The sequence below is a fragment of the Apus apus genome, chromosome 3, assembly GCF_020740795.1.
Source record: "Apus apus isolate bApuApu2 chromosome 3, bApuApu2.pri.cur, whole genome shotgun sequence".
Lineage (NCBI taxonomy): Eukaryota > Metazoa > Chordata > Aves > Apodiformes > Apodidae > Apus > Apus apus.
The window spans coordinates 4,282,995-4,417,773 of NC_067284.1; the positions used below are offsets into that span (position 1 = coordinate 4,282,995).

At 42.1% G+C, this 134,779-nt stretch overlaps 1 protein-coding gene across 1 annotated transcript; it reads left to right on the plus strand.

Annotated features, from left to right (window-relative positions):
* Positions 1-34,480: 34,480 nt before the first annotated feature.
* On the plus strand, positions 34,481-120,401 carry PREP (prolyl endopeptidase). Its single transcript, XM_051613111.1, has 15 exons — positions 34,481-34,683; positions 36,306-36,380; positions 44,177-44,310; positions 47,222-47,352; positions 50,124-50,333; positions 51,537-51,658; positions 65,741-65,846; positions 78,012-78,203; positions 87,578-87,775; positions 90,388-90,491; positions 105,555-105,691; positions 110,845-110,939; positions 113,799-113,930; positions 118,335-118,491; positions 119,588-120,401. The coding sequence occupies exons 1-15, from the start codon at positions 34,498-34,500 to the stop codon at positions 119,880-119,882; spliced, it is 2,274 nt and encodes a 757-aa protein (XP_051469071.1). The 5' UTR covers positions 34,481-34,497; the 3' UTR covers positions 119,883-120,401.
* The last annotated feature ends 14,378 nt before the right edge of the window (positions 120,402-134,779 follow it).

A 134,779-nucleotide genomic window follows, 5' to 3' on the forward strand; every position in this document is an offset into this window, starting at 1 on the left:
GTGTGTTTGGAGATACTCTTCTTTGGGAAAACACTGCATTACCTTTCTGGTTGTTTTTCCAGCAGCCCCCAGTAAATTAGGGCAGGAGAAGCACACAGCAAATACTAGGCAACATAAATTATTTGATCTGCCTCCAATTTGGAGGGTTTTGCAGTAGTGTCCTAGAAAGTACTAGGCCTTCCTATCCATGGGCACACATCTCCAAAGTGTGGCCATGGCTCCATGTAACACTCCTTTTCTTACCATGCTGTAGCTCCTCACTTTTTCTTAAACCAGTGCAGCTTCCGTGTGTCATCAAGTTCAAGCTGCAGCCATTTATGAAGGTGGTCAGAAATCACTCCACCCACATTTAAATACCTGCAACCATAATTCCTCTGGCCTATTTTACAGATGAATGAGATGAATTGAACCCCAGATGTGCCCATTTCTCTTCACTGCTTCTGAGAAAAGCCTGAGAACTAACTCAGACACCTACATGGCAGACATCTAATTTTGGACCAGAAGTCCCACCCAGTACAGCAGAGCAGCAGATTCCTACATGGCTCCATTCTGAACTAGCCAGACATAGACCAGGTCCACTCTGAAAAGTCATGTAGCTGTGCTATCATGGCAGGAATCCCAGGCTAATAAACTGTGTTGCTGGAGGACTATGTGGCAATAATAAAGTGGCTACCTGACTTCTGGAAGGGAGTGAGCTAGGTAGGGTACAGCCTGCTATAATTATAAACAGAGGGAAAAGGCAGCTGTCTGCACTTGCTTGTGTACTTTTCCTGCATTGTGTAGTCTTTATAAAAACTTGTGATTGGCACTGCATCTGTTTTGGATTTAGGATTTTGATTTAAGTCTCTGAATCAAGTGCCTTCTCCAACATGCTCATTAGGTAAATTCTACTGTATCACATCAGTGCAGAGCAAGTCAAGAAGCTTACACCTTGCCAACTAAAATGTTATCCAGCCTAAGACTTAACAACCCTTAAAAGTCTTGCCAGATCTGCTCTGAAGTGGGGAGAATTCACCTGAAGCACATAGTCATGCCAAAAGAACTCTAATGTAGATATAATTATATCTGCAAAAATATCCTTCAGCTAGTGTAGTTTATTTATGTCAATAAAAATGATGGTTGCTTACAGCTATATTTAATATGCATCCCTGTGTGTGCAGACACTCTTTTATATCTCCTACCTAGACCAGCTGCTGTGGCACAGGTAGACACAGAGCAGACTATCAGCAGTGAATATAAAGACTCTTCTGGAGGAGAATTATCTGGGCATGTTTTTTGCAGTGTGTGATATATCCTTTGTGCCTATGAAAAGACTGTACACTTTTCCCACTCTTTCTTAACAGGATACAGGTAGAGTCTTCCTAGGGTAAGGGTTTTTTCTTAACTTGTTGGGAGCTTTTTATACAAACTAATTTAGTTAAATTTTCCTAAATGAAGAGATGTAAGCTATTCATAGCTTTTCTAGTAAACTTAGAATGAAAACAAAGTATGGTTTGAGACTCAACATACAACCATGTAAGTATTTGAGTTTATTGGTTTGCCTGAGGCTAATTAGGGCTTAATTCAAAGCCCATTTGAAGACAGTGGGAGTCTTTCCACTGGCTTTAGTAGATTTTGGATCAGGCTTGGAGGGCTACAAAGAAAAAGAAAAAGGGGAAAAAAAGAGAGAATGTTGTCACAATTCAGCCTAATGAATGAAAGCATCTGTCACATATCATGATTTGAAACAAATTGCATGGAAAATTAGATTTATGCCCCTAAAGATCTGATGGAATCTGGATTCAAGCACTTTCTCTTGTATTTTAAAATATTTCATTTTCACTTTTTTAGCTCATTTTCAAAAAAATAATCTCAGCCCCTTCCTGTAAAAACAACAGCTCTGTCCTGTAAGAGCCAAAACCAGAAAACTGATATTGCTGGGTTTCCAGAAAAGAAACTCAATTCCAGCTTTTGTTACTGGGAGAATTACAAGCTTGTTTTTCTGTGTGAAAGAGAGAGGGGGAGAGCTGAGTCAACAACAAGCAGGGATGAGTTTCTGCTCTTGTGTCCAGCAGCAAAACACTGGCCCTTCTGGCCACCAGCATCTGAACCCCCTGCGTGGGGCTTGAGGTGCTGCAGGCAGGGATCCCTCTGGCCCTGGGACCCCATCCTGCTCCCCACTGCCCAGGACTCCCACACTAAGGACTACCTACAGCCCTGCCACTTGGGGGGCACAGGGGACAGGACCTCCTCCTTACACCTCACATACTCCAGTGCTCCAGCTCTGCTTGCACTTACACTGCTTAAATGGTTTGCTGAGCAAATAAAATAGATTTTTAAGCCAGCTTGGAAGTGATTTTTGAAGAGAATGAAGGGATTGCACATGCTTTGTACAGCCCTAGGAAATGGTTTCTAAAAAGCAAGAAAGTGAAAATGAAGGACTCCTTTTGATCTAGTTTTCTTGCCCAAACAAACAAAGCTCTATTGGGTCGTTTGGGACAGATCTTCAACTTGGGCCAAGCAGATTTGCTGACTGGTCTGTTCACTACCCAAAAAAATTACTCCACTTAGGCAATGGACAAGACTCATCCTGCCATTTCCATGTGCTCACTATCAAAGCAGCTGAGCTGAAAAGCCCTGTGTGTGAGATGCATGTGGGGGATCCAGGGTGTCCTTCTAACAAACCCTGTTACGACAGGTTTTTTTGGTACACGGCCACATTCCAGTGCTTCCCTTAAGAAAGGGAGACATGCAGCAGCACATCCTCTTGCACACTAACCCAGGAGCTGCAGCAAGCTCTTCGTCAGGGCCCTAAACAAGGGATGTGTGAAATTGTTTTGCCTAATTTCCAACCCACTTGAATGTCATGGGTTTTAAAGTTCATCGGCTTTGAACGGTTATTTGGTTTGCATTCCTCTGAGGTGAGGCTGTGAGGGTGGGGTGAAGCAGAGAGAGGTCCTGGATGAAAAATGGGGCAGAGGAGACAAACAAAAACAGAGAGACAATGAAAACAGGAGCGGAGAGGACAAAGGGAAACAGTTTAAAAAATGAAGCATGGCCTATAAGTATCCTCTGTAGGGCATCGTATTGAATGGGGCTGACAGGAGCTTTAAAGCCAAATTGCAATTGTATTTATGTTTATAAGACTCAGGGCCTTAGGGCCACTTAGAGGGTGAGAGAGAGAAAGAAAAGAGGGGAAGGAGTTAGACTTTGTAGAAATGTGGAAAAATGGGCTCTCCTCACCTCATCAGATTTTTTCAGTACGTGTAAACAAACTAGAGATGGAGTAAGGGAAAATTCAAACATTAAAAGCAGGGAGAGAAGTGAATAATTAGGATGGGAATTTGGTTCTGGGGATGGGATTTAATTAGGAAGTGATTATTTGCATGGAAAGACAAGGAAGGGGGAGGAATCATGGGAGAAACTCCAATGGCAAGGGAAAGAAACGGAAGGAAGGAAGAGAGGAGGTAAAAACAGTGAGGGTAATGGCTGGAAGAAGCTGTGGTGAATTGCCTGCCAGTCCTGAAAGGGTCTGTGTTTCTCCTGCAAATTCTGCTCTCACGTGAAAGTATTGCCAGCTTGGGAGCATCAGAAGGACTCTGCCATGGAAGCTTTTTTCCTTTAAATCCCCATCTTCCTCAGGAGGAACAAAAGCTTGTGCTTAACTAGGTGAACAAGTTCAATCTGTGCTTGCAGAAATGTGTTTTCAAATTCTAGAAAAGGAAAGCTCTGTCTGCCTCCTGAACATGACCTGGATCCTCCAGGGAGACCCTTCAGAAAGCAGCAAAATGGTTTACTCCTGTTCCTAGGGAATCCTGGAGCCCCCACTGGAGGAGAGAAGAGACAGGGAGATGGCAGAGCCATCCTTTTGTCTTCTTCCCATTCCACTTTCCCACTAGGGAAGCCCAGAGTGGCAGGAGCAAAGGGCCATAGCTGCAGACCATAGCACCCTCCGTCCCCTCCAGCAGCCCAGGAGCTGAGGGACAATCTCCACCTCTCCTGCCACCCTTCCCAGAGCTGCCCCAGGGCCAGTGTAGCTCTGCACCACCCTCCTTGCCAGCCTGTATTTAGAGAGTACATGGAGTTCCTGGCTATTAAAGAAGGGCCTGGAGGTGTAGTGTGTGCTGTGGGACACGTGCATGGAGCTAGATCACTCTTCAACAGCAGGAGTGTCCTGAGCAGCTGAACAGGGGGTGAGGTAATGAAACCCTGCAGAGGTTTTTGGCAGGCTCTGAGGAGAGCTCTTGCATCACTGACACCTTTTGGCTCTGCTGAAGAGGGTGGATCAGACCTTGCTGCTCCCTGGAGCCTCACCTGCAGCTTGCACTTCTCCTTGGCGTGTTGCTGCCCTGGGTGACATGGAGCTGTCAGCACCCTCCTTTGCTCTGCTGCAGTGACAGGCTACATTTTGTTGTGCTACAGTCACCACAAGTCTGGAGCTTTCTGGTAGGATGCTAATGAGAAATGACAGCAAAGTGGGTGCAGTAACAGAATGACTGTTAATGGGATAATATCCTACTTTCATTATCTCCACCTGCCTTCTATGTTCACTTACCTTCAGAGATAATCCCCAGCATTTAATTTAATGAGCTTTTGTGTCGGGTGGCTAGCAAAATGCTTTAGATTGTATTTTTAAAGCAGAAAAGCAGGTTTATCAGGCAGGATTTTTCAGCCTCTTCCAGCTGCAATTAAAATGTTTGCAGAAAAAAAAAAAAAAAAGAGAGAAAAAAAGAGAGAAAGAGAGAAGAAAGAGAGAAAGAGAGAGAGAAAGAGAGAGAGAAAGAGAGAAAGAGAGAAAGAGAGAAAGAAAGAGAGAAAGAAAGAGAGAAAGAGAGAGAGAGCGAGAGAAAGAAAGAAAGAAAGAAAGAAAGAAAGAAAGAAAGAAAGAAAGAAAGAAAGAAAGAAAGAAAGAAAGAAAGAAAGAAAGAAAGAAAGAAAGAAAGAAAGAAAGAAAGAAAGAAAGAAAGAAAGAAAGAAAGAAAGGAAGGAAGGAAGGAAGGAAGGAAGGAAGGAAGGAAGGAAGGAAGGAAGGAAGGAAGGAAGGAAGGAAGGAAGGAAGGAAGGAAGGAAGGAAGGAAGGAAGGAAGGAAGGAAAGAAAAAAGAAAAGAAAAGAAAAGAAAAGAAAAGAAAAGAAAAGAAAAGAAAAGAAAAGAAAAGAAAAGAAAAGAAAAGAAAAGAAAAGCTGAAAAGAAAAGCTATGTGGTGAGTTTCTGATGACATTTGTGGTCTGCATTGTTTTCTGGATTCCAAAAAAACCACCACTCTCACCTCACGTGATAAAACCTGATAGACAAGAAGGTCTACACACAAGATCTTCCACAAATTCTCCAGAGCAGAGGTTTGAAAGCAATTAATTGGTTTTTTATTCAGCCTTTAAAATGAAAATTTTTAAATTACCTTCACTTACTAGAAATTTTTTGGGATGGCAGAAAAAAATGCCACTGTGAACAAACTCTCCCTTTTTTTTTTTTGGTCCTGCTTGATTTGCATAACATGTCTGTTGGGCTCTTGGCACTTTCCATTTCTGACATTCTGTGCCTTCAACAACGAAAGAACATCCCTTTTTTTTTTATTACTAACTTCTAATTAGAAATCAGAAAGCCTGGCTAACCTGCGTTTGTGCTTGGGATTGCCCCAACCCAGGGGCAGGATCTTGCACTTGCCCTTATTAAACTTCATGAGGGTGGCACTGGCCCACCTCTCCAGCCTGTCAAGGTCCCTCTGGATGGCCTCTCTTCCCTCCAGCATGTCAACCACACCACACAGCTTGGTGTCTTTGGCAAACTGGCTGAGGGTGCACTCAGTGCCACTGTCCATGTTGCTGTTAAAGATGTTAAACAGCACCAGTCCCAGAAGTGACCCTTGAGGAACACCACTCCTCACCAGTCTCCACTTGCACATCAAGCCGTTGACCACAACTCTCTGAGTGCCACCATCCAGCCAATCCCTTCAGGTTGTGTCTGTTTTTTTCCCTCAACCGCTTCATATCTCCTTAACGATTCGGGGGTATGGGAGCAGGAATACTGCCAAACACTTTGACGTCCTAAAAGCAGACCTGAGAAATCACGAAGGTTGCCTGGTGATGCTTTCTGCAGACCATGGTACCTCCTGGAGTTATTTTTGGACCGAAGGTGTTGCCTCAGACAACCCGGGGAGACGAAAGCACTCGCTGCTTGGCTCCTCCGACGAGCAGACGTTGCTTCCTGCTGCCCTCTCTGCCCACTTCCTATTTCTCACAGCAGTTGCTGAAGATTGCTCCCAACCTACCAGGATGTGTCTGTGGCGTTGTTCCAGCCGAGTAAACAACACTGGACAGTTTGGGAATACCAGACCGGGAAGGGTTTGGAAGCACCATCAGAAGCCGTCTCCTTCATTGTGTTAGCAACCGAACCACCCAGTGCTTGTTTCCTCCAAATAGCAGCCCTGGAATTGTTTCCTCTTGTCTAGTTCATTTTTAGAACTGTTTTAATTTCGCCTATTGTTGACCCTGCTAGTTTAGTCTATCAAGCTTTACGTACACATGGAAAAAAAATAACAGCACCTAACTTCCTGCCTTCCAGGAGCCTCAGGAGTAACTCCTAGGGCAACGCACATGAGGAACCAGGAAAGATGTATTTCAAGCTGTGATACCACCACGGTGGAAATTCAGAAGGTTAAGCTGGGCAGGATTTAAGGTACAAAAGGGCGTTGTTCACTCATCTCACACACTCTGCAGAGCCATGAGTCTGGGCTCAGCAGCTGCAGTTTGAGATGCTGCCCGAGGACTGTGCCATATCACAGATGTATCGGGTTGCTCTGGTTTTATTTCACACATCCTTTTTCCCCCAAACAAAAAAAAATCCAGGCTCTTGGTGAAATTCTTGGGACATGCAGCCTATTTCAAGATATGATAATACTAAATATTTTGATCTAAGCTCTCTGATAATTTCCCTGAATGTAGTGATCTGCCTCCACCCCAAGCCGTTTCAAAAGAATTTAATCTGATTTCCCAAAAATCTTCATTATATAAAGTTACATATATATTACATATATATATGTAATAAAGCTTTAACAGTGTTCTGGCTTAAGGTTCCTTTCTAACCATAGAATCACAGAATGGTTTGGGTTGGAAGGGGCCTTCAAGACCATCCAGTTCCAACCCCTGCATGGGCAGGGACACCTCCCACCAGACCAGGTTGCTCCCAGCCCCATCCAACCTGCCCTTCTACACTGCCAGGGATGGGGCAGCCACAGCTTCCCTGGGCAACCTGGGCCAGGGTCTCACCATCTTCACACTCCAGAATTTCCTCCTCATGTCTCACCTCAGTCTAATAGCTGGCCCATGCTGGAAAGAAGAGCTCATTTTTTTCATGCAGCTAATGGAGTAGCTACTTCACATGGAAATATAACAACTTCTGTTTTGACTCCTATAGGCTTTTGGATTGGGTCCTGATTACTGGAGATCTGAGAGTCTCTCACTAGAGTTTGCAACCATCTGTATCCATGCCTGGACTCATCCATACCCAAATGCCCTTCTAGGTGACCCTCTGGAGACCGACAGCTCTTGATGGCATGTGTGGTCTACAACAGAACAAGAACTGAAGCACCTGCCACACACCAGTGCTGAGTCCACCACTTAAGCCAAACAGGATTAAGGCCAAGGTGCCAGAAGGAATTTCAGCCTTGCAATAGCCCACACCACCACCAGTGGAGATCCTGGCTGTGGAACGGGACTTCATGATGCTGGGTGAGCTACCTAGGAGATTGAATGGAGAGAAATGAGCATAAATTCCCAGCTGAGGGCTCTACTCTGCATGACAAGACTTCTGAATTAGACTATATTAAGCACTGAAAAATAATGGAGCCAGGAATATTCTTCTCTTGCTTGGGTTTGGCACTCTGTGAAACTGGGCTTCAGACTCTCCAATGCTTGTCTGGGCTCAAGGAAGCAGTGTTATGCCCTGTATTGCCTGGACAAAGAAGAAAGTACCCATGCTCACCTTGTTCATGATGCCATAGTCCCCTCATCCAGGAAGCAGGAAATCTGGCTTGTGTCCTGAGCCTTAGAGAATTCCCACATCCTAGGAGAACCCTGTAACGACCAGATTGTTTCTTCTGGGAGAGATACACCTCCACCCTTCCTGCTGGAGATGAGTCAGGGTGAGCTACGACAGGTCAAGCCAAAGGTCCTAAAAGACAGTAAATAAGAAAACCCCTGATGCTGTGCTCTCCTGAGGAGGACAGGCAGCAGTGAAGATCCCAAGAGTATTCCCATCTGCTAAAGAACCTGGGGTACAGGGTCCCACAGTGGAGAGCCCCAGCAGCAGCAGTTCACTGAGAACCTTCCCTCTCTGTTCAGAAAACTGACTCCAAAGCTGAAGCATTTTGTTGCAAACACTAGTGAGTTTTGGTTTGTTTTTTTTCCAAGTAAAATCTGTTTTCAGTTAACTTTACATAAAAATCCTGGAAGAAGCTGAAAATTCTAGGGATTTATTATACATAGATGAGCAAGCATATAATATATAGACAGAAAGAGTGGGAGATATATGTGATATGTTTATATACTCAGCCCTTTGATACAAAGGAATTTTGTCATCAAGAAGAGCTGTCATGACTTGTAACCTTAATGACTTTCCCTTTTATACAGTAGGGTGACAAGAAATACACACAAACCCCTGTCTTTGGTTTTCTACATGTATTTATCTTTTTATCTTTTCATGTCTTGTTGCTTTCCCAGAACCAGAAAGTGAACTGAAGTCTCCAGTTCTTCTCAACCACATTTTTGTGATTCCAGTTTCATTTCGATGTGTATCTCTTAAAAGCAACACAAAAAATGGCCAGGAAGGTATAAAAATAACAAAGGTCAAACTGAGGTGCTCTCTGTGAGGAAAGGCACAGGTGGAAATGAGGGACTCGTCTCTCTCTTCCACCTCCTGCCCCCACTGCTGGAAGTGTGTCTCAGTGGCAGTGGGAAGGATGCTGAGCACCCTGAGCTGGGAACACAGAAGAGATTCTATCCCTGCTTTGATTAGGAAGTGCAGCAAGTTTCCTTCGTGCTGCTACAGGCTGGCTAGCACTCTAGCTACAAGCTGGGCAGCATTTTCAAAACACTGTTCCAAAAATATTCACCGTAGAAGACCAAAGGACACTTCCTTCATGTGTACCACTGGTATTGCTGCCAAGCTCTGATTCAACAGTAATGCGTGCACATTTCTGAGAACTGGAGACTTATTTATTTCTATTTCAGGTGCTGCATTAATTTATCATAAAGTATGAATCATATGACACCAACATTCACTTGAAGCACGAGGCGAAATCTGAGAGTTCCCAAATGCATTAAGATATCTCCTTTATTTTCCATGTTTATCTCCTGAAATACTTCTAAATGCTACTGCATATTTATTCCAGTACTTATAGTTGAATGAAACATAGTACTCAAAATAGCAATGAATTCTAAGTCAACTCTCAACATAGATTTTCTGTTATCAAACAATATGTTAGCAACAATAGCAGAGCCTCCCAACAAGGAAATAAAAACCTGGAAGCTTTCAAGTATTTTGAAAGCAAATTCATGAGGCCTCATATTAAAATAGGGACATATGGTTTCTGTCCAGTCATGCTTTTACCTTCTTTGTAGCTACTACACAGCTCTTAAGAAAACCAGGCCTCCTGAGCTCTTCATAAAGGTAATTGCCAACAGGTAGGTATTTCAGCTGTCTGAAAACTTGCAAGTATTAACTGAACTACAATTCTTTGAGCACTCCTGAAACTGCAGAGCTTTACCTGCTGTCCTGAACAATGTGAGTGATGCATCACGTAGAGCAGAGGGACAGTGTTTGCTAACATTCCCGTTCTAGAAAGCAAGAGGAAACCTAATCCTAAAATCCTGACAACACTGGTTGCCAGACTGCTTAATTTTCCAGGAAGGGAGAGCTACTGGGTGTTTAATTGCATATGCCTGCATGCTGCTGCTTACAGAGTAATGGGTGAGGGAAAATCCATTTATCAGGACTCTGGTTGCCTATTAGGGTACCCTAAAAGTAAATACATGACAGCTTCTCTGCTCGCTGTGCCATCTGGTTTGGCAACAATACTGTTTACCCATCTGCATGTGGCTCAGCATGTCATACAGCCCATGCCCTGATATCATGGGGTCCTGTCACTTCAGTGCCTGTCACTGCACTCAGTAACACAATGAAATGAAGCAGGAAGGCTGAGGTGACAGTTCTCAATAGGAAGTGTTTATCTCTGTTCCGTCAGTGTTTAATTGACTTGCAAACCACTCAGGACTCTACAAACATGAAGTGAAGAGACCTTTAGCAGACTGTTACACTTCACACTAAGTGTCTTTAAGTACACTTGTTCATCGTATCAATGTTCAATAAACAACACATTTTAGATACATACACTGTGAATATTAGCAGTGGCATTTCTCTTGGAGTTCCCTTATCTATATAATTGAAGGGAATCTATGCTTAGGATGCTAAAATATTTATGCTGTTACACAGTGAAATCTCTACTTGCCCGTATTACTTTGCCTTGTGCTATTCCAATCTGTACTTTCGAGTCTTACAGCTGAACCATCTGAAGTTTGCAAGTAATTGTCGTAACTGCATGAAGTAGCACAGTTAGTGTCTCTCATGAGCTGTTTGTTTGCTTGTTCTCTCCCCAAGAGGAGAGGCATGCAGTGAATTGTTTGGGTTTGGTACAGAGTTCTGCACTTTTTCTGCCTTACGTTTGTTGGGGGTTTTTTTAATATACAGATTACTATGTGGAATCTAAGACTATCCCACAGACTGGGATACAGAGAACAGGCCTAAAAGGATGCCAAGCACATGTATTCCACATGTCTCCATCTACCACAAGCCATATATTTCCCAGCATACCACAGAAAAAAAACAAAACACCACATTTGTAAAGATTCTTGCAGGACTATGTGTTGCCACAAGAAGGGAGCAAGAGAAATCAAGATCACTAATAAGATAGAATCATAGAATCCTAGAATTCCGGGTTGGAAGGGCCCTTAAGGATCATCTGGCCCAACCTTTCTAGGTACTACTATAGCTTACGTGAGGTGGCTCAGCATCCTGTCAAGCTGAGACTTCACACTGTCCAATGTGGGGGAATCCACCACTTTTCTTGGGAGACTATTCCAATGTTGGGCTGCCCTCATGGTAAAAAAATTGCCTCTTGTGTTCAATCAGAATCTCTAGGAGCAACTTGTGCCCATGACCCCTTGTCTTTTCCATGTGACTCCTTGTAAACAGGGAGTCTCCATCTTCTTGGCAGCCACCCGTTAAGCACTGGAACATGCTAATGAGTTTCCCCTGAGCCTTCCCTTGTCAAGGCTGAACAAACCCAGTTTTCTCAGCCTCTCCTCATATGGCAGGTCCTCCAGCCCTCTGATCATCCTTGTGACCTTTCTCTGGACCCTCTCCAGCCTGTCCCATCCTCTTTGTAGAGCAGGGACCAGAACTGAACACAATACTCCAGGTATGGTCTGACAAGTGCCATGTGGAGAGGGGTGATGACTTCTTTGTCTCTGCTGGTGATGCCGTTGTTGATGCAGCCCAGCATCCTGGTGGTTTCTTTGCCCTGCAGTGCACTGTTCAATCGTGTTGAGCCTGTTACCCACCAAGACCCCCAGGTCCCTTTCCACAGGGTTGCTCTCCAGCCAGGTGGATCCCAGTCTGAGCTGCACTCCTGGGTTATGTGTTCCCAGGTGCAAGACCTTACACTTCTCCCTGTTGAACTTCATGAGGCTCCTGCTAGCCCACTCCTCCAGTCTGTCCAGGTCATCCTGGAGGGTGGCCCTCCCTTCTGGGGGGACATAGATATCCTGTCTGTGTTTGCTGTTTGGCTTGCTCACAGGGTTGCAGGAAATTATTTATTTGCCCCATGTAAAGAAGCCCCCACTCCCTCCCAAACACCCATGAGCATCACCAGTTTGGCAGGAGGGAAACTGTTCTTGATCACAACTCTGGTGATTACTTTATGGACCTTAGAAAGCAGGTTGGAGCTCCAGCACATGCTGCATTATATCCTTGGTCTTCCTGTAGATGATATTTATTGCTACAGAAGGAAGCAAGGAGAAAATATTTTAAACACAAAACAAATTGGGAACCAAGTTTCATAACAAAGAAGAAAGAAAAAATCTTTGGTCTCTGCTTATGTGAGTATGACACAACTCACTGTTAATATGACTAAACCTTATGTTGATATGACACAACTCACCTCATGAACCAAAAGAGATCACATTTACTTTCAGTGCTGCTCAGAAGGTCCAAATATGAAACAGCCAAAGTCTGATGACCCAAATGTTAATCTGTATGCTAGATTCATTGTATCTTGCCATATAATCCCACCCATAGATTTATCTTAGAAGGAATTTTGGATTCTTTCTGCCACAGTTCTATTTAGAAAGGCTATTTCAAAACCCACTGTTTCAATGGTTGAAAACTGTTTTCTAATGTCTATTCTAAATGTGGTTACTGTAGGGCAGCCTAGGTCCAAGAAATGGGCCTCAGTGTCCCAGGCCCTTGGAAGGGAAGATGGTGGAATTTATTCTTTTCCCCAAACCCCAGAAGAGTTAATTCATGAGTCTGACTATTTGTCTTCTGCAAAGACTGTCATCCTTATGACACTTTGGTTCACTACAGCAGAGGAAATTTTTGCTGACCTTCACCCCAGACCGTGAGGAGCTCTTGGTTGATACACGTAATGGCTTCTAGAAGCTGGAAAGCAAAAGATTTTCAATAGCTTCACATAACCTATGAGCTCCAATATCCTGTGCCTTTTGAAGTTTCCTCAGCACCAAGCTCTTGAGTACATCCCATTGCTGTACCCCAGCAAAACGACATAAATAAGCAAAGCCAGGTCATCATCTACTGAGGTTAGAGGGAAACTCTTCACTGGCCAGAGATGACAGAAAAGGGGCTGTGTTGTCAGCAAGGATGAGCAGGAATTCAACAGTATTTCTAGATGGCAGTCCAAAACAACCTATTAAATCCACTAAGCTACAAAATAAATCCACTGTGGCTACAAAGTAATGAAGTTACTTTCCACCATCCACTCACACAATTTCTCTCATGGCTTTATTTCAGATCAGTCACTCTTTACTCATAGTTTGACTTGACCAATAAATGGGCTATTCTGGTAGCAATAGTGTAACAGGAAGGTGGAAGAGATGTAAAGATTAGGACTTCCTCCCATGAGACATTAGTTAAATTCATTGACCTGAAATCCTACTTCTCTCAGTGAAGGCAACAATTATTTTGTCATAATTTTAAAGTGCTAGTCACAGGGTTGAATCACAGGGTCTGGGGGACAGAAAGACAAGCATATCCCTCTAAGCACACTTTTTCACTGGTATTATGGAATAATCCATAATTTTAACAAATTACCATTGGAAAAAGTAGGTTTTTCTGGATCTGAAATACTGCTTTCAGGTAGATGAGCTTGTAAATGGCATGTAACTCCAGATTTACAAGTGGGGTGTTTAACTAATGGTATTTGACTATGGTATAGTCAGATGTCTGTGCATCTGTTCAGGACAAGGAATATTTATTCTCTGACAATTTCAGTTCAGAGGTCCCCCAGTGGAACTTTATTTCACAAGTCAGGAAGGACACACCACGTTTGTGAGTCTGGAGATGAGATTTGCCTTGGGTATTAGGAGCTTCAAAGGTAAACTGAAGAGCAAGCAATGCAAATTAACTGCTGATCAATAGGGACCCTGCTGTTTGAGAAGACAACTTGTATAGCTACAGTATTTTTCACAAAGGTGCTGGGGCCTGAAGCAGGCTGCAGGTGCTCAGGGATGAAGAAGATGCTTGGATAAGTTTTAATATCTTCAGTAGAGTGGATATAAGGGTGCTCCTAAGTTGGACAGCAGATCCAGCATAGATTTGGGGGAGTTTATTGTGATTCATGTGTCTGTACGAGCTCACCACTAATTCTCCATGCATGAGCAGCACCATGACAAACTGCATGGAAGTTTTGAGAAATAATCTGTCAGTTCTAGAAACGTTTGCCAGCCATGTTGCTACAAAGACCTTCCTTTTAAATAGGCCCCACAGTCTACTTAAATTAATGATAACTGAATTTCCTTTGAAACCCTGGTCAAATGTTTCAGCAGGCACTGGGGACCAGTTAAGGACAAAGTCTGTAAAATTCCATGCCCTGCTCATCATAGTTCTGTTAATAATCTGTACCTTTTTTTGAGTTTGCTTGCTTGCTTTTTTTCAAATGTGAAATATTCTTTGGGTCAGCCATGATTTGGATGCCACAGATTTTTCCTCATATTTGTGCTATATTGAAGCAAAACGATTTAGCAAAGGAAGGGAGAGAAGAGACTGTTATTACACCTTAAGGACGTCAGGGTGGTGGTGTGAGAGTGCACATGGCACTCCTGCTGCTCCAGCCCAGTCATAGAATCACAAAATCCCAGATTCATAGAACATGTGGGGTTGAAAGGGACCTTTAAAGGTCATCTAGTCCAGCCCCACTGCAGTGCACAGGGACCTTTTTAACTAGATCAGGTTGCTCAGAGCCCCACCAAGCCTGACCTTGAATGTTTCCAGGGATGGGGCCTCCACCACCTCTGGGGCAACCTGTTCCAGTGCTTCACCACCCTCATGGTAAAGAACTTCTTCCTAATGTCTAATCTAAATCTGCCCTGCTCTTGTTTAAGGCAATTGCTCCTCATCCTCTTCCTCCCTGCCCTTGTCCCAAGCCCCTCCCCAGCTTTCCTGGAGCCCCTCCAGGCACTGGAAGGTGCTCTAAAGTCTCCCTGGAGCCTTCTCTTCTCCAGGCTGAACACCCCAACCCTCCCAGCCTGTCTCCAGAGCGGAGCTGCTCCAGCCCCCTGATCATTTTTGTGGCTTTTCTCTGGGCTTGTTCTAACAGCTCCATGTCCTTCCTGTGTTGAGGGCTCCAGAACTACACACAGTTCCTCCAGCTGGGGTCTTACAAGAGTGGAGTAGAGGGGGAGAATCACCTCCCTCGAGCTGCTGGCCACACTTCTTTTGATGCAGCCCAGGATGTGATTGGGCTGTGAGTGCACATTGTTTGCACTCCACTCAAGACAAGGAACTCAGGTTCTTACCCCAGTGTGTAAATCTCTCTGCAGAGAGATGTTAATTTTCCCAGAACTTATATACGCAAACAGAAAAGCCTGTATCCCCCTCACCTGCTGGTTACCAGCCTGGTGACCCACTTGAGCAGGTGACAAACACTCCCAGCAGCTAAAAAACCCATTGCTGGCACATTTGTAAGAAAACTCATGGGAAAAGGAGCCACTCATGGCCCAGCAGCCCTAGGCACTTTTCTCATTTCAGCAAGGAATTTGAGCCCGAATTTTATGTCCTAAAAGCATGTAGCAAAATGCTTTTCTACCCTAAATTCCAGTTCCAGGTTAGTGAAGTTTCTTAGTACAGCACATTTTTTTATTACCTGATGTACCACATCACAGCACGTTACAGCAGCAAGGTGAACTCTCATTCTATCTATCAGCTGTGCAGCTCCTTCTGAAATAATTTGTACTGCAAACATAAACAGCCACTTTTTTATTACTTTAAAACACCTCTTTCAACTTTCATTGTCGTCAAGGCAAACTGGCTTCAAACAAAAAAAATAATCCCTCTAAAGCAAACAAACGAATGAAGGGTCACGAATCCTCAAAAATAACAATGCCACAGGTCTATTTTGGTCATTCTCTTGGCAGAGTAATATGGAAGCTTCTCTCAAATGAACTGCTTCCAAGTTTCAAGGGAACAGGTCATAAATAGATTGTTCAGGAAATTCACAAAGTTTGGGTATGGTAACAAGAAAGCAGCTGATTAAAAGCAAATTTTGAATTTACCTGACTGAGTTACAGCAACAGAGAACTTGTCCCCCCCAAAAGGGCACCAGCACGTTTCTTTTACTTAACCCTTTATGTGGTGGTGTGGGTTGTTGTGGTTTTTTTTTGTTTTTTTTTTTTTTTTCTTAAATTAAATCTCCATCCTTTTCTTAGCAGGGACTTTATCTCTGGAGCCAGAGATAGCCTTTGAGCCAGGCAAGGAGAGGACACAGCACAATAAAGGACACAGAGGTCTTTGTGATGACAACAGGAAAAGCTCAAGGAAGAAAAAGAGAGTGGTGCTGAAGGATGCGTGCCAGAGAGGGATGGAGGAGGGAGGGGATGGTGGGGCCAGAGAGGGAAGAAGGTGAAGGAGTCCTGGAAGTGGCTGTTATTTCAAGAGATGGCACAGACAGGCAGCGAGCAGACTCGGGAGCGCGGGCACTGACCTTTCGCCAGCTTCATCTTTTGGTCTTCACCCTCCTCCCAGACACACTCCTCTCTTCCCCTTCCCATGGCTTCCTATCGTGAACCTCCTGGGTTATTCCAGCAGGCTGCCTTTCCTCAGCGCAGAGCCAGCAGAAATTTGCAACCTCAGGATAGGGGGAGGAAAGGACGTTTTGGTTTCTTCACCAAAGCACGGTGGTTCGTCTCCTATCATTGTGAAAGACATCAAAATGGGAGCCTGAAGCATTTCCAACTTTCCTCTTCTTATCGAGGGGGAAATAGACATTGGAATGATGCCATGGTCAGGAAATCATTTAAAAGGGACAGAAATTATTTGGGAAGACTTTCTCTTCCTTGTCAAAACATATTTTCTACTGAAGAAAAAACAGCCTACAGGCTTTAAACTCTTTTTTTGTAAAAATATGGAAAAACAAGCAATTCTCAGTTATGTTTCTATTCTAAATTTTATCTGAGTAAGAAAAACTTTCTTCCATCCATCCTTATATATATATATTATATATATATATATATATGATACAAAATTATTGGCATTATCAGTGTTTTTACACTACTGATAAAAAGAAAATTACATATTCAAACGTGCCATGTTACCAAAAGCAAAAACTTTACATTAGCCAGGATGCTTTCTCCCAAAGGATCCAAAAGCATTTTAGGAAAAAACCCTGAAGGATACAGTGATGTTTTGTGTCCAGTCAGTCATTCTTCTGGTGAAACTCAGCACCTTGTTGGCAGGAACACTCATTTAAGACAGGAAGTGAAATGTAATTGCAGGAATAATGCATGTGGCCAGAGCAAGGCTTTGACATGGCACTTGGTCATGTCACACATTTAATAGCTGTGTTCTTGTGACAAGTGCTATGCAATTCTCCACAGCCCAAGTGGACAACATCATTGCATCTGAATGATGAAATATATCTAGTGCTACAGTTCAACAGTGCAGCACTACCCTGAACAGCAGCTGGGACACTGACTCAGGGCTGACTGAGAGGGTTTATGCCCACATGCTGAATTGCAAACATTGTTCACTACACCATGTGTTACCTGGACATCTTCTCCTCAAAGCAGGGTACATGGTAATCTTACTAGTTTTGAGAACTGAAGAAGAGCTAGTATGTAGAGTGTAAAAGTCTGCTTAGTTTGCCCTTCTGATCTGTGTAGGCTGCAAAAACAAAACCAAAACTAAACCAAACCCAAAATGGAAAAACAGTGCAAATTCTGCGAGATTTCAACACTCATTTTATTGTAGTCTGGATATATCCTCAAAACAGCTTTCACTCTGTTTTCCAGAAAACTTTTACAGAGTTTGTTCTCTTTAGAAGTGGGACAAATAGCAAGTTGAATTTTGCTGCTAGGATTGTTCAGCCTGGGGTGTGACTGATCACCTCTAGTGAACACACACACAGGGGCTGCCGCAGGAATCCCATCAAGAAGGTGCAGGACAGCTTCTTCTGATCTCAGTAAACAGCCTGTTGTGTTTGTTGTTCGGAAGCTTTTGGTATCTTTTGGCTGTCCCCCTTCTCCCGGAACTGTTTTCTGAGGTATGTGAAGAAGTATGGCTTTTTAGTCACCTCCCCCAGCCCATTTTGTGAGAGTAAGACAAGTTAATTGTGCTTGACGATATGGATGACCCTTTCAAGTCATGTAAAATGATCCTGCTCTGCTTATCACAAGCAGATAACCATTAATATTACATGTACTGTCTATGGGAAGAGAAAGGGTCTTGTTTGTTTTGAGTGTTTTCAAAGGTAGGAAACAAAGGGTCCTGTGGGGACACCAGCCCACAGCAGACAGTGCAGCCATACAAATTGAAGTTAAAAGACAAGGACCTGCAATAAAAATGGGTGAAAGACAAATGCTTCTTAAGGCTCAGCCATTTCACTAAGGTGTTCAGCAGTACAGAAGGAGAATAATGTCATATTTAACTCCTGACTGGAGCTCTCTCTTGGTCGCTCACTTTTTTTACTGAATGCAACCCTCAGCTCTTTCTCATTTTTAATGGGGTTGGTGTGTGTTCATAAAATCTTCTAAAATAATGGGCAGCTCTCAAAATCTGGGCCAGAAATAGTTTTTCCAGATAAGACACAGGGGGTCAAGAGCTTGAAACCTTTGCATTATTGTAACACTAATAATTACAGCTTAGGAGCTCAGCTCACAGTCCTTAAATCTAACTATAAACAACACATCTCAGTACAAGGGTCCTTCTTTGCAACCATGGGCACCACATTCAGTAGAGGGGAAAGGCAGGATGAGGAAGAATCTAGTCAGCTGGGTAGGTCACAGGAGAATTTATGAGCTTAATTTTAGCTTGGTGAAATATTTAATACCTAGAGAACAGAATCTTCAGTTTGATCCAGCCTTATGAGTCCAGTGGACTTTGGAGCTAGCATTTAAACTGCTTGTTTAGAAACCCACACAACTCCTTAAAAAGCCTGAAAGTAAAAAGCACCTATATCTTTGTAACATGCACTCTGAGGAACCACATTTTAAGGGAGTGGAAGATGCCTCATTATCTTGAGCTGGCTTTGGGTCAAGCTCCTGAAGTTTTTGAAAACACATTGCCAGTATCTGGGGGCTTCAGCCAGCCTCATTTTTGGAAGCAGAATATAATAGTTTCTAGTGCTATTTTAAAACTGCATAACATGGACTGTATCAATTGTGGTAAAACAATATGATAAAAAATATCAAGTTTATACCTCACTTGACAGATTCTGTGTTATCTGTAAAACAAGAATGTCAAGTATAGAATTGCCAGGCAGGCCAAGAGCTGACTGAGGAAAGGGATCTCTCAACAGAGCTCAGTGGAAACACCGTGTCTCGGAGAATAATGAAGATCCCAGACCCTCGGAGCCTCCGTCGTTTGGAATAATTAGGGGTTCACTTACTAAAGGTCAGATCATCTCGTTGACCTCTAAACTTTCTGATCTTTAGGAAGCTCCTCAAAACAGGCAGAAATCAAACAACAGGCTACTATCTGCCTTTAAAGTGACTTCTCAGGAAATCAAAAAGATACGATTTCTCTGAAGTTAATTAACAACATTCTAAAGGTTTTGGGTTTGAACCTTTTGGTTTTGCCTTTCAAAAAGGCAACTGTTGCCTCAGTGGAGTGAAAATGTGACAGATTTCTTACATCTTACAGGGAATAAATGCATTTTGAAAATGGAGCTTAAGGGGAAATTATCATTGCTAGATGTAAACCAACACAATTTTTAGGGCAAATATTTTTACATGTTGACATTTGGATTTTAATGTGGAAAACCTATCAATTGGAAATTTCTTGGGAAAACTGAAATTCTGGGGGAAGCAATTCGAGCCAGGGGGATGATTTGTTTTGAAAAAAACTGCTGAAATATCACAGGATTTGACAGAAACAGGAGGCACATCTAAATATAAAATATGGAGTTAAAAAATATGCCAGCTAAGGAAAATTCATTAGGATGGTGAGATAGGAACAAATGGGTGACTCAAAAGATTCAGTACATTTGTCTTGCAGATACAGTCATTGAAGTGTTTTGAATCCTTTTTGACTCTAACAAAAGACCTATCATTCTTTTTTACCAAGACCAGAAAATCTCAACATCATATTGTCTGACACACTTTCCTAGCATGTCTGTGAACAAAGAGACATAAAAAATCATGAAGTTGAAAATGAACCTTTTCCTAATGCTACAAATGCATAAATAAAATCAAACACTTGTTAATGAATGTGTTCACTTGATTTACATAAGGTTGCAAAAAAGAAAATAACTGTCACAAAGGATTTACAGAGCAATAGAATATTGATACTGCAGGGTTACATTTTAGCAATAACTATTATGATGACAACATTGTTTTAGTTCACTTGTAGCATGAGACGCTAAAGATTTTAACTGGAAAGAAAATTATACCACTGTATTCTTATATTTTTTCCTGTGTTTTATGGAAGAAATGGATCTTCTGACTTTCACTGGACACTCCTGATACTGTCACGAAACTCCTTTTTAAAGTGTTACATGAAAATGTCCTTCTTTTCAAAAAATCCCTACCATCATAAGAATTGCTGTAACAATGTGCTTACCTTCTTCTGGTAATAAAACAGAATATTAAAATAGCAGCTTCAGAGAAACTAAGAATTTCTCTGCTACTCTGAGAAAGTAACTCTTAAAGAAGAACCAGAACATAATGAAATCCCCTCTTCAGTTTATGTAGAGGACACTAAGATTGCAAGGATGCTCATGCTCCTAGTCCCTCTCAAATCATGATACTTCTTAGGTACTTAAATACTATCAAGTATTTAAGCTTTACACTGCAGTGATAGGCTGTAGTGTGCAATTCTTGGACAGACAGTGCCCTCCCAAATCCACTTTGCAACAGTGCCAGCAGTACTTGATCCCTTTGGCCTTCTGAAGTAAAACTCCTCTGAAAAGCAGTTTTCATGCAAGGCTTCATTTTATCTACATGAAAATCCTCTGATTTTTTGCTGAATCCTTTAGCAAAGGCTTTGTTGACCCCCATGGAAAATAATTTGCAAGAAAAACACTGTGAGCATAAATTTTAGAGCTCTCATAAAACATTATGCATGGGACAAGTGAGGCCGTATTACATCAAAAAATGGACTCTGTCCATACAGTTATCAGTTAGGTTAGTGGTTAATTTGTAATCTTCAATCTACTAACCCTGAAAAATGAACCCTACGCACTTCGTATCACCTCGAGAAGTGTGTGGGTTTAGTCACTTTCCATGATCTCATCACTTTATCACTGATTTTGCTCACTTCACACTATGAAGCTGACAAAAACTCCTTCCGTCTATTTTTTTCTGCCACACACAAACTTTTCATGCTAAAAAGCTACTGTAATGGTTCTCCTGCCACAGCAGTTTCATTATAGCATTTACCCAGATAGAGCACTGAAGCTGGTTTATGTTTTCCTAAATCATGTGATCCAAAACCATGAGAAAGAAATAGATTAACATCTAGTAGATGTATTTTGTTTGGATTATTCACAGATCTAATATACCATCTTATGTAAGATCTGTCCCTTCCAACCCCTACCATTCTGTGATTCTGTGATACCACCATCATTTTAACAAATTTGATCAAGGAAGGTGCCACTACCTTTACAATTTGGTATTGGTTTGTTGGTTTGTTTGCTTTTTGTTAATATATTTTTTAAAAGCTAAGCCGTATTATGCCAGCCGAGCCTGATTTAAATGCTGAGACTTTTTACTGCATTCTCCTCTCCTCACAAACCTTGGGAAATACACGTAGTGCAGTTATGCATAAACCTTTATAACTCTTTTATTTATTACTGCACACTAGAAGTCCCATAAAAATACTCTGTGCTAGGCAAGGATGGATTTGACTATTTCCCTTTAGTGTCACCCATATCCAGAGGAAACAGCTACTCAAACAGAAACAAGACACACACTCCAAGATTCAGGGGGACATTGTGTTCCCTAAAAACCCTAAATAAAGATATTTTCCCTAAATTAAGACCCTATTCCCAACAAATCCTTCCTAAGAGACTACGGAAGTGACTGAACTTTTATTGACCCTCAAAGTTTTTGCCTTATCTCTTAGGCAATGGCTGGGCTGGTTCTTATTTATATCCCTATTTAAAACAAGCAGATTAATTCTTGGGTTTGCTTTCAAATTTAGTCACACATGGAATGTCTTAATTGTTTGTTAAAGGAACAGCAGGTTGTGGTCAGGGTCAAATACCCTTGTGCTCAACAGATTTTAACTTTGCATAGTACTAACTCTTGAGACTTTGATAAGCAAGCAAACGTCGGGGAAGATCTTCATGCTGGACGTGAGGGAAGTGCTGAGTGTGCAGGTAAGCAAGGGCAGGGGAAAGGGAGGAAGGAACCTGAGTCCTTGGGCATTCTTACCATGTTGGACAGTACAGCATGTAATGTCAGTGCATGCGTGTCAGAGAGCACAGGATTCTGCAAGATTAGTAGGAAAACAATTGCAAGATGTCTCTGCTACAGAGCTGAATCAAGTGTTGGCAGAAGGATTTAGGTATATGGTGTGGAAACCTGGTTCTATGACCATTCCTGCTAGTAACTCATCACCTGCTTTGTAGTGGAGACACAAGCTGGACCACCTGCTGATAGTCTGCCAGCAGTACCACTCCAGAATCTTCTGCTTTCCTATAAAGTTTGGGCTCCTCCCTGAGTCACTGAGGAAGGATCTTTAAGTGGTTTGCTCTAACACAGCACCAAGTATCATGAATTTTCTGCTCACATATGGTGAAGATGTCTTTCAGGTGTATGTGAGGAAAAGCAAGGGTCTGGAGGAGCAACTGAACCCTGAGGTATCACAGAAGAGATGCTCATAGGTATGAGGCCATGTTTGGTTGGACTAGCACAGTTGTGAAAGCCCTGGGCTGGCTGAGTGTTTTTTAAAGCACAGATCCAGGGAGCTGGGGGCATAAAGACTCTTTTCATCCTTTTCTTGCTGTCTTTCCAAACCTGATGGTGCCCATACGAGGGGGAGCAGAGTGGTGGCATGGTAACAGGTAAGACAGGGAGAAGGAGTTTCTTATGTGACATGTGAAGGTTGAGGCTCAGCTGTAGCACTCCCTGTGCTCATTAAGTCTCCCTCCCTGCTGGTAAGCAAATACTCCTGAAAAGTAGAAATTAGCAGGAGTAAATAAGGGGAGCTCAACCTCCCCCTGCTCCAGCGGGCTGGAGGAAGAGGATGGCTCAGCAGGCAACCTGCCTGTTCCAGCCCAGTGCTTGGCACAGCATCTTGCTTGCACATCAGGCATCCTCCAGGGAAGAAAAAGGGCTTATTTTAACTCAGTCAAACACAGTTTCAGCTCTGTGCTCTTCTGCAAGGAGAAAAGGGAGGGATCTCCTGTGTTTGGGACCAAGGGACTGGTTCTGTTTGTTTTCCCTTGGAGAAGACCAATTGCCAACTTCTCCACTCCCTGGAATGAGGGAAGCTGGCTTAATTTATTTTCAGCACCCTCCAGGAAATTAGGCTGTTAGGTTTATTATCCTGAAGCTAGAAGGCCAGTTCAGTTTCTTTAGTAGGTGTAGAGGCACAGTTACTAAATTTACTGCACTTTTTCCAAAGGGTTGAGCCTTGGAGCAAGTCTGTTATTCCCACTAATTACTTGATGCCCTGATGTCTCTTGGGCTGAAACTTGCCAGCTCAAAGCATGACCTGCCAAGCATGAGCACAGCCCTTAGGTAGGCAGCAGCCTTCTGCTAGTGCTGGTGAAAGAGAAATGCAAAGAGCTGTGCAGAAATGTGTCTATTTCCAGGTGCCTGAGGCTGTGTCTGTATGAGATGGGGCACAGGTTAAGGGCAGCAAGTGCAGAAGTGACTAAGGAGGCTGGTTTACAGCAACATGCCAGTCTCCTGCAAGACAAAAAGAAAACCCAGGTAGCATTACACAAGAGAAAGGTACATTTCTTTCTCTGATTTCTTTAGTGCTTACAAGATTGAGATAACGTGCTTATCATGAAGCAAACGGAGATATTTTGCAAGTTTTACTTGGTGTGGTAACAACTATTACCCTTTATACCTTTGCAAATACCCTGAAGTTTGCAAGCATGAGGGCATAAATGAAGTGAACAAAAAAACAGAGCCTAGCTCCAAATACCTCTTGGCTGCTCACATGCAGCCCTAATTAAATGATGAGGATGAATTTCTGTGAGGCTGTAATAAAATACAATTCTTTAAATAAATATCTGAACAAAACAGCCATGCGGCCAGAATAAATTACCATCAGGTTTTTAATTACTGAAGTAAGTGTTGGTGGGAGGGAATGAATAATATTAAAGGACTTAATTAGGGAATTCAGAGAGTGGTTATTTACAGTGCTAACATCAACAACGTAACATCTCACATAATTAGGGATCCAAAAAAGCCTACTACAACACTAACATCTAACATAATTAGAGATCAAAGAAAGTCTACCAGGCACGCAAGACCCTTCTTGCAGAAAAAGATGTGGTCTCATAGTCTTTAATTCTTGCTTTTCTCTCCTTTAAGTTTCTTTCCCAAGTACTTTTATTTCCTCTAGAATATTTAACTATGAATAATTAAACAATTTTTGCAAGGGATCAAATAACCTGCAGCAGTGGCCTGTTGTTTCTACAGAAGCTAGATGTTCAGAAATGGCTGCTGAGTATTGCACCACACCACTACATGTGAGAGGAACAAGGCAAGGGAAAGCAGGACATGACACTGTTATTTAGCAAAAAGAGTGATTTAATTTTATTTTTTTTCCCAAGATGCCTCGAGTGTTTTGACCTAGGTAATTTCAGCAAAGTTATAAAGTTACAGGGCAGATGCCTTGTTCTGCCCTGTCCTTGTCCTGTGCTTTTTGATGACTCTCAGGCACATGCAGGGTTTAGAACAGGACTCCTGCCAAGAGGTAAAAATTAATTAGATTCATTAGATTCAATGATTTACAGGAAAGTTCTTAAAGATTTTATTGGTAGAATTTTTTTCCACCCAAATGTGTCATACTTTTTTCTGCAGCTTCTCTGACTTGCTCCATGTGTCCTGGCCATGCTCAGAAACATGTTCCTGTCAGTGAAAAGGATGTCTCCTCTGTCTAGACTGAATGTAAAGGAAGAACATCAAAGAAAAATGTTCAGAAGATTAATTTTCACAAAGATTGTCTCAATTTCTCCTTCCCTTCATTTTCTGCCAAAATTCTAAAACCTATGAATAGAAAAGGAAAGAAAGAAAGAAAGAAAGAAAGAAAGAAAGAAAGAAAGAAAGAAAGAAAGAAAGAAAGAAAGAAAGAAAGAAAGAAAGAAAGAAAGAAAGAAAGAAAGAAAGAAAGAAAGAAAGAAAGAAAGAAAGAAAGAAAGAAAGAAAGAAAGAAAGAAAGAAAGAAAGAAAGAAAGAAAGAAAGAAAGAAAGAAAGAAAGAAAGAAAGAAAGAAAGAAAGAAAGAAAGAAAGAGAGAAAGAAAGAGAGAAAGAAAGAAAGAAAGAAAGAAAGAAAGAGAGAAAGAAAGAAAGAAAGAAAGAAAGAAAGAAAGAAAGAAAGAAAGAAAGAAAGAAAGAAAGAAAGAAAGAAAGCAAGCAAAGATTGCAAAAATTTCATAAAGGTAAAAAAATGTTAAACTTGTTCTAATATGTATTGGATCTTTGAAATTTCTGTTGCTTTGAAATTCCTACACACTCCTCCAAGAGGAAATAACAAAACACTTAAAAGTCATTCATTTTCAGTAATATTGTTGTAACTTGAGAAACTTAAAATTCATCTCCAAAAGTGACTATTTACTCAGTAAACCACTTGAGGCTTCTGTACCAGCTCCATGCTACATTAGAATCTGTGCCTTTAAAAGTTTTGGTGCTAGGCTTTAAAATCAGTTATTAAAAGCTTTTATTATCAATAAATCACATGCTGGAATAAGACAGTAACATCTTCTTGTTTTTCTCCAGTTTTCTGTGGGCTTCAAAGGGCTCTGCCCTTGGTCCCCTTCCCTCCTCCCTCTTGTGCACATCCTCTCCCGGGAAGCTCATCTGTAAACCCAAGCCCAACTGCTCAGGCTGATGACTCAAATCCACCCGTATGCTCCCTTCTGTCCAAGCCCAAAGCTCAGCTGCTTTTCTCTGAATGTCTCACCATCAGCTCAAGCTCAGTATGGCTCCCCAGACCTCTTAATCTGTCTTCTAAGCTCTCTGCTGCTGCATTTTCCAGTGACTGGGGCTAAGATCACTGGCTTGTCTGCTGCTTAAGGCTTGAACTTGTCAGCACCTTCAGACTGGGACTTTCTCCACCTTGTCTTCTCACATCAAGGCTCTGTGTAAATCTTGGTACATAAAAGTCCAAAGTTATGACCTTCCTCATACTTCCATATAGCTAAAATTACCAGTGCAGCTTTCATCCTTTCGCCACAAGATGCTTCTCCCTGGTTTTGACAGAGCAAGGATGCCCCTCTTTCCTCTGTGCCTACAGCTGCAAACAGGTTCCCTCTCTCCTTCCATCTTCCCACCAGCATCCCCATAGAATCACAGGATGGTGAAGGTTGGAAGGGACCTCAAAGATCATCAAGTTCCAACCCCCCCTGCCATAGGCAGGGCCACCTCCCACCAGCCCAGGCTGCACAAGCCTGATCCAACCTGCCCTTGGACACCTGCAGGGATGCGGCAGCCACAACCTCCCTGGACAACCTGTTGCAGTGCCTTCCTGCCCTCACGGGGAAGAATTTCTTCCTGATGTGTAACCTAAATCTTCCCCCTTTCAGTTTAAAACCATCACCCCTTGTCCTACCACTACCCATCATGAAGCACAACATAATTCTCCCCCATGCAGGTTGCAGCCCCTCTGCCATCGCTGACAACCCACAGCACCAGTTGTCATGACACATTGGTAAAGCTTTCCCAGCAGTAAAGTTCTCTTCCTACACTGTCCAGCCAGCCTGGGAGGAGCTCTCTATAAAAATATGCAGCACTCTGCCATTATGCACCTTCAAAATTACCCTGGGGAGCTTTTCTTTTTCACCCTGTCTGCAAAAAGCAGGTTGCTGGCACACTGCAAGTGTTGCATGCCCAATGAGCAGTAATGTGGTATTATCTTCCTCCACTTCCCTGAATGCAGCTACCTGTTGGTTTGTGTTTTTTACTTTGATCGTAAACATTAGATCATAAACACATCAAGCTTCTCTGCCACGTGGGCCTACGTGGGAAAGGGCACAGAGCAGCCTCGATTCACATCTGAATTGCACAGACACTGCAGCACTGGAAACAAAAAAGATTTCACACTCAGCTGCACAGAAGTTGGAAATAGGTTGTTCAGTGACAGGACTAGGTTTAACCCTTACTCCTTCAGAGGACAGACTAAAGTTATCTGAACTTGAACAGGCTGAATGTGAAAAAAAGGTTGGATTCTTTACACATCAAATTATTCAGTGCTACCAAAATTCAGTGCCTCTCTTAAAAGGCACTTCTGGAATTGATTTTTTTTAATTATTATTATTTCTGTCTCCGTTGTGGGATTGTAGTGGCAATATTTAAAATGAACTGGTTTATAGGGTGGTTAGATCACTACTGTGTGAGAGAACCTTGCACATTGTCCTGTGTAGTTTGCATTTCAGGTTTGGTGGTCACTGACTTGCACTGAGTTTTCTTCCTTCTTCTTCCCATGTATCAAGAGGTTCTTCTCAAAGGCATGTGAAAATCTCCCTTGGAATCACATTTCTGGTGCTCTGACTCTAACGTTTATATTTTCTGCAAGGATCTATAGTTTCTATAGTGTTATAACCCAAACCAAATGTGTTTGAAGGCAAACTAGAAAGCTCTGTTTCTCAGCTATTTGAACACAGACATTCAAAATGTATTAAACATGGGGAGATGACGACTGCAAAAGAAGATATTTCGAGATGTGGAGTCTTTTAAAAGGAGCTAAAACTGGTTTCCCTTCCAAGAAAAACAGATCAGTTTCCCTATGTTTAGTGTATTTCAAATTCTGTCAACAAGCCATAAGCTGTTAACAGGAAGCTGCCTTCTGTTTTGCTGGCTGCCAAGATTAGGGGTGACATTCCTACCCTCTTGAAATCAGTGACAAAACTTCCTTTGACTTCAACAGGGGGAAGATTTCATCCAAAGCAAGAAAATTATTACCCTTACATTTTCAGAACCGAAAAAGAAGAAAAAGCCTCCTTCCAGTTCACACTTATCTCCAGTTTCAGATACTGCCTTTTCAATCCTTTTCAGTATAAAGGTTATCTAAGTTGGTTTTGATGCCTGCAGACAGAAATTAGCTCATAAAGTATGTTTGCAGCATACAATAACAAGAACAAAACACAGTTTGGAAAGGCAAAAGCAAACACAGAAAAAAAAAGCACTTCTCTTTCAATTTTACTAGTGTGGATTTGCTATCTTTCCACACAAAAGAATGAATAAAAAATCACTAGACAGAAAGTGAGGCTTAAAAAGATAGTTGTTTTTGCAGAGTGATGTTTGGTGGGAAGAGATGGAGGGTTGATTCAAGGATCAGTGAAATTTAGGTTGGACATTAGGAAAAAGTTCTTTACTCTGAGGGTGGTGGATCACTGGAACAGGTTGCCTAGAGAGGTGGTGGGCAGCCCATCCCTTCAGACATTCAAGGTCAGGCTTGATTGGGCAACCTGGTCTAGTTGGAGATGTCCCTGCTTATTGTAAGAAGGTTGGACCAGATGACCTTTAGAGGTCCCTTCCAACCCAAGACATTCTACGATTCTATGAAATATGTGGGAAAAAAGTTGATACAAAAACTTCTATTGACTCTGTTGGGCTTTGTGTCACACCCTTCTCCCCTGTTAAAGCTCTTTTAACTTTCCTGCAACATCTCCCCTAAGAAGAACAGAAAAATACACAAGTTGTGAAGTCCCAGATAACTTGTATAAGATTAGGATCAATTTCCAGAAATGCTGAAGTAAGCATAACCTAGGTGTTGGGAATACACCATGACCTGGTCCTTAAGTGGACAGTACCTAACATTGCAAACTCTGGAGGTCTCCCTGATAACTTATTAAAAGACCCAAACACACCAAATTCAGTGAAAGCTGACTATTGACTATCTACCTAGAGACACAAGGGCCTAGATTTTCCAAGGTGATCTTTGATATTTGGCCAATCCTTCTTTTAATGGCCAACTGTTATCAGTTAAAAATTGCAGAGTAAAAATAAAGCATCAATTAAAAAAAAACCCTTGGCCATCAGCCTCTCCTAGGATTAAAATTTTGTTCACTCTCCATTTTACAAAGAAGGTCACTGCTGAAGGACAAGGTGCACCTAAAACGCCTTAACTTTCATCTGCCTGAAAAAAAACCCTTCAAAGAAAAGTTATTTATAATTGGGAGTAGTTACACTGTGATTGGCATGTTGATACCCATACATCAATTTAGATATGTTTATCAGGCCATAATCATGGTTTAGATTGCCTGATGAAATACTTTGAAATACTACTTTGTAATTGCTATTCCATACTAACTGCCCATGTGGACATCCCTAAAAGCCTGAATCGACTTCACAGCACCAGGAGTGTAAGCACAGCAATGCACAACCCCAGGAAAAGCTAGAGTATCATTGTGCACTGACATCAATGCACCCACCCTGTTCCGTGGTGCTCAGAGCAGTTTACCACGATTAAATATTGCTTTGCTTGATTGTACTTTCAAATACCCATCACACGCACATCTGTAACTGAAATAATAAAGCCATGTTTTATGTTATGTAAACTACTTCGTATTTCAGCTCCAAAAACAAGCAAACTTTCAATTATCCATAAAAATACACAATTTTCGTAATTAGTGTGTACAGTAGATGAACATAATTTAGGAACCAAAGAGTCCCTGAAAAGCAAGAGGACTTAGACTCTTGAGTCAGTGGTTTCAAAACAGAAATCCAGCAGGACAGACTCTATGGGAGTCACATTCCTCTGAGTTATTTGTACACCTCAGCACATGCTCCTGATACTGAAATACTGAGGTTCTGCTGACACCTGTTGATAATTGCCTGAACAGCAGAACTGCTGTCTTACAAACAGGTACATGAAATAAAAATATATATAAGGAAACAGGACGAAAGGTACAGACCTGCCTTCTATCTACAGCAGAAGAGTTTCCAGTCGCTGCTAAGTCATAAATGGTGGAGTGGGGCTGGGGAGAGGACGAGAAGGAAAGGTAAAACCAAAAGTTCCTACTAATTATTTTTTTGGTCAGATCTTCCCTGACAAGGATGATGAGGTCACTTCCTACAGAGTTAATCCACGACTTGCAGTGAGTCATTGTGGAGATGCTGACTCAGCTCAAAGAGATTTGCTAATGACTGGATGATCAGCAGAAGTATAATTAATATCAGCAGAGACCAGTATCTGTTTTTCCAATTATCAGAGTCATGCTAACACGGGGTGTGATGAGGTTACAAAGACTGGCTAGACATTTTCAAACCTTTTTTTTTTTTTTTAAATATGGGGGGAGGAATTGCTTACTCAGCAGTTTATCATCAAAACTCAGTGAATTCCACATCTGCTGGGACTGGTTTGGCCCAAGAAGAGGTGAAATTTTACTAGAACATCACTTGTTGCCACGACAGTAAACAATAGAGACCTTCAAATCTTCAGTACTGGTGCGTTTCTAACACTGATCACTTTCAATTTTATGTGGTTTATATTTTTAATGTGTTAAGCAAACATACTAAAAAGGGAGAAGATTGCTACACCTTTTATAAGAAGCATTTTTGTTGACAGATTGCAGACTGCACTGCCTTTCATTTGTACAGGGGAAGCACGGCCCCTGGCATTAAAAAAAGGTGTTTGGGGCTGTTTTTTAGGCACTACATAACTTGTCTGAACTGCTCTTCTGGTAAGAAAAGTTGAGAGTGTAGATGTGCTGCTTTTGCTGTTCACATGCGATCGTTCTCCCTTCCCCCGAATAAACCAAGGAGGAATTAACAGTAAGGGGAAAATTCGCTTTCTGTCCCTGGTGCTCACCTTTGAAAGAAAATTACTGCTTGTAAAATACAGGCCCAAAGATCTTATCTTAGATAACCATGTGCTTGGGTTTCTTTGTATATGCCCGACTCCTCCGTATCCAGGATGGATTGGAAGGTATTGCAATGGGTAATTGCTGTGATTACTGGACGCTTGCCAACCCGTTCAGGAATTACCCTGCCCTGGATGGAAAGGGTTGCTGAAGCCTGAAAAAATCCGGGCAGCTCCCCTGTGCCAGCTGCTGGCTGGTGTGCAGCCAGGCTGCCCTCTCCCGGCAGACCAGACCCCTTCGTGTGCCTCAAGTACAACTGCCCAAACCTTCCAGTCCACCTCAGCGTGGCTAGAAGTTGAGGAAATGCCCAGGAGATTCAGGTGTGTGTGGCTGCTCAGTCTGATCCGCTTGCAGGTCTGACCGAGCTGCTAAACATCCAGAAATTTGTACCTTCATCCCAGACAACACCTTCAAGCTGAAAAAGAATCATAGGATCATAGAATGTGTGGGGTTGGAAGGGACCTTTAAAGGTCATCTAGCTCAGGCCCCCTTCAGTGCACAGGGACCTCTTTAACCAGATCAGGCTGCTCAGAGCCTCCTCAAGCCTGACATGAAATGTCTCCAGGGATGGGGCCTCCACCACAGAATCACAGAATCACAGAATCACAGAATCACAGAATATTAGGGATTGGAAGGGACCTTCGAAGACCATCGAGTCCAACCCCCCTGCCAGAGCAGGACCAAAAAAGAACCAGACCAGATCACTCAGAAAGGCATCCAGGCAGGTCTGTTCCAGAGAAGGAGACTCCACAGCCTCTCTGGGCAGCCTGTCCCAGGGCTCTGTCACCCTCACAGGAAAGAAGTTCTTCCTCATGTTGAGGTGGAACTTCCTGTGCTCGAGTTTGAATCCATTGCCCCTCATCCTACCACAGGGCACAAGTGACAAGAGCTTGTCCCTGCCTTTTTGATGCCCAGCCCTTGTGTATTTATAGATATTAATTAGATCCCCCATCAGTCTTCCCTCTAGACTGAACAGCCCCAGGTCTCTCAGCCTTTCCTCATAAGGCAGGTGTTCCAGTCCCTTCATCATCCTCATAGCCTCCGTTGGACCCTCTTGAGGGCAACCTGTTCCAGTGCTTCACCACCCTCATAGTAAAGAACTTCTTCGTAATATCCAATCTAAACCTACCCTTTCAGGGTAGCTTAAGACCACAGCCCCTCATCCTATGGCTACACACCCTTGCAAACAGTCCCTCCCCAGCTTTCCTGCAGGCCCACTTCAGAAGACGTGTTCTTCATGCACACTGTAGCTCTGAATCAGCTGCGAGACCTCAGCTGAGCACGAAGGGAACCTGCAATTGAGACTCCTCAAAACTCTCAGGCACACAGTGCACACACAGCTTGTTTGTGTAGCACACAGACAAGCCCAAGGCTTTAGAGAGGGATTGAGCTAATTCTCCCTATGATGCAAATTAGTGTGCATAAATAATTATGTCCAGGAAGCTTCAGACAAAAACGTGGCAGCCTTTGCCTGCCAGTGTTTACCTGAGCAAGTTGCTCAGACAATTAGCAAGCTTTTATGAGCAGTGGGCATGTCAAGGCATTGCCATGAACCACCTTGCTGGTTGAGTGTTCTGAATGCCAGAACAAAAGGTGTATTTGGCAGCCTGTGCTCCTGCCTTGCAGAGAGAAAAGATTAACAGAGAAATCAGGTAAGAAGAAAAAAGTGATGAAAAGAGAAGGGACAAGACACAAGAAGTCACGTAGGCATTGCTGAGGATGTAAGGGAGGCTGATGAACGCAGTTACATCGCTGTAATAGTGATCATTACAGGGCTGGCTTATTTCCTCACACACACACACACAACCCTCAACCTCCCCACAGGATTCCCAATCAGAGATGGCAACCCTTTCCAGTAAGAAATCAGTGCGCTTTTCTCAGCTGGTAACCATAACATTTGATGCCATTTATGAAATGTTTAGTTCATTGTGATTCTAGGCAGTTACTTTATTTGCAAGTGTGGACATTCTTTAGGCTGATGGAACCTTCAAACATCACCACTTGCAAAGCTTCTTGTCTCCAGCTGGTGCCATGCACCGCACACACACATTTGCCCTAGATAAACTTGCCATGATGTCCTCTCCAAGCTGGCAGGATGACCTGGTGAGGGCTGCTGGTGGCAGCTCTGAAGCAACAACTGTTTGGAAGAAGAGCAGTTCAGCTGTGTTGCTAGCAAAGAGGACAACCCATCCCCTGCGTGTTTCCAGCACAGACCGGTTCACTACCCAGAAGAAAAAATGTTTGCAAGTTTTCTGATTCAGGATAATCTGTGTTACACACCCGGGTGATGGTCACCCACCCGAAACAGCTTGAGCAGGTGGATGTTCATCCAGACGGGCTGCTCAGACCACAGCCCTCTTGGCGTGGGACCAGAGCCCAAAGCTCGGGGTGAGCGGATGGGTGCCCGCCAGCTGGAGCAGCCATCCTCCCCAGGGCCCACCGGCCAGCCTGGCCTTTGCTTTTGGGGTGAGAAGGAGTCTCCAGCAGCTTGCGGAGCAGCACTGCTGTGTGGCGGGTGTCTGTGTGCCCGTGCGGTGGGTGTGAGTGTGCCTGGGTGGTGGGTGTGTGTGTGCCCGTGCGGTGGGTGTGAGTGTGTGCTCGTGCAGTGGGTGTGTGTCTGTGCCCGTGCGGCAGGTGGGTGTGTGTGTGCCCGGATGGTGGGTGTGTGTGTGCCCGGGTGGTGGGTGGGTGTGCCCGTGCGCCGGGTGTGTGTGAGCCTGTGCAGCTGGTGTGCGCCCGTGCGCCGGGTGTGAGTGTGTGCCCGTGCAGCCGGTGTGTGCCCGCGCGGCGGGTGGGTGCCCGTGCAGCGGCTGTGTGTGTGCCTGTGTGGTGGGTGTGTGTGCCCGTGCAGCGGCTGTGTGTGTTCCCGTGCAGCCAGTGTGTGCCCGCACGGCGGGTGAGTGTGTGTGCCCGTGCAGTGGGTGAGTGTGTGTGCCCGTGAGGCCAGTTTGTGTGCCCGTGCAGCAGGTGCGTGTGCTCGTGCAGCGGGTGTGTGTGTGCCCGTGCAGAGGGTGAGTGTGTGCCCGTGCGGCAGGTGAGTGTGCCCATGTGCCGGGTGTGTGTGCCCGTGCGGCGGGTGGGTGTGCTCGTGCAGCGGGTGTGTGTGTGCCCATGTGCGGGGTGTGCGTGTGCCCCTGCGGCGGGTGCGTGTGTGTGTGCCCGCGCAGCCGGTGCGTGCCCGTGCGGCCGGTGGGTGTGTGTGCGCCCGTGCGGCGGGTGAGTGTGCCCATGTGCCGGGTGTGTGTGCCCGTGCGGCGGGTGGGTGTGCTCGTGCAGCGGGTGTGTGTGTGCCCATGTGCGGGGTGTGCATGTGCCCCTGCGGCGGGTGCGTGTGTGTGCCCGTGCGGCCGGTGCGTGCCCGTGCGGCCGGTGGGTGTGTGTGCGCCCGTGCGGCGGGTGAGTGTGCCCATGCAGCCGGAATGTGCCCGTACAGCGGGTGTGTGTGTGTGCGTGCCCGTGCGGCGGGTGTGAGTGTGTGTGCCCGTACAGCGGGTGTGTGTGTGTGCGTGCCCGTGCCGCGGGTGTGTGCCCGTACAGCCGGTGTGTGTGTGCGTGCCCGTGCGGCGGGTGTGAGTGTGTGTGCCCGTACAGCGGGTGTGTGTGTGTGCGTGCCCGTGCCGCGGGTGTGTGCCCGTACAGCCGGTGTGTGTGTGCGTGCGTGCCCGTGCGGCGGGTGCCTGCAGGGGGCGCTGCCGCACTCGGCCGTCTCCCCGGGCCGCTCTGGGCCGGGCGGCAGCGAGGGGCGGGCCGGATGGCGGGGCCGCTCCGCCTGGGCCGCGCCGCACGCCTGCTGCCGGCTGCCGCCGCGGCGCCAGCCACGGCCCCGCGCTTGCCTCAGGGCCTCGCTTCCTCCTCCTCCTCCTCCTCCGCCCGCCTCTCGCCGCCGCCCGCCATGCAGGCCTTCCAGTACCCCGAGGTGTTCCGCGACGAGACCGCCGTGAGTACGGCTGCGGGCGTGTGGCGGCCGCCGGGCCCGGCCTCCCTCGCCAGCGGGGGCGGGAGGGCGGGCGGGCGGGCGGGCTGGTGCTTTCCCGGCCGGCCGGGCTTTGTTCGGCTGCGGGCGTCAGGAATCCAGCCTTCTCCCTGGAAAAGGGTCTTGGGGGGTTTTGGGGTCGGCGGCCGTGGGCACGTCCCGGTTGTGCGGGGCCCGGGGGCGGCCGCGGGCTCTGACGGCCGTGGCGGGTCGGGAGTGCCCGTCCCGCAGCTGGAGTATCGCTGCGTGTTCCCGGGAGAGCCCGGGCCTCTTCCTGGGCTGCAGCCGCGTGAAAACAAGGGGTCTGGTGGTAGGGGATGGTCTCTAAAAAGAGCCCGTCTCCTCGCGTCCCAGCCCTCGCTCCGTGCGAGTTCGGGTTCAGTTCTCCTTCCCTGGAGGACTCTGCCTTAGGCCAGCCCAGGATTTAATACACGGCTACACATCCCTTGGAACCCAAAAAACATCAGCCGACGTGAGCCAACACTGAGAAAAAACTTGTAAGAATTTACTTTCACGCTTGAGTGAAAGGCTGAACTGTGCAGCCCCCAACAGCAGGTATCTGCTCCTGGTTTGCACGCTGGAGGAAGGAAGCAAGCAAGCAAATAAATTCGACCACGTGGGTTAGTCTTTTGTCTCGGTTGTGGCTTTTTTCCTGACTTAAGACGTGTGTGTTGCTCACGGTTGTGAGCAGCACTAGTATGGGGGGGGCTAAACCAGAGGCAGTTGCCCAGCCAGAAACTACATTTTGGGTGCATCCAGTAGTTGCATTTTGGGATTTGGCTTGAACACCTGGATTGGGAGGGTGTTGGAGGTTGGTTTTTGGGGCAGTTTGGTTTGTCGTAGCTTTTTTGTAAAAAATAAAAAAAATACAGATGTGTCTTTCTGGAAGGAATTTATGTTCATGTTCTGTGTTTCTCTGGGGGTTTGTGTTTTTTTTTCTTGAGGACAACAATGATCAGAGGGCTGGAGCAGCTCTGCTCTGGAGACAGGCTGGGAGAGTTGGGGTGTTCAGCCTGGAGAAGAGAAGGCTCCAGGGAGACCTTAGAGCACCTTCCAGTGCCTGAAGGGGCTCCAGGAAAGCTGGGGAGGGGCTTGGGACAAGGGCAGGGAGGGAGAGGACAAGGGGGAATGGATGAAAACTGGAGGAGGGGAGATGGAGGTGAGACATGAGGAGGGAATTCTTTCCTGTGAAGATGGTGAGAGCCTGGCCCAGGTTGCCCAGGGAAGCTGTGGCTGCCCCATCCCTGGCAGTGTTGAAGGGCAGGTTGGATGGGGCTTGGAGCAACCTGGTCTGGTGGGAGGTGTCCCTGCTCATCACAGGGAGGTTGGAACCTTTAAGGTCCCTCCCAACCTTCACCATTCTTTGATTCTATGAACTCTGCTGCCTTGATGCAGTTAGCAAAGAATGGTAATATTAGCAACTCACTTGGGGGGAAGGTGCTGCTTTTTCCTTCCTTTGCTTCTTAGCACTATATGCTTTTGTGAAATTCCAAATACGCTTAATCTTGATGACCATCATTTCTTTATGAACAGAGTTTGCTTGTGTGCATGTCTTTATTTTAAAGTTCTGTCTCTTATAAATTCAGGTATTGGATTACCATGGGTGTAAAATAAGTGACCCGTACTGCTGGCTTGAAGATCCTGATAGTGAGCAGACAAAGGTAACTGTTCTTTTTATGGAAATGGCTGTTTTGATATGATTCTTTTTTATAGAGTGTGCATGGGTACTCTGGTTTTGAAGGGCCTGCCAGTACTTTTTGAAAACTTACACAGTGAGGGGTGGTTCACATCACATCTTATGGTGCCAAGATTACATTGTACCTTTGTGTTAATGAGGGAAAGACTGGAACACTTGGTATAACCTAGATCACAGAACTTGGAAAATGAAGGCCTGGTTTATCTTGCACCCAATTTTCTCAGACCATGAGTGCTCAACGTGGTGGTGTTACACTGAAGAGGAACACTGATTTTAGAGCACTTGATCTGCTGTCCTAAGTACATCTAAATAGAAAATAATTAAATAGGAGTGTGTAGAAAGAAAACTTTTGGCTTTCCTTCTTTGTACAGTGACAAAGTGTGTGAATGTTTTCTTTTTTTACCCCTGTTTAAAAAAAAATAAACAAAACAAACCCAAAACATTTTCCTCCTGAAGTTAGCCTTTGTTAGTGGCTTTTATTAGAGGTTGCAGATGTTGCAGTGTTTTCAGCCTGTAGACTGATATAGCTAGACTGTGCTGCTGGAAGGGGTCCTTAGAAATAGTAAAGATCACTGTGAGCCAGTCTGTCTGATATTTGTGGTGTCGGAAGTTGCAGGGGGGATGGCCAGAAAGTGGTATGTGGCATTGTGGCGGGGATTTCCTCTGTAATGGCTCATAATTTTGTGGCAAGTGTAGTTCCAGATCTGTTGTCTATCTAGTGTGCATGATTGTGTCACAAAGATGATGGAGAGAAGGATTTAAAAATTTCCTGCAGGCTGGCTTTCCATTAGTGAGCATGTATAAAGGCTTATGTGGATTTAAAAGGTTCATTTTGGATCAAGTTTTAGTGAAAAATTCTGCAGTGGATGTTAACATTGAAAATTAGATATTTGAGAAGTGGGGAGTGTCTTGTTTGTTGCTTTTTTTCTATTTTGGGATCCTTAAGAGACTGTACACAGGATAGTTTTTGTGCCAAATTCAGAGGGATGTGTGTGTGGGGAGATATGGTTATATTTAGAGGAAAGGCCTTACAAATACCTGCTGAAGTGTTTTTCAGGAAGAGTTGGGATTCAGAAAATGCCAAGACCTGACTTTGTGTCCCTGTGTTCAATACTCTGGCCACATATTGTGAGCAGGTTGAGTGAGAACAGTTGGAGGAGTGTGAATCTCATTCTCCAGAGGTTGTAGTTTGTATGGAAGGCAAAGTCAGGAGTTGGGGACTATAACATCCTCATAAAAATGCAGCAGCCCAGGCACAAGATATCACATTGGTGGAATAAAAATACTGTTAGTTTACTTGCCTGCACTCTAAAAACACAGGCCTTGGCAGGATTTTGCGGTATAGTGGTAGTATCATGCAAAGTGGAGAGAGTCCTTCTATGTGTGTGTGAGTACATCACCTTTTTCCAAAGTGCCAAGAGTTACTGAACAAAGAGAATATGAGTATTTTGCTGTTCTACCTATTTTATAGAAGAAGTCAGAAGAAAATAATCTTGAAGTGCTCAACTCCTTTAATCTGCTTCATCACTCACTACTTTGTGCTCTACAGCAGAGGCTTCCAGTGACCACACTTTCTTACTAGCTTTTCTTAACAGCTTTATCTCAGAGTTCTTGAGATAGTTTGCTGGACTCTGCAGAATAGCTGTTCTGCACCTACCAGATCAAAGAATAACGAGACCCTGGTATAGAAGCAGTTGAATAACTGCAGGCTTCAGAGAGACTTTGCAACATGCTTTGTAGATCTTTCAACCCTTCAATTCACTGACCTTGGGACCTGTGTGCTTCCTATTTTCTTTCACTCTCTTTAGGCAATCCTTAATATCCAAAACCTCTGTTTGTTTTGGGGAAAAGTAAAAATGCCCTATGTACAATTTCTACAGTAGACTACCTTTAATTTCCTACATATAAAGTGCAGAACTAGAAGAAGAATTTCTTGGTCATCCGTGCTCATCTGTAGTGAGAGAGCCCCTATTCTGTTCTGTGTTTACAAAATGGTTTTTTTATTTGAGTATGTGCAACAAAAAAAATTCTGTTTTATCTCGAGTGAAGAATGGACATCATTCGTTTATTAAGTTGGGCATCTTTTCTCACACAAACAGTCAAAATGACTTGGTGTGTGCTGTCTGATGTGTCTAACACTAATGTGTTGGAACTCTTCTACACTTAGGAGAAATAATCATGTCAACCATTGGTGTGGCCACAGAAGATAAGTGGGTAGGCCTCACTTTGTGTCTGTGTTGATGCGAGTCAGTGAAACATCAAGTTTACTATTTCTTGAAGTGTGGAGAAAGAAGCACGGGCAGGTGAGATTGGTTTTAACTCTGGAATGTTCATGGTAGTTTCACCTGATGCCCACTGTAGGGTTAACAGGACTGGGACTGAAAGAAATTATCCACAACACCTATGAGTATAAAGAATCCTACTCCTTTTTCCTGTGCCTCATCCAAACAATCTTGTGGGGCTGCTATAGTTCGCAGCTTGGAAACTAGTGAGCATAGAAGGGTGGTGTGGGTTTTTTTGTAATTGTTTTAATTAGGTATTTTTGCAGTGAGAGTAGAGTGCAGATGGTACTGTAGTTTGCAGGTTTCCATTAAGTTAGGCAGTTCTGTGGTTTCTCTCTGCCCTCTCTTCTCTTTCTTGCACTGACTTGGATGTCTTTGTCTCTCCCTTGCATGGGTACAGCCATAACAAGGTGATGTTCTGGAGGGGAAGCCTCTGGTGGCTTAGTTTTCTGTTGACACACGTTCTTAATATAGGTCACCCCAAGGCCACGTGATAGTTGGATTTAAGATGGCTCAAGAATGTGATCTTTCCTTTTCTAGGCAGCCCACAGCCTACTTTTAATTAGGTGAAAGTCTCAAATACAGGTCTAGAAACTTCACAGCCAGGTCGCCAAGATGGTCTTATTCTACATGTAGTGTATGTATCTGCTATAAAATGATTATTGAAATCTGCAGGTGGCTAAGCAGGACTTTTTCCTGTTAAATGCACAGTCCTAGGGTTGATTAAACCCATCAACAAGCCACATCCTTGGTGTCCTGTGGAAAATCTGCTGTTCAGGGAGTACGCACTTCCACGTTCAGGATTTAAGTGCTTTGCTGTATCTCTTTTTGCTTGTGTGTGCTTGGTTGGAGTAGTCATGCACAGATACAAGCAAAGAAAACTCCCTTCTCCACGTACATAAATAAAAACTGAGCCACTGATCAGATGAGGAAGTTCCTACCTCAGTTTGGAGAGAGGAAGTCCAGAAGCTGTGTTCATGCTCTGCTGCTCTTTGGCCATCTGAGACCTTTAAGACAGACTGAAGAAGTGTCCACAGAATAGCTGAAATGTTGTTCTACACTGGTGGAACACTTCTGGTGATGACTTTGCCCACAGCTGCAAAGCCATGCTTTTACTCTTATCTTGGGTTTGGCTTGGTTGGACTTTTTAACTTCTTGGGTTTTTTTTGCATTTTGTGGTAAATAATCTCTTAATTAGTCTTTAGAAAGCAAAGTCTTTTGCTACTGTAGGTGTGTCCATCATATACAAAACCTTAACTTACAGTGTGAGCAGTCATGGTAGCTTGTTTCAGGCATGAGGGATGGACAAGGGATGAAAGAGCCAGGATCATGCAGCATTCACAGTCGAATTTTGTGGTATTATGAACAGGTCTATGTTTGGATTAAGACAAGAAACTCAGAACTACAGTTAAACGGACTTGTTGTTATAATTGACCAGTGTTTCATTCACATGTTTTGATACATTTCCAATTGCACTTTGACTTTTTATTTGCAAAATGCTAACATAAATGGTAGAGGCAAGGCACCAAAAATCTGCTTCGTTTCATTTTGGAATACTTAAAGGTGTGTGCCCTCTTGCTCTAGTTGCACTGAACTAAACTTTTACTGAGAAGTGAAATAGGAAGATTTTGGGGTAACCATTAAATTGTCAATACTTTACAGGTTAATAGCAGTGACTGGTAATGTTAAAACAGTTTCTGTCCTAAGACTTCTCCTTGAAAAGTATTCTGGGAGTGGGAATCATTATCTTGAGAGAACTGCTTAGTGGTGTATCAAAAGCTGATGGATTGTAACAAAGTGTGGCTAAAAATTGTCTGGCATGTGGTTCTTAGATGAAATTTAGTTACACATTGTTGTTTTTTTTAAAATAACAGTTAGTTTGTTCAAGTAATGGCCAAAAAAATCAGCGTTGAGTAGAACATCCCTACTGTTAGTACAACACTTTAGAAATTCTATTGCCTTTCAAATCACCCTATTTTCTGAGATATCCATAAGCCTATGTCTTGCTTGGGTCTTTACTCTATCCTTTTACTTCTGCTATCAAATTCTGTCCTGGTTTAAGGCTTGTGATAGATTGTCACATGGAGATTTCTACAATCAAATGAGAATCTTTATAGGGTTGTAAGGTGTAGAGAGTTACTGCTAGCCCTGTAGCCTGGGTGGCATATGTTTAGCTCAGCATGGCAGATGGAATTGTTTGCTGTGAGAGTTTCTGCTGACAACATCTGTTCCTGTACTTTGCCCTGAGCAATATTTCAATTATGTATTACTTTTTGAACATGAGTGTGACCTCATGCTCAAATGTGTAAGAGCAGAGAGTTTCCAAACTGGGCTGGATTCTCCTCAGTGGAAACCTGTAATTCCTGCCTCCCTTTTGAGACAGCAGTGGCATTCCTTTTTACAAATAATCTGGGAATATTTGGTGCTTCCTAAGCAGAAAAGGGAAAAATATACTAAGTTCCTGTAAAAGCAGAATTGCTAGTGATTCAGTTGTGAGTGCAATAATTAGTATGTCAGCACTCTCATGTGCAATGAATGCTTGTAAAGAAAAGTTTGTTTCTTATTTGAGTACCAGTAGTGAAAGCAGATGATGTGGTAGGATGTGACTGTGCAGTTAAAAGTGAGTAACACTCAGTTCCACTGTACCTTGCAGCAGTGTTACCATTTTGGTCACATTATTGAGAAAAAAATGTCCACAAAAAGCAGCTGGAAAGTGCTTTTGCCTGTCCAGTACAATGGATGGTCTTATACATATTTTTATAAGCCTTTTTTTTTTTTCTGAAAATGGCACAACACTTTAAGTAGCATGCATTGTGTAAGTTTTTGTGGTCTTTGAAATGTTGGTATGTGGTCTTTGAAATTTGTTTGTTTCCATTTAGAGAAAACAAATTGGGATACACATAGTTCTTGGGTAGTTTTTATTATGTTCTTTCATGATCTGATGATGGAGGAACAGTTCTAGCAGAGCAGTGTGGTGGCTGCCTGCCGTGTTGACTCACCACTGGGATGTGCTGTGCTGCTGTGCTGGGTGTTAAAGCTGTGCCAGAGTGATCCTGTGCTGTGTGGTAAAGCTGTCTGTGCCAGAGTGATCCTCAAAGGGAGAACAGAACTAAAAAAAAAAGGGCCCTTCCTTGGCAATACATTCCCATCTTTCCTTTTTCTCAGGGGATTATTACCTGATTTGATCCTCACCGATACGTGGAGTCTAATTTTGAGTGAAGATCCAGCTGTCATCATTGTTAGCCTGCTGTATCTGTTCATTTTCAGTGATGCAGTGCTTGCTTTCTTGTGTCATCCTTGAGTGTTGACTTGTGTGTAACCAGCCCAGTTCTTAAAGTAATATGTTTCAGCACTTAGCCAAGTGCTCTTAGGGAATTACGAATTCTGCACTCAGATGTTGAAAGCTTATCAGTTTCTGTGTGCTTTGCTAGACATGAGCAAATACCTCTCATGGAGTGACTGACCATAATTAATGCACTTTCTCCTTCACCCTTTGGCCTGACAAGTCTCTGAAAACACAGCTTGGCATGTAATGCAGCTCTTGGCCATACGTTACTATGTCAGCGAGGCAAATGGGAGGGGGAGTGTCCTGCTTGCACTGTGTGCTAGTTTCTCACCATGTGAAATGTCTGTTAAATGCTGCTGAGTTTCATGTTCTTTTCTTTCCTCTTTTTCACCTGAGGAATTAGTAAACAAGAAAGCTAATAGCAACTGGGAAATGTGTGCCAAGTACTCTATACAGCAGCTGGCTCTTCTGAAGAGCTGTGAAACACAAGTTGGGGAATACGAATTGTAGCCCTGCAGTGAGGTGTAACTCTGATGTCATACATGGATTTGCTTGCTGTGTGACAGATTAAGGGCAGGTAGAAACAACAGCTTCTTTCAAAGCAACTGGGAAAGAGACCTAGGTAAGCAAGAGATGAGTGGGCAGGGTCTCAGAGTGGGGTCCAGGAGGGGTACTGCAGCCATCATTGTGACATCTGACTGTGAATTAAAGCTACACACACTGCCTCCTGTCCTCCTGACAAGAGGAAATGGGGTCAAGTTGGGCCAGGGGAGGTTCAGGTTGGATATTAGAAACAGTTTCTTCACTGAAAGAGTGGTGAGGCATTGGAACAGGCTGCCCAGTGAGGTGGTGGAGGCACTGTCCCTGGAGGTGTTAAAAAAAAAGGGGTGGACGTGGTGTGGTTTAGTGCTTGGGGGCTGTAGGGTGGGTGGTTGGACTTCATGAAGGTCTTTTCCAACCTTGATGATTCGATGATTCTATGTTAGAAGCAGAAGAGCCTGCATGTCTGCTTCTTAGCAGCTGTGGTTTACCTTAAGTTGCTTAGGTATTAATTTTATGCTAGTGTACTGTGCTAGAAATAGGGATGGTGTAACACAAAGAGAGCATCAGTTCTTTCCATGCATGCCATGGGAGTGGCAGCATCTAACAGCTGGAGTGGTAAGGATTTTGGCCACAATCCTGAAGTATTTTGACCAGGAGGTGGAGTGCTTTAAAGCAACCAGACTCCTCAGAGTTATCAGAGATTAGGTATTCTTGCCTTTTGTAACTTAAGAATTGATTTTTGGACAGTACTTTGGCCTTTCCAAGATATGTAATCCTGTGTCTTATGTTGTTAGGATGAACAGATGGTGCACATGGCATTTTGTATCATCTTGATCTGTACAATCACCTGAAAGGAGGATGTAGGGAGGTGGGTGTTGGCCTCTTCTCCCAAGTAAATAATGATAAAACCAGAGGAAATGGCCTGAAGTTATGCCAGGGGAGGTTTAGACTAGATATTAGGAAGAATTTCTGTACTGAAAGAGTGGTCAGGCACTGGAACGGGCTGCCCAGGGAGCTGGTAAAGTCACCATCCCTGTAGGTATTCAAGAAACATGTAGATGTGGCACTTCAGGACATGCTTTAATGAGCATGGTGGGCTTTTTCTGGGTTGATGGTTCGGCTTGGTGATCTTAGAGGTCTTTTCCAACTGTGATGATTCTGTGATCTTCCAGCCCTTCACAGCTCCTGAAATGATAGTGCTGTTTGTGGGCAAAAGGGACTCTCTTCTGTATTCATTTCCTAGTGGATGTTTGTGATGAAGTGAGAGAAGATGGTATTTCCTAGGTGTATACTGCAAGTTAGCTTTTCTATGCCGTTTAGGCAAATATAAGGAGAGTTTTTAAAAGCCTGAAGTTGGGGTTGTTTTGTTTTTTTCAAGGGGAATGGCTGGAATCTGGCTGGTCTTTGGCTGAACCACTGGCTACCCTGTGCCTGCCCTGAAGAGATGTTACTTGAGATAGAAGATCAGTCTTACTTCAATATTGTGGCCTAATGCAAATAAATATGTAAGACTTCAGGTGTGATCCTACACAACCTAGGTGGGGGAAGGATGTCTGTGATGCATTGCCTCAGAAGAAGATACTGTTCCTGTAGGAAATACGCATTTCTACTTGAGTTCATGTCTTTTCTGGGGGGATTGTTTTCTTTCAGGCATTTGTGGAGGCTCAGAACAAGCTGACAGTGCCCTTTCTCGAGCAGTGTCCTGTCAGGGGACTGTTCAAAGAACGAATGACTGAACTCTACGATTACCCCAAGTACAGCTGCCACTTCAAGAAAGGAAAAAGGTATGTGGGGAATGTCTTTGTAGGTGGTGATGAATGTGAAGCAAGTCAGAAGCAACCACTGATTAGGAAACAAATTATAAATTGTACTTGTTCCTTCATAGTTGGGAAGTAAGAAAATTAAGCCAGTCTTAATATATATGGCAGCATTGATGTAGAGCACAAGGTATTTGACTATTTCCAGTTCCCAGTAACATAATCTTTTAAGTCTTTGTTCTTTTTGTTTTATAGGAAGAATTGTGATTTTTATCAAAACTTGGTCAGCTTTGTGACATAACTGTTCTAAAAGTAAAGCTTTAGGGAGTTCGTTTCAGGGTTGGTCACTGTTGGGATAGTTAAAGACACCTCATCCTGAAAACAGCACAAGTCTGTCACATGCATGTTGCCCTAAATATTTGCTAAAATACTGCTCTTATGTTTGTCGTACTTTGAGCAGCTGGTAAGATTTTTGTTTAGTCATAGCCAGTGAGAAGCAGTGGGAATTCCCTTGTGAAAAATGGCTCCTGTATGCACAGGGGATAGAGGAAAAATCATTTGGAGGACTTCAGGCAACTGGTGCAAGAAGATCTGTCTTCTAAGAAAGAAAGATTCCCTGTTTTATTCCAATACCTACCCTCCATGTGTCCCTGTTTTAATTCTGTGGTTAGGTAAATAAATGCTGCTCCTGTGGCTTATCTGAGGTCTGGAGGCTGTAGCTGCTATTCAGTTTTACGTGACCTCTTTCAAAAACATTAGCAGTCTCCTAGAGAAAGAGAGTAAAGGGGTGAAACTGCTAGTTAACTCAGTTAACATCTAAAAATTGGTGTAGCAGTTGAAAAAGAGGTAGTGCAAACAACCAGCCATTCTTAATCATGGGAAACAAAAATATGCCAGGTATGTTTTCACTATCGTGTGCATGGAAGAGCAGAAGATGTCTCATTGCCTTGGGGTTTCTGCAAATAGTGAGGGAGATGTGCTACTCTTTAGTTATCTGTCTTGTGCTGTGAGGAGAGTGTGGATGCTCGCAGCTAAGGAAGGGAAGGTCTTGACTATGTGGGTTTTTGGGGGGGGTGAACCCAAGCTGATGTTGATGTAGGTTATTATAGATGTGGCACAGCACATCAGTGTACAGAGGTGTGAGTTTTAAGCCCAGAAGCAATGGACCTGTTTAGAACAGTGTTGCATCTGGGGAAGTGAGCCTTGTTGAGCAAGTCAGGCAAAGCTTGTTAGTTTTGTAAGTGATGTTCATGCAGATGCAGCTCTGCTGAACGAGGTTCTGGAGCAGGCCTCTGGATTGTCTGACCTGTGCAGTGCAAACATGCCTGGGTGTGCATGTCTTCAGTGCCAATAGGCCTTGATGTTGCAGGAGTACTCATGGCAGTGATGAATATAGTTTCCACTAGAGATTAAAGGTCTTAACTGGATGCAGCTGACTGTCCTCCAGGAAGACCGTTTATGCCAGGAGCCCAACGTACTTTCACTTAGGACACTTTACTTTGATTTTAATAGACATCTTTTTCCTTTTCTGAGTCTTACTCTTTTTCCTGGCACGGGATGAGCTTAAATCACAGGGGTTTAAAAATCATACAAGAGAAACAGACATTATGGTATTTGAGGAGATCAAGAGGGCTTTACCAAGTTCATTAACACTTAGTAAGGGGTGGGGAGAGGAACAATTCTGATTGAAGAACTATCTAAACTTCCCATAACACTTAGGTTTCTGCAGAAGAATAGCTGCTGAAGGACAGTCTTAGAAGAGCTGTTCTGTAGAATCTGCAGAAAGGGAGAGTGCTGAGGGAGGTGCTGTGTCTGTCACATTGCTTGACCTTTGCTTCTCAGCTTGTTGCCTGGTGTTGGTGAAATTGGCTAGGAAATGCATAGTCAAATGGAAAATTGCATTAACTTATTCTTCTGTTCCTTTGAATCTTTTCGTTTTGTCACTCACTAAACTTTATTGTTAATATTTGAACATATTACTGGTTCACATTGTTAACCATCCTTCTGGCTTTACCAGATTGGATACAAGCACAGGATGGTTTAAGGGAATATGTGAACTTATGTTTAGGTTTGATCATTAGCCATTAATTCCCCTTTTTCCCCTGATGAAGCTGCTATTTTGTATAGTAAGGTGTGGGTTTGTGTAGTAAAATTCAGAAGTCCTATGAAGGAAGAAAAGTGTAGAATCATAGAATGGTTTGGGTTGGAGGGGACCTTTAAAGGTCATCTAGTCCAGCCCCAGGGCAGTACTATGACTTGCATAGAATGCAGTTATTCTTGGAGCTCTGTAGTATCTTGTGAAGTGTAACCCTCACTAAAGAGAATTTTGTAATTCTCTGTTCCTACAACTTTTTCAAGGCACACACAGTTTCAGGGTCTTTGAGAAGTACAGATGAAACTGTTTCAGTTCTGTTTCATTTGAACATCTGTCTGCCACCTGATACAAGCTGAAAGCAGCTAAATGAATGACAAAGCTTAGAACACAGGGCATGGGAGCCTGTGCCAGTGCTTGTAACAGAGAAACACTAAGGCTGCCAAAGCTGTTGAGTGTAAGCAAGTTATATAGAGTTTATAGCATGCTTAGCTTTTTTGAAATGTACCGTAGCAAATGCAGCTTTTATTTTTAAAAGATTTTTTTTGATGCATCCAGCAGTCTCTTTTATGCAGCCTATATCACATTGGGATGAGATTCCTCTCATTTTTAGAGATCTAGAAATTGGTGTCTGGGATTCCTCTGTACCAAGGGGGAGAGAAAGGCACCTTATGCATCCCTGATGGCCACAGGGGATGATTCCTACTCTGCTGGAAACTTGTGTTTCCCTTATGTATTTATCTGTCTTTTATTTACTTCATGACAATCTCACACAGTTTTTTTCTTGCTTGCCTAACTGAAAATCTGAGTTCTTCCTAATTACTTTTCTCTCTTGTGTTCTTTTAGGTATTTTCACTTCTACAATACAGGACTGCAGAACCAGCGAGTTCTGTATGTACAAGACTCCTTGGATGCTGAGGCCAAAGTTTTTCTTGATCCAAATAAGCTGTCTGATGATGGCACCGTGGCTTTACGAGGTCAGTGAGACAGTTCCTGCTGAGTAAGTCTGGGTCTTTGGCAGAAACTGGAAATTATTTCTGGCTCTTCACCTCTAAAAGTATGGCTAGAGTGGCTTGTTTTAATCAAAGGAGTCACAATGGTCATATGCAGATTTGTATAGTGTTTCAGAAGAGCACTTTTAAGTTCACATTGTATTCACATTTAACTTAGTTCAGGTTCTCAGTGGCTCATTTTACAACTCTTAACAGGTTTCCACTGAAATATGAGCAGATCTTGAGGCTGTCCATAGCAAGGAAAAAAAAGGTTTTGTATTTATATTGACTGATTCTCTTAAAATCGTGTTTTGCATCTCTTAACATAAGCCAGCAAGTTAGAGACAGTGAAAAATACTATTATCTTGTATGAGAATCACAAAATTACTTGTGTTCACTAAGACTTTTACTTGGGTTAGCTGTCCATTTTCCCAATACCTATTGGCTTATTGTAGAAGCAAGACTCTTGGACCTAGAAGTCTTCCAAGTCTGTTCAAAATCGTTGATAAAAACAGAAGATATTTAGTGGATGCTTCTTTAAGTGTGACTCAGTTGAAAAGAATCAATGTGCCTTTTTTTTTTAGTGAGAAGTCTTGCCTTAAACTATGGATATGAGGAATTAGGTTCACATAATCCTTCTGTATTTCTAAAAAGCTTAGGACAAAGTCTTTCCAAATGCAGTTAGAGAAACAATAGTGATGGCACAAGAGGGGAAACTCCCTGTGTCGATAAATAATTGATTTAAAGGCAGGGACAGGAGAGATTGATCAGTTGGCAAAGTGGAAATCACCAGTAGAATTCCATCAGGGACTATGCTAGGACTTGTACAGTTCAATATGTTAATATATGTTAGAAAAAGGAGTGAGCATTGAGTTAGCAGTTTGTTGATGATACAAAGTTATTCCAGGTAAAGGGTGAAGAATGAGGAGCTGCAGGAAGACCTTAATGATAGGGAGTGGGCAGTAAATTAACAGGTAAAAATCTCTGCAGATAAATTAAGTGATGCACAAGGGACAAATAATCCTAACCTCATTGTAGAAGGATGGATGGAATGGATTCTGAACTGACCATGACCACCTGGGAACAATTCTTAGTTTGTAATAGATGGTTCCATGAAAATGTCTGCCTGGTTCTTGGTAGTGGCCAAACAAGCACATCAAATATCCAGAATTATTAAGAAGAAGATAGACAACTAAAGAGAAAATGCCATTATGTTAGCAATCCAGGGATCTTTATAGTAGCATCAAATACCAAATGCAGTTCCAGTCCCCTCAGCTCGAAAGGGACTCTGAAGTACAGTTCAGAGGAGGGCAGTGGGAACAAACAAGGGTATGGAACAAAGGTCTGAAACGGTTGAGTGTGCCCAGATCAATCAGCTTGGAAAATGGGCAATTTAGCAAGTGTATAGTGAGTGGTTTACAGAATAATTTGTGGCATGCAGTAGCATGAAGAGAGTGGATAGAGGTTGGTTAGTGTATTTTATCTATTACAGGAATGAGGGCTTATCAGATGGAGGCAGTGAGAGTTGAGTCAAGAGCAAACAAAAGGTGATGGTTCGTGCTGCAAGAGTTAGATTTGTAGAACCCATTACCACTCAATGTTGGTGGTGCAAAAAGTTACTGTGGAGCTTAAAGGCAAGGCAAGGTGGACAAGGTCAAGGAGGAGGGAAGCATTGAGGATTATTAACCAACTACTTGTGGAAAATAAGTCTCCTAATCTAAAAATGGTCAGAGGTTATAAGAATACTTAAGGGAAGTATTACTTGTTCTAGTATTGTTCTTGCTTTTCTAGGAATCTTGTGACTACTCCTGAGGACAGCAAGGTGGAATTTTGTTCTAAATTCAAATGGCCACTCTTAGTTCTTATGGAGGAGAATATGTTAGGGTGAAACAGTGGTGTCTCTCAACCTTTGATTTCTGTGAAATCAACTTTTTAATGTGTTTTTTTTTTCTTTCATAACTTTCTTTCAGGTCTGTACAGGCCTATGATAATTCAGTCTCTTCGCTTAGGTTTTTTTTGCAAGAGTAAACTTGATCCTTATCAACTATGGTGGAAACTCCTCTGATTTATTTCAGAATCATATTTTCCTCAAAGTTTGTATAGAGTGACAAATGTAGCAGAGGTCTGAGCTGAGAGCACTGGTGATTAATCCATTTGCATGCTAGTGGCAAATTTTTCCATTTATTTCAGTTTTCATGGATTTGGAGAAGCCAGTTTTCAGTGACTGCAATACTGAAGTGGAATTTGCTTTATTTCAGGATGCATTGCTTGCATCTCAGTTTCTGTTGACTTCTTTGGTACTTTGTTTCTGTCTTAAAATCTCACTTTAAGATCTCTAGCTGTGTTTGCTTTTGGTCTCCATCTCTTCTCCCCAAACTCAGGGAAGCAGAAGAGTTGCTCAAATTATAACTCAGTTGTTGGGCAGAAGGGATGTTACTGAACATACTCAGTGAGTATGCATTCCTGAGCTCAGATCTGTGAACTACATGAGAAGTTGACAGAGACTGGAAAAGTGCTGCGAATCCCAAGGGACAGCAGGTGGAGCTGCTTGCACTGCCTTTTAGAAAATAACCCCTCTTCTCCCAGTGTTCTGTGCACACAGTTCTTTTAACTGATTCCCCGGGTTCACCTCTCCCTCTGGGGTTTGGCTAGCATGAAGTAAATAAAAAAAGCTGCGTGGCAAAATGAGAAAACACTTTTTTGAAAATATTGATTCTTTGTGCTGGTTCTTACTTCACCTTGTTCCAATTTCCTAGGTTATGCATTCAGTGAAGATGGTGAATACTTTGCATACGGCCTGAGTTCTAGTGGCTCTGACTGGGTTACTATCAAGTTTATGAAAGTAGAAGGTCCTGAGGATCTTCCAGACACGCTGGAGAGAGTTAAATTCAGTTGCATGGCATGGACCCATGATGGGAAAGGCATGTTCTATAACTGCTATCCAAAACAAGATGGGAAAAGTGATGGTAAGTGTGACTGTAGTCATTGCATGCTAGGTGGAAGCAAAATAACCTTTTTAGTAAGTTGGTGCAACGAATAATTAGGTCTAGTAGTTTATACTGAAATAACGAGCTATACTAGTTTATGCAATTAGATATCAGATTTTGCCTTGTATGGTCAAAGCCTGTTCTCAGGGTGAGCATCCTCTTCTCTGCCTGTCCCTGCCTTCCTCCTAAATGTCTGCTGCTCCTTTTTTCTCTCTGTGCACTGATTCACTGAGCTTTCATACAGGATGTTGTTGGCTGGAATGTGATGTGTGGGGAAAGCTTTCTTAAGTCTCTTTCCCTTACGCATCTGTGTGGGCATAGGTGAACTTACTTGGGAGGCTAACCTGACAAATAGCAATCTGGGACATCAAGTTTTTGTTTTTCAACCAGATTAATTCATCTGTTGTTTGCAGCACAGCAGCACAAAATGTTTATGCTAGCAAAACTCAAGGAGCAGCACACAAAGTGGAATAAATTGCTGAGGAGTGTGACTAGGGAAGGAATTTAGCAGCTCTCACAATAAGACTGTGCTACTGAAAAGTTTCCTCTGAATCTGTGCTCTTTGTTAAAGCTTGGAGAGAGCCTGAATTTTGCCTCTCTGGTTTTGCAGCCCATCATTTTGCCATACTTGTAAGTCAGATACCCACATTGTGGTTTTTACTTTTAAACATGTTTGTATTTCAGAAGCTGAAGTGTTGGAAAATGTTAAAAGCACAAAATATATATATAAAAAATCAAGTAGCATCTCATGCATTGTTTTAAAATACTCCTTTTTTATTTTCAGCAAATGTAACATTTCAAGGAATGTTAATTAGCAATAAAGCTCCCCTTAGTTGCCCAGGGGGAAATGAGAGCAAAAACATCATTAGAGGGTAGTTTTTCTTTTCTTTGCTTGTTAGTATTTCTAGAAAGCAAAGCTTGAAATGATGAACCTTCACATTTGAAGAATATATCATCAGCATGAAAGGAAAAGGTAACTGAAGAGATTTGCAGTGTGGAATCAGGTTTTGTTTTGAAGAGGGGTGTTCGTTTGGAGGGGAATGGTTGTAGATGTGAACCATTCCTAGTTCTCTCTTCTGAATTACTCTTATATGCAGAAGGATACAGAACGTTTTAAGGGGTTTATTTAGTTGTTGTATTTCTTTGAGAACTAATTGTTTTAAATTACCTGCATTTCACTAGGCACTGAGACATCCACTAATCTACACCAAAAGCTGCACTATCACGTGTTGGGAACTAAGCAGTCAGAAGATGTCCTGTGTGCTGAATTTCCTGATGAACCAAAATGGATGGGTGGAGCTGAGGTATGGGAAACACCCTGCAGCTCATTATCCTTATTTTAAGTTTTTCAGATTCTGACAGCTGGCAGTAGGTATAACATGGAAAACATTTTGTTTAAAGAATGCTTTTTATTAGTGTTGCAGAGTTAACCATTGAACTAAGAATCCTTGATTAAGAATTGCTGAAAATAAGACTGCCTAGTTTGCTTTAAATCAGTCCTCAAGCCTGTAATAGCACAAGTACTCTTTTTCTTCTTTGAGGGCATTCTGCCTGATATATATTTCAGGACAGAGAAGGATCATTTGGTGGACAATGTGTCACACTTCTTGTTTTTTCTAAGTCAGTGTTGAGCCCCAGCCCTTCACTTCCTGTGCAAAAAGTTTGTTGCAATAATTGGTATGCCTGGATATTCCCTGCCATGTATTTTTTTGTTGTTTACATTTATTTTTGTGATGTCTTTCTTGAAAATGAAATAAGTCTATTCTTACTTCAAGAATGGAGACATATAGGTTAAAATCTGTTAATACTGTGTGCACAATTGGAGATTTTTGTTTCCCTACAACAAGTTTTATCAGCACAAATATGGTGTGGACTGTGCTATTGGAGATGGAACAAGTGACTGCTGGAATTGATTTCTTAAGCCTATTTTGCTGAACTACTGTATTATGCAGAGTCCCAGTGAACAAAAAAGATAGGTACCCTTGCTCTCTTCTTCCTTAGATGAATTATTCAAAAGACCCTACATTTTCTAGTTAATGTGTGTTGTATTCTGTATTTTGGATGTAACAGTGCTTGATTGAGAACACTGTTCTAAGAGCTGTTGGAATGTAGTGGTGGTCATTCTGTTAACCAGGGAACTGATGGTTTTCCAGTATAAAAACCTGTTGTAATTCTTTATACTCTTATAGCTACTATGTTTAATCAGTACATTTTGTTTCTCTACAGCATCTCTTGTGGTCTGACACTTTAGATAAACCTGAGATGTTTTTACCTTGATTCGTGGCATTCAGTTCCTTAGAACTACTTTTCCCTGAGAAGCACCTCTTATTAAAAATGTGCTCATCAGTCTGTGTCACTTTTCAACACATGAACTCATGAAAGTGTTGGGAGTTTCTTTTCTGTGGGCTGCCAGAAAAGAAAAAGTTATTTCAAAGAATTTGAATAGTAGGATTAAAAAATGAGACAGTGAGTGAGAATCTGAAGGGCTCCCCAGCAAAGTGATCACACTGAGGTTTCTGTATGCAAACCAGACTTAGCTGTAGGTTCTGTGAATAAACATAACCTTTTTTACAGAATCTCATCTGTTTATGAAGCATACATTGAACTGACCTGAATTTCAGTGTAAATGTGCAAATGGGGCTTGGGAATTTTTTTTACTTTAGAAGAAAGAGGCAGTTCTGTTAAGTTTAACTGGCAATAGAATGGAATTTGGAAGTTGTTATCTGTATTTTTCCCTAGTTCATAAATAAATGGGCTTTCAGTTGGTGACAGGTGCCTTGCAGTGGTTTATCCACTGATTCAAGAGTGATGCATACTATTAGCAGTATTTATTATTGTTATTGCTTTGCAGTATCATGAGCTAAACTGCACATGTTCTTGTGAAGGCAAATTCATTTTCTGTGGGCAAGGGCTGTTGCAGACTGATTCATTAGACTGCACATCTTTTTTGGGGTAGTGAAAGTTTTCAGTCTCAGATATTAAAACCCATGGAAATTATACCTGCTATAGTAAGTAGAGGTAGGCTGTTTTATTGGCAAGTCTAATAGCAAAACTTTCTTTGAGGTAATAGCACACAAGCAAAGCCTTTCATTATTCAAGTTGAAGCAGGACTGGAGTATTTTGAGATCAGAAGTACAGAACTGAATATGAGGAAGAGCATGGAAGAGAATTCACAGATCAGTGCTTGTAGAATCATAGAATGGTTGAGGTTGGAAGGGACCTTAAAGATCATCAGGTTCCAACCTCCCTGCTATGAGCAGGGACACCTCCCACCAGACCAGGCTGCACAAGCCTCATCCAACCTGCCCTTGAACACCTCCAGGGATGGGGCAGCCACGGCCTCCCTGGACAACCTGTTCCAGTGCCTTCCTGCCGTCATGGGGAAGAATTTCTTCCTGATGTCTAAATCTGCCCCCTTCCAGTTTAAAACCATTACCCCTGTCCTATCGCTGCCTTCTCTGGTGAAAAGCCCCTCCCCAGCTTTCCTGGAGCCCCTTCAGGCACTGGAAGGTGCTCTAAGGTGTCCCTGGGATCTTCTCTTCTCCAGGCTGAACAGCCCCAAGTGTCTCAGCCTGTCTCCAGAGCAGAGCTGCTCCAGGTGCTCCAGCCCTTTAATAGTCTTTGTGGCATCCTCTGGACCCTCTCCAACAGATCCAAGTCTTTCCTGTGCTGACGGCTCCAGAGCTGCACACAGTTCTCCAGGTGGAGTCTCACCAGAGTTGAGGGGCAGAATCACCTCCCTGGCCCTGCTGGCCACACTTCTTTTGATGCAGCCCAGGACACAATTGGCTCTCTGGGCTCCAGCACACACTGATGGCTCATGTCAAGCTTCTCATCAACTGCCACCCCTAAGTCCTTCTCCTCAGGGCTGCTCTCCAGCCATTCTCCCCCAGTCTGTAATTGTGCCTGTGTGTGCCGACCCAGGTGCAGGACCTTGCACTTGGCCTTGTTGAACTTCATGAGGATGGCACTGGCCCACCTCTCCAGCCTGTCAAGGTCCCTCTGGATGGCCTCCCTTCTTCCCTCTGGGGTCTCAGCTGCTCCACACAGCTTGGTATTGACATCCGCTTTGCTGAGGATACACTCAGTCCCACTGTCCATGTCTCCAACAAAGATACTGAACAGCACTGGTCTCAATACTGACCCCTGAGAGACACCACTCATCACCTGCCTCCACTTGGACACTGCGCCATTGACCACAACTCTCTGCGTGCAGCCATCCAGCCAATTACTCATCCACCCAGTGGTCCATCTGTCAAATCTATGTCTTGTCAGTTTGGAGACCAGGATGTCATGTGGGACACTGTCACATGCCTTGCACAAATCCAGGTAGATGATGTCAGTTGATCTGCCACCATCCACCATCTCTGTAGCCTTGTCATAGAAGGCCACCAGATTGGTCTGGCATGTTTGGCTTAGTGAAGCCATGTTAACTTGTAACACGTTGTAGTGGGTAACAAAGGGTTTCCCTGGCCAGGGTGCAGAGAAGCACCCATCCTTCATATTCTTCACATCCTGGCTCATCTCTTGTGCAAGAAAAGCTTGAGGCAGCCTTAAATGTCAAAGTATCTTCTTTTTTGGTGATATCAAATGTCTGGGTAATTGTTCTGATTAATGAGAACATACAGCTCTTATATTAAATGATCGAAAGGTCTTTAAGGTGGGAAGAGGGGACTAGTAGAAACTCTAGCTGTAGAATAGGAGAATAATATAATGTGCAGCTACCAGTTACGAAGCCACTGGAATTGAAACAGCCCCCTAAGTACTGGGAAAGTGGGGAGGGCAGTGAATAAACACCTCACTACTGTGGGTTCTAGTTTAGTAAGTGTATATGGTTGCTTCTAACTCTTTTCTTGACCTCTAGGATACATAAACTTCCAGAGCTGTTGGCATTTGGGAAGAAATTATATTTTAGGAGGAGTGGTAAAGCAGAGATCCATGTTGGTAAATAGTCACCAGTTTATTTAAGTGAAACAATTTTTAAGAAGCTGATACTCTGGGGCTGTGCTCTTAGCTCCAGCTGTAAAATGTGGCTCTGTCATCCTGATGGTAATGAAAAATGGTTTTTAATGGTTGGGAAAAAAAACCTTCTGCAATTTAAACAAAACAAAACAAACCCACAACAAAACATTGCAATTGAAAAATGTGGTTTCAACTTTGGGCAGTAGGTCAAAAATCTTCTTTTTAGGCCATTCAGACAAGTTTTCTGCTCCTTTTTTTTGCAGTACGTGTTTGACAGAGTGGCAGACCACAAAGTAATGGGGGGGAATTAAAATATCTTTAGTAAAAATCAAATGATACGGCTTATTGGCACTGTCCTGAATATTCTTACTTGTTGCTAATATGCTGCCACAGATGCTCAGTACAGCTTTGCACAGCTCAGGATGGAAGTCTGCTTTCATGCATTCTTGTCAGATTGATCAACAAATGTGTATTTTACAGGGCCTTGCTGGGCCAAGTAGATGGAGACATTTGGTTTCTCTTCTGTTTGACACAAGCTCCAGTGAAGACAGTTGGGTTATGGTGTGGGGGGTCTAGCCTCAACTACCAGCCCTTTCTCTATAGTGGGGGCAGAGCTTCCGTGCTCAGAGCAGAATCTGCAGGTCTCACAAATGCTGGGTTGAGGGAAGGAAATACTTGGCTTTCAAGTTGAAAGCACCTGGCAAGGAGATCCTTTGGAGACTGCAAAACTCTTAATGTTGCCGTGATACTTCAAAAGAAGAATAACCTCAGGTGCACTGCAGGGAGTCGATGTGGTGTGTTTCCAGTGGAGAGAAGAAACTAGGTTACTGATCAGGACAAAAGAGGGTTGTCTAAAATTTTCTCAGTTTAATATGTTCACAAGACAACATGCAAGAAAATAGCTTTTGGGTTTTTTTCCTTGTTACTGGTTCAACACCAGCCTCAAGTATGCTTGATTTAAACAAAATCTGTGATGCTGAAAATGGTGTTGGCATAGAGATACAGAAGCATTTCCAACTCCTGACTTGAATGGATTGCTCGTGAGGGGAAAAAAAAAAATATCTGTTTATTGTTAGCCAGATATGTAAGTGTTTGCAAAGAGGTTATCAAACCCTTTCATAACTCTAGGAAAAAAAACAACAGTATTGCTGGTACAGATTATAGGGTGGTGGGGGAGCTGGGAAGAGCAGGGATGGAGTTGATTTGAGTAACATCCCAGTAGAGGGCAGTCTGGTATGAAGTTTTTAAAAACCTTGGCAATGTCTAGTTGCTCTCGGAGGAGCTTCTCGGGCTTCCGTTTAAGTGGCATGTTTTTGCCTCCTTTGCAGACTCACAGAGCATATCTCTCTTTCACAGCCAGACTGTTGTTCTCAAAGTTAAACAATGAGTTTCACAGTTGGTAGTGTTGAAATTCCCTACAGTACTGGCAGGAAAGTAAACAGAAGAGAAAGAGGGGGGAGTGGGGAATCTTCCCATCCTAATTCTGTCAGCAGTAAAACAAGTACCATGTTTCATTCTGCCATCTAAAAAACATTGTGCCACAGTCTCTGAATAATTGACATTTCTTTTTTTTTTTTAATGTTTAAAAATATGTTTAGAGCTGTCAGTTAACATCAGTGATTTTCAACCAGCGAGCTGATCCTGCAAATGGAATTCAGAGCACAGAGGAGTAACCTGTGCCAGATGTGTGCTGACTGTGGTGTGCTTTCACTGCAGGAACTTGGAAGTGCAGCATCCTCAGGAGAAGAGTGAGCAGCATGAAGGCAAAGAGCTCAAAACATTGTCAGTTTGCTCTATTGACACTTGCTGCTGGATAAAACAGGGCTCTGGGAATGTTTCTAAAGACTTACACTGTCTTTGTCAAGGCTGAATCTGGAATAGAAACCCACTATGAATATTTTCCTACAGCCCTGGTAGTAAGTCTGGAGAATTTCACCATTAAGAAATAAGCAGGCAATCTTTCTGGCTGCAAACAGGGCTATGGTAGATGGAAATCCCTTACATAGCTAGGTTCCTGATGCTTTGATGCTTTCATTGCACTCAAAAGCAAGCTGAAAGCCAGAGGAAAAATTGTGTGTGATGTTTGGCTGTCCCCTTTGAAGGGTACCAGTTTTACTCAGTGCTAGATTTAAAAAAGAGAATGCATGTAAACATCCAAGTACGTATTGTTGCATTCCTCTTATGAGCAAGGCTGTCTGGTGTCCTGCCAACAGTTATAAGCACAATGATCTAGGGTTCAAAATTTCAGATTTCTGGCTTTGGTAGGTTCCTTCAGCCAGTCTTAGCAGAGTCTCAGAAGAATGTGGTCAAAATAGAAATGTTCTTTGTACTAGCATATGGTATTTGAAATCCAAGAATAAAAACTGATCTAGTTAAAAAGGTCCTTGCACACTGCAGAGGGGACTGGATGACCTTTAAAGGTCCCTTCCAACCCCCCCCCATTCTGTGATTCTATGAAAAACCTGCCTGAAATAAGGAAATTGAATGAATGCCCAAAGCAATTTTTCTAACCTGGGAAATGGATGAATAGAAACGTTATTTACATGTAACCAGTCCATGTCCTGCATAGGATATTTCAGTTCTGCTCCTCAGAATGTAGTAAGTGGTGTCTGTTGGACCTATTTCTGAAATTATGCATTCTGAAATCTAGTTGGTGAAACCAGTATGATGCAAATGGAAAACAAAACGAAGTGTTTGCAGCCTCAAGAGTACCAGCTTCAGGGGCCTTGGACTGTGCAGACAAATCCCAAGAGGTTGCTTGGTGAAAGAGAGTTCATACCCCAGTCACCTTCTCAAAAGACTCCTAGGACATAAAATGTGCTAGGAATGACATGCAAGCTTCAGTGGCTTTCTGTCACCACTGCAAAGATAATGTCAGAACATAGCTTTATGTTCCTTTCATTACAAAAAAGCCCTCCCCCCCTAAGAAACCAACCCTTTCCAATAATTTTATCTAATGAAACAAGTAGTTCCTATTTTAGGAAAGGAAACAGTTCTGCTTTTACTAATACTGAGTTAATAAAAGTGGAGTTTGAAAGGCTGGAAGATTGCAGTGGGGGTTTCTGACTTTATTGTCAAGAGAGCAGAACTTCGTGGCATGGGAGCATGTGCACATCTATTATGTTAGAACGTTTGATGCTGTTTCAAACAGCCTAATTCCTCTCATCTTTACAGTATTTTGGCAAATTGTACAGGAATTTTTACTTTTTTCTCTGTAGAAGGCATATGCTTTGTGTTGTGTTCAGTATTTTACTTTCCTCATCTGATAGGAAGCTTTAAAATGTTGGTAAGTGACTCAAGACAGGTAATTTATGCATCAATCTGAAATAGATTCTTCTTAGTCAAGTCATTCAGGTTCAGTGGTGTTATATAAAAATTTTTGTGCAGCATGTAGCTAAAGTTTAGGAAATAATTGCTGCCATCAGTCTGTTTTTTTCCTGGTGACTGGGTACATTCCTAAGGGAGGTTGTCTGTTTTGCTTTAAGTCTAGCCAGTCACTAAAACTGTTACATACATAGCATGTAGTGAAAATTGTAGCAGTGTTAAAATGTAGCTTCTTGATGTTACTAGGTTTTAATTCCTACTTATTAATGCCATGCATTGCATGATTGCATCTCTGGCACTTATCTTACCTTCTCTGGATGTTTGATCATCCCATGACATGGAGTCCAATTACTGATTTGGCTCTGCAATCTTTGGGTCTGTCCGTGGGTTTTGTGAGCTTTCATTTTTTTTTGATATGTGATTTGTTTTCTCTGTTTCATTGGAAACTTACTAGATAGAAACAACAGTTGCCTTGTTCCATATGCAAAGGGGACCAGAGCATTGAGAGCAGTAGCTTGTAAAATCATCACAGATGCAGATCAGGTTGTAGGTTGTAAGAGTGTTAAAGTCTGCAGTTAAAGGAGAAGTTTATTTATCTTTTCCTCAACACAGGCATATTATAACTGAATTTTACTTACTTACTTTTGTAATGCCTTATGCAGAAACAAATTATACAGTGATTACATTTTTCCACCCTGATAATAAAAGGGCAAAAGTGGTAAAACTACTGATTGTTTAGCTTAGAAAGGAATGATGTGTATCTATAGTTGCTTTAATGATACTGTGCACTTAAAGGGCCTCTATTTATGACCTGGAAATACAGAGCTCTTTCTTACCCTGAATCTTGCAGTGGTGACTACCAAGGTTGCATTCAAAGAACTAGCTTTAATATTCACTGGGGTTGCTGTCATGCATTTTACTTGGAAGCAGAGCAATTTAATGTCTCTCCTATTGATGTTTTAGTTGAGGAGTGATACATAAAGCCAGGAAGTCTGGAAACCTAACAACCTTCTCCTGTTCATGCTTTTTCTTTTTTCTTTTTCTTTTGGTTTGTTTTTGTTTGTTTGTTGTTGTTTTTTTGTTTAATTATGTATGATTTTTTTATCTGAAATGTGCTGCTAGTAGACAAAATACGTAATTTAATTTTTGCTGTGGACTCTCATAGAGGGTTACTGCTATTTTAAATACAGAATTTGTAACCCTTTTGGGTTTCTTAGATGGCTTGCATGATGAATTAATTATATTTGTAATGAAAATAACACTTAAGTAGTTGGAAAACTCCTTACTAATTAGGCTTGAAATTTTTTTTCTTCTTTTGGTGTTCATTGCTTTATTGATGGTAGAGGTAAGCTACTTAATCCTGATGTTCTTCTAAGCAGTGGTTACTTTTGACCCAAATGGAGAGAACAGGTAACATTGAAACAAAATTGATAGTAAAACCCAAACAGTCCTCCACTATGAATCATAACTTCTCTATGAAGTTTTCGATTTAAAAAGTTTAATCCTTGAAAGACTAAATTGAACAGTACTTGGGAGCACAGCTATTGAAATTATACTGTGTTTGTAGGTTGTAAAGGTGGTTACAGCAAATATTTCAGAAATAATAGATCTAATAATTCAAAATTTCCAGGTGAAACTACAAACCATGAACCAACATCAGCTCTTAGAAATAATCCTTCCTTTACTTGTGCTGAGTGAGGAGATCGTGCTGTGTTATGTCAATAAAACCATTGCTGTGCTGCAAGTTTTTAAAATTTCCTGTTGAAAGGCTACAGGATTTCTTACATCAATTTTGACAGGACCTAAATGTCATTTTAAGATCTTCAGTTGCTTTATGACCTCCTTCCCTTCTACCAGTGGGTGTTGTTTGAAATAACAAACATTATTTGCATGAGAAGTGTGCGCTGACTGGCATTTCACATCTCTCTCAGAAATTCTTGAGATGTGTATTTCCTTTTCTGCTGGGATGTGGGAAACCAGGAGATTTTATGTCTAATCCAGGTTGTCAGTTGTGACGTTACAGCTGCCTCCCTTGTGCTGAACCATTTGAGTGAAATCCTGGTATGAAATTTCAGTTCCTAAGTTTGGGGGCCAAGAGCAAGGATTGCAGTGCAGCTCCTGAAGATGGAGCAGCACAAGAGTAGTAACTCAGATAATAGTTGGGAAACCCTGTTTCCTTTGGCCATCCTGAAACCCAGACTCCTGTTTGTTTCCAGGACAGCAGAATTAGTGGCTCTCAGGCTGTGATTACACATTTGGCAGTGCTGCCATCTGAGCTGCCTTAAGCAATCCCTGCCCCTGTTAATTCATGTTTCCAGCTGCTTGGTGTAGTGTTTTGGCTCAGCCATTTGTGCAACTGCACAGAAAACTGCCTGGGATATTAATATAGCAGAGGGACTTTTTCTTTTGCTCCTTTTTTATTGTGTGTTTTGTTGCTGGTTGTTTGGAGGTTTTTTTGCCCTCCTGGATTGTTCTTTGGTTTGTTTTTTTTTTCTGGACGATTCTTCTGTTTTTTCCTTTTGGTTGTTTGTTTTTTTTTTTTTAACATGCTATTTTTTCAGCTGGATTAGCTCCCCAGTCTGGTTTACTACACAAATGGTAAATGCTTGTGCTGAGATGACATAGAGAATTAACTTGCATGGATACAACCAGCCAGATCAGTAGGAAGAGCTAGAGGTGGAGACCCCTTAAGCTGGTACTGCTGCCAGTATTTGCTTGTCAAACCCTAACTTTGCAATGTGGATGTCTCAATTTACAGTATAATACTGAACATTTCAGCATGCTGCAGTCAACAGTGTCTTGTCCTGTTTCTGTCAAATTCCTTTGGGTTAGAGAACTCACTGATGTAAGAACAGCTTTAGTGATAGAGACAGACCTAATTGGCATCCCACCAGCAACGTGCTTTGGGAATTCCTACTTCAAATTAAACATAAACTACTATCAACTCCTCACTAGTCCAGCTGGGAATGTGGAAGGAGAAACTCATTAGATGTACTCAGATTTGCTGTCATCAGAAGGTCTGAATTGCCCTTCCAGCAAAAACATCAGACATTTGCAAATAAACTTTCTTTCTTGAGTAAAGCAAGCAGCCTTCTGCTAACTCACAGCACCAAAGAACAAGTATGTTGGTTCTGACTGTGACTGAAAGAATTTTGTGTGTCATACACTTGGGTTTAACTGAAATTTATAGTTGTACATATCACGTGCAATTATTTAACGTGTTTTATGAGTTGGTGAGGAAGAGAAAGGAAACTTGGTGCTTTTACAAGTATGAACAGTTGTTAAAGCAGCATATTGCAGTCACCAGTTCAATTAAAACTGACACCTGCAGTTCCTGTTTGTCTAAAAACACTGAAGAGGCTTATTTAAAAAATTACCATCTAGGGGAAGACAGAACATCTCCATTTTGCAGGCTGTCTTGTTAAAGCTATCTTAGATGTTTCATATAATTGATTCTTTTAGGTCCAGTAGGAAATCTTAGGTGTCCTTTTCTACTTGCCTTGTGGGCATTCAGCTGTAAGCACTTTTTTTTTTTAGTGGTAGAATTAGTTGTTAACAAAATGCTTGATAAACATAAAACTTGGGAACACTTATTTGGTGGGTTTTCTTGTGGGTTTTTTTTGAGGAGTGCTTGGTTGCTGGAGGAGTTTTTGTTAACTTCCATATACTGAGATTTGGCTCTGTATTTTACTAAGTCCCCTTGTGTCTTTAGAACTGTGGATCTAAAGCTGGGGAGGGGCTTTTCACCAGAGAAGGCAGTGATAGAACAAGGAATAATGGTTTTAAACTGAAAGAGGGGAGATTTAGGTTAGATACTAGGAAGAAATTCTTCACCATGAGGGTAGGAAGGCACTGGAACAGGTTGCCCAGGGAAGCTGTGGCTGCCCCCTCCCTGGAGGTGTTCAAGGGCAGGTTGGATGAGGCTTGTGCAGCCTGGTCTGGTGGGAGGTGTCCCTGCTCACAGCAGGGAGGTTGGAACCTGATGATCTTTGAGGTCCCTTCCAACCTGAATCATTCTATGATTCTATGATCTGTTTGAAGAGCAGTATAGTTAGGGGCTAATTCTTCTGAAATTAATTTTGCATAACTAATTCAACAGATATTTTGCACAACTGATGTTATCGATATTAACCCAAGTAAATCTAAGAAGCAGTTATAATGTATAAGATTTTTTTTCAGATGTGTTTAGGGCCAAATGGAAAGTTTCCAGAATTCAGATTCATATTTTGTGACTAGAGGATTACATTTCCATTAGATATTGTGATATTAGAATGTGCACAGGAAACAGCCTTCTGTATCAGCTGTTCATAAAAGCCTCTAAATCTGGAAATTTTGGAATATGTTCAAAACAGCTCAGTCAGGAGAGGGAAACTTGGAAGTTGATGACTTCCTGTTATTTCCTGCCTTTCCTTGATGGACTTGCACTTTCAAAAGCTTTGCCAGGAAACAGAGTATGTTTGCAAAGCTTGAGTAGAAAGTAGGTTTCATTGATGGCTTTAAGTACCAGAAGACACTGGTTTGGAAATTTTACCATTTGTGTATGTGCAAAGGCAAACCAAGAAGCTTAGGGGCCACAAAGATGATCAGAGGGCTGGAGCAGCTCTGCTCTGGAGACAGGCTGAGAGAGTTGGGGTGTTCAGCCTGGAGAAGGGAAGGCTCCAGGGAGACCTTAGAGCACCTTCCAGTGCCTGAAGGGGCTCCAGGAAAGCTGGGGAGGGGCTTGGGACAAGGGCAGGGAGGGAGAGAACAAGGGGGAATAGATGAAAACTGGAGGAGGGGAGATTGAGGTGAGACATGAGGAGGAAATTCTGGAGTGTGAGGGTGGTGAGAACCTGGCCCAGGTTGCCCAGGGAAGCTGTGGCTGCCTCATCCCTGGCAGTGTTGAAGGGCAGGTTGGATGGGGCTTGGAGCAACCTGGTCTGGTGGGAGGTGTCCCCGCCCATGCAGGGGGTTGGAACTAGATGTACTCTAAGGTCCTTTCCATCCCAAATCATTCTAGGAATCTAGGGAGCTTCATAGGAAATTTATAATGTGGAGCTGCTCCAGTCCTCTGATCATCTTTGTGGCCTCCTCTGGACTTGCTCCAACAGGTCCATGTCTCTCTTGTATTGAGGGCACCAGAACTGTGCACAGTTACTCCAGATGGGGTCTCACCAGAGCAGAGTAGAGGAGCAGAATCCCCTCCCTGGCCCTGCTGCCCACACTTTGTTTGATGCAGCCCAAGATATGGTTGGTTGTTCAGATTAAACTCTACTGCTCTGTACCTAGTGCTCTGGTGGCCTGTGTAGAGGTGTGTGTCAGCAAAACTATCCTACAGGGCTTATTTCACCAAGAGTGTCAATCTAGATTTGTTTGATGAACCTGGGCTTTGTTGTATCTCGGCCACGCACAGGCTCAAACACTGACCATGTTGGAATTGCTGGAGAGAGGAAGCATGGTGAGGAGACCTTGTGTAGAGCAGTCAGAGGGCCCATTTTAAGAAGTTAGTGACAAAACTCTTTCCAGTAGGCTCAGTTTAGCTGACGGGTTACACAGTAAAAAAGGAGGGGAAAACAGGTATCAAAATAAAAACTTGACTACGATAAATGCCTCTGTCACTCAGTAACAGCAGTTTCAGCAGCACAGGTTTTCCTTGAGCTAAGGAGCAAGTGTGGTCCTGGTACATCTCTGCATGTCTTAAAATGCATTAATTAGTAGGTATATCCCAAATTACTGATTTTCAGTGAGTCACATGGCACTGGTCCTTCTCATGTCACTGCTGGGCTCCATTTCTTGCCATAGGATTTGGGGGAAGGCAGGTAAATTTCCTTTTGCCTGGAACTGATTCCTTGATAAAGGAGCTTGGAAGCTCAGAAGTTTTGACATTACCTTTACAAGAAACTCAGGATTCTTTTGGACAAAAAAGCACTGGTTGCTCTGTTGAGTCTTATACAGAGATGACTAAGTTAGTGAATACTCTTGCACAATTTAACATTTGATTTGAATGCAGACAATATTGTCAGTGTCTGGAGAGAAACTGGACACCTGTATGACCAGGTTTGGTTGCCTCTTAGGGGTTTTTTCAGCAATTTCTATTGAGCTACACAAAGCTGTGTTTTAATTGATACAGGAGTATTCTTTTTGAGTAGTAGAGGTCAGGAGGATCCTGGCAATTCAGTTGATCACAGCACTGAACAGTGCTTTATAGTCAATATAGTAGATTCAATTAAAGTTCTCCATGTTGAAGGCATTGATTGGGAGGTATTTTTTGTGTAGCTTGTGCTTTCAGTGGGTGGTTGGTTTTTAGGGTTTTGTTGTTTGTTTTTTCTTCTTGCCAGCAGGTTTTAGACTGTTCAGACTGAGTCCTTTCTTTGTTACTGAAGTGTCAGGTTAGTGCTCTACATTATTTGTTGTGTTGGGTTTATGTGGCAAGATTTATTTGGGTACCAGGACAAGGGGAGTGCTGCAAGGATGGGTTTTGTGAGAAGAGGCCAGAGCTTCCCCCTTATCAGACACAGCCAGTGATGCCAGCTGACTCCCAGGATGGACCCACCACTGCCCAAAGCCAAGTCTGCCAACGATGCTGGTAGCACCTCTATAATAACATATTTAAGAAACTGCAAAAACCTCTCACAGCAGCTGTGAGACAAGAGAGAGAATATATGAGAGAAACAACCCTGCACAAATACCAAGATCACTCAAGGAGGGAGAGGAGGTGCCAGAGCAGAGATTCCTCTGCAGCCCACAGAGACCATGATGAAGCAGGCTGTCTATGGATGCAGCCTATGGATGTCCACAATGGAGCTGATATCCACGCTGACTCATTTAGACACCTTTTTAGCTGGAATACTACTTTTTTTTTTTTAATCCACGATGGAAATAAATAGATAATGCTGTATGGTTTTGATCTCCTGAAATGTCAGCAGAGTATAATGTTGTTTGTTGATACAAACGATGACTGTGGGTTCTTGGTGAGTTCTCACATTCCATACACATCCGTTCACTCAGCTACTAATTGTAGTATCAGTTTATTTCTTTGCTAAGAGTTTAGGGACAAACTTTTCAACTTGGATTTTTTGTTGCAGATGAATTGTCTTTGATTTTTCTGTAACTTCTTGCAGGTATCAGATGATGGTCGGTACGTTTTGCTGTCGATCCGAGAAGGGTGTGATCCAGTGAACAGACTGTGGTACTGTGATCTACAGAAAGAGTCTCAGGGTATATCAGGTCTGTGTTTTCTTGCTTTCTAAGTTTTGCTTCATTTTGAGACCAAAAAATACATGTATTTAAATGTGCACTGTTTAACCTCTTTTTTTCTAATGCAGATATTATGAGGAAATATGCACCACTTCTACTAGCATTTAATTTTGTATTATTTATATCAGCAGATGGAAAGCTCCATTCTTAGTTCAGTATTTTGAAAGGTCACAAGAAAAAAAAGATAATACAAGCAGCCTTACCAGTGTATGTTCCATTTCTTTCTACACCACTAGTACTTCTCCATGTTTAATTTTTTTACATTTAAAAAATTCACGTGTCTCCCTTCAAGCACTAAGGCCCCCTTTGTAAAAAAGTACCTGGTTATAGGTAACATTATTTCTTTCTCTATATAGTACTAGAAAACAGCCAAAACTCTTCTAATATTTTAGTAATATAATTTTACTTTGTAGCATCATTATTATTACAGTAGAAGTACCTACTCGTATTTCAAATATACATTCATGAAATGCTCTTTCCTTGCCTTCTAGTTGGATTAGCATTTGGCTTTTGTGCATTTGGCTTTTTAGCCTTAATGGTATGGGCTGAAACTGTGGTGCTTTGTTCCATATGGCTCTTGTGGATGGTTGGCATTGTTAGTTGTTGTAATGATCGGTGGATTTATATTTCCAGACTATGTATTACTGAAATCTCTTCCTCAATATGTGGCTTGCATAGAAAATAATGTAGCTTTTTTTTTATTTTTTTGTTGTGGTTCTGTCTTCAAAAACTTCAGAAACAGAATAAATACTTCAGTGGGTCCATGTTAAATAAAGGATCTCAAGAAACTTGTTCTCTTGCCCATAAATAGAATATTCAAGGCTTTTATGAGCATGGTTAGAACTGACAGTGACTGCAATATGGGATGTGTAGTTCTGTTTCTCCCTGCCTTTATTACACTAAGTGTTTGTGTGGTCTTCCCTTAGTTAGTTCATCCCCAAGTCTTAGTACAGTATTTTGAATTTTTGTGACTGAAGTTTTAGTGCTGATAGTTAACAGTTTTATGCTCCTCTCTGGGGGATTACTAGTTTTGTGGGCATCCTTTGTAAAGTATATTTCATAATTACTTCTAAAGCTGTCTTAGACAACCAAGTAATTATTTTATGTCCTCTTGAATGTAGAAAATGGCAAGCTTAGTCAGATTTACTAGAGATGCTTTCCATGCAGCTTTTTTACAAACATAAAACTATAGATAAAGCAGTTCAGTACAGTGAAGATTTTTGTAAATGATCCATTTCATTGTTGTTCAAGTTGGCACTTCCCAGCTGGAGACAGACTACACAGAAAGCATAGCTCTCCTCCCATAGTCACCTTCCCATTTATAGATACACTGGACAACCTTGAAGATAATAGTAGCATTGAGCATCGAAAGACCATGGATGAGATAATGAAACTTCTAATTTGTACTACCTGCTATAAGGTAAAGCTACAGTTTAACCAGTTCTGGGCTTGGAAATGCTCCTTTTTAAAAGTTGTTTCTCTGAACCAGTCTTTGACTTGGCTTTGTATTTGTTTGTTGTTGGGTAGGAGTTGTTCCACCCATCCAAATTCTCCCTTTTTTCCTATAAAGGGAAAGATTTAGCTGAAACCATTGCTTGCACAAATTCTCTGTTGTATAAATGTAGGATCTCTCCATGTCTGTCTCACTAAGTTGCCAAATGCATTTTCAGTACAAAGACTTTATCTATGTCTTTCTACTGACTTGTGAGTAAGCACAGACCTAACAATAAACATCTGGGGTGCTTCCTAGAGTTGATCTTCCATGCACATGTAAACACCCTGAACCACTGGTCCTTCAGCCTTTGGTGACCAGAGGCAGAAAGTTGAGCAAGCAGTAGTATATGTAAACTGAATTCTTGTCTCTGTCAGTTTAGACCACAAAAGATGTAATTTCAGTCAACTTGTACTTTTCTGGGACAGCAAGCATAAAAGAGGTTGCATGTGAAGTTAGGAGAAAGGAATGCTCAATTTCATTACTGAAGTTGTTTTAGAGAAGTAAATAAGCAGATCTAGAATAATGGAGTTCAATGGCAGGTCAGTTTCTTAAGACTTGCATTTGAATGTTGTGTTGATTTGTACAGACGGCTCAGTAATATCTCAGCATATAATCAGATGGGTTAAGATGAAGTGATACTTTGAGAATTATCTGTAACAGAAGCACATTCTTAGCAAAACCATGAAGTGGCTGTTCTGCTGTCTGTAGATGCAGTCTTCTGTGCAAGGGTCTGTGTAAGGTCTGTATCAAGTATGAGACACTGACACAGGTTGCCCAGGGAAGCTGTGGCTGCCCCATCCCTGGAAGTGTTGAAGGGCAGGTTGGATGGGGCTCTGAGCAACCTGGTCTGGTGGGAGGTGTCCCTGCCCATGCAGAGGAGTTGGAACTAGATGATCTTGAAGGTCCCTTTCAACCCAAACCATTCTGTGGTTCTATGAATTAAGGTTGACTAACTTATTTGTGGGGTATGTTTCTAATTTAGTGCATATTAGAAATGTGCTACAACTTGTTTTTATTTTTTTTTACTTGTATGTTAACAGACCTGCTTGCTCAAAGTTTGTTTTGTTGGTCTGAAAGACGAAAAACCACAAAGTTTTCCCTCAAACAGCACAGTCTGTGGCTGAATTATTTTGCTTAAATTTGCAGGATAGAGTGGAGAAGCAGGGTGAGGAATAGGATCCATCCTGGGAAAAGAAAGAAGAAAAAGGAATTCAAAATTAAACAGTGTGTTTCATGTGTGGAAATGAAAAACACTTATCAAATATCTGCCTGACAGAACTCAGATGGTGACTGTGAATTCAGGGATGAGTCAGCGACTGTGGGAATTACTGAGCAACACAGTATAGCCCATAGCCAGCTTATAGGAGTTCAGATATGTCTTTCCACATGAGATGGAAGGAATGTGTAATGTTCCTTTTTATTTTTATTTACATGTAGCATGTTTTTATGTCAAGAAAAATAGTTCCTTTTGAATTTCAAATTCAATTTGTTTCTAGCTGCTTTGAAAACATTGAAACAGCAGCATATCCAGTTGAAAAAATAAAGCTGGAAAAACTTTTTGGCTCCCTAAATTGTGACCTTTTTCTGTATTTGTGCTTAATGACATTGTATCTTGGTTTTGTTGGATATGTAGTCATTACAGAGAAATAAGTAAATCTGCAGCTTTTCCATCTTAGAGGCTGAAAGGAAAGATCCAGATTGCCCCACAAAAGTCAGCAAAAACTGGAACAGAATGTAATACAAAGTTCAGCCCTTTTTTGCCAACAGTCTATAAGCAGTAGGAGCAATGCCTTGCTTTCCAAAGCAGCAGAATAATATTGTAGCTGTTCCTCTGTCTGTCATCTCAGATGGTGCTGGGGTTTTTTGCAGCTCCTTTGAGCTTTGTTTTACCCCACTGGTCTTGTTTTCTGCCCAAGAGTTAGGTAGGCAGTGGTGCTAAATCGAAAATGCCTCATTGTTTCAAGGTGCCTGACCTAGGTTTTATCTCATTTACCTTTAGTTATCTTTGTTGTTTTGAAGAATTTCCATTTCTTCACAGAATGTGATGCTTCTGTTTGCAAGAGTGGAAGTTGTCTTTAGTCATATTACCAGTTGAAGGAGGATTACTGTGCTGGGCCTTATAAATAAGGAACCTAATGTATTTTTCCAGGTTTTGTTCCTAATTGGATAGAACTGTAGCATGATCTGGATGTTACAACACTGAAATATTTCATAGAATCATAGAATGCTTGAGGTTGGAAGCGACCTTAAAGATCATCAGGTTCTAACTCCCCTGCTATGAGCAGGGACACCTCCCACCAGACCAGGCTGCACAAGCCTCATCCAACCTGCCCTTGAACACCTCCAGGGAGGGGGCATCAACAACCTCCCTGGGCAGCCTATTCCAGTGCCTTCCTGCCCTCATGGGGAAGAATTTCTTCCTGATGTCTAACTTAAATCTCCCTTCTTTCAGTATAAAACCATTATCCCTTGTTCTATCACTCCCCTCCCTCTGTGGTGAATCAGAATTTCACATCTGTTGCTACCCCATGGAACCTGCAGTCATGAGCTGTGTTTCCATCCTATAAAATTCAAACAGAGACAAAGACGACAGGAAAGAATATGTGGTAGCCTGCTCACTGAGCTACTGAAATTAGGCAGTGTTGAGGTGATCAGGTTGAAACCTTGTTGAGGAACCAGGTTGAAACAACAAGAGAGGTAGGCACTCCAGGTTCAAGAGGTAGCTACCTCTGAGGTATCACAAGACTCTCAAGGAGGTGATGTTTTTTCTATAATGTCATAGTGTGGAGAACACCTACTGCCTTTGCTTTGACTGTGAGTGTTCTCTTTTGGAAGGAAATTTTGTATTCACTCCATACTTTGCCTTGAGCTGAAGTTCTTTACCTTAGATATTACATATATTTTAATCAAATGGTAATCTGACATTTTAAGTACTTGGGGAAAACATGTTCCTAGTGGAAATAATCTTCTGGGACCTCTGTCACTTCTGTGAATTTCAGTACAGTATTGTAGGTGTCAGCCAATCCAAAGTAAATTGCTTTGATGTAGAGGGAACTTCTGGCTTAACTTGCTCACAAGTTGTCTTCTTGTGAAACATGGTTTGCCCAATATTTGCCACTTCATTAATGCTTTAGTAATCTTGATGCATTTCATTAACTGCCTGCAGTGTATGAAGTGTGTTACAAGCCATGTGAGGAGGTAAAGGAATCACTGAAGACTGGTGCAAGCATCACATTTTACTACCTCTGCTGTACTGAGGGCAGTTTTCTTCTGCATTCCTTGATTCTTGATGTGTTTCAGTGGCTGTGGACCAGTGGAAGTTAACTTCCTCCATGTTGGGCAGGAAATCATCTTGACTAAGTAGAGATCACATCTAATAAATGGGAGTAACTATATCTGAATGTTTTAAGAAATTGAAAGGATTTGACAGGCTTATTTCTATACTTGAAACCTTAAGTATGTCAGATAGCCCTTCCCCCATTACTATATGTGATTACTCACAATATGTTGTCAACAGGCATAGTTTAAATTGAATTTTTAGTGCCATTTTCTGTAATAATGCTTGTCAGTTTTTTTCACTGGAAGATATTGTACACAGCAGTGTTTCTGTTTTCTTTCCACAAACATTACAGGGAGCATGTGGGCATCTTTTCTCCTTCTCAGGCTAGCTAAAATGTTCTTCATGTTTCCCTTCCCCACTTTACAGTCTTTATCCTGTACACAGACTGAGTCATTTTCCTCTGCAAATATTCAGGTTGTTTGCTAGGTTTTTAAGTGGGCCATTGTGAGCTATTTGTGCCAAGAATGCTCCTTTTTAGAACAGAAAAAATCACTATGCTAAGTGACTTGTGACAAATACATAGCTATTTTTAAATGAGGATTTGAAATCAGTCTGAAAGGATAAGAGGTTTGAGGGATATTGTTTCCTCTGCTACCCTGTGCATCTTGTGAAATCCCACCAGGTTAACCCTGTTTGTGGCTTAGTTTTTACTGCAAAACTCTTTTTGTTAGAAATGACCGGGTTTACCAAGTGGAATTTTATGTTTACAGCTAATGTAACCAAATACAATTTAAAAACAAAACAAAGCTTTTATTGTCTCATATAAAAGTGTTATACAAATATTCCATTCCTCAAGACTAGATACATGTGGGCATAATTAATGGTATTGTGGCAAGACAATATTGGGAGAAGACACCACTGGGAGAAGATGGTTGGGCTGCTCTTCAAGCTTTTGGGTGAACTCCCTTGCTATACTCTGCTCCAAGTAGCTGTGGATATGAGAGCTTTTTTCCTTCATAGAGTCATCAAGGTTGGAAAAGACCTTCAAGATCATCAAGTCCCACCATCCACCCTACAGCCCCTAACAACTAAACCATTTCCTGAAACACCACATCCACCCATTTTTTTTAACACCTCCAGGGATGGTGCCTCCACCACCTCCCTGGGCAGCCTGTTCCAAGGCCTCACCACTCCTTCTGTGAAGAAATTGTTCCTAATATTCAATCTGAACCTCCCCTGGTGCAACTTGACCCCATTTCCTCTTGTCCTATCACTGGTCACTGAGGAGAAGGGGCCTTGCTTCCTTGGTTGCTTATGGTGTGGAGTTTAGAAAGATTAGAGAAAACTAAAATAATGGGATTCTTGTCAGGGTTTCACCACTCTTTGTCAGCCACTGAACCAACTAATACAGTTTAATGTTGCTTTATGACATTTCAGTAGCAGAAATATAAGATGCATTGTGCCAGGAAGGACAGCACTGCAGGTTCATGTCAAGGGTTGTCCCTCATTCAAGACTCCAGATCACCCTAACTACCTTGCCAAACTGCAGGTAGGGTTTTCAAGCTTTGACTGTTATAAGAAACATTTAAAAGTGACCTAAAGCTAAATATTTAACAAAAACACACATTTTCCCAGTAGCTGAGTTGTAAGGAACAACTTTCAGTAGCTCATTTATCAAACTTGTCTTCCAGAAAACAGCACTCAAGTTTGCTTGTACGTTGAACCAGTCAAACGAGAATTTGTCTCATTAATCAATTCCTTAACTGTTGTTGTTGGTATGCTTGAAAATGCTTCAGGTTAGCCAAACTGCTGGCTACACAGTAATCAAGCAATTATATATTAGCAAACATTATTGTACACCTTACAAAGAAAACCCACAAAAACCCTCAAAACCAAATAAAAAGACAGCAGTGCTTTTTGTGTAGCATGTTTCTTACTGTTGCTGTGCCTGGTCATAATTTTTTTCCCCCCTTTTCTGGAGAAATAAGATTGTTTCTTTTCAATTAGATTTTCAGCCTCGACTATTCTTTTGAATGTGTGGTTTGATGCAGGGAAGAGGTGATTTAGCACAAATCTGTTGGTGTGCAACAAGAAATAAATGAAAGCTCTTTAATCAGCCTTGGCTATGATCTTAAACCAGCATGACATGGCTAATATTGACCTTTTTCTTATATTATGGTAGCAGCTAGAAAGCCTAATAAAAAAGTCAAGATCTTTTTGTTGTGAGCACCACAGAGGTCGTTTAGCAATCACTGACTCAGAGCTCTGGCCAGAGCTCCACTTTACTCTTCCTGGGAGAGCTGAACATGAGAATAGAGGAGAAAAAAGAAGGGATATAAGGCAGCATGGGGAAGAGAAGAGGTAGCTCTCATTTAACCTCTGGGCACATAGAAACTGTGAAAGGATGCTGTGACTTCTGGAATGCTAAAGGTGAGAGGGATGGCTGGCTGGAAACCACAGTCTGGGTTGTTGGATTGGAAGGGATTGCATTGGCTAGAAGCTAAGCACAGGTTTGTGTAAGTTGGAGTAAGGAGTCTGAGGAGAGAGGACAGTGGTAAGGGTTCTTATGCTTGGGTGCTGGGCTGCTTGGAGATTGGCAGTTTGTGGCTGGTGGGAACAGTGGGAGGTGGTAGGAAGACACAGATACCAGAAGAAGAGCTAGTGTGACATGTTGGAGAACCACTGGCTTGGAAAGATGCAATAAAAATAGAGCAAAAAGTGAAGTTCACAGCTTATTGGTTGCTTAGTCATTGTCAGCTGGAGCTGCTTTGTACTAGACTGGCAGAGACAGGTTGCAAGAAGAGCAGAGTTATCAGCCATAAGAATTTTTTTCCTATTCCTGTGGTTAGAAGGTTGTTTTGTTCCCCACAAGCATCTGTGTGGCTTGAGGGCAGATGGAGAAACAAAGGTGATGTTTGTCCACTTCCTGTTAAAAACAGGCTTATCTGGCCTTTTGTATTTTAGTATAGTCTTGCAGTTTATAAGGCTTTTTAGGAAAAGAAAAAAAAACAAAACAACAACCACAACTAAAATAAATAAAAAGCAATGAGCAGTGCTATATGGAGTAACATCAAAGGAATGAGTCAGTGTGTGCTGCATAGCCTGAAAAAGTGGATCAAAACCTTTATAATGGAAATTAACAAGAGAAGGAGACAGACTTCGGCTAGAAAGTGGAGTGTGGTGGGAAGGAAAGTGTTCCTCTTTTTTTGTAAGACTTTTCTGTGATTGAAGGAACTTTACAAAATACTTTTTTTTCAAAATCAGTATTGAAACAAAGCCATTATATCCTAGTTCCCTAACAAAGAGGGAGAAAAAAATCATTTGTGTCTTGGAAAATATGTGACAGCCTCAATAATTGAGTGTTTACTGTTAAGAAAACAGATTCATATCCTTTCAGTAAAATCAAAGCCTTGAAACTAGTGGAGAAATCTCTGCTCATAAAATGCTTGATTTCTTTCTTCTGGGCTAATCTTCAATATATCTTGACATGTCTGAACTTTTTAACTCAATAAATACTTCCTCCTTCCATTTGTTTATTTTTTTAATTGCAGATATGTTAACTTTCCATATCACTGAGTAATCATCATCTGCAGGATGAGTGGTGCTGAGAGCCCTCTCAGTACAAACACAACAAGGTTGGATTCCTTTCAGGGACATCTTAATATCTCCTCTCCAGTATTCCCTCCCCCAGGTGCTCAGTCCCAGGAGATGAAGACATCTCACTTTCAAAGGAAGTCCACATTGTATGAAAATCTCTCTTGCCTTTGGAGACCAAAGTGAGACTCTTAATTAAATATTTGTGGCTGTGAAGAAGAAAGAGGCAAAAAAACCCATGAGTTCTTTTACGTAGCTGCCTGGGTTAGAGCAAGACCTTGAAAGCAAGCTGGGTTTTGCATGATTCAAAAAGAAATTAAATTCTGGTGTGGAAGTAGATGTTTGAGTGAAAAGCTGTGCTCTCATTTCTCAGGGTATGTTGTGAGCATGCCACTTCAAACAGTCTCTTTCAATTTGAAGCACACTATAGCAGGAGATCATCTTCTGTTAAACATAAAAAGTATTGTGGATTAGTACTGTGACAAACTCCAGGGAAAATGCCTCTCATAGAGGATGCTTGAAATTTGGAAGCCTTTGAACATCTGGATCTTCAGGGTCTGAGAGGTCTCTTAAATAGATGTTGGCTGGATCTGACTTGCTTTAGTGAGCCAGGATTCAGCAATGAAAATGTGCTTCTGTGTGAAAACTCAGATACTTTCTGCATGGTGACTTCACCCTCAACTGTGCCACCTTGTGCAATTAAACTGATGACTGGTATGAGCAGCAGTGGTGAAGACTAAAAGGTTTTCATCTGCTTCTCAACGTAATTGTTACTTTGGCAGGTTATAAACTTCTGTCAGTCAACATATTTACTCCTACCCATTTGTTTGTTTGTGAGATTTAGGTTCGAAATTAGGAGAAAATTGTTTAGGGTGAGGGTGGTGAGAGCCTGGCCCAGGTTGCCCAGGGAAGCTGTGGCTGCCCCATCCCTGGCAGTGTTGAAGGGCAGGTTGGATGGGGCTTGGAGCAACCTGGTCTGGTGAGAGGTGTCCCTGCTCATAGCAGGGGGGTTGGAACCTGATGATCTTTAAGGCCCCTTCCAACCCAAACCATTCTGTGATTTTATGATATTTAACCACTTCAGTGATACAGTGGTTTAGAGATAATTGATCTGCAATATTTGTCTTCTAAGAACGACGTAACATCCACTTTAACAAGATGAATGCTCTTGATTTTGTAATAACAACTTAGAGTATCCCTGTAGAATATCAGTCGTTTTGCTGCTTTACTAGCTGTTGATTTGGGAGTGGATGAATGAGTTGCAAGACAGCAATGTAAATCCCTAATGTCACATTGCTGTCATTTTTCTTCACGGAATCCAACTTTTGTTACAGTCATGGAGACTGCAGTTATTGTGCACATTTACCATTTAAAAAGTGGGGTTTTTTCAACAGTCTGGGGATTTGTTTTTATGAAGTCTTGTTCCTCTTTCAAAGGGTGGTTTCATTCTGTCAGATACTAAAATACAAATGTTCCAATATTGCTATGGTGTTACACTGCAGTTAAGCTTTTATTTACAAAAACACTTGTGCATGTGGCTTGAAGTCTTTTAAACATTTGTTTCACTGGTGTGTATCAGAGTTTGCTGTGGGCTGGATTTTCTTTGCTTTACTGGGCATCACAGCAGGTTTTCTCAACAGAACCCTGGGCACCTGGAGGGATTTAGCAGGATTTTTCTTCACCATTAAATCTCTTGAGGACAAAACTTCGGATCTCAGCAAAAATCAGGACTTAACATGCAATTGATTTATTCAGAGACATGATACTAAGTTGACTGGATTGTTTGGGAAGTTTGTATTACAGCAATATTAAAAGTAGGTTTTAATTGGCTGATCTATCATTTTGCATGAGGAGACAGGGAAGTTTTCCTTAAACCAAAACAGCAATTAAGAGCTATGAGTTTGATGAATGTACTAGGCCTGGCTATACTCTCTTATTACATTTAATGGGTTTCAAATGACCTTAGCCATCTCACTGCTTCCTCAATTATTCTGTTCTTTTTTTAAACTTACAGTAATTACAGGTCAGCTATGATCTACTTCCATTATTCTGCTCAGCTTTTAATATTATAAAATAAGCTGATGAGCTTTTTTATTGACGCAAACGTTATATTATAAAGTTTCATGAACAGATCTATGCACAGGTGATTTGTTTATACTGAAAAGCAAAGACCCAACCTTTAGTTTCAGGAAAGAGGCAGAGAGTGGGCCAAGTGTTGTTTCAATATATGAAAGCTCTAATTTCACATCTCAATAATGATTTTGATTTTTCAGCAAAGCTAATGTGTAATGCTTGTAATAGTAATAGGCTGGGTTGCAGATACAACAAGCATATTACATATCTGATCTAGCCTTTCTGCTTTTTCTTTTCACTAGCCTCTAAACCTATTGTAAAATGTGAATAAAAAGTAGTGGAGTCTTTCAGTCCAAATTCCAGGTTGCACCAGAGACTGCGACTGTTGATAAAGAGTGAGGAACCTAAGGCAATGAATGTTGAGAGAAGTGCACTTCTGTTAGGGTGTGTGATATTCTGGAAGGTTCATAGAGAAAATGCAGTTTCATTCTTTGTAAACCCAGAAGTTAACTGTCTGTGGTTGTCCTTTGGTGATGACAAGCTTCTGCAGAACAGTACTTCAGGAATGTGGTTTCTGAATTAACAGGGAGACTCCTGATATTGAAGTTCATTGTACTCATTCAAATAGCATAATTTCTGTTCAGTGGGAAGCTACAGGCTTTTAAGGAGAATGAAAAACTTTCCATTGAAGACAAAGTAACATTTTTTGCAGAAAGGAAAAAAAAAATTACAGTTAAATATATATTTTTAAAGCTATTAAAATTGAGCTTCAGAGCTTAGTGCAGAATCCTTTGACTCATTTGCCAGCCCCCATTCCAAAAAGTCTGTAGGAGTAGGGGCTTGAGAGCTCCATCAGCAAAAACCTGATGTTCTCATAGAATCATAGAATGGTTAAGGTTGGAAGGGGCCTTAAAGATCATCAGGACCCAGCCTCTCTGCCATGAGCAGGAACACCTCCCACCAGACCAGGCTGCACAAGCCTCCTCCAACCTGCCCTTGAACACCTCCAGGGATGGGGCAGCCACAACCTCCCTGGGCAACCTGTTCCAGTGCCTTCCTGCCCTCATGGGGACAAATTTCTTCCTAATGTCTAGCCTAAATCTCCCCTTCTCCAGCTTTAATCCATTCCCTCTTGTCCTCTCATTACAAGCCCTTGTCCCAAGTCCCTCCCCAGCTTTCCTGGAGCCCCTTCAGGCACTGGAAGGTGCTCTGAGGTCTCCCTGGAGCCTTCTCTTCTCCAGGCTGAACAGCCCCGACTCAGTCTTCATAGCAGAGCTGCTCCAGCCCTTTGATCATCATGGTGGCCCTTCTCTGGACCCTCACCGACAGGTCCATGTCTTTCCTGTGCTGAGGGCTCCAGAGCTGGACACAGCACTCCAGGGCAGCCTCACCAGAGCAGAGGGGCAGAATCACCTCCCTCGCCCTTCTCGGCCAGAGTTGTTGAGGTAGAAGCACCTCTGTAGCCAACATCTGAGCTTTCTGTCAGTATTCTGTATGTATTTTACTAGAAGTTCCTCAAAGCCAATATGTTAACATGTCTGTGAGCTGGCAGTTTTCCATTGCTGTACCTCTTCTGATCACTGCTGCTGTTGGAGGAAGAGCCTACAGCAATTGTCAGGAAAAACCTTTCCCCCAGGTGTTAAAACATTTCGTCAGGAGGTGAAGAGTTTATATTATGTGGGTTTTTTTGCAGGAATTCTTCAGTGGGTGAAGCTGATAGATAACTTTGAGGCTGAATACGAGTACGTCACCAATGAAGGAACCGTGTTCACTTTCAAGACAAACCGACATTCTCCAAATTACCAGTTAATCAACATTGACTTCAGTGACCCAGAGGAATCCAAATGGAAAGTTCTTGTCCCTGAACATGAAAAAGATGTTCTAGGTAAGAGTTCGTGTCAAGTAAAAGACTTTCTGTTCTGCTTTCTTTCAAATTAATTCAGTCATGATTCTATTGAATTGTCTTGTGCAGACCTTCTTATTTTGTTCCTGTGTTTAAACTTCATTTTGGATTTGGTATTAAAACACTTGCTGAGATTTGAGAGATCTGGGATCCATTCCTCTCTCTTATGTCCTGTGTGGCCATAGCAAAGGTGCTTCATCTGTCCTTGATTTTGTTCTGTGTTTGTAGCAAATGAGGGGAAAGTATTTTGCTGCTTTATGTCAGTGTAGTAAACGTTTACTTGACAGTGAGGGGTTACAGCAAGAGTGAGTTTGTAAGCAGAAAATTCTCTTAAAACTTAGAATTAGTTTTAGATAATACCAGAAAACTTCCTCTGAGCTGTTTTTGACAGATGCTTTGTGTACATTTATGTAGTTGTTCTCCTTACAGTGCAAGATACAATTACGATTTGACTAGCATAATTACAGCTATTCAAAAAGACACTAGTTTTTTTTGTTTTTTTTTTAATTAATCCATCTTTATACTAATTAACTCATGTTTGCTGCTTTTCTGGTGAAGAGCTGCTTGGTAGAATGAGAAGAATTATCTCTGTGTGTGTGACTGATACGTGTATATAGAGTAACAAACCTATTTGACTACCACCTCAGGTTCCTCTTAAGATTGTACTTTTCAAGACACTTAAAAAATACTAGTTTCTGTCTGCATTTCACAATATGTCCTGCATGTTTTCTGCTATGGCCTAAACAAGGTGTGTCCTCAGTTGTACCATAAATGGTTACTCTGAGCATGCCCAGAATTTTAGTGATGTTGCAAACAGCTGGGATCTAGAGTATTGCAAGGATTTTGGTCAACACAAAAGTAGCAAATTAGAGCTTGTTGAGACACAAATCTTGTTCTTAAGATTGTGAACTCTTTCAATCAGGAACCATCTGCATGGTACAATGAAGTACCTTTCAAATCCTGTCTTGGTTTAGTGGTCAGGGCAAACCACAAACCAGAGGGCAAAATTGCTCTCTGTTATGCCCCCCCTGCCCTCCCAAGGGAAGATAAAAGGGGAATAAGGAAGGGAGACTTAAGGGTTGGAGATGGAAACTGGAACAAATTAAGTGTAACAAAGAAAAGAGAGTAACACGTGGGGTGAAGAACAGATATATACACTCATATACAGATGTCTACAAAACTGATCTGGGTGATGGCAGGAACAGGTGGGTGGCAGTCACTTGTGTCCGGGCTGCCTCAGCAGAGGGGTCCACAGCTCCTCACAGCACCCAGTAGAGTTTGATTCTGGAGAGCACATGGCAAGTTGAAGGAGCTCTGAGCAGCACCAGCACAGGAAAAAGGGGCTGAGCTTCCAGTTCTGGCTTTTATAGAGAATGGCAGGAAGTGAGAGGGAATACTGACCTCTCTTTTCTGACCTTCGTGGGTCCTTTGGGGTCCTAAGAACCCTCTTTCTAGTTCCTCTTATAGGTGTCAACAACCTGCTGGGTCCACTTAAACCGTAACGGGTTCTAAGCAGAAAATAATAGGTGTAAGTGAAAAATTGCTTCCAAGTCTAATTTCTGATTAAATGCAAATTTGCTGACAGTCTCTGAAGGCATGCTCAAGTTAGGAGGATCAGCAATCTATGAAGTGTGACCAAGTTGAAGAGTTGACTTAAAGATGGTGAGTGTCCAAATGGAATGGGACAGAAACACGGGATTGACGTGAAATGTGTTACCATGTGTGAATGTACCTGAGATGTGGTGTAGACAAAGGAGCTTTGACAAGTGGCTGTACAAGCACTGCCTATAGAATTCTTCCCAGTAAGATAAAGGCCACATCTGCTCTTCACTACACTGTGGTATTTAGCTCAAGTCCATTTTAGTTTAATTCTGAAGGCAAAGTCCAGCTGGGTTCATGTTCATGTGCATGCAAAAAAATTACATGAATGCATGCAACACCCCTTCAGTGGATTATATGTGACAGCCTTGAGGGTACAAACAGAACAAGAACTGCATTGAGAAAACTGAAAGTCCAAATAAATGGGTTTGCAGAGGATACTGGCCCTCCAGACTGTAAACACAACAGGCATTTAGCTCTTAAACACTTGAAGGCTAAAATAATCTGTCATATCAAACCATCACACTGACCTTCAAGAGTCTATTGTGTGTCATTAAGCCTTTGCTGTGTTTGAATGTGAAGCCAGAGCAGGCAATCATATGTCCACTTGTCTCTCTAGCTTTTTGGAGTGGGATGTAAAAGATGAAGTTAACAAATGAAAGTGTCTGTGAGAGGATGAGTTATAAGTAGATCTTAGCACTACAGTAAAGTAAATTTAAATTGTTCAATTATTTCTTGGTGGCAGAAGCTTGCAAATTAGTGCTGTATCTTCAGTACCAGCCCAAGGGAGTCTTAGCATGTTCAGGAGGTTGTAGTCCTGAATAAACAAAAAATCCACTCCTTCACTTGGTGAAGTCAGGCAGCATGCCAGTCTCCATGTCATGTTGTTTTAATCATTCCAAGATTTAGTTTAGAAAGAAGTAATGATAGCAGAAGGCAGTTAGTAATTCCTTGTCTTGAAAACCTTGCAGTCAAGTGGATTTGATTTTGTGTGAGCCAGATACAACAGTGCAATGAAATGCCCACAGCAAAAGGTAGGAGAACAGTGGTTCACAGGGTAAAAGTGTGTTGCTGCCTGTCCAGTTTTACATGTGTGTGGGAATGACTCTCTTCCCAGATGCAATTATCTGTGCAAGAAGTTCTTTATAAACATCATACTTAGTGATGCTCTTGGTCTTAAGTGTTTCTTGTATTTTTACTGGAATATATAGATACTCAGCTCAAAAGTTTCCTACTCTCTTGTGGTCTATGTGGGAGAATCATAGAATCATTTAGGTTGGAAAAGATCTTTAAGATCAAGTCTGACATTTAACCCAACTCTGCCATGTTCACCACTAAACCATATCCCCAGGCTCTACATCTGTATGACTTTTACACACATCCAGGGATGGTGGATCAACCATCTCTCTGGGCAGCCCATTCCAATGCCTGACATCCCTTTCAGAGAACAAAATATTCCTGATGTCCAGCCTAAACCTGCCCTGGTGTAGCTTTAGGCAGTTCCTTCTTGTCCTATCACTAGCTACTTGAGAGAAGAGACCAGCACCTACCTCTGCAGTGTCCTTTCAGGTAGCTGTAGAGCAATAAGGTCTCCCCTCAGCCTCCTTTTCTTTAGACTAAACAGCCCCAGTTCCCTCAGCTGCTCCTCATAAGACTTGTTCTCGTGTAACCACAGCCTTTTTCATTTCTCTGTGTTAATTTAGATTCAGTTTCATCAAAGCTGCACCATGCAGTGTGACTGTGCATGAACATACTCTTCAAGATAGACTTTTTTTGTTGGCTTTGACCTTTTTTGTTTTCATCGCTCTTTATAAATGAGCTGATTTGGGAAATATAGGGGCAAAACCAAACATGTTCCTATGCTGAGGTTCTACATACACCTCATTTATAATTCTCAGCAGGGGTTTTACACAGAGTTGAGTTAAATTTAGATCTCTACTCTGTGAGCTGAGAGGAAGAAATAAATGACAGGTATTTTTAAATTCAATTCAAGGGAGGTCTCAGAACATATTGGGGTGTGATGACATTCATTTTCCCTCCCTTCAGAATTTGTTCATAGTGTTACTTTTCATTTTCAAGGAGTCTAAAATAGAACGATAGGAGAGAGTCCCATCTCATGTTGAACTAGTGGTTGAACTGACCACGTAGCTGCTAGTGGATGTGCTGAATTAGGTACAAGACAGCTATGAAACTATTATTGCAGACTGATCATTACAGACTCTGTGGCCCTAGTTCTAAGGCACAAGATAAACCTTGCTATCTTTAGAAGCAATTAATTTTGCTTCTAATTACATAATTAATTTTGAGAACTGTCACACCTCTCCTGCCCCCAAAGTGCCCAATTCTGGTGAAGCAGGGTAACCTGAGAGCTGCAGTTATATCCAGCCCTGTACTTGTGACAAAAGAAAAACTGAATAGATTCCTGAATAAGAAGGGCTGAGAAATAAGACTTGTTCCTCACTGTGTCGTAGATGAGGTGAGTGATCTTGAACCACTTTGTTCAATCTCATTTGGCCATTTAACAAGCAGGGACCAAGCTGGCAGTGCTCCTGTGCCTTCTGCACATCACACACCTGACCACAGTGCGTGTAAACTGGTGTGTTTCCCTCAGCCTGACTGTACACTCCAGGTGAAAAATAGTGTTTTTATTCATACCTTTAACCTGATAGCTGATTCATAAAGGTGTAAGGGTTTGAGGAGGAGGGTTACTGCAACTGAAATGTATCTTTTGGCACTGGAGTGAAACCAGGAGGGAAAATCTGGAACGAGTACTAGGAAATTGTTGATCCTGAATGGCAAGGATGTGCATGGGTGTGAGTAATCTCTCCTGTTCCTCTTGGCTGTCAGGAAGCTTGTGCACCCTGTTACCCTGAGTTGTTTTTCAGAGTACCCAGAGCTTTACCTGCCTGGGAGTTTTGCTGGCAAAGTGGGTGCATTAGGGATTGGGTGACAGTTCTTGTGTGACCTTCTGTGTTCAGCCCAGAGGAAGCACCCTGCAGAGATGGGTAGCACAGAAGCGTGGCAGAGAGGAGGAAATTGGTTGCAAGGTAAACAACCAGATTGGTAAGCATCTACTGTGAAATGTGGAGGAAAAAAACAACAAAACAAAACTGGGATGTTTCCCAGCAGCAAAAAGCAACGCCTAAAATCTGGCCAACATGGGGAAAGGATGTGTGACTGAAGGTTTTATTGTGCTCCCCTGTTACGGCTTTTGTGGCTCTGTTTAACTCTGTGTAACATGGAAAACCTGCATCAGATGATGTAGGCCTGTGGCTTACTTAGAGAAGGATTGCTCCTGATGTTTGCACCATCAGAAGATCTTTGCCCCACCACCACCACATTTGTCTCTTGTTTTTGTGTCTCATTGAGAGGATATGGGGTATAAAATCCTTGTCTTGTTGAAACTGGTTGGAGCTTTTCCATTAACTTAAGCACGGCAGGCTGTCACTGAGAAGACATATGCCTTTGCATTGTTGTGAGGAGTTAGCAACATTTACTCACATGTTTCAGAATGATTCATGTTTTACTCTGTAAATTACTCATGTTTTGCTTGCAAGTCTACCCATAAGCAGCCTTCAGTGGTAGTTACAGGTCATTTTAATTGAGATCAGCATGGAAACCTGTCAATCTGCAGAGACACTGCAGTTTATGGTCACTCGCTGTGGTGACCAAAGAAACCAAAATTACCTTTCAGATCCATTTTCCAGCTAAAACTTTGACGGTCTATTAAATGTATTTATTATTTGTTGAGTAGACACAGAAGCACATTGTACAGCAAGTAACTCAGCAGCTTCTGCTGAAGACTTATGGCTGCCTAGCTCTTCTAGCTTGACATGTTTTGCATCAGTATTTCAGGCTGCATCTCTCAAAACATGTTCGTACACTGAACGTGCTGTAGCTGAATGGTCAGAACGACCAGAAGTAACTAAGGTTAGTGGCACAGGTATTTTGTCTGAGGATTCAACCTTCCTTTTTCCTGAAGCTCTTTGAAAAGTTATCTATAGCAATGTTGAAGGTGCTGTCAAAATGAAAGAGGTTTTGGAAAGCGGCAGTATATGAATTTCTAAAAGGTTGTACTAGAACTTCTAGAGATGGTTGAGCTCAGTTTTCTAGGCCTTGTTAGGGAGTGTAATTCCTCTAGCCCAGATTTAGCTCTGGAAGAATTGTGTGTAACCTGTTGTAGTCTTCAAGGTGTTCACTGTCATCTTCACAGAGAAATGAGCAGTACCAAGGATAATTCTTCACCTGTGCTTTCAGTACCTATGAGTGCCTCCAAGCATGTCCATCTCTTTCTGATGCCTGAGCCAGGAGGCTCAGGTTGGACAAGGCAACCTCCACCTGATTACTGTTTGGTAAAATCTTTTCACTGATGGGTATTGTCAGTAGATGAGTTGTAAATATACTGGAGAATGGCTGGTAAATGCAAGTGTAACTGAGAGTAACTGCTCTGTTCATTGGTGTTACCTGCAAATAAACTGACCCTGCATACTGAAGAGGTCTCTGAAGGTCAGCTTTAAAAAAAAAAAAAAAAAAACAAACCAAAAAAACAAACAAACTCGAGTCAATGAAACTGCTCAGCAAGCAATTAACTCTGTATCCAGAACAAGGTATCCAAAATAGTTGGGTGAACAGCATCCTGAAGGTGATGATTCCTGCCCATTGTCTATAAAGGGAGCCTACAACAATGGTGTCAGGCTTAGCTTTTAGACCTGTGAAGTTTGCATGCCCAGGATCTTAAAAGCTTCCAACAGAGGCAGGCAGGGTGTGATAGCAAAGCATGAATAAAACCATGGAGGCTTGACTGCTGGAGGAGCAGCTCCTCAGGGTCTGCAGTTTTCAGTGAGCATGGGAGTAACAGAGACTCAGCCTGCAGCTTGCAGACAAAAAATAGCTCCTATTAATAATTCAGCATTGTTTTAGCTTGCTATATGTATGTGTGTGTTACTTCTTCATGTGTTTTGGTTTTTTTCCTCTGCTCTTTCAAGCCTGCTGCTGTGTTTTGCTCTGGTTTGATTTTTGCATTTCTTTGTAGCTTCCATTACAGGAAGTTCTGAGGATGTCAGCAGTTCACCAAAGCCAGTTACACATAGAAGCTGTGTTCCTGAATCTCTTGGAATGTTTTAAAAAACATTTTGTGTTGTCTTCTCATCTGTTATTTTCACTTTGCTGGGAGAATCTCATTTTTAAACCACAGAGAGGTGATGGAGAGTTAATATTGCTCCTTCCTAAGCAAGTTCTTCAATAGCTGGAATCCCCATGTAAGCCAGGAACCTTACCCCCGGGCAGTTGAATATTTTTAATAAAAGAATAATACCCCTTCATAATATGCAATCCAAAGTAATAATGTTCCTCGACTTGTAATGAAAACATTAATTAAACTGCAGTGCTTCATCAAATTGTTAGTAAGGACTTTATAGTCCTCACAATTTTAAAATAAAGATTGCTTAAGTACTATTTTTGCTGAAGCAAAACTATGTATTATGTATGTTTGAAGTTGATCTTCTCATGTCTATAATACATTTTGTGAAAATTTGGCAGGAAATTTGAAGAGTAAAACTGGACATTTTAGTTACAGATATTCCTGAGAATACCAGTGGAGTTCATGGGATCTCATTCTTACTGCAGAGCAGTTAATTCTGCAGGCAAAAATTGTGTGTTACTTGGGGGGCAATATTTTTTAAATTCATCTTTTGTCTTAATAAACCAGTTATACACGTGCATGTTGGCAGATTTCTGCAGTTACAATGTAATAAATGTTTTAAATGACTCTTCGTTCATACAGCCAGGAATGATTCTGTATTTAAAAATACATTATTGCATTTAACAATTAAACTTAGAAAGTTTATTCTGTTCTCCAGTCTCACTTAAGAAATTTAAGTCAGTCCAGAGCTAAAATTACACGTCAATTACTGATTTGTAGACAGTGTTATGATGTGCTGGATCTTATTATTTCAGGTAATGGCTTCATGCTTGAAATTTCAATTAGTGGTGTATTCTGGGGCTTTGGTTCAAAAATTCCCAGATTTAGGCTAGAAGGTCTTGGGAGAGAAAATACCCAGGTGGTCTTTGGGAAGAAGGGAGCAGTAAAGCTTTATTTTTGGTGTTTATGTAGCATAAATTCATGTGGCTAGAAACTAGTGTTAAATTTCCCTGGTCCTTCAGGAACAAGCTAAAAGGAAAGTAGATTCTGTTGAGCTATTAAGATTTGAAGGTCTTTGAGCCTTGGGGAGTCTTGACAGACCTGAACTGTATATGACAGCTGGGACTGGTAAAGAAGTTAAATGTTACAGAGTAACCAGTGTTAACCTTCAGTTTAGAAGGAGCCTGTTATCCCTAATGGAAAGGGCACATGATACCACTTTGAACTTTTGGACTGGAACCTGAATGTGCAAAGATGCATTTGCAAGTGTCCTCAGTCCAACTCTGTGGATTCAAGATACTTAGTTTTATAAGGTCTTGGGGAAACTGGAATGAACTGTTAAAATGTGGATAATGTAACAGTGCTACTGTGACATTACAGTGTGCCCCAGTCAGTCCTGTCTGATTTTTTTTACTCGTTTGATTCCATCTTTTTGGTTTTTGTTTCCAGCAGATAAGAGAAGGCATTGTCTGATGCTGGTACCTTGCCCATGATTTAGGTTTTCAGTCTGACTTGTCAGGGGAGAACTTGGACATACATAGTTGGAAAAGGACAAGAATCACCACCTCACCTAGTCCTATAAACAAAAAAAACCAAACCTGTCCCTCATTACCTGTGTGTATTTTGTCTTGTTTGCATTTAATTAGAGAATTAATTAGAAGAAGTTGAAATACCTTTGTTGCAAAGCAGGATATCTGGTTTCTTAAATGACAGGAATACTAAGAGACGTGAGAAGGTTTCAGTCTGCCTGCATGAGTAAATAAATAGATCTGTCAGTAGAGATCTAAAACTGGTACACAGGTGGTTTAACCTGAATGTAAGAAAATACTTATTTACTCTGAGGGTCCCAGAGCCCTGGAACAGGCTGCCCAGGGAGGCTGCGGAGTCTCCTTCTCTGGAGACATTCCAAACCCACCTGGATGTGTTCCTGTGGGATCTGCTCTAGGGGATTCCTACTTGAGCAGGGGGTTGGACTGCGTGATCTCCAGAGGTCCCTTCCAACCCCAGTTCTGTGATTCTGTGAGAATATCACCTCAGAATAACCCTTTTCTTACACCCAGTAGAGCTTGCTTACAAGAACAGCCTCCTGAATACTTTGGCAATAACAAGATTAATAGTCACCTCTAGGTTTATACTTTTCTGTGCCACACAAGATCACAAGTCTGTTCTTTTAAGTTTAGCTTTAGTCTAAATCACAATGATTGTTGTGGTTTTCTTGCATTTCCATGAATTTTTGCTGGCAAAGATCAGTGTTTTGTTTGGGTTTTGCATTGAAATGAAGAACAGTATTGATGTTACAAGGACCCCCAATGCACAACTATATTGTTTAAAGAATTTGGGTTTTTTGGTGTCTGTTTAAATAACCTTCAAGCACCATGGTTAGTGCATTTCCAAAGAATGTCTGTCTTTACTTTTGGGTTCATTTTTTTTGTTTGTTTCAGAAGGCAGGTGACTTTTTAAAATTTGGGTGTTAAAGTCAATGAATGTTAGAAGTTCTGGTGTATGTATTAAGGTATGCTAAGGAATTGTAGAATCAGATTGTAACTGTTTTCTTTCTTACACATATTTTTTTCACTGCATTTTCTGTGACTTTGTTTTTCTTTCCCACACTCTGCAGAATGGGTTGCTTGTGTGAGGTCCAACTTCCTGGTTTTGTGCTATCTGCACGATGTGAAGAATATCCTGCAGCTTCATGACCTAGCTACTGGTGCTCATCTCAAGACTTTTCCCTTAGAGGTTGGCAGTATTGTGGGCTACAGTGGCCAAAAGAAGGACACAGAAATATTCTATCAGTTCACTTCCTTTTTATCTCCAGGTAAGACTGTTTTTTTCCCTTAGTTATTGTTCCTTGTCCTGGGAACGGTATCTTTCTCATTTTCTGTTGCTAGATATGTCTAAGATGTCTAAGATGCAGATAAAACTGCTTCCATGTTGTGAATAGTGGTTGTGCACTTCAAAATGAACCAGTCCTTGATCCATAAAGTCTAAAATAATATGCCTACAAATATTTGAGAGACCTGCATTGAGAAATTACTCGACTGGCTTGTACTAGAGCTGAAATTGTAGGATTCTCACAGCTCTTGCTTCATACAGCAAGATAAAAGTTTGCAAATTGTGTTGAAGACAATTGTTAATATATTCAATGTAGTTTTCCCTCACAATTTTGAAGAACATAAATAGAAGTCACAAAAATTCCTTCTTACAGCATTTTGATTCATTTATGCATAGCCTCGTTAGAGCAGATGAACATACTGGTGTTTCATACTTTCAACAAAAGTGGTAGTAAACATGTATATGAAATAATGAACAGAGCACTTCTGAAACCATAGATGCTGCCACCATAAAATAATTTTTGCTATTCCCTGAAAAATACGGTTATCCCTGCTGTCCACTCCAGTCACACACCTAAGTGAGCACTCTGGTGTTTGGAATTCCTTTAGCACTCAGCAAAAAAGTGCAGGCCCCAACATTACCATGTTTTTGGAAATTAACTTAAAACTGGAGGAGGGGAGATTTAGGTGAGGCGTTAGGAAGAAATTCTGGAGTGTGAGGGTGGTGAGACCCTGGCCCAGGCTGCCCAGGGAAGCTGTGGCTGCCCCATCCCTGGCAGTGTTGAAGGGCAGGTTGGATGGGGCTCTGAGCAACCTGGGCTGGTGGGAGGTGTCCCTGCCCATGCAGGGGGTTGGAACTAGATGATCTTGAAGGTCTCTTCCAACCCAAATCATTCTGTGGTTCTGTGAACTGCCATGCCACTAACAGTGTAACAGAACAGCAGATTGAGCAGGGGTTCAATTACACATTACTGAGATATTGGACTGATTGAGTCCTGAAATGCAGTCTCTGACTGTGCTTATGCTTCATCATGTGGTTTCCTAATATGCAGCTATTCTGCCTGCTCTGTGTGTGAGGTTTGCCAATACATTATCCAGCTGGAGCAGCCGTATGTAAGTGTCAAATGACTGCTCTGCCTGTGTCTGACTGGTGTGCTTTCCTTTTGACTTTTGATTCGACTTTCTGGATCCTGATTTTTAAGGAAAATGCTGCTTTAATGCTTGTTTCTGCCTGTCACCCTGTGTTAGGCTTGCTGTTCATTTTGTGACAAATGAAGGGAAAAAATTCCAAACAGATCAGAGTAGTCCTGCATTTATTCTCCTCTTAATACACCATTACAGAAAGAAGCTTAATCAGTTATTAGAAAGACTGTTTTTCATCTGTGTTGCTTTGCCAATCTCTATCTTTTTATTTTCCACAATCTATAAAAATTATTTAATGAGACAATTGTATCAGATATGCTTCCTCATGATTTTGTGTTTCATTATAAATTTTTTTTAGCTATAACCTCTGTAATAATTACTTCTGGTTTCGTGAAGGTTTCTAAAATATACACAATCAAGTATTTCAATCAAGTCCTGTCCACCTTGGTTAATTTTATTACATTGAGGGTGCTATGGAGGACTTGTTGCCTTAACTTTTGGTGTTCTTTTCCCTCATATATGTTTAAAATTTTACAGAGACCAGCTTGCTATAAAGCAGAAAAGCAAAAAATAATATTGAGGTTAGTTTTATGTATGCTATATATTTGTAGTATATCCATGAAATTTAGGATTTTATAGTATGTTATCCAGTGTGCAAACATGAGAGTCCCACTACATGGCACATGCTCAAATGTTACTAGGGTTGAATGACAGGAAATGTGATTTACAGTCTAAATGCAAAATTCTTCTTGGCTAAGTACACATCTGTGGAGTGTCTAGATTGCTACAGTTTCTGTCATTCTGCCTCTGCTGCGACCTAGAAATCCTGTACTGTTTATAGACAAAGTTTCTCATGTGCACAGTCCTTGGAAATCAGAAGTGCAAGTCAGGCAAGTGAAGTTGATTTAAACCTGCAGGATCAGAATGTAAAATAAACAATACCAAATCCCACTCAGTTGCATATGCAACCTGTGCTGGTCTGCCACCATTTCAAGTGGCTGCTCAGCTCTTCCCATTATCTCGAAGCCGATTTGAGTTGTATTTTCAAAGGATTTTATCCTAAAGAGAAAAATGTTGACTGAGTGAAATTCTTGATAGATGTATTCTCAGTCAGGTGGCTCTAGAAGAGGTGTTTTAAAATTGACTTCATACATCTTTCTCCCAGCATTGTCATTCTCAGTAAGTGCTGTGTAACTTGATGAAAACAAATCATTTTTGCCTAACCCACATACCTGGCTTTGTGGGTTCAGTGAGAATTATTCTTTATTCACAGAAAGGCTTTGTGCTCTTCCTAGATGAAGTGCATGTGTATATGTGTTAAATGATATATTAACTGAAAAAATGTGCCTGGAGCTACTGGTTTTCACCCCACTGAGGTATCTTTGCCATTCAGTGCTGGTCTAAACCAGCATCATTTTAATCACTAAGCTGATAAACTCACCCTCTGTTTTAGGTATTATATATCACTGTGATCTGACCAAAGAGGAACTGGAGCCAAAAGTTTTCCGGGAGGTGACTGTGAAAGGGTTTGATCCTTCAGTTTACCAGACAATTCAGGTAATAAACATGAATCCTTCTGTCTTGCTGTAATCACTTACATAAGAGTTTAACAAAATTGCATTTGTCCAAGGGAGAGAGTGTTTTGATTATATCCTGAGTTGCCAGTCTGAAGATCTGTGTGTTCTGAAGAAATTCCACCAAGTCTTGTTGTTAGGGAGGTTAGAAGATGCCACTGCAAGTAACAAAGCAGGCTCAATCCTCAGTCAGCTTACATTATAAGGCAATATGTTCTGGATTTTTTTTTCCCATGTGATAGTGTTCGTTGGTATTTGTTTGAACATCAGGCTGCTGCTTTTCCATGTTTATATATTTCTTCTACCAGGGCAACTTGCTGTGACTCCAGTAGGTGAGTGTGTGATAGACCAAGGCTTGTAGGCAGTGGAGAAATATGGTTTTACTGCTTCACTCAAGTTCATGAATGGGCTTCTGCAGGAGAACTTCAGGGAAGCTGATAAAGAGAAAGAAAACAGCATTGTCTTTGGGAAAGAACTTGATACAATAGTGATACTGCCACCAAACTCGGAAGGATAAAATGTAATTAAAAAGGGTTTAGAAGGGGTTGCCTTAAATTAGAAATAATCTATTTTTCTAGCAAATTAAATTTTACAGCATAAATGTCCGGAAAAACAAGATCTTATTTTACATTTAAACCAATTACGTGCTAAGTTGAGGTAAAGTGAAACAGAAATACAGATAATTTCCAGGAGGGAGCACAGTGTTGCTCTGCCCTTGGAAGTGTTCACTTTGTACATGGCTGGCAGAGCTTCCCTGCTAGGCTGCAATGGAGTGGAAATCTCTGGCATGGTCTCTGGTTTTCTCCTTGCACACTCATGGTCAGTACCAGCTCTAGAGAAATGTGACCTGTGTAGCTACACTGGGACCAGTGCTTCTAAAGAGCACTCTTGGCTCACCACTCACCTGGTTTTGCCTTTTATCAACAAATGATCTCAATGTGGTGGTATCTTGGAAGTTAGTCTCTCGTATCATTCAGCTCTGTGGAGCAATCTCAGCTGAGCTGTGGAAGAGGCTGTTTGTCAGGGCTGGGACTGCCTGGTCATCTTGTTACTCAGGCTGCCAGTGCTGCACACTTTGGCCACACTCAAGTCCTCATTTCCATTTGTGGGGTCCCACTTGGCCCCTTGATGATGCTTGTGCTTGGAGGAGGGAATGGGAGATGGCAACTTATCAAAGCAGTTTGTCAGTGGCTGCCAACCTAGATGCCAGCTTTGCAGAACCAGTGCAAAACTGGGGCAACATTGCAGGGAATTGTGAAAGAAACTCGGTAATGCAAGGAATATACTGAGAATAGGCAAAGGCTGCAGAATTTATTTCATAATTTTAGTTTCCTTCTGAATTATTAGGTAGTAAAGAGGAATGTTGCTGGTTGTGTCCTGATCCATGTCCTTAATGAAAGGCAGGTCTCCTGCCAAAGTTCTTCCTTTATTCTCACATAACTGAAGAAATAGCTACTAAGATTAGCAATCTTCCTAGCTTTGCCTGCATAGCATACATGAAACTTCAGTGAATTGTTATTCTTTAGCACTTTGTGAACATAAATGAGTTGAGACTGAAGTGTAAGGTGTCATGGATATGAAACCTGCCTGAATGGCAGTTGGAAAATGCCACAGTGCCTGCTTTTTTGCTCTTTTCCTCTTGCCAGTATTTCACAGACGCTCTGCAGTGCAAGTGTGGACCTGTGATAAAGTTTACTACACTAGGTAAATTTATGGTAGAGCAGCTGCTTTGTAGTACCTGAGGTTAAATTCTTAGCCTTTGGCAGCCCAAACTAAGAAGAAATTGGCCAATTTACCTTGCACTGAAGGGAGAGCTCTTCCAACATACCTGACGTTTGCACCAGGGTAAGAGCGTGCCCGTGGGTTGCTGACTGTGTGTGGCACCCTGCAAATGCATAGTCTGATGCCCATATTCTGAAAGATTCTGTATTACCTTCCTGAAAATGTCAGTGTTTAAAAAGCTTGCCACAGCACCAGAAATGTGTCCTGGCTACTTCTATTAAATGATGTATTAAGTTACGTTAATACCTTTTCCTCTGCCAAACACTTCTTGAAATTTGTCTTTGCTGCCATGCACACTTTCATCCATCACAATGACAGACTTTTTCAGGAAATAGCCTGGGGTGAGTTTTACAGGAGGGAAAAACAGTTCTGCAGGAACTTTCAAACGACTCCTCCTGTGAGCTCTTTACCTCATAAATAACTCAACTGCTGCTTGAAATAAAAAGCCTTTATTTTATCTTTATGAAGTTGCCAACTAAGTTCTTATATGCCTCTCTGTATTAACACCTCTGAGTGACACTCTAATAATGGATGAACAGTCTTCTGGCCTGCCTCACAGCTCACCTACTTTTAGGCTGATATGGAGGATTGTAAGTGTTGAAATTGCAACAATAAAAATGTCATTTGGCTCCTTTCGCCATTCTTTGAATACCTTCCACTCCTGTCACTAAAACAATTTGAGATGAACCAAAAATAGATGTTGCTATTGACAAATGCACTTGGGATTATCCCTTGCAGGAGAACAGTAAAATTCATAACACAGCTTGCTCTTACAACTTAGTTTGATTTAAAAGCAGCTGCTGTTTAGATGTTTTTGCAGAGTCAAGTCTTAAAAAGGTTATTTCTTTTCTTGGGGCCGGGATGAATTTCCTCCTCTTTCTTTTGCAGAAATTATTTTTATATATGGAGTAATTTTCCTGAGAAGTTTCTTGTTCAGTCTTTCATCTCCATCATCAAGCCCTTACAGCACTGATTTTCAAGTTGGTGGAAAATTTGCCTACAGTCATTCTAATTCCTAGTGGAACTGTACACCATGCAGTTTGGCACAGGGGTTTATCTCTGTTTCAGGAAAATACTGAGAGAAGATGAGTCAGACTCTGGGTTGATTGGCAGAGTTGTGGGAGAAGCTTGTCTGTAGCACCTGCCCTCACTATTCCTGGATCTTGCCCTTGCTGGTGGGGTCATTCCATGAGCATTAGATTCCCTCATCAAAATAAAAAGTAGCAGAAGGCAGCAGAGGAAAGGAGAGTCCCATTAAAGTTGTATTAAGCTCAACCTGCTTAGCAATGCAAGAGCTGACAGTATCACACTTTTTCAGTGCGGATATGGAGATGCTCTTACTGCTGGTTCTTTCCCTTATTTAAGTATATATTAATAGATCAGTGGAGTTTGGAGAGAAATTCAGGACCTCTGATTTTATCTTTGTTATCAAAAAGCACTTTCACACCAGAGCAGAGAAGCATGGACTTTTTACATGGATTCTGAGCAGAAACAAACAATTCTCCCCTTTTCTTCAGGGAAGTAAGTTGTTTTTGGCAAACTTTTCTTCCTCCTCCTGAGAATCCAGCACAGCCAAAAGGGGATTGATTGTTGAGGTATTGGACTTCTTTGCTTCTAAGACTACTTGGGGTTTGAATCCTGCCTCAATCTCATGGGATGGGAGGGAGGAGTTAATACTTGGAGGAAACAAGTTGCTTACTGGTTTTTGTTCCTATTTTATTCCTTTTATATACTTGTGGTTCCATATTGCAATGAGGAAAAAATTGAAGAAATATGGGGGTGGGAGGGGGTGTGAAGAAATACACTAGTTTTAGGTGCCTGCCACAGTGTGGCAGACACCTGCCCTCTTGCAGGGGGGAAATAAGCTGTGAGCTGCATCCATCAGAGCTCTCAGGAAGAAGACTTAAGTCTTCAGCTCTGGTCTCTGCCAGTGTTTTGGCAATGGCTGTGGGATCGGTGCCAAGATAATGGTCTCACTCTGGAGGACATCAACAAAATCACAGTGACAACTGTGGCAGCACTGGCTGTTTGCCAATGGGAATTTAGCATCTTGCACCCTTGGCTTGTGGTTGTTACAATCAACTCTTCAATCTGCCATTACCTTTTCTAATTGCAGGTCAGTGAAGAAACACTTAACTGAAAACATAGTCCTCTAGTTTCAAAGCCTTGTATTTCCCGAAAGCCAAGGGTTTGTGCATTAAATATGCTACACATTTGCAGCCACATCACACTCCTTTTTAAGGGGGGAAATTGTCAGTATGAAGGACTTGGTGTCTAGAAGAGTATCAAGTGAAGCATTTCCCATAATGACCTTACATGCTCTTGAACTCTGAAATCCTTGTGCCTGAGCAGAGGAGTAGCAGTTGACTCTACACCCCTTACATATAACCAGCCCCTTCCAAGGCACTTCAGATAATTCACACCAGTAATTCTGGCAGACCATGATATTCCCTAAGTGTCTGAAGTAGAAACCAGATCTCTGTATTCCAAGTAAGAGGATGAACTGATAGGATTTTGCATTGCTTTCTTCACTGATCCAGTTCAAATCCTTCTTTAAGGTCTCAAAGTCTGGGGCTGCTTTATCCCCTTCTCCCACACCATGGGGGATTGCTGCATAGTTTAGGATGTTGGGAGATTTTTTTCAGCAGAAGGCACAACAATGGAAATGTGGTTTGGGATGGAGGAGCAGAGAGCTGCCAGAAGAACTAGCAGAGTACCAGATCCCACACTGTGAGGGCTACTACTAAAATACATTTGGATCATCTTACAGGCTTTGTGATTCTCTGCTTTCAAGCTTTTAAAGTTAGATTGTTTATTTTTCTGCTAAGTGTGCAGGGAATTGAAGAGCTTCTAAAAATGTTAGAGTCTGTAGATCCTTCATGCTCAAGGTATTATAGAAACATTCATTTGTTTAAAGCCTATGAGAGAAGCAGTTGCTTAGTAGTTCAACTAAAAGTCATTGTGCAATACTATTCTTATGTCTTGTTCAGTACATCTCCTGTTTGAATTTTCAGTGGTTTGTTTTCCACTTTTCTAGTGTGTGGAGATGTTAGTTGGCATACTTGATCCCAAGCTGTGTTCTGTGCTCCTTTTCTTTCTTGGAATTAATCAAAACAAGCTGAAATAACATGAATTGAAACTGAGCTGTAATCATTGAACGTAGTGTAGAGAATCCCTTTTTACACACAGGAGTTTTAAACAAGAGCTTAAGCAATTGTACTGGACCTTAAAGGATTGATTTACAGCCTCCCATGCCCTAAATGATTGCATTGATAATTGTGAATAAAAAATAGGTTTGATTTTTACAATGAATGGCAAAATACATTTTGCCATTAGGTAAAAGATTAAAAAGTCCTTCACTTAGACACCTTTAATGAACACGTGTGTTGCAGCCTCCAGTAGGTAGATTCTTTGCTGATACAGAAAGATTAAAATGAGAATGTGTTGTGAAAATGCTTGTTTTGTGTCCTCTTTCTAAACAAGTCACTGAAGGTTTCTTCTCTTTTTTCTCCAGCTTTCATATTCACTCCTGTGATTGATCTCACCTGCAGTAATTAACCATGAACATATTACTATTTTAATTAACTCCCTTATTCTCAAGATAAGTAAGAATTCTATTTAATTATTCTCAGTGGGAATCTTTGATTTCTCAAAGGTAGGGAGTAATTATTAGCTTCATTCTACAGGAGCAGAAACATTCAGGATGAAATTTGTCCACAGTTGCACATTGATGAGGTGTTGCACTGGGAATATGCTTTGATGGTTTGCTTTTCTAATGGCAGTGGTTTGCTCTTCCTCCTTCTGCTGATCCTCAGAGTTGAGGCTTCAGATGTGGCTTGAAAGCTTAATCAAGCTAGTTAGAACATCAGCATTTGGTGGACTTGGCAGTGCTCAGTTAATGGTTGGACTTGATGATCCTAAGGGACTCGTCCAAACTAAACAATTGTATGATTCCATGTTTCTGTTCTGTCAATTAGAAGACCCCACTCCCAATATCTCGAATAGTATTAAATGCTGGCAAATCCATCTGCCCATCCATTCCTTTGCCTCATGGAGCCTTCCCAGGAGGATGTTAAAGTGGGATGATAATGCTACACTGGGGACAGGTCGTTCTAGTACCACAAGCATTGGTTTTATTCCCATAGCTAGCAAAGGTCACTGAATCATTGCAGCTGTCAGTCAGCACTGGGCTGTGTCAGCATTTGAGCTATTGATCTTGCAGGCACATATGATGAATTCTGTTACCAGGCCACCAAGACACCCAGACTCTTCTGGTTCTTTTTTGGTGCTATGCTGGCAGTGCCATCTGAGTCTGTTGAGTAATCGTTAGGTTTCCAAAGAAGGAGATTGGCTTTTAGTAAGAGTTGTCTGTGCATGTGCTTATCTGTCTCTGTCACAGAATCGGTTTTAAAATTAAGCAAATTTGCCAGACAATAGTAATTAGTTGTTTACTTGTTAGAGAGGCCCATGCTACTTGAGAATAAAATAGCATAGAATCATGGAATGGCTTGGGTTGGAAAGGACCTTCAAGATCATCTAGTTCCAACCCTCCTGCGTGGGCAGGGACACCTCCCACCAGACCAGGTTGCTCAGAGCCCCATCCAACCTGCCCTTGAACACTTTCAGGATGGGGCTTCCACAGCTTCCCTGGGCAACCTGGGCCAGGGTCTCACCACCCTCACACTCCAGAATTTCCTCCTCATGTCTCACCTCAATCTCCCCTCCTCCAGTTTTCATCCATCCCCCCTTGTCCTCTCCCTCCCTGCCCTTGTCCCAAGCCCCTCCCCAGCTTTCCTGGAGCCCCTTCAGGCACTGGAAGGCCACTGAGGTATATAGACAAGTTATAAAATATTTTATTTTTAATTTTAACATGTAAATTTTTAATATTTAAATAGTTTTCTGAAATGGAACTAATACAAAATTTCAGTGCAAGTGGTGAATTTTTTAATGTATCTCACCACCTGTTCTGTAGATTTTATTATAGATGCAAACTCCCTGGTCAACCTTCACGTCTCTCAACCAATCATGTATTTGTGAAAGGCAGAAGGCAGCAAGAAGGGGAGTCACATGTTCTCTTTCAGAGTCTCTGTCTTCTGTTCTTCTACTTTGGAAGCCCCTCTTCTTGAAAGCATATAAAGCATTGGGACATTCTAACATAACCTTGCTGGTTTTTTCCAAGGGAAAGGAAAGGAGGTAGCAGTTCCATTTCCACCCAGAAACAGTTCAGTCACTAATTATGTCAGGTTTTTTCTGTTGGCTTTTGTCTGCCTCTGATGCAGTACAAATTCATCAGTGTGCAGTTTTATTAAGGGTAATCTAGTTTACATCTTCATTTAGGGTTTGATTTGATTTGATCAACACTGCCCAGAAGTACTGATAGAATATCAGCTTTCCTTAGGTTAATTATTTCTGCTCTGTCCTTGAGACAACTTGCAGGAAATTTATGGGACAAGGGAAGCCTGTTACAAGTATCATTATTATTCATAGTAACTAGATTTGTAATTGATACAAAGAAATAGATTATTTCCTTAGTTATGGCTTGTAAAATATAAGTTCTCCCTGGCAGCTCCCTGAACTGATTACTTTTCACCCAATTTGTCAATTATATTTGAAAATACTAGTGCACAGTAGTCACTGCTAACAGCTGAAAATACACAAGATGTGGAAAAGTTCCAAAGCATAATGGTAGAATGCCTAAAATCAGGGAATCTTTTACCAATATGGGCATCGATGACTTTTTGATTCTATTTACTGGTGGTTTTGAACTGTTAGCATTCATTGAAGTTGACATCCTTGGACATTTGATCTGTTGACTTACAAGTAGTTGAATTCTTCATGACTGCCACGAGGTTTGACATTTTGCTGTCTCATTTTGCCCAAGAAGGGATTGCTACAAGATGTCCTTTGTCTTAAGGCTGAAAAAATCCCAGGTGTTCCTCTTTTGCTGTTGATCTTTCTCTTCCTTGTTTCAACAGTATGATAGGGATACATCAACACACTTCTTGGTGTTCTTTTATGAAGTACCTTTAAGCCTTGGTCGTGATGGCTGTCTGGAAATTACACCATCAAGTGGCATTTTTGCTGGATTGCTTTATACTGGCTTTGGCTTCATTTTTCCCCAAGTATTGTTACAACAGTGTCAGAAAACTTCATAATTCTCTTCTACTTCTTGCTACTTGTTGGGTCCTTTGTCTTCGTTGTGCAATGAGTTCTGCAACTCAGAAAACAATGGATGAGCCTCAAGTACTGTCTCCACAGCAAGGGGGTGGTCACCAAGACACAACTGTTGAAATCAATAGCATCTGATCCTTAGAATTTGAGTGAGAAACTGCACATAGAAGTGCTTCAGAGTACTTTCAAGTGATCTGTTTATTTCAGAAAGTTCTTCAGAATAAATATTGACAGGATAAGTGATCTAGGACTGATTTTCAAACACACATTGTCCAGTGAAGATGATCTTTTAAAACTAAAAAGTAGAAATTAAGAGTATCAACTGTTTGTAGGTAGATAATGATTTATAATGCCTCTGGTTTTGGGTAGCCAACTTGATACCTATAAACATGGTATGATTCTCTAAGGAAGAAGAGAGCAGAATGCTCTGAAGTTGTCCAGCTAGTGAAAGTCTTTGCAATGGAAGTGGAATATGTAGGTCCTCTTACAGCTTTGACACAAGCTGGGCACTTCACATTACCAGTGTCAAGATGGAATTTGTTCCCTGCAAGAATTTTTGGATACAGGTTTGTGGGTGAAATTTGGGCACCCTGAACCATGCAGATGCCCCTGCCTTAGGGAGAAAAACCAGCAGGGGTTGTGTCATCTTCCTGAAGCTCGTAGAATCATAGAATCATCAAGGTTGGAAAAGACCTTCATGATCATCAAGTCCAACCATCCACCTTGCAACCCCCAACCACTAAACCATCTTCTGAAACACCACGTCCACCCCTTTTTTGAACACCTCCAGGGACAGTGCCTCCACCACCTCCCTGGGCAGCCTGTTCCAATGCCTCACCACTGTTTCTGTGAAGAAATTGTTCCTAATATCCAGCCTGAACCTCCCCTGGTGCAGCTTGACCCCATTTCCTCTCGTCCTACAGAAGCTCAGCAGTGAGACTGTGTTGAGGTAACTAAGCAAGTTTTGAGCAAGATGAAAGCAGAAACAAAAAAGCTGAATTAACCAGTTACTGTTTGGGTGAATAGACCTTTCTCAGCATGTTGGTTTAGCTTTGTGCACCTACCACAGCATAAAGCATAAATAAGTGCAGTTATTGTGGTATAGCTTGCATAAGGTAAGGTCTCCCCCTTGCTTACCCCATGGTATGTTGCCTCTACGTTTTTATTCTTCCAGTGTTTGTCCTTACAACTTTAACTGATTTCCAGCATGGGAAAGATGAGTGGTGTTGTTTTCTAATGCCTACACACGAGTGCAGTGGGTTGTCTCCTGTCAGAGCAATTTTCTCAGTGAAGTAAAGCTTGATTTAGTGAAAGAACTTGCACTAACCAGCAGCTGTTACTTATGTTTTTATTGAAAACAGTGTGCTACTTCCATTGAGACAACCCTTTTTCTGTCTCTTGCTATATTACTTCATAATAGTATATTTCTTGAATGTCTGAGCACAGAGGTAATTCAAGAAAAGGGACTGTAACATTGTCCCTGGGATTTTTCTGTTTAACATGACTGAAATTTATATTTAGCTCAAAAGGTAAGGGTTACCTAGCTGATATCTGTCTGACTCTGCACTGTACACTAAGTTTTCTTTAAGGCAAATTGATAAAAGAAGAGGAAAAACATATTAGCATAGTAGGTGCTAATTATTCTGCTGCAGGAAGCTCTGAGATCACACTGAAAGGGGCAGAGGGTAAAAGTTTTGAGAAGAGCCAAGAAGTCTTTCAGGTTAGAAATGTCTCACTAAGCTTGTGTGCAAACAGAATGCTGCCTTTTAAGTAGTCCAGAAATGTGTGGCTTAAAGACAATTTCTGCCATGCTGGTCCTGCAGTATTTCTGAACTTTTGGCAGTATTTTCTCTTGCTCTCCCTCCTCCCTGTGAGATACCTCCCTGCAGTCATTTGCAGCTAGGCAGCTGGACTTTCTAAGGAGGCATTTGTTCTAAAAGACCATCTCCTGGCACTTTGCCTCCAGCAGCACCAGGCTGCTTTTTGTCCCGGTGGGTGGGTGGTGAAACAATTACTTCTAAAAGGTTTCCTGATTATTTTCGTAGCGCTTTTGCAAATGTGTGTGGTGAGTGTTCTTCTTTCTCGGTTTTACCTGCATGAATTTTTACTGTGCTGAGTTACTTTGGCCCCCATCCAGTTCTGCATTAAGCAAGCTTTACAACCCACACAGAATTGCTTTGGAGCTAATTTAAGAGGCTTAAAGAAGATTGATGAGGATTCCCCCTCTGAAGAAAGGAAACCTCAGATCCTGTGGATTTGCTGTGTAGTGGTAATAGTTCTGTATTACCTCTCCTGACTTCTGGTTCATCCTGTGTGTAGGAACCCAAAAACTGATGCTTAGTTTGAGCTGCTCTTATAGGTGGCTGTTGGCTTTCTGGCAGGGCTGCCTGTGGGCCACTGGTGGCTGTATACCTGGGTCCATGTCACTGCTGCAATAAATATAAATAAATATTTTGCTCATGATGTGCTAGATATATAGTCTTTAGCCCCAGACTGGTGTCAGTTTTTTTGTAAGATCAGAGGTGATGAGGGAGGTGTTGTCCACGGCAGCACATGATTCTGTCTGAATCAATGAGATTTCTGCCCTGGCATCTTAGGGAGGGGATTTCTCCCTGGCTGCCAATGCTGAAGCATTCAGACTGGCTGGTATGAAGGCAGGGTCTTGGTGACTTTCCTCTCTGAGGAACTGAGTAGCAGCTCTTTGGACTTGGGAGTGGGAGGTGTTGCTATGTAGCATTGTTCAGCTTCAGGTGCCATTATCTCTGCACTTAAATACAGGTCTGAGCACCTTGATACCACCATCTGTGTCAGAAAACTTTCTCCATGGACTGTTCCCTTAAGCTTACTCTTCCAGTCATCTTTCAAAAATAGTTGGGCAGGATTTTTAAACTGGTGAGTCTTTCACATTTGTGATGTTTGGGGAAACATGAGTGACATGAAGTCATTTATAATTAATTCCTTACTCTTTTCTTCCCCAAATCTCAAAATGCAAACAGTGTGTGAAGAGAAATCTTCATTTTACACTTAATGAAAGAAATACTTTCCTTGAAGCTGAATGCTTGAAATGCTGCTACAGGGAATAAAAACTGAAGTCAGTCATTCCTTTTGATTCACTGCTCAGCACAGCCAGGTCTGTGTCTGCTGGGGCTCAGCAGGACCCTGTGCTTCTCTAGCACTGCTGGTAACTCTGTGGTGGACACTAGTGGAATCACAGCAGCCAGGTGTGAGGGCAACCAGTCCTACCTAGGAACAGAGAACAATTGCTAAATACCACAAGACTGCTACATCCCAGATCTGTTTCAGATGAAAAGGAATAATCTCAGTTAAACCAGTATGGAAAACATAGCAACAAAACTCATTTTAAAGGCACTTTCTTGGTGTTATTAAACCGTCATTATTGGATGTTCTTTTTTAATAAGGAATATTCTAGCATTACTTACATGCCTTTTTAGTTGCTTGATGTAAAACTCTTCAGCATGATTTTACATGAATGTCAGTCTAATGACAAGTGTAACTTACCTGGCTTTGCTCAAGCACACCAAGACATGAAAAGAATTGTTATCTCTGGTATGTGTACTTAATCTTGAAAGAGAGGCTCAGAGACATTTTTAGAATCACTAGCAGCTTTCTAAGAATAAGTAGCCTACTCAGGAGGTGTTTTCAAGTCCCAGAAGTCAAGAGTTTCTTTTCATAAATTAAATAAGTCTTTCTGAAAAGCCAAAAATCAATATTTGTTAATTGGATTTTAATTCTCTTGGCTCTTTAATGAGTGAGTAAGAAAAATTAGAAAAGTTTTCTGGACATTCAGATACTGTTCACAGCTTAAAAATTGTGTGCACTATATCTGGATAATATTAATTTTAATTCTCTGGTTTACAGCAGTATATCAAAACCCATCTTGAAGCTTACCTTGATAAGTTAATTTTAAATCTGTACAGGTTTGAGGTTGTTTTTTGCTTTAGAAGGATTTTTAGGTTTGATGATTTCAAGTGTTCATGCATTTTTTTCCCCTGAACAGTTGCAATTACATCTTTTCATCTCTCCATATAAAAATACAGAAAATACTTATGAAAGGAAGAAAAAGTGAAACTGAATTCTCAAAAATTGCTGAGGTTTTTGGGTTTTTTTTAAATGGAAGTTTCTATTCAATTTCAGTAGTTTTAGGTATTCTTAATTACGTGGCACAAGCAGATTAGTTTTATTTCTTTATTTGTTATGATGATGGTATCACTTCCTTTGATATTCAGAGGTACTGGTTTCGTATTTACTCATAAGGGAAGTGCATCATGGATGATTGCCAAAAGTATTTTTAGTTATATGTGTAAGTCTCTAATGTCTGACTATATTATCTCTGTAGACAAATGAAAGAGAAACTTCATCCCTTCTCAAATCCTTTTACCTTTTCAAAAGCTAAAATAGGTAGTTTTGCTCCCTGGTGACTTGAGGTAGAGAGGATGCTTCTTGGCATTGCAGAGGCAGAAGTGGATAAACTTTGAGTCTTTCTGCATTGAGGTCTGTGTTCCCCCTTTCCCTAAGGGAAGATTTACCTGCTATAAATACTGTACTTTTAAAACAAATAATAATTAGGAGAACAAACCTCCCCAGGAGTGAATGCACAGACTTTTTTTATCCTACTTAACTCCTAAGTAAATTTACAAATCCTGTCACACAGCCTTTAACTATATTTACTTGTAAAACTTACTCTGTAAACTGTCTTGGAAGTAAACTTCCAATGTCTTTTTTTGGTGAAAATTGAGTGTAAATTGCTTTCAAATGCTAAGTTTAAATAAAACAACAAGAAGACTGTGTAATATATATATATATATAATGCACTAAAGAAGAATGGCTAAGACTGTGTAGCTTATAGCTTAATCTTCATGGAGCTTGTAGTGATGAGTAATTGTATGAACAGTGTTACTTTCTCCCTGGGTCATAAGAAGAACAGGGATTATAAATTTATGCCCCAGGTTCTGGCATCTAAATTGAAAGTGATTGTGGCACCCAGACCTCTCTGCCATGTGACAGGGACATCAGTGTGAGATCAATTTAGCCACAACTGTTGGAGGGCTGCTGTGCTGCTCCAGCAGGATGGTCCTGGAATAGCCCTGTCAGCCACACACCATTGCTGGTGCGTTCCCAGAGGCTGAAAAGATTTATTTTTAGCATGTTCCTCCTTGAATGATGAGTTTCATCATTCATAACAATATGCCTGAAGCATTGTCCCCAGTCCTTTTCCCTCCAACATCACTTTGCTAATTTCTCATCCTCTTAGGTGTGCTAATGATGTCCGTAGTGATGTGAGGATCTTTGTTTGGAAATACCTGAGCAATGAGGAATATAATGTGGCCAGTACAAGTGGATCACTCCTAGCTGTGATAAAGCAGAAAACAGCAGTACCCTTTTATGAGCACTTACTCATGTATAAGCTGACAGCTTCTAAAATTAGGCATGAAATACCACCATGGGACATTCTTTTTAGGACTCGCCCTTTCCAGGTTACCTTAATCTTTTGAGATAGAAGCACATCCCTTTATTGGTTACATGAATAAACCATTGGACTTGCTTCAGAGATAACACCTAATTTAAAGGTGAGATTGAATCAGTTGCTGAAAATCATCTATATGGAGAAGCTTAAATAGCTTCACGTATCTTGGTGTCTCACTGAATTGATTTCTACTCTACCCCCTCTCCTATTCTTTCATTTTGGAGGGAGAGGTAATTGTTATCTTAGCAAAGATAGGAGCAAAGAAAACTTAAATTGCAAATGTCACCTTGACATGCATCTTTTTCTTGTTGAGCTTTCCTTTAAAAGTTTAATTTAATGGTATGATATTTAATCTTAACTGTTGATGAGAACTGATCACCAGCCTCAGCAGTACTTCTGTCCATCAGATATTTTATTTGTTTATAGTAATCAGCTAAATACTAAAAAATGAAAGTCCTTGGTATTCTACTGCTGTGAGTTCTGATAAGTGCTTTGTCAGTAGAGATACAGTTGAATTGTGGCAGTGACTGGAAACAGTGATTTAATCTCTGTTAAAATGCCTTCAGGCTGTTCTGAATTTTTCCATCTGCTGGGAGCTGTGAAGCACTGAATTTTATCTGGAATATGTCTGCAGGTTTTGGTGAAGCCCTCAGAGCTAGATGTGGTTTCATTGGAAATTTCTCACATTTCTGTAGCAGTGATTAAACTAAAATTAAATGTGATTGTTTTGCCTTCAACTGGCCATTGACATGTTTCACATTACAGGCAATGCTCAGAATAAATGTGTTGCACAGGTTCATGTTACTGTTGGGGTTCATGTGTTATAAAAATAGGTCCTCTTGATCATGTGCTTTATGAAGTGTGGTAGGTCTCTTTCCTTAAAAGCACAGAGGCTGTAAACATGCAACAAAACAGTAAGAATGTCATTCTTCATTTACTAATGTTTTGTTCTAATTAGACTAGAAGCTGCAAATTAAGAGCCTGCAGCCAAAGCAATGAAAAGTAGTCAACCAGATCTTCATGACATAAACTGCATTCACAGCCACGGTTTTGCTTGACTGGCAAAATAAGACACACTGGGTCCTAAATGAGAGCAGGCAGATACATGCATCAAAACAATGAGGTGTATGGGATCTGTGTTAAGCAATTGGAGCTTATGCTTGTGTGCATGGAATTTAGCTTGGAAGTTCACACAGTGTTCTGGCAGTAACAGACACATGAAAGCATGTGCTGCATTATTACTTTCATATATGATGGACCATGCAGTTCTTGAAGTTCCACAATTGCTGCCTTCCCTTGCAGAGAATTGTGTAGGGTTTTTGTAGCATTTTCTTAAACTTTCTTGTACGTAGAATTGATGGACAAGATACATAAAAGTGATACTGTCATACCCTTTCTGTTGTCTCATTTTGAGACATTTTCCAGAGCTATTAAGCAACCAAGCAGGTGATGCCATTACTGAGTCTGACCTGGGCAATTGGTGCAGATGGTTTGGAAAGTTTTACCCACTGGACACCATGGAAGTGATCACCTCTGATTCTTGCTAACAGCAGTTGTGGAGAGTTATGACAATAACAGCATTTCACATTTCTTTTTCTCTTGCCTTAGGTTTTCTACCCCAGCAAAGATGGTACTAAGATCCCAATGTTCATTATTCACAAGAAAGGAATTAAATTGGATGGTTCTCATCCTGCCTTCTTGTATGGATACGGAGGCTTCAACATATCAATTACACCAAGCTACAGGTAAGCAGGGTAACTTAAACCTTCTTCTGCAGTATCTGGTGCTAACAACTGTCACAGACTGAGGGCAGGGTGGACTACGAATCTGGCAGAGGAATGCATTCCAGGTCCCTGAGAAGCAAGGTGGGGGCCATAAGGACTGCACATCAGTGTCCAGGCATCACTTGTCTGCTTTGTTAGTTCTGAATTCAAGGACTTTCCCATGGTCACAGAGGAAATCGGTGTCAGAGCAGAGAAGTGCTGTGCTCTTCTGAGGTTTACAGCAGGCACCCTGCCCTTTGGGTTACACCTTAACCTCCTCTTGCCTTGTCACTGAGCAGAAAACTATATGCATATATTACATTAAGAAAGTAATTAAATTCTTCCCCATGAGGGCAGGAAGGCACTGGAACAGGTCGCCCAGGGAGGTTGTTGATTCCCCCTCCCTGGAGGTGTTCAAGGCCAGGTTGGAGGAGGCTTGTGCAGCCTGATCTAGTGTGGGGTGTCTCTGCGCATAGCAGAGGCTGGATCCTGATGTTGAAGGTCCCTTCCAAACTGAACCATTCTGTGATTCTAAATATCTGAGCCCTTTGCTGAACAAATAACATAGGAAGATTTCTTTTTTTCCAAGCTATACAATTACCTATGTCTAAATATTCAAGAAAATGGAACATTTATTTAAATTAATGTAAATAATTAAAATCTAGGTATATTTTTGTCTTATACTTTCGAGGAGATTACAAAATTGGAAGCAAAATCCTACTGTGTTCCCACAAAATAAGAGATGATTCTGTCTCGAGATGCAAACGGTGTGGGCTCTGCATATATAAAGTGATGCATTGTAAACCAAAACTACTGTGTGCAAAACAGGATTTTGAAGCCCAAAAAACCTCTAAGCTTTATTGAATAGATGATCTCTATTTAAAGAAAAGGCTTATTTCTTCAGCAAGGGAACTTGAATAGACTTACCAGGAGGCAGTGATGGTCTGTAATACCTAAGAATTACTCCTGGGCGAGGCAGAGGAAAACAGAAATGCAAATGACTGAATGGAGAGCAGGTTTTTTCCAGATAATAGAAGAGAAGCTCATTGACACACACAAAAAAATCTCTTATGAAACCATCCTATTAAGTTTAGGTTCTAGCAGTTTTGCTTTAGAGTCAGCACACTTCAAGAAATCTTTTGTAGTTTTCTCTCTTCCAGGTCACTGTGGTTTTATTTCTAAATAGCATTTTTATTTCCTTTGCAGTTATACAACCAGAGTCATTTTAAAATTCCTTTTTAGGTTAGGCACAAACACTGGTTTATTCCAGTTTATTTAGATGCTGAAAACAGTGATAAAACTTACCATGTTTTCTTTTTTAAGGAAATATTATGTATCCATTGATTTAAGGTAAAATTTCACGTGCTACAGAGCTGACATGAACTGGCTGCTGGCAAAAGGAGAAGGTATCTCATAGCATCTTCCAGCTCCCACCAATTGGCCCTGGTGCTTGCTAGAGCCTTTGCTAAACTGATTTACCTCGCATGGATGGTAGAAGACTATCCCCACCAAAAGTAGTGGATGTTTATTTGCCATTTTGGCAAGTTAAAAATTGACTCTTACGGGATCCCAGCAAACAGCAGCAGGAGGATGCAGCTGACAGTCAGAAAAGAGGAAGATGGAAGCAGTGGCCTGTGTCTTCCTAAACACTATGAAACCTTTATCATACAGTTTATAAAATACCATCTGCAACACTCCCTCAAAAGTAAATGCACAGAGAACTATCAGCTATCTCCAGATCAAAAAACATTATCCCACTGACAATGTAAATGGAACACAGTTGGCACCCCCTTCCTCATTCTCTCCCTGTAATACCAGTGTGTCCCTTCTCAGCCTTTCTATAGAAAGATCAGAAAAGCCAAAACCTTCAAATGCATCTTTAGTTTATAACCTGATAATTGAGTACTCCTTGAGGAAGTGTGTTCCAAAAGTAGGGTGAGCAAGATCAGAGAAAGGAAATTCTAATAGAGAATTTATGCCAGAAAGGTGGGATGTCTAGTTTGCCCTTTACCAGATTCAAGTGATGTTTGGCTACAACCCTGTTCCAATGTACTGTAATATTCCATGGGTAGTTCCCAGGTCCAAGTGCTGGTGCAGCCACAGCCCAACACCACAACTGAATCCTATTTTTTCATGGATAACTGCAGGAAAGCGGGCACAGGATGGGCAGGGCTGGGAGGTTTGCCACATCATCCACCTGATCCTGAGCTGAGACATGGCTATGGGAATGCAACCAAGCAGTAGCCAGCTTACCTTCAAACAAACAAACAGGTTCCTGCATAAATATTCCTGATTTTTAATTTTAACTTTAAGCTCTTAAAACTTTTCACTAAGCACACCATCTTCTCCTTTCCAGGGGTTCATTTCTGTCCTGTGTTTCTTCAAGCCAGGACAAGGTTTTCTTACTGGTATTTCACACCCATTAATGGGAGCCAGCTCTCTGGCTTGGGGAGCTTATTTCTGCTTAATTCAGAAACTGATGTTGCTTTTCACTTTTTCACCAGCACAAAAAATGAAAATAATGTCTTCTTCACTGAAAGCAATAGAAACAAAGCAACAGGTTGGAGGATCCAGAAATAACTATGGGAACAATGGGCCAAAAACGTTAAGTCAGTTACAGTAGTGGTTTATTTTTAAATCAAACATGCATCTTTTATATGCCTCTCTGGACTGAAGAGCTGTGTTTGGTAGCATTTTGAGGACTGTGCCTGCTAGAGCACTGTCATTAATTTTACAGCCTGCATAACAAGTGCAATTGCAAGCTGATGGAGCAGCCATCAGTGGCTTGGCAGAGCTGCTGGGGAATTGCCATCACAAACCCACCACTTAGTGTCTTGGATTTGGCTTGTTACAAGCTTAAGTACTGGGCAAGTTAGGATCCTGACTCACTTTACTACTGACCACACCAGAGTGGGTATTAATTAGTAGTCATTGGCAGTGATGTTACTAGATGTGTGTGTTGGGGTACATGGGGTGGTGTTTTCTGAAGCACCTAAATCCCAGTAGTATTGCTGGGAGTAAGCATAGATCTACTAAACCCTACTTATAATGTGTGAAATATAAAGATTGTTACCAAACTCTGGACTTTATTCCATTGAGAGTCTGTGCCACAGAAAAAATGTTTGCTTGTGAAAGTGGGGACTAGCTTCCTATAATAAGAGTACTACATATCCTAGGAAATCCTAAGTCGCTTAGACCCCTCCAGAAATTATCAAGGTGCCACCTCTGTTAGAGGAGGCCACAGACAGGATAGGATACACTCAGTACTTCGGTTTTACATTGCTCACAGATTCTTTGCTGGTTACATATGCTGATCCCTCAGATAAGCACAGTTTCTTTCAGCAGACAGAAGTGGAAGGACTCTGTTCTGGAAATTTTTATTTTAAAAAAAGTAAAAAACCTCAGGCGATATATTTGGGTAGCAAGCTCTTAGTTTATCTGCAATTCCTATACTTGCTACCTTTGGTTACCAGGAGATCAGGTAAGTTTGGACCAAAAAGTTTCTATCCATTTTTTTTTGGGACAGAGACAGGGAAAAGAATTCTGGGAGGGTCTGTGGCTTTAACGTACCCAAAATGAAGAAGCCACGATCTCAGGAGGCAAACTGCTCTCAGCTTCCTCCACATGAGCTGTGTAGCAGCCTGTCAAAATTAGGCATCCTGGAGTTTGACAGCATAATGCTCCCTGACCTTTGCACAGTATGCTTATAGAATATCAATCTTGCATGTCATCAGAGTGTCACTGCAATCTAAGGAAATACAATTCATGATGATGGACTTGAGGATTTATTTTACAGAAGCAGAGATAATTCATGCCTCCTGAGCCATCTGATGGCACAGATAGCCAGCCTAGGTGGGAAGTGTTCCCTTGATGGATTATGAAAATACAGAAATCCCTTATCAGTTCTGCTTCTGCTTTTCTTTCTGTTTCCTTAATCCTTGGTATATGCTCTCAAGAGCAAATGCCAGTACATAGCTTTGGGAGGTGTGAAAAATTGACTTGTTTTCATAAAACATCCATAAGGCACACTGTAAGACTTTCAAGACATTTCTCATAAGCAGTAGGGGGACTTCAAGGTAAAAAGTCCCAATCTTTGCTCTTATGATTGAATAGGATTAATTTCTACAGGGAGTGGTTTCTTGCATGGGCAAAGATTTCAAGTAAATAAGAAATTTAACCCCACTAGAGGGGAGAAAAAAAGACTTGCTGGGATTCAGTTTTAATGTTTCACTGGTCTCCCTAGCATATGTGTGGTTTGCCATCTGCAGCCTCTGCTATGTCAAGCTAATGCCTCAACAGATCAATTTGTCATCTTAATTGTTAAATATAATTTAAATTACTTCAGTCCCTTTTAAAAAGATAGCAACAGCTTTGATACTTATGCAACTTGACATTTTTAAAAAGTTGCACTACTTCAGCTTTCAGCCAGGTTCTAGAGATACTGGGGAAAGCAGAACTTGTAATTTTATTTTTTTACTATTTGTTTTGTGTTTAGCAATGCAATAAAAATAAATAAGGGGACTGGCCAGAACTTGACTGCAGACCTTGGCACAAAACAATGGTAGAAACTGAGTTTTTCTTTGCAAACACAGTTTTATAAAGGTCTGGAAAAAAAGCATATTAAGCAGAAGATTAAAATATCCACTCATAAACAAAGACCAAGTGCTGATCTTAAGTCTTAATTCCTTGCTTTCTTTGTTGGGCTAAGCCTTTCTTTCCTGAAAAACCAGAGGACCCACCGAAGAGGAACAGTTCAGAGAGCTGTGGAGGTCCAGTGGTGCTGCATAGCTCTGGTCCCCACATTGAAGGCTTTGAGGATCATTTTTTAAAGGGTGACATGTCCTGAGAGGTCTTCTGTCCTGGGTCTTCTGTTAGGCAGAACCACTGGCCACTCTCCTCCAAAGTGCAGGAGGAAGATCAGACCAGCACTGGTTCCTTCTGCTGAGGTTGCAGAGGTTTCATTTCCATGGATAGTCATTGAAAAAAGCCTGACCACTCAGGTTTACCTGAAAGGGGGAACTTCATTTTTACCCTTGGTTTCGGAAGAGATCTTTCCCTCAAAGTATCGTTGTCAAAGCTGTTGGGATAATAAAATGGGACATTAAAGATTTCCTCTTCTCTGTTTGCTTTTCCAGTGTGTCAAGACTTATTTTCGTGCGACACCTGGGAGGGGTTCTGGCAGTTGCCAACATCAGGGGTGGTGGTGAATATGGAGAGACCTGGCACAAAGGTGAGTCAGTCCAGGTAGAGGAACAAAACTGCAGGTTTAGCAACAAAAAACATTTTCTCTTCACTCCCTCTTCAATATTCTCATCTCTTTTTGCCTTTTACTTGCTCTGTAGAAAATTAAAGTTACGTTAGATCTGGAAGTTGTCCAGTGTTATCTGATAGGTTTTGTTACTGTTTTATTTTTTGCAGCCCATCTTAAAATAGTTTTGCACAAACACAGTATTTTCCAAGAAAAGTATGGGTTTTTCAAGCAAAACCAAGTTGCCTAGACTTTAAGATTTGAAAGTGCAGCTATTTCTCTTGAACTGATATTCCAAAAAATGTCTGTGCATGGCAGGAACCTGAGCTTGCTTTAACACGCCTCTTTCATGATCTGCACATGACCCCACAGTTCTAGATCCCCAAAACAACAGCACTAACTGTGTAGACTCTGTTGGTATCACACACAAAAATAAACCATTTGCTGAACCTTACAGAAGGTGTGAACTTTTGAGTTCAGAATGTAACTCTTCCAGATGGTTTTTGCACAATTTATGAATAGACTTTTTTTGTTGTTGGGTTTGTTTTTTTTTATTTAGTGAGTGTGATAGAAGTTAATATGAAAATGATGAACTCCACAAGTGCTGTGACATGTCATCCCCTCCATGTTTTCTTAGGCATTCCAACATACTGTAGGCAGGTGTTTGATCTGTTTGGTCTTTTTTAAGCTGACTTTGCTGCAGGGAAACTTAAGTCTGTCACTACAAAACCCTGTCAATCTCTTTTCCCCATTTCATAATACCTTTGATGTATTTATTTCTGCTATTCTCTCCTTCCAATCCTTGTCTTCATCCTTTGATTGCCCACTTGCTTTATTGTGGAAAATTTTCTGCATTCCTTCACCAGAGGAAAATCTCTGTAACACACCCATCATTATTTCATGGTGATGCCTTATTCCTATCTCAAGAATCTGATGGATACATTGCTGGAGATGTTGTCAGCAAGGCAAATGTACCAAAGCAGTGGTGTTGATGATGCAGCAGTTTGCCATGGGACCAATCCCTAATAACTTGATTTTTTTAATCAAACAAAATGATCATTGCATCTTTGTTTTACTGTTTCATCTGTGGTAGCTTTTTGTTTGTCATTTCCTCACAATTGAGTTAAATATGTAATAGTTTCATAAACAGAAGCTTGCAGATACAGGATATTATTGCTAAAAATGAAGTATCCTTCATTAATTTTATTCTGCCAATTGGCTTGTAATAGGTTTTAATAAAATTTATCTTAATATGATCATGCTTCTTTGGTCCATCTATTGCTTAACTTTGACCCAAGTCTTTTATTGCAGTTGCATAATAAGATAAAAACCTGTTCTTTGTTAATTCCAGAAGCATTTCCAGAAGTCTGTTTACCTAGATTTAATTCTATAGGTAGGATTCTGACCTTATACCAGACCAGAACTTTGAGCAAAGGCTAAGATTTGTTTCTCTTTTATTGCCACATATTTGAAGAGTTTTTTCTTGTCCCAATATGTCTTTTCAATGGTCTTGTTAATGTAAGAATTATGTGTATTTATTAAAAAATTTAAAATGTACTGGTCCCAGTTCTACAAGATCTGGATGGCAGAGTTATCTTACCAAACTTCTGCAACATTGAAATGAGGCATCCAGTGTAAACTGGATGGACAATGGAGATAGAGACACCTCCACATTATGGTTCATGTCACTCATTTTAGGATAGAATTAGTTGTCCTGGAGGTTCCTGGACCATAGTGGGAACCTTAAGCAATTAGCTTAGAATGAACACCCAGCTTTTCAACCAAGTAGAAGGAACTGGTGTTGCACTTCTGCATCCACTGAGCCCCTCTTACCTGGCTGGACTACACCCTTTGCTGCAGGAGTATGAGGATTTTCTTCCTAGTTCCCATTTCTGATCTAGTATTTAATTGTCTGAGAAAGAACATACCAGGTCTTAAAGGTAAGACAACCTTTGAGGAGAAGGCAATTTTAGTCTGTTGCCAAACAAGCCTCTGAAGTGGGAAGGCTTAAGATTTGGTCATCTGGGAGTTCTCTAGGTTGACATTCTTCTGCTCAAATGGTTGAAAGATTGTAGGGCAAAACCATCCCTTTCCATCCCTATCCCACCTTGCAAAGCTTTTTGTTTTGAGAACTGGAAGTCTTACCAATAATGTCATCTGGACCTGCATTTTCAGTCATGATTTATTCCTCATACATCTGATCACATTTGGAATTTCTTTCAATAGGCTGGCAGCATCTTAAGCATTTCCATATTGGTCATTAAGTAATTAAATTTCAAACCAAGATGCAACTCTGAAATCCCTTTTTGACCATAGCTTTATGTCATCTGATTTGAAAACAGCTGATAGGAAAAAAAAATAAAGAGTAAATTACCAGCCTAATATTCTGTGTCCAGGAAATCAGAAGTGCTGGTTTTATATAGCTAATGTTATAAGCTGAAGCTTTATTGCCTTAAGAAACTGTCACTTAGTTTAAATGCTGTTAAAGGCCCATTAGGTCAAACCTCAAGTGCCTTGTCTGTGGTCATTTTGTATATATTTTGCAATGCAAAGCTTTTAGCTTTGATTTTACTGGCTAGGAACATTCCCTGGCACTCCCTGAACAGTATAGGTATGTATTATTCAGAGTTTTTGAAAGCATTAGAGTTATTGACAGAACCATCTTATACCCTCTCTGTGTTGAAAGAATCTTTCATTTTTGCTGTCCTTCTGAGCTGCATCAGTTATTAAAATGTTCATGAAACTGGAATTGTTCCCAGGTATTTTTGCACATGTTTTTCTGAAGAGATGGTATCAAATGGATTTTATGACATCAACTGATTGGTTTTGTTTGTGTGCTAGGTGGCATCTTGGCCAACAAACAGAATTGCTTTGATGACTTCCAGTGTGCTGCCAAATACCTCATCAAGGAAGGCTACACATCCCCAAAGAAGTTGACTATTAATGGAGGCTCAAATGGAGGCCTCTTAGTTGGTAAGAATGGCTCATCAGTTTTTTGGGTTTGGTGCTGGGTTTCTTGAAGTAACCAGACAAAACATTACGAGATCCTCTTTTCAGAAGCTGCCAGTGTCAATACATTAATATATACCAGCTGTCAAATATATAGTTGTACTTGATTTGCTCTTTGCATAGGACACTGGGATTCTGCAGTTTCTAGCCAAAAAAAAAACAGTTAAAAGCCACACTTACAATTACTGCCTTGTGTGGTAGAGTCACACAGTAAGTAAGAATGCTTTAAAAAACATTGATTTGGGTTATTTTCTTCTTTTTTTTTTTAAGGCTAACCATTACAAAATAATTACTGAATAACGAGAAATCTCTTCTGTAGTGTCAGGAAACTTGGTGTGGTCTGTAGCATAAGTTAGAATCCCCATGTCCTACCATCCTTCATCAGAGTTTCTCCTTCATTCTTTCTCTAGTCATGCATTCTTGTTCTTAGTGGGCAAATGAAAACATCACAGCTCTGCCTTTTTTAAAGCCTTTGTACAGGGGCAGGTAGCAGTTTCAGTTTGCTTTCATTGTGTAATTAAAGCATGGCCACAGATAAAATCATAAATGTCTCTGGTGAAAAATGTAAAACACAAGTACAGCTGTGAAAAGTGAGGAGGTTTTGAGGGACTGTGTAAATACAGCACTTTGTTACACCTTGTTCACATGTAATTCACTGCTGTGTTCTTAAGTTCAAGGAAATCAATTGTCTCCTCTTAAACAGAAAAGCTTGTCACAAAAACCTTTCATACACATTTATTTCTGATTAAATCCCTGTATTTGAAAGTAGTAGAAGAAAATGGGAGGTGATTTTGTTCAGTTTTGAAAGGAGAAGGAAACAGAAATGAATAATGGAGATTGTATGTTTTTTTTAAAGAGCATGAAAGGCATGTGACAGTAGGACAGAGTTGAGCTCCTCATGTGAGAAGAAATAAAAGACATTTCAACTTCATACGCCACTAACTTGTAGAAAATTAGCAGATTTCCTAGGCCCACTCTTTGCTCTTCTTCTTATACTTCTCCCTATTTTTCTGCTGCTGAATACTGGCTCTATTTAACTGCAAAACAAGACTCCCTTGTCCTGCAGTGTGATCCCAAAGCTGAGCAGAGCAGCACAGCTGTGAGCTGAAAACCTCCTTCATGCAAACACAGTGCTTGATCCCTCGTGTTTGCTTAGACAAACACTTCTGAGGTTTGGAACTCTTACTTTTGTACTGAATTTTTAAAGTATTTGTAGAGGAGTCAAATTCACAAATAAATGGCTGTTGCAGGTTACAGTTCATTACTGCGTATCATTATTATGGCTAATTAAAGGGGTGCAGTGGGAATGGATGAGTGTCTCCATAAGTTATTTCTTACTGAAGTAACTACTTAGGGAACCAGGAGCAGCAATTTTTTTATAAAATCCTGAGAAAGATACAGTACTTCAAGAGATACTCTGCGATCAAGAGTTCTTAAATTAAATTTTATTATAGTTTTTCTGGCTTTTTTTCATACCAGAGTGTATGTTCATAAAAGGAAATACCATGACAGGGGGAGGGATCTGATCAAAAGCTTCAGTTGAAAGAGTAAAGAGCTTTTTCATGGCAGCTGCTTCAGGCACCATATGTACCTTATGAAAATGGCTCAGAAAGGCTTTAGGTAGTGTTGTTAATTTTCAGAGATGACCAGAAGTAAAATCACATCCTTCAGAAAACAGAAATCACATTCAAATGAAGAAAAAGGGGTCGAGCCTGAACTCTTGACAGGGTCTGAGGGACCACAGGAGGCTGATGGGCAAATTGCTTCCAATATAAAGATTAGCAGGGAGAGCTTTCTATGTACATCAGAAGCAGGAAGGCGGCCAGAGAGGATCTGTGGGAGTTACAGATTAGTGAGGTGTAAAAGGAGCACTAAAGGAAGATAATGGCAAAGCAGAACAACTAAATGGTCTATTTGTATTGATGTTCCCCCCTGAGGAGCTGGGGAGTTCCCTCTGTGCATGGAGAATACTCTGAGGAGCTGACTCAAGCTGAAGCATCAGCAGAAGAGGTTTGGGAATAAATCAATCAAATGAAAAATCCTGTGTTGCCAGGACCAGATGGTGCACACGCAGGAGCCTGGGTGAACTCCAGTCTGAGATTGCAGGCTACTGAGCCTGGATATCTGAGGAACAGAAGGGGGCAAGTGTCATGCCAGTTTTTAATCGGTTGATGGTGATCCACAAACTGCAGACCAGTCAATCTGACTCCTCTAATAGGCAAACCAGTTGAAGCCAGTAAGTAACAGCTGGCACACAGTGAAGAATTTTGCATCTTGCAGATCTATCAGAGCCATTTGAAGGAGCCAGGGAGCGTAAGAGTGGTCGAGGTGAGGAGTTATTCTTGGATCTTCTAAAGCTTTTGACAAGGTTGCTCCCACAAAGCTAGGCAAGAAAGTTCGTGCTGAGTTGGAATCAAGGTTGTGTCATAAGAATATCCTGGTTAGGAGGAGGCAAAGAATGGAAAGAAATGATCCATTTTCACAATGGACAAAAATAAGGAATTTGAAGAATATGGGGAAGTGTTCACCTATGTGTGGATGCACAGTGATTGGCTCTGAATTAGGAAAGGGATTCTGGGATCAATTTACAGAGGATATATGTTTTGATGGCCGTTTAACAGGATGGCTGGAGATAACTCTGACTCAACTTGGGGAAAAAATAATCATTTAATTTCACACTAACCACACACCCACAGGGGTGGATGGGGGATGGAGATGAGGTTTAGAGTCAGTTCACAGGCTGGTGGTTCCTGCTGCTCCTTCCTCCTCAGGAAGAAGGATTCCTTACAGTCCTGCCCTGCTTCCCCACGGGGTCCCTCCCATGGCAGGGTACCCCACAAACCCCTCCTCCATGAGTCCTTCCCACCAGGCCTGGAGCTGCTCCAGCCTGGGCTTCCCACAGAGTCACGGCCGCTTCAAGAACAAACTCCCCTGGCCCGGGGGCTTCCAAAGCTGCACAGAGTCCACAGGCATCAAATCCTCTGGCCACACAATCCCAAGTCAAGTGGCCAAGTGCACCCCTCCTGGAGCCTTCAGGGGACGTTCCGCCACGTTCCTCCATGAGTGCAGGGGCACAGCTGCCATCTCACCATGGGTTGCAGGGAAACTTCTGCTTGGGCACCTTCTTTCTTCTTCCTCATCAACCACGGGGATCTTCACCTCAGCACTGCCTTTCACCTCTCCAGCTCAGCTCTTCTTTCTTAACTGCTGGTTCTGCTCAGGTGTTATATCAGTTCTTTCATATGTTAATCACAGAGGCGTATCTCCTGTCCCTCTAATGGCTCCTTGGCTGGGTTTGGAGCAGAGGGAGCTTCTCAGCTTCTTACCAGAGCCCCTCCTGGGGCCCTTCTCCTCACAAATCCTGCCAAAGCAAACCAGCACAGAAAGGCAGTTTTCAAAGCATAGCCTGTTTGCTGCCTGAAGAACAGGGAAATAGCTCTTAAGCTCTTTTGAACATACAGTCTTTGGGATTTATAATATCTATCCATTTTGTGTATTTGCTTCAGTTCTGCTTAAAAGTTTATTCGACTTCATCTTCACTGTCAGTCTTCTCCCAGTGCAATTTGGCTTAGATGAGATACTCTGTACTCAATTTTTTTTTGGCTCCAGATATTATATGGTAATCTGGATTTCTTTTCACATTGTTTTAATTTAATAATTTTACTCTTTTTTTTCTTTTTTTTTCTTTTTTTTATTTAGAAACTTTTGAGTTTATAAAAGACAACTATTTGGAAGTAGATTTTTCATTAACCTGGCAGTGGACTTTTCATAGAATCATAGAATGGTTTGGGTTGGAAGGGACCTTCAAGATCATCTAGTTCCAACCCCCTGCATGGGCAGGAACACCTCCCACCAGACCAGGTTGCTCAGAGCCCCATCCAACCTGCCCTTCAACACTGCCAGGGATGGGGCAGCCACAGCTTCCCTGGGCACCCTGGGCCAGGGTCTCACCACCCTCACACTCCAGAATTTCCTCCTCATGTCTCACCTCCATCTCCCCTCCTCCAGCTTTAATCCATTCCCTCTTGTCATCTCCCTCCCTGCCCTTGTCCCAAGCCCCTCCCCAGCTTTCCTGGAGCCCCTTCAGGCACTGGAAGGTGCTCTAAGGTCTCCCTGGAGCCTTCTCTTCTCCAGGCTGAACACCCCAACTCTCCCAGCCTGTCTCCAGAGCAGAGACCCTCCCTAGACACACTCCAACTGCTCCATGTTTTTCTTTTCTTGGGGTCTTGAGAACTGGCCACAGTTACTCCAGGTGGGGTCTCACGAGAGCCGAGTAGAGGGAGAGAATCACCTCCCTTGAGCTGCTGGCCATGCTTCTTTTGCTGCAGCCCATATAGGGATGCTAATGGAGTTGTTTTTCTGTCAAAGCTGCCTGTGCTAATCAGCGCCCTGACCTGTTTGGTTGTGCCATTGCCCAAGTGGGAGTGATGGACATGCTGAAGTTCCACAAATACACCATCGGCCACGCTTGGACCACTGACTACGGCTGCTCCGACTGTAAGGAGCAGTTTGAATGGCTGTGCAAGTAAGTGCCTTTAAAGACTTCTGTGGTTGTTGAGATGCGTAGTCTGCTCAAGTTTGAGGTTGTCATGATCAATATCTATTCTGAGAGTTATTCCATCCTTTCCCACACTGGATTTGGGGAGTTCAGCATTTCCTTACAAGTCAGTTTTGCATGAAAGACTGTCTTCAAAGCCCTGTTGAGTCAAATAGTCATATTTTTGAAGACCTTGTTCTACTAGCATCTTTAACAATTCATATGGTTTTCTGTCTGAATAGTGACTCCAGGCTGTCACAACAGAATATTCTCAAGTGAACCACTACATAAACTGAATTTTTTACAATGGGAGAGAGACAGTCATTGTAAATTATATCCCTTTATGTGGATGGGATTTATGTGTAAGAATTGAAGGCAGGAGGCCATAACAGGGTCTTGAGTCATCTCTTAACTCCTTGCTGAGAGGTCTGGAAAGATTATTTAAAAAAAACAAAAAAACAGAGAATTCCTGTTCTGTGTGAGAACACAAATTATCTGCTTATTGGATATGGCTGTTAATGAGTGTGTTCTTGTAAGTGCCATCTTTTTAAAATATTTTTGAAACCTTGTCTTCTACTTATATACCTGTAATAATGAACCTTGACATTCCAGGAGAATGCATCAAACATACTAAACAATTTGGCTGTTATCTAATTTAAGCTTGCAGTGGCAAATACATTTTTATAAATAAGGTGCACAAAATAACGCACTTCCTAAGTCATCTTTTATAAATAGATAACTTAGATCTTAGGTAAGAGATAAACTATTAACTGTTATTCTTCACCATAGGGATTGTAAGGTGCTGGAATGGGTTGCCCAGGGAGACTGTGGCTGCCCCATCCCTGGAGGTGTTCAGGGCCAGGTTGGATGAGGCTTGTGCAGCCTGGTCTGGTGGGAGGTGTCCCTGCTCATAGCAGGGAGGTTGGAACCTGATGAGCTTGAAGGTCCTTTCCAACCTTCATTCTGTGATTCCATGTATGCAACTGACTGCTATCAAATGCCTCTGTGCTCATTTTCTTATGAGACCTCCTTACAGCTGGCTCCCGAGGCAAAAAACAGCTGAACATTTGTGTGTTCTCCTCAGGTACTCTCCACTTCACAACATCAAACTCCCAGAAGAAGATGGCATCCAGTATCCCTCTACCCTGCTTCTGACAGCAGACCACGACGACCGTGTGGTCCCTCTGCATTCCCTGAAGTTTATTGCCACTCTGCAGTACGTGGTGGGACGAAGCCAGAAACAAACCAACCCACTTCTCATCCACGTGGACACCAAGGCTGGGCACGGAGCAGGAAAGCCAACTGCTAAAGTCATAGAAGAAGTGTCAGATATGTTTGCTTTTATAGCACGATGCCTAAACCTTGATTGGATTGAATAGGCAGATTGCTTGTTACTGTCTCCTGTAGAAAACAAGGGCTTTAACACCATTTAAGACCAACCAGACTACTACTTGGTGTAGTACTTACATTTAAGAACTGCAATTTAATATTTGATTGATCCAGCCTGCTATGGAGTTTTGATCCTCTGTGCTTCCCTCTTTTTGGCATTTCTTTGAATTTCTTTTCTACTGCCTTCCAAAGTACACTTTCAAAAGCATGTTCAAATAAATAGCTGAGCTTCTATTGGTGCTGTTGTGAACATTTAGATTCCAGAGTTAGTGCTAGCTGAGCTTCTTCCCTGTAAACAATTTTAGTGTATTTTTCACCTATGAACATATCCAGATCATCTATAATTAAATGTAAGTACTGTCCACATAGAAGAACTCTGAGCATACTTTATTTACACAGTTAACTTATTTAAGAATGTAAATTGAAGGTGTTCAGTGATAACCATGAAATACTGAAGAGACAGTAATCTGGGTAATGGAGTCAAATATTATTAAAAAGCTTATATTACATGCTGTTCATAAGTGTGTTACTGTCTATAATAATAACGTTGCTATATTGTTCTTTCTTTCCAAAGAGACTTCAAAATATCACCACTTCTCTCTTCTGACATTTATTTCCACACAGAAGAGAAAACTGGAAGCTGGAAAAGCTGAAGATTTCTTAGATTTTCACTGTAATCTTTGTCAAACTATATAGGTACTTTTCAACAACCCATCCACTGGTAACTCTTGGACTGTTTCTGAAGAGCAGACCAGACACTTAACAAAACCAACAGGCCTCCCCTAAACAAAAAACCCAAACAACCCCAAACCCACAGCTTTGTCCAGATTGTTCAAGTTCAATTTTTCCTGATGCCTTTGACAGAATCTTCTCTAACAAACCAAAATCTGAACATACATCTATATCACCTAGTTCAGGCTGCACAACAACAAGAGCTTGCAGTCAGACTCCTTAATGATTTGACACAGCATTTGAACTGCCATTTCATCTCTCTCCCATCTAGGCTCTAGAGCATTGATTTAAACAATCAGAGCAGGGAGTTGAGGGAGGGTTGGGATTTTTTGTCCTCCAGGCTGTGAAGACAGGGTTCAGGTTCAGCACCCCATTTTCCCCAGAGGTGTGTGAACTGCTTTCTGTGATCATCTCAGAGTTTCCAACAGCTTTCCTGCATGGCAGAAACACAGCACACAAAGCAGACTTGATTATTTGCCTACTAGCTGTCTAAACTCTGATGCACTGCAGCAATTAAGGTTTGATTTTGCAGAGCAAACAAGTATTCTATCAGTTATTATTAGTCTTGTTGCTTCTCCAGAAAACACTGCTGCTTCTCTGCTTCACATAAACTGATACATTCTGCCAGAATCATGCTGGTCATGATATTCATATTTAGACCCTAGGGCCTGCTTTTTAACTCTAGGCTCAGGAGTTTCATCTCCAAGCAGTGCCTGACCCCAGGAAAAGAAGGGAGTGGTATTTAAAAGAGGAGCAGGCTGCTGGAAATAGCAGCAAAATTAAAAATAATTTTGCACCAGATTCACTTTGTGTTTCTCTTATGCTTTAGGGCTTCTGCTGATTCCCATAGAAATCCAGGAAGGAGCATCCCTCCCAGGTCCTTATTATGCATAATTTAATTTTAGGAGGAGAAAAAAGAAGTGTGCGGGGGGATCTCTATGAACTATGAATGTCCTATGAAATACCACACCTAAAACCTGTATGTGATCCTTGGGCATTACAGATTTACCAGACACTTTGTGGACTGATGCATTCTGATCACAGCACTGATTTAAATTATCAGAGTTGAGGGAGGGTTGTGGGGTTTTTTTCCCCTCCAGGCTGTGAAAACAGGATTCAGGTTCAGCAGCCCCTCTGCCCCAGAGGTGTGTGAACTGCTTTCTGTGATCATCTGAGAGTTTCCAATGGGCTTCCTGCACAGCAGAAACACAGCACATCAAGTGCCACCTGGGCTTGGGACACCCCACAGTTGTGGCATCTGGCCTTTTATTGAAGGTTACAGTGTCATCAAGAGGGCAGAGCTTCACCTCTGAGAGAAGAGCTTTGCAGGGTAGGGCAAACGTGGTCCTCAGGTGTTCATGAGATAGCACTGGCCTGTGTCAGTGCACTGAATTGCAAAGGCTTGGGCACAGCCACCTCTTCAGGTCTGTGTTCCTAAAAATGCTTCTCCATGTTGTCCAGCTGCTCAAACACTAAACTCCTGGCACAGGTTAAAAGCCATTTTCCTCCTGAAGGAGAGTTCCCTGGATGGCTCAGTATCCAAGCAGATGACCCATGATGTGGGGAGTTTATAAACAACTTCTCTTGGAGTGGCAGTCGGTAATCTTGAAGGCAGAGCTGGGTGTTGGAGGCAGCATTCACCAGGTCAGGGTAAGGAGAGTGTAGCAAAGTGTCCCTCGCAGAATGCTCAGTTGGGAAGGCAAGTGTTGCTGTAATAGGGTCTTAGGGTCAGCATTTTAACTGATCTTATTCAGGTATGCCAGGATTCAGGTGCCAAAAAAGCAACATTGCAGAGCTGTCCTATTAGCTGAGTTGCTCCTTTTGGTGCAGAGAGGGTCACATTCCAGCTGGGATCCATAATTGACTCCAAGTAACACTCTTGTAATATTGTGGGATTTAAACCCTTGGAATTTGGATTAAATAGATCTGTAGCCCAGCCATTCCTGCTGTATAAACCTAATGACATCTCTTGTTAGTCTGCTTTCAAGGATAACTTCTTTCCTCTACAGTGGAAATGCTATTTTATGAAGAAGCTCTATATTTTGTGCCTTTTATTTCCAGTACGTGAAGCAAAGTTCACCAGCTGAGCAAGGTAACCTCCTCACAACTACCTGCTTTTTCAAAGTGGTGTTTCTTAGAAAAATAGATACCAATGTTCTGTGCCAAGATCGAAACTAGAAAAATCTTTAAAGTCCTCAAAGAGGCTTTTAAGTGGAAATAAATGAACTATTCACATACTGCTCCTTCTGATACTCTTCACAGCTAATGTAGAGATACTTCAGTTGCCTTTGCTCCCATGAGAATACATTTGCATTAGAGCTGATTTATGTGGAAGAAGGTCAGAAGTATTTTAAGAGTTGAGAGGCTTCATATTCTTCACAGAAAGAGATATTTTAATTCCTTTGCATTGGAGTTAGTTTAAAAAAAAAGAGCCCCAACAAAACAAAACAAAACAAACCCCTGACTTGAGCGAGGTGCTGCAGCCTCCCCAGCAGTATAACCACCAAGAACTAAGGGTGGAAGAAAGGCAGCTGGCCTGTGGGTGTGGAAGAGTAAAGGACACTCAAGAGAGAGTTTGGAGACGCCTGTTCCTGGCACTTAAGGCTTCTCCAGTTTCACCAGGATTTTCTTGACAGGACTCTGCCATCTGTCTATAGGAAGGCAGAAACGTGAGCAGCAGTATTTTTGGATCTGATATGGCAAGCAGCAGCCTTCAGACATCTGTGGGGTCAGGTCATTTATTTTTAGCCTGAGGTAGCCCCTCAGGGTTGCCTAAAGATCTGCTTATAAACTCTTCCTGACAGCCTCTCCTGTGAAAGGGGTTTTCCAAAACAAGTAGGATTGAGGGGGCCGGGCTGAGGGAGGGACTTGGAAGCAGAGCTAAAAAACAACCACCCAATTTTCTGCCAGTCTTTTCCACTTTGAAAAATCTTCAGTAGACAGCTTTTGTGCAGTTGCCTCTTTGTGCAAGACCTTTCAGGGTTTGGATGGTCTGTGCTGTTTGAACAGCCAGGTCTGGCAACTCAGTTAATTTCTCCATATGTTCTTTTAATTACTTCTGCCTCTGTACTGCATGCCAGGAAAAAGAAAAGCATTTCTCTGGCTTTTTTCTCTTTTTTTTTTTTTCACCTTGCTCTTGCAGGAGGGGGAGGTGGGGTAGCCTTCTAGTTCCCGCGGAGGATAACCAAGGTGTGTTCTCAAGATAATGTTATTCCTGAACTGCTGTTTCTGAGTAAGGTCATGTCTTCAGTTTATTCAAGGCAAAGAAATCCCAGTGGTGACATCCCTCAGTGGAAGCTGCGCTAGCTACTGGCATCTGCAGACATGAATTGATATTCTGGACTAGAAGGAAATTTCTCCTAAATTTCCAGGAGAAGATTAACCACAAATTCAACATTTAAAACCGAAGCTGATCAGTAACACGTCAGTGAGAATCGCTGTTCTGTGGACACCCCTGTGCCTTCCTAGCAGGAGTAACAGAGGCACAGAACAAACACGGTGCTGGTGCCCTTACCTATAGCAGGGGAGGTTTCATGCTGAAAGTCTGAATGGCACGAGTCAGCTTGTGGTGATCTTCCCTAAACATTTCCAGCTCCTGCAGCACAAGAGCTGGAGTCAAGGGATGGATGATGTCCCTGCAAATGTGACATTTCTAGCTGTCTGCTGGTCAGAAGACTCCAGAGCCACAAAGATGATTAAGGGAGTGGAACATCTCCCTTATGAGGAAAGGCTGAGAGAGCTGGGTCTCTTTAGTTTGGAGAAAAGGAGACTGAGGGGTGACCTCATCAATGTTTACAAATACGGAAAGGATGAGTGTCAGGAAGATGGAGTTAAGCTTTTTTCAGTGATGACCAGTGATAGGACAAGGGGTAATGGATGCAAATTGGAGCATAGGAGGTTTAAGGTCAATATCAGAATTTTTTTTTTTACTGTGAGAGTGACAGAGCCCTGGGACAGGCTGCCCAGAGAGGTTGTGGAGTCTTCTTCACTGGAGACATTCAAAACCCGCCTGGACGCCTTCCTGTGTGATGTACTCTAGGTGACCCTGCTCTGGCAGGGGGGTTGGACTAGATGATCTTTCAAGGTCCCTTCCAACCCCTAGGATTCTATGATTCTATGATTTCTGCATGTGCTTTACTGTCAGTGCCTCTCAGGTGTCCTAAGTGCAAAAAAGAAAGCAGACAATTTTCTTGAACCCCTTAAAGTGGGACAGCACCTGCTATTTGTAAGTAACATGCATATTAGGTTGGTATTGTGCCAACTGAAGTGTTAAATATTTGTCTGCACCTAAACAGGGCAATATTAGGCTCAAAATATTATGTCTAATTTTAATCTCGGCATCACTGTCAAAATACTTAGGAAATAATCAGAAGAAAAGCAATAAAAAGAGCTTGATTTTGTCATAATCATGTTGATTTGACCTTTTCAGTACTTCAGGAGGCTGGCTGAACATTCACCGTGTGGGTTCCAAAATAAGCATTCCCTCAGACACAAAGGGGGGTAAGATTTCCTGATTTTAGGAAGCAAGGTTGTATTTCAAATGTAAGATGGCACAGAGTGAAGCTGAAGACCAGCTGTAGGCTGAGCTGCATGAAATACCTGAGTGCAGCAGGAGCACCCGTTCTGATAGGAGGAAATTCCGTTTAGTTCTTAGCTCCATCATTTTCATGCTGCTTTTCTTTCCCTGTCAAGAGCTGCACTGAACCTCTGGCCTCTCAGTGCAAGAACAGATTTACATTATGATAACGTTGCATTTCAGTGGTGCCATCAAATCTCTGCTGTGGGACTCCTGAAAGTGTCAGCAGACAGGAGCAACAGTGAAAAGAATGGTTGCTTTGTCACCCAGCAGTCATTGAACAACCACCAACATACTGAGTAACAGGCAGATGTATTCATTAGTTAAATAAAAGCTCATGCCATTTTTTAGAAGTTCAGATGAGAATGCTTAGCTGGTGAGGAGCTGCTCCCTGTGCTGCTCTGCTTTTAGGCTGTTTCCTGTGCAACAGCATGTCCTGTTGACAGCAGGTGACAAAGTGCAGTAGCATGGACAATTGTTTTAGTCCTAGGAGAGAAACTGAATAAAGGGTCCAGGCATTTCAGTAGTCAGGATCCTTTGGAGCTGTAAAGGGAGTGGACAAACAATACTTAGTGTCTTCTGATTGTTCCAAATGAAATGGTGTCATTTCTCAACAGAATAGGATGTTTTCTGGTACTGTGGCATCTCCAAGGAAGCTCTGCTGTAGTAGAACAAGCTTTGAAATGTAGGTACGTGCAGGAATCCATTTCAGTAGCTGGGCCAAGCTGTTAAGCACCTCCTGTTTCAAATATTTAGTATTGATTAGCATTCTGCTGCTGAAATTGCTCTTTGGTTTAGTTTAAAGCTTTTCAGTATGGAAAATGTGTTTTCATCATGAATGGCATAAAGCTGTAGACCTAAGACCCTGCACTGAGACCCAAGCTTCAGCTCCTGTGTGGTTTACTTTCCTCTAGGTCGGCACAGGTGCTAGGAGAAATTTGCATTACAGTAAAAAAAAAAGTGACACTTCCATGACCACTGCCCCTAAATTGCAGAGCTTGGGAAACCTCTGCTGCTGATAAACAAACCTCCAGCTGTATTTTGAAATTAAAGGGATTGCCTTTCTGGCTTAGAGATGCTCAAGACTTCCTAGAGCTTTGAGGAAGCGCAGATCCAGTCTTCTCAAGTGCACCCATCACTCAAAAGGCCTAAGAGCCAAAGTTCTGGAAACTCCATGTGTTCACGGTGTGGTTGTCCTCTAGCACTGGCTTCCAGAGCTTCAGCTGCCAAGGACAAACTGGAAAACATCCTCCTCTCACAGATGACAGTCACTCGCACAACAACCCCATCTTTAAACAGTTTGCTGCCGTGGGCCTGCTGCCCATTCTTCCTGCCTGGTGGAGCCTTCCAGGGCCTCTGTGCTTGCCAGAGGAAGACAGCTGAGGGGGAAGGGTATCACAGCTACAAAATCTCTTCCAGCTAATGAATTAGAAACCTTATTTGTTGTTTTCGATGCTTGTTCCCCTTGGTGAGCATCAGGCAGCCTGTTCTGCCAGCTGGGGACAGCAGCAGAGAAAGAGTCACCGTGGTGGTGGACGTGACCTGGAGAGGCATCCTGGAAAACATGCTTTCTGTTCTCCAGGGTTTAGCACCAACCTGCACTGACACCTGCCTTGCTGATCTAATCAGGTGCAAGGGGATGTCCCTGAGGATGTTAATGCAGAGGGGTCTGTGGCCCCTCCAGCTCCTCAGTGGCAGTGGGGGCTGAGACACCCGTTGTAGCAGGACCTGTCAGAAACGTGGGGAGGGATCACCAGCCAAACACAGACGTGTCTCTCAGTGGATGACAGGAAAAGGATTTCATGTCCGTGTTTTCAGATGCACAGGCCTAGAGATCTCCTGCTCATGGAGCTGAAGGGAGAGGAGACCATCCCCCTCAGCGGTCAGAAACCAGTTTTGAGTTGTGTTGGCTGTAGCTCATCCCAAGCTCTGACTGTAGTCTCTGAACTATTGAAGTTCTCTATTTGGCTGTTCCTTTGGGAGCCAAGGATGACGTGCCAGTGACTCGAGGAGGGGTGTAACAGATTGAATCCTTTAACCACTCAGCCACTTCGCCCTGCTCTGCACAGCTTGGTGCAGGCAGGCTTTACTGGGTTTCCTACAGGGCAGGGTGCTACAGGGTGGCCTCCACTGGTGGCTGAGGGCAGCAGAGTTGAAATGGGGCCCATCAACAGCCCCTGACATGGCAAGCAATGTACCAGCTCCAGGGTCCAGCCATTGGCTCCAGACAGGAGCAGAAGGAGATGGGGCCAGAGAAAAGAGCTGGCAGAAGCTACAGTGCCCACCCAAGGGCTCCATGGAGGAGACAGGCTGCCCACATCACAGACACAGCAACAGAGGCCACCCAGCATTTGACGTGAACGTTTGTAGGGTCAGTTTTACAAATACAACTGAGATTTACTTCCCAGTCACTGGATAGAGGCTCCTCCTTTCCCGAAGCAGACATTGGATCCTCTCCTAGGGAAAAAAACGGGGTGTTCAGACATCCCTGAAGATGGTGGTGTCAGGTACCCAGAGTGCTGCAGGACTTCAGACCCCCAGGTGCCTTGTGATGTGAATATAACACAAAGTCAAAGCTTATTCCAGGGATCTCCCATTTCCCAGTAAATGCTAAGCTACATGCGTGGGATAAGTGAAAAGTGAAAAGTTTTGTACCTCTTTAAAGAAATAAATCCCTCTTCCTCAATACAGCTCCCAGCATTGCAGACATCTGGTCAGACTCAAACAGCTGGTGATAAATCATTCTGGAAAAAACAAACAAAACAAACATGCATCTTTTTTCTTCCTCTTTGTGCCCAGACCTGATATTCTCCCAGCTGACACCAGCCTGAAGGCAGAAGTCTGGTGTTTGTAATTTCTGCCTGGCAGTCTTGGTGAAATCCAGAGGGTCTGGCAGGGCTGGGGGGCACTCAGCCCCATGGGGGTCAGCATGTGTCCCCTCCTCCCCTAGAGCAGGCAGCTGATGGCAACTCTCCCAGAGATGGTGATTCCACCACTGCCCTGAGCAGCCCGTTCCAGTGCCTGACAATCTTTTCAATGAAGAAATTCTCCTTTGCATCCAACCTAAACCTCCCCTGGTGCAACTTGAGGCCATTACCTCTTATCCTATCACTTGGAACTTCATTGAATGGCCCAGTCCCCAACTCTACAACCTCCTTGCAAGTACTTGTAGAGAGCAATGAGGTCTCCCCTGAGCTCCTTTTCTCCAGGCTAAACAACCCCAGGTCCCTCAGTGATTCCTTGTGAGACTTGTCCTCCAAACCCTTCATCACCTTCGTTGCCTTTCTTTGGACATGCTTGACATGGGTCTTGGCTGCAGAGGAAAATGTGTTTATGTGGGAACTTGGGAAATGTATGTGGAGCATGAGGTCTCTAGGACCACCTGCCCTGCCTCAGCAGAGGGCCTGAATTCTGTCAAATTACGGGGGCAGCCTTTCTCTTCCTTTGAGTGTAAATATCTGCACTGAAAGCTGGTTTGTTGTTGTGAGTTTTTTTCCAGCTTCATTAGCATACTCATCTCCTTTGTGGGTTTTCTCCACTATTCAAGATGACGACAAATGTCTAGGGAAGAGAGTCACTCTCATGTTCAGGCCCTGGAAGGCTGTGCAAGCTTCTTAGGAGAGCACATCATCCTTATCTTCAGCAGAAAGTTTGTTGAAAATGCCAGGTGAGCCTAGAAAACGGCTTCCCAGGAGCCCTCCTCTTTACAACCAAAACACGCTGCTAATCTCCTTGCTTTGCCAACCTAAGACCCACGCAGACCTATAGATAACTTAAAGTTATAGGCAGTAAGTTAAGAGACTCCTCAAACCAGCAAGGACAGCCAAGGCAAGGGAGCTGGGGAGCACCAACTTCTCCAGGACTTGCCAAAATCCTACCAGCAGCTTGTTTGATCTGTGCTGTAAAGCATGAAGCTGCAGGAGAGGAGGCCACAGGAGCCTGACCCTGCCATCAAACAACCAAGGCTGTTCAGTCAGTGCAAAGAAGTCCAGCTCAGGTCAGGGTTTGGGCACAATGGAGACCTCCAGCCACCCAGGGAGCTCTCTGGCCAACATGAGAGACATTTCTGGAGGAAAGCGATGAAATGACATGGTTTTCTGAACTGTAGTTTCAGACTTCAACACCTAGAACCTGTCTGGCATAAATCCTCCTACTGACTCTGAGCCCATATCTTGCAGCAGCAGCAGCAACACCCTTCTCATTCTCCCACCCCATTCTCTCTGCACTCTGTTACACGTTACAGAAACACCTTCTTTACCTGCTTTGAGCTCCACAAGGTGCTCTCATCTTTCCTAATCTTACTACTCCTGCTCATTTTTCATTCTTTGACCTTCTTGCCATTTTAACCTTGTCTAGTCCTTGAATTACCTAGAGCTTCAGGAACCAGAACAAACCTTCTGGCAAAAAAAAAACCAAAACAAACAACAAACAAGCTGCAGGCTCACACAGACACAGACACATGGACACACACACACACGGACACTTTTCATTGGGGGCTTTGCTTAATTTTCTCTCTGCTTTGATCCAGATCACTTATTAGAAATTCAGAAATCCTTTGAGCCCATTTCTGAAAACTGGCTGTTCTGCTTGGGTGACGTATGGTTCCCACATACGTGGCCCTCCAAAGAACTGCTTCCCTCAAATCTTATTTCTGGGATGCAACAGGGACTTGAGGCAGCAAGGCTTGTTTTCCATGGACAACTGAATCTCACCCATTGGGAAGGTTTGGTACTAGCGTTTCAGTTCCTGTTCTGCCCTCTGGTTTTAATCCCTGCTTTCACTGTGTTTTTACCATCTGCTGCTCACTCCAGCCCTTGTCATTTCAAGAAACACTTTGTGAGCTTTTGTCAGGGCTCTGACAAATCTCCTCTCCAGGTGCTTCTGTGAGAATTGGATGTCCCTGGTTCACAAGCAGTCAGCACCACCTGACACCTGAGACATCACACTGCTCTGAACTTCCTCCTGGTCTGTTTAATTACCTCCTCTGATTGGAACTAGCTGTGGTTTAGCTTCTGTTGTTTCTTCCTTTCCTTGTTTCTTTCACCAGGACAAGCAGTCCTACAGGCTGCTGCTGCCTCCTGTGCGTCTCCTTCATCTTGCTCCTTCAAATTGCCAGAAAAAGCACTTTGGAATTCTCTTTTCCAGGGTGCAAGGTATGCAGCTCGCAGAGCTTTCTGCCCTGGTGGTGGCTTCTTCCCTAGAGCAGCTGCTTGTCCCAGCAAGAGTCTCAGAGGCACAAAGCCCCTAGGCAAGTACTCTGGGCCATTGTCGTTCCTGCCTGTTTTGCAGGAGCACAAATCATGGGTCTGGCACTGCCTTTGGTTCGGTTTGGTGGGTTTTTGGTAGCAGGGGAAGAGCCCCAGGGGTGGCTCCTGTAAGAAGGTACTAAAAGCTCCCCCAGCTCAGGTGGCCAAGGCCAAGCCATTAGAGAGACAATAGGTGGGTCTCTGCCATTAACATGTGAAAGATCTAAGACCTGAAAGCAGAGAGCAAGGAGAAGAGCTGAGCTGGAAAGGTGAGAGCAGTGCTGGAGTGAAGATCCCGAGGTTGGTGAGGAAGAAGGGGAAGAAGGTGCCCGAGCAGCAGTTTCTTTGCAGCCCGTTGGGAGATGGCAGCTGAACCCCTGCACTCATGGAGGAGCTCGGTGGAGCATCCCCTAAAGGCACCAGGAGGAGCAAATACAGATCTGCAGCCATGGAAGCCCCCAGACCAGGTGAGTTTGTTCCCAAAGCAGCCCGTGACTCTGTGGGAAGCCCAGGCTGGAGCAACTCTAGACCTCGTGGCAAGGACTCATGGAGGAGGGGTTTGTGGAGGACTCTCTCCCATGGGAGGGACCCCGTGGGGAAGCAGGAAAGGACTGTGAGGAATCCTTCTTCCTGAGGAGGAAGGAGCAGCAGGAACCACCAGCCTGTGAACTGACTCTAAACCCCATCCCCCTGTGCTGCATGGGGGAAGGAGGGAGAGAAACCGGGAACAAAGGGATTTGGGCTGGGAAGAAGGGAGGGGAGGGGTAACATATGCCAGCCCTGTTCTGTGTGTGTCTGTGTTCTGTGGGTCTGTGGTTAGTGTGAAAGTATTTTTTTTTCCCCAAGTTGAGTCTGTTTTGCCCAGAACCATAATAAGTGGGTGAACCCTCCTTGTCCCTGTCTCGACCCATGAGCTTCTTCTAGTTGGCCTTGGTCCTCCCCATCCCACAGTGTCTGGGTGGGGAGTGAGTGGCCTCGTGGCTGGTTCTTTGTTGTCAGTTTAGGCTCAAACCACAACAGCCAGCAAGGACTAAACCAAGCAAAATCCAACCAAATGGAGGAGTCTGGGAATCCTTCAAAGGGCTTCCATCCCTCCACCATCCCCCTACCTCAAGGTTTTCAGCACTGGAAGCTGAAAACTGGCCCAGCAGTTGTTCTGCCCAGAAGTCCAAAACAACAACAATTGGTGCAAATCTTCCCATTTTGGCAACGAACTTTCAAACCAGACCCAAAAATAGCAGCGAAATCTTCACACTAAAGTAATGTTGATGTTGCAGCAGAGATGGTGCAAAGGATCCCCCAAATACTTTTAGAGATATTTCAACTTAACTTACCAGGGCTGTGGCTGGAGAAGGGTCTGTGCTGTGGAGAAGAGGCTGGGGAGCTGATGACCTGCTGCACCTCCTCACTTCAATCCCTGGGAAGTCCTAAACCTAACCTATGCACTACCCAGTGAAAACATACCCACAAATACATTTAGAATTAAACAACCAAATAACCTAGACTCCCCCCAAACCCCAACGCTGCTAAGGAAGAGGAGAGACACTGAAGATATGAAGCCTCCTCTGAAATTTGGCATTGAACCATGTCAGCCCTACTTCAAAAAGATGGAAAAAAAAAATTGCACATATGAAAACCAGTCGGTCTGTGAAGAGAGACTGAAAAATGAGGAATTTTTCATTCAGAGGAAAAGTGAAATGGGAGGGCATGAAAGATTTATTGACAATAAACACTGCAGAGGTGGCAAGTTGGATACTGAAATCTGCACTTCCACTAGAAACAAAAAGGCATTAAAAGAAAATAAAGAGGCAGAGGTTTTACAAACAGTGAAGGGCAAGAGTTTCATGGAGCACAGGATTAATCTGCAGCAGTGCCTGCCACAGGATGGTGTTGAGGCTGAATGCTTAGCAGAGTGTAAAAAAGAAAAAAGGGAAGCTATATTACGTGCTAATAAATCCCTGTAATTATCTGTGATAGCTGAAAGATATGGGAAAATATCTGCAGAATTTGTGGGAGGAAGCCCAGAAGGTAGATGACAGTGATCCATGAGGTAACTTTTCCACAGAAATGGGGACAATCCCCTCTGAAGTGGAGCTGGTCGATTTTATGTACAAGTTTATGTACAAATAGAAAATAAATAAATAGGCATGAGCATTCTCAGGTCTCTATGAAACGTCCTGAGGATTATTCAGGATAGAGAGATGGTGGGAGAAAAGTGAGGCAGAGGTTACAAAAAGCAAACACTTGGCTTCCTTGTAAAACCCTTTCCAGCCCTTGCGATCCCTGCCGGACGGAAGAACCACAGCAGAAAATGACTGAAGACACTGAGCATTTGAAAAGAAATAAGGTTGTAAGGAAGAGGTTCAAGTTTGCTCTGAATGATCACTGATCAGATTTTTCCACTTGCACTTCTGCCTCTAATCCTTGTGTTTCTCCATCCCCTCGTGAAGACCCGAGGTGGCTTTGCCGGCCTGTGGGCAGCTTGAGCAGGACGGTTTTGGAAGGGAGGAACAGGCAAAATGCTCAGGGATGGCTTCATGCAAAGGGCTGTGTACACAGCTCTGCCTTGCTGCTACTTTGGACAAGGGTCTCCCAAGGGGTCTCCCAAGCAGTTTCCTGATCTCTTTGCTTTCTGAACCAGACAGAACTAAGCTTTTCGTGCCAGTTCTTATGACTGGAAATGCCTAAGTATCTTTTGCTCCACTCACACCTCATTTGGATCTCATTTGACAACTGACAATGAACCTGGTTTCCTTTCATTCTTTTTCCTTCTCTCTTCTAACTTAACTCACTGTGCTATAGATACTAATACTGATGCCAATGCAGTCTTGTACTCTGCCTTTTAACCCTCTTTTTCCATCCCTGCTACTTGTGCAGAACATGGTTTTTAGTTTTCTGGCCAAACTCAGAAATAATGGGATCAATGCCTTCTCTTTTTTTCCCTCAGAGAAATGTCTGTCCTAAACTTCATTTTTAATTGAAGAAAATGTGTCATTTGTCCAGGAAAAAAAAAAAAAACAAAAAAAACAAAAACATAAATAAGCACAAATATTCCAAAAGAAAAGCAATTTGAAAATGAAATGACTTGACTTTGCCAACATTCTTCGAGACTCTTTTCCAACAATTCATTGAATTTGTCATGAACACATCACTGTGTGGTCCTAAAATATGGGGTCTTGTTTGCTCCCATTGTTGCCTTTCACAGTCCTTTGTGCACTGAACAATCCTACATTACCATAAGACTTCCAAGCTTTTTCTAAAGCATTTGTAAGCCTGTGAGGGATTTTTTTGGTATGTTTCCACCTTGACTTTTGTAAAGCTTTCATAAAAAACAGGTTTGCTTCTGGTCCTCCAGTTTTTTCCTGCCAGGTTGCTGCTAGAAAAATAGAGGCTCTTGACAGGAGCTAGTGCACAATATAATTTATCAGTGTCACCCACCAAATTCCTGCCAGTTTCTCAGAGCAGCACTTGGGGGAATATTTCTCAGCCTCCATTCATAATCAGTGACCTCTTTCTTATTTTTACTGCAGTGAGAGTTTTGCTGAATCCAGAGACTTTCCCATGTGCTGCAATGAATCTCATGGACACGTCACCAGAGGGAAATGGAAAATATATATGTAAGTTTGCCAGCAGCAAAAGAAAAAAGTTAAGATCAAGGGCTGTTCTCAGCTCTGCTAACAATGTCTTTTGCAGATTGGTCCAATCTCTGTTAGTTTTATTTCCATGCATAGTGAAGTAATAGCTATTGTCTTTGTCATAAGCCAAAAAATTCAATTTCTTTAGCAACGGGCTAAAACCTGAGAATGAAAAATTGTCCTTCATAATTCCTGACAAGATTCCATTATACTGAAAGGGAAAAGTGATCTTGTATTTTATATAACCAGAAAAATGATGTCTTAAAGGCTGTGATACACAAGGAATATTTTTTCCCTCCAGGTCTGTCTTTCTGATAAAATGGGAGTGTGTTCTGTGGAAGACACAGGAGTTTCATGTCACATCAGAATTAAGTGAGGCATCATAAAGAACATTTTTTTTTCCTCAAAACCTGCACATAAGAAATTCTCAATGTTAGTCTGTGGTTTTTAATAAGCAGGTAATTCTTAACCATCTGAATAAACTACACAAGAATGTTCCAGCATGTAGTATTGTACTTCTGGGGTATTACAGCAGAGAGAGCTGAAGAAATCCATGACAGCTGAAGATGAAAAGACAAAACCCTTCCCTAATATAAAGTCTCCTAACTTCATCAAATTCAAGCAAGCTACAAGGATTTACACTTCTCCAGAGTGTTTTCAACACTGTTTCTTTCATAAGTAAAAAGGTGAAGGTGGAA

Excerpts from the sequence above, each read along its gene's own strand:
- PREP (XM_051613111.1), top strand. The coding sequence starts at position 34,498 with ATGGCGGGGCCGCTCCGCCTGGGCCGCGCCGCACGCCTGCTGCCGGCT. Across the intron at positions 44,311-47,221 it reads CACTTCAAGAAAGGAAAAAG|GTATTTTCACTTCTACAATA; the intron begins GTATGTGGGGAA and ends GTGTTCTTTTAG. Across the intron at positions 47,353-50,123 it reads TGGCACCGTGGCTTTACGAG|GTTATGCATTCAGTGAAGAT; the intron begins GTCAGTGAGACA and ends CCAATTTCCTAG.